The sequence below is a fragment of the Misgurnus anguillicaudatus genome, chromosome 22 (assembly GCF_027580225.2).
Source record: "Misgurnus anguillicaudatus chromosome 22, ASM2758022v2, whole genome shotgun sequence".
NCBI lineage: Eukaryota > Metazoa > Chordata > Actinopteri > Cypriniformes > Cobitidae > Misgurnus > Misgurnus anguillicaudatus.
Window position 1 is genome coordinate 46,427,808 of NC_073358.2, and position 121,896 is coordinate 46,549,703.

At 37.7% G+C, this 121,896-nt stretch overlaps 2 protein-coding genes across 3 annotated transcripts; one reads left to right on the forward strand and one right to left on the reverse strand.

Moving 5' to 3' along the window:
- Positions 1–48,976: 48,976 nt before the first annotated feature.
- Positions 48,977–113,913, reverse strand: hk2 (hexokinase 2). Of its 2 annotated transcripts, none has more exons than XM_073861079.1 (18): positions 113,690–113,913; positions 103,356–103,516; positions 97,007–97,155; positions 90,288–90,407; positions 90,110–90,205; positions 88,239–88,340; positions 83,296–83,477; positions 80,397–80,558; positions 76,351–76,584; positions 68,991–69,295; positions 66,209–66,366; positions 65,646–65,756; positions 65,474–65,569; positions 65,180–65,279; positions 64,625–64,808; positions 55,855–56,010; positions 55,223–55,459; positions 48,977–50,482 (listed from the first exon to the last, which is right to left on the reverse strand). In XM_073861079.1, the coding sequence occupies exons 1-18, from the start codon at positions 113,752–113,754 to the stop codon at positions 50,341–50,343; spliced, it is 2,760 nt and encodes a 919-aa protein (XP_073717180.1). In that variant the 5' UTR covers positions 113,755–113,913; the 3' UTR covers positions 48,977–50,340. The 2 variants fall into 2 exon arrangements, with proteins under 2 accessions (XP_073717180.1, XP_073717179.1); XM_073861078.1 differs by having other exon boundaries at positions 90,110–90,232.
- A 4,512-nt stretch (positions 113,914–118,425) lies between these two features.
- On the forward strand, positions 118,426–121,156 carry figla (folliculogenesis specific bHLH transcription factor). Its single transcript, XM_055197958.2, has 4 exons — positions 118,426–118,786; positions 120,127–120,276; positions 120,386–120,475; positions 120,690–121,156. Exons 1-4 carry the CDS (start codon positions 118,565–118,567, stop codon positions 120,882–120,884), a joined length of 657 nt encoding a protein of 218 aa, XP_055053933.2. The 5' UTR covers positions 118,426–118,564; the 3' UTR covers positions 120,885–121,156.
- The last annotated feature ends 740 nt before the right edge of the window (positions 121,157–121,896 follow it).

Here is a 121,896-nt window from a genome sequence, read left to right on the forward strand (position 1 = left end):
TGATATATGTTAGCCCCAGGACAATAGCCCTGACATCCACGTCCAACAATGATTCATTTGGCAGACCCTCACCTCATCACCTTTTGTTGCACCTGTACAGCAACCCCGATGCCTCCAGATTATAAAGTACAGCACTCCTAATCACAATGGACTTGATAGCAAAACAAGTCTCCTACAAAAACAACACAAATGTGCCCATTGAGATGATTGCTCAAATCAAACAGAGACTGATTGGCTAATGACGGAAAGATGCACTGCCATTGAATCATATCACTCAGAAAACCTCTCAAGTCATTTGCCATTCGTCTGAGGTTGTTTGTCTTTTGCCCCTCTCGCTGTTCTTTTATTTTTGACATGTTTATGGGGAAAGTCGGTTTGCTTGACTTGTTGTGCCCTAACTTGATGTATGATATACAGGTGCTGGTCATATAATTAGAATATCATCAAAAAAGACTGATATATTTCGAATGTTTGTTTCTTTTGATTTTGATGATTGTAACTGACAACTAGGGAAAATCCCAAGTTCAGTATCTCAGAAAATGAGAATATTGTGAAAATGTTCAATATTAAAGACACCTCTAATCAGTTAATTAACTCAAAACACCTTCTAAGCCCTTTAAATGGTCTCTCAGTCTAGTTCTGTAGGCTACACAATCATGGGGAAGACTGCTGACTTGAAATGTTGTCCAAAAGACAACCAGAGACACCTTGCACAAGAAGGCCAAGACACAAAAAGTCATTGCAAAAGAGGCTGGCATTTCACAGAGCTCTGTGTCCAAGCAAATTAATAGAGAGGTGAAGGGAAGGAAAAGATGTGGTAGAAAAAAGTGTACAAGCTATAGGGATAACCACAGCCTCGCGTATGCAAGACCTTGGATTCAGCTGTCGTATTCCTATGATTCCTAATGGGGTATTGTGAAGAGGAAGATGCAATATGCCAGACCCAACAATGCAGAAGAGCTGAAGGCCACTATCAGAGCAACCTGGGCTCAGCAACACCTGAGCATTGCCACAGACTGATCGACTCCATGCCACGCCGCATTGCTGCAGCAATTCAGGCAAAAAGAGCCCCAACTAAGTATTGAGTGCTGTACGTGCTCATACTTTTCATGTTGATACTTTTCAAGTTGGCCAAGATTTCTAAAAATCCTTTCTTTGTTTCAAGTAATATAATTTTTGAGATACTGTATTTGGGATTTTTTTCTTCTTGGTTGTCAGTTATAATCATCAAGGTTGGGGGAGGTGAACATTTTAAATATATCAGTCTGTATGTAATGAATGAATATAATATACAAGTTAAATTTTTTGAATGGAATTAGTAAAAGAAACTTTTTAATGATATTCTAATTTTACGACCAGCACCTATTCTGTTTGTCTGTGTGAAATGTGCTTCATGTGGCAAAATATAGGGAAATTTTAATAATAAGTAAGATCAGATTTGCTTCTTTGCTGTTGTGCTTAATATCAACGCAGCTTTATGAAGGTCATGCAAATATTTGTATACAAATTCTTCAGGTTGGAATTGTAGATGAAGTTAAAAAGCCTTAATACAATTTTTTTATTTAATTAATTTTATGACAAGCTTTTTTATGTTACTTTGAATTAATTTGCTTATATAACATTTCATATTTGCTTCTTTGTTCACAATGAAAATAATGTTGTCGAATAAATACTAGAGCCCGAAATCAACAAACATTATTTCCATGTTACATTATAACTGCACTGCAAAAAATATATATACTTAGAATCTTCTTTCCTTCTTACTTTCTTAGTATTTTCGTCTTATTTTCAGAACAAATATATAAAAATTCTTAAATTAAGATGCATTTTCTTGATGAGTAAAATTACCTAAGAAGATAAGTCTAGTTTTCATACGGGAGATATACAATTTGGGTGAATTTGTGTTTAAAATGAGAAAAAAAAATATTGAAATAAGTTAAACACTTCAAGAAAAGTTTTCTCACCCCACTGGCAGATATTTTTGCTTATTTTTGAGCACAATTTCATTTAAGTTGTAAATGTTTTGTCTAAAAACTAGACTTATTTTCTTTTTTTTCCATTTTGCTCATCAAGAGAATCATCATCATCAGTCCCATGACCTTGTGTGGTCGTTGGGTCACTGCACTGTTGAACATCTGATCAGGTCCCTTCATTTTTCTCAGTCATGTACTAGTGCCTGTGTCTCTGCGAAGCTTTTCACTGTCCATTCTGTAATGTTGTCCGCCCACTTCTTTCTCTGTCTACCTCATCTTTTGCCACCTGGGAGACTACCTTGGAGGGTTGTTGTGGACAGGTTATTGGCTCTGACAACATGTCCATACCATTTCAGCTTTTTCTTTTTAACTGTAGTAAGGAGGTCCTCATACTGGCCTGCTTCACACCTGATGATGTTTCTTACCATATCATTTGGGATGTGGTCTTTGTAAGAGATGACAAGGATGGTTCTATAACATCTCATTTCAAGTGCCTGGATTCTCCGTTGCAACTCTGCTGTAAGGGTCCGGGACTCACAGGCATATAAGACGACTGAAAGGACAAGTGCACGCAAAAGTCTAATTTTTGTTTTTAGAGAGATGTTTTTGTCTCTCCATACAGGTTTCAGCTTTGACATAGCTGCTGTTGTTTGTTAAAGGGGAGGTTTAATGCTATTTCATGCATTCTGACTTATTAACACAGTTTAAGAGTTGTAGTCCTCATGCTAAACATAAGCAAAGTGTCAAAAAAGAAGTTGAGCTTGTAACAGAGCCAAACTCACGCCTCCTTTTATTACAATTTCGTAAAGTTTTTTTCAAATGGGGTATCCGTTACGACTCATTGACCCCATTTTCTTTTTATGGGTCTTTATCCCCGTAAAAGCACGCTGGCCCTGCATGTCAAGTGAGAGTGAGAACGCGCATTAGCATTGCTCCGTCGAGTAGAAGTCAACGGTATCACTGCACAGCATGCGACAAGTTTGTTTTAGCAAGATAGTTCGACAAAAGAAGTGTGTTTTTGGATGTAAGGAGAAGAAAACCTTTTTTAGCTTTCCCTGTCTTAAGACAACAGTGAATGCAGTTCTTTTTTCCCGGACAGCAACGTAATTGCGAATGAGTTTGTTTGTTCCCTGGCTGTATTTCGGAGAGGACTGCTTTACAAACAAAGGCTCAGTTTGACGCCGGATTTTTCACTTTTTTACAACTATTGGAGCGGTCAAAACTTTAAAAGACCCCGTTTAGGAGTCACAACCACAGGCGTAAGTAAATCAAAATCTCACGTGTTTTGTTTGCAATCGCGCATACGTGCATGTAATGTAAACAACACCAACAACAGCACTTTGTACTGCATTTACAAAATGTACACCTTTTAAAACGGGCAAATGCAGGTCAAAACTGGACTATGTTGCTTTTTTATTAAAATAGCGGATAAACAAGCAAGGATTAATTACCTGATAGAGACGTCCTGCTGTAACCGGTGCTGCTATTGTTCCTGTTCGTCCATAACTGACAAAGTATCTGATTCTGGATCATATGTATAATGTAAGGCTGGTTATTTTTTTTTTTTTTAGTTTTTTTAAAGTTTGATTTCCATCTGTGTCGGCTGTAAATCCAAAAGTAGTATCCAAAGCTGCGCGTACTCGTAACTCTTCAGCTCCGCCCACCGCACGCCTTCAAGTGTTCGACATTTTACGGCAAAAATCGGAAAGGCTGTTCTTTCTATTATAAATCTGACAAAACGAAAGACTCTTTGGGCATATGAATGATGAAATACTACTCTCTATATAAGCAAGATTAACATTAGATTGGCAACGTCTTGTGTTATGTCAGCTTTCAGAAAATATGATATGAAATATGGACCTCAGTATTTCTACTGAAAACAATACAAAAATACTAGGTAAGAAAGTCATTTTTGCAATGTACATTGACACGTTTCTTTCGGGCACTGTTTACGAATGATACAGAGAAACATCCCAGATGACTCAAGTACAAAATAGTTGAGTGATTCAGTAAATCAGACACAATACAGTACGTGTCAGAGCTGTGACACTGTTGGTAATGTACATGTTAGCAGCATACGGTAAGTGCTGCTGGTTCAGAAGTTTTAATCCCACTAGTGTCACATCCTATTACATCTTGATGCCGCCATTCTGTCAACTCTATTACCCCATGATTTACTTCACCTCAAGCCATTCTCTGTGTACATAATTATCTTTTTTTTTAGACAAACACAATCGGAGTTATATTAGAAAATGTCCTGGCTCTTTCAAGCTTCTTAACGGTTGTGAACACAGCCAGGAAACGACTTCTACTGTAACAATTGATTGCATCCATCCTTTACATACAGTATATAATCCACAAGGCTCCAAGGGGTTAATAAAGGCCTTCTGAGATTAAAGAACACCAACTGTCCGATTCACGTTTTTATATTTTCTTTGGTGAGTAAGTGTTTATTAGTACATGGTAACAATATACGTCAAAGTAAACGATGACACAAGTTATCGTCTCCAACGTAAATCTGTTTTTTGGACTACGACAAACACACAGATTGTAGGCAACAGTTTATTTCCGGGGATTGGTGATGTAGACAAGACCGACATTATCATAACTCCTCTCGCTTGGCCTCACAAGTTAGCATTGCATTGTGACTGAATCTTTCAAACATGGTAAGGAGCGTCACATTTCCGGCTGACGTCAGAGGTATTCAGGCTAATTACAACGTACAGATTAGCTGTCCAGGAAGAGAGTGAAAACTGGAGCTACAAAAATGTACGGTATGTGGAAAACTGTATCTACCTAGGCATAGATGAATAATAAGAGGTCGGTACATGGTAATGAAATATTGAGAGCCTCAAACATGAGGCGATTAGCACGGCACGGTAGATTCCGGCTCATTTGCGCGTCTATTCACGCGAATGCAGCAAATTGAACGTTGCCACGGGAAACAAGTGAGTTGAAAAATGTTAACTTTGGTGGAAAAACGCGCCACGTTAACCAATCAGGAGCTTGCTCTAGTAGTGACGTGATTACAGGAAGGGAGCGGAGTCACAGAAGCCCCTCCCATGACGCGAATTTCTGCGTGAATGTCTCAATAACTAGAATTTCACGCGCGGATGAAGCGAGTAAATTCAAAATGTTCAAGCGGCAAACTAGACGCTGTAGATGCAAGTTTGATGCCTCAAACGTGGCTGGTGTGAACCCACAGTAACACATTGACCCCAGGGGATCTTATGAAACAATTTCCATTATTTTACTCAAAGTAAACGAAAATCGAGCAGGACCAAAATATTTTACAGCTGATTGCTGTCAAAAAAGTTCAACGACAACATCCCAAGGATGTGTAATATATACTGTATATATATATATATATATATATATATATATATATATATATATATATATATATATATATATATAGGAGTGTATGTTCAGTATTGATTACATAGAGGTCACTCGTCCTGATCTTTATTTTCTTCACAGTTACAGGAGCAAAGTTTATGCGAGGTCACTCGTCCTGATCTTTATTTTCTTCACAGTTACAGGTTCAAAGTTTATTCGAGGTCACCTTACTTCTTGCGTCTTCTCTGCAGCTTTCTTCTCCATCAGTTACTTGTAAAATGCCTCCTCCATCATTCAATCACTCTCTCTCTTTCCTTCAATTTACACCTCTTCATTTTGCGCCTCCATCAAAAATTTGTCATTCTGCACTGCTGTGAGAAACCTTCCTGAGGTGTCTGCTGTGCTCAAATTTCCTGTCTTCAAAATGAACAAAAATATAATTATGTATTCAGTAAATTTATACACTTGTATGATCATGATCATCAGACGCTACTGTACAAAGTCAAAATTATTGTAAGACTTGCAAGAGTGTGACAGGTTTGAAAATTGGTGAAATTAAATATCTTTTTTTGTGTGACCATCTTTATTAAGTACTTGGAAAACTATTAACACAGTACTGCGGATCTGACACCACACAGTACAGTTTGAATTAGACTTGTCATAATGTAACGTGACATCAAAATCGAATAATTTACTTTACATATGAGTGTCTTAGCAACAACAAAAAGATTAATCGGCCAATTGAAAAGAATTACCAGCAAATGACAGGAAAAATATCCCCTGCAGCAATATGCAGGTGCTGGTCATATAATTAGAATATCATCAAAAAGTTGATTTATTTCATTAGTTTCAATCAAAAGTTAAACTTGTATATTATATTCATTCATTACGCACAGACTGATATATTTTATAACTGACAACTAAGGAAAATTCCAAATTCAGTATCTCAGAAAATTAGACTTTTACTTACTTTTTTAAAATTACTTATACAAAGAAAGGATTTTTAGAAATCTTGGCCAACTTAAAAGTATGAAAATGAAAAGTATGAGCATGTACAGCACTCATACTTAGTTGGGGCTCTTTTTGCCTGAATTACTGCAGCAATGCGGCATGGCATGGAGTCGACCAGTGGCACTGCTCAGGTGTTATGAGAGCCCAGGTAGCTCTGATCGTGGCCTTCAGCTCTTCTGCATTGTTGGGTCTGGCATATTGAATCTTCCTCTTTACAATACCCTTTAGATTTTCTAAGGAGTTAAGGTCAGGCGAGTTTGCTTTCCAATTAAGAACAGGGTCCTTAAACCAGGAACTTGTAGCTTTGGCACTATGTGCAAGTGCAAGTGCCAGGTCCTGTTGGAAAAGGAAATCTGCATCTCCATACAGTTGGTCAGCAGCTGGAAGCATGGGGTGCTCTGAAACTTCCTGGTGTACAGCTGCGTTGACCTTGGACCTAAAAAAACACAGTGGACCAACACCAGCAGATTACATGGCACCCCAAACCATCACTGACTGTGGAAACTTTACACTTGACCTCAAGCAACGTAGATTGTGTGCCTCTCCTCTCTTCCTTCAGACTATGGGACCCTGGTTACCAAAGAAATGCAAAACTTTCATCTGAGAACATATCTTTGGACTTTGGAGCAGTCCTGTCCTTTTTGAAGGCAAGACATTTCTGACGCTATCTGTTGTTCAAGAGTGTCTTTACAAGGAATGTGACAGCTGAAACCAAGGTCTTTTATACGTCTGTGCATAGTTGTTCTTGAAGCACTGAGTCCAGCTGCAGTCCACTCTTTGTGAATCTCCCCCCACATTTTTGAATGGGTTTTGTTTCATAATCCTCCCCAGGGTGCTGTTATTCCTATTGCCTGTGCACTTTTTTCTACCACATCTTTTCCTTCCCTTCACCTCTCTATTAATGTGCTTGGACACAGAGCTCTGTAAACAGCCAGCCTCTTTTTCAATGACCTTTTGTGTCTTGGCCCTTTACAACGAATGCGACAGCTGAAACCAAGGTCTTGCATATGTCTGTGCGTAGTGGTTCTTGAAGCACAGACTCCAGCTGCAGTCCACTCTTTGTGTATCTCCTCCACATTTTTAAATGGGTTTATTTCACAATCATCTCCAGGCTGCGGTTATCCCTTTAGCTTGTACACTTTTTCCTACCACATCTTTTCCTTCCCTTCGCCTCTCTATTAATGTGCTTGGACATAGAGCTCTGTGAAACTCCAGCCTCTTTTGCAAGGTGTCTCTGGTTGTCTTTTGGACAACTGTCAAGTCAGCAGTCTTCCCCATGATTGTGTAGCCTACAGAACTAGACTGGGAGGCCATTAAAATGCCTTAAAAGGTGTTTTGAGTTAATTAACTGATTATAGTGTGGCACCAGGGGTCTTAAATTTTGAACCTTTACACAATATTCTTTTTTCTGAGATACTGAATTTGAGATTTTCCTTAGTTGTCAGTTATAATCAGCAAAATTTAAAAAATAAATATTTGAGATATATTAGTATGTGTGTAATGAATGAATATACTATACAAGTTTTACTTTCTGGATGGAATTAGTAAAATAAATCAACTTTTTGATGATATTCTAATTATATGACCAGCACCTGTATATTGGCTAATCACTCATTTTTGTACTATAAAATGTCTTGTACTAAGTGATGCTGTTGGTTGTTCCCTCCACGAAATCTGTAAAGTGTCAATCATTTGTGTATGTTTAGAGCACAGTGTATAATGTTGAATAATAATAATAATTGTGTATGATGGTTAATAGTCACATAACATGCTCCTGCCCAAAATATTTTGCCTGGTATTGAATGTTTTGCCTTTCTTAATTTCTTTCTGTTTGAAGGCACAAGTCAATAGCTACTTGATTGGCTCATTTGATTTTACCTTCTTACAAGAGCACAAGTATTTATAATGATTAAGGAATTTGTCAGCAAAACATCTCTGTATTACTGATCATCTAATTGAATTAACATAAATCTTAACCTTTCTTGATTAATCTTGATTAATCACAGTTCTCTGTAATATTCAATTTTATACGTGCAAACTAAAGAGCGTATCTTTATTTTTCTATCATTCTCTTCTTAACACAACTGTAAACATGCTATATGCATTTTATTATAAAATTGCACACAAAAAGAACCCTACTGTGTGGAAGAGATAATGAATAAATGCATCTGCTAAATGAATAAATCTAAATGTAACATGAAAAATATCACTGAAATAGTTGTCTTGAAATATCAGGCTGTTTCTGTGACAGCCCCAGACTCGAAACCGCAACAAACAAAAAACTGTGGCCCACAGTCAGATTCATTGTCTGCCTGCCAGAATGCTTTGGGCTATTTTTTCCTGTCAATCATTTGGCAGAGTCCTCCTGAGACCCTGAAACCTGTAAGGATGCCCACTATTACCAAAAAAGACTGTGCCGTATACAAAAGAGGTTAAAATGTTTACAAAAACATTGTTTTTCAGCTTTGCCAAAACTTTGATTCTCATTGAAAATTCGCCAGTCTCCACGAGAACCATTCATTACACAACCCGCACTTGTTGCCAAACCAATCTAAAACTGTAGTATTGATTCACTGTGATGAATGTCAGCCAAATGATCACCACTCAACTTGTTATATTGGTTATATATTGGTAACCACGGATACAGTGTGTGCTGTCCATATGTTTTTGATATTTTTTGTGAAATATAATCAACCAACCAGCCAGGAATATTTCTCGTCTACAGTAAGAGGTCAACTACAGACATTGACACATAATTTCGGCGAGTTCCCTGTGCCCCTGAATAAAAATTGTATTATATATTGAATATTACAAGATTGGGCACTGCTATTACTTTGAATAGGAGACAATGTGTGCCTCAATTCTTATTTGTGCATTCTCTTTTCCTTGCGTCTTAGCTCCACACTCCTAGGATGCAAGCGAGAAAAGAAGTGAGGACGGAGGAGATGAAGCATTAAGTGTAATGGTATATCAATAAGTTCATTCTCTGTTACCAAATTATCAAGTGCATTAAAAACCCAAATATTTATAAATAAAAATTAAAGTTAAATACATTAACTTAACATAGCCTTACTACATTAAAAAAGACATTCTTAAAAGCACCGTAAAATCAATATATGAGTCTATGCCACTAATCATTTATACATTATAACAAGTCTACATTTACAATAATTAAGTGATTAATACCAACATCAGGGTTCTTGCAGGTTTCAGCAAGTTAAATTTAAGACCTTTTTAAGACCTTTTAAGACCATTATGAGTAAAATTTAAGACCAACACGACACATTACTAGAAGCATTCAAATTATCTCAGAAATTCTTAAAACGTTCTATTTTTATTGATTCAGTTATAGAAAAATATAAAATGAACGCAGTTTTAAAACAGATAATCAAAATAAATGGAAATACATTATGCTTAACTCTATTAGACCGCGATTGTTGGCGCCGGCAAATTTTACCCATGGCCCTTTAGGAAGGGACTTCTGACAATGGAAGCCCAAAAATGGCTAGTGAGCCATTGAAATACATTGAGTTAGAGGCAAAGAGCTGTGATTTTTCTTAATTAATAGTCAAGAAATGCATTGATTTACAATATTTATACATCACACTAATATGTGTAAGTAGTATTTTTATAAAATTCTATCAACAATGTTTTTTGACAAATAAAATTCACTAATATTAGATCAGTTAGTATGGTCAGCTGCTGGTTTGTGCCTAGTTTTACACTGCCTCATACAACTAAGCTTTAAAATGCATCACACTCTGTAGTACGTAAGCTTATAGGGGAGGTTTCCCAGACAGGGATAAGAGCTTTCCAAACTTGAAAACAATTTGCACTGACATATCTTAAAATACATCAAAATGCACACAAGTAATGGTTTTAGTAAGGCATGTTTATTAAAACTAGTTATATGTCATAATTAAACTAAGGCCTAGTCCTGGTTTAAGCTAATCCCTGCCCGGGAAACCACCCCATAATGTTTAATGTACAACTGGCTGTGTGCTGTGTATATATCTTGTGCCTGTTTATAAATATACAAAGAACAAAATATCACTTTCAATGATTATTAATCCCTAAAAGCATTAATATATGCATTTTATTAATACAAGTTATTAATTAATAAATTAATGTATTGCATTTAATTGAATACAGAATCACAGAGCCAAAAAAACACTCCACCCATACGTTTTATGCATAAATATGCACTATATACTGCCATCAGGTTTAATAGCCTCTCTAATTACACAATAACGGATGAATCTGCATTAAGAAAATGAAATTTTCTTCTTTTTTCAGGTTTCTTTCTTTTTTCAGGTTTAATAGCCTCACTAATTACACAATAACGGATGAATCTGCATTAAGAAAATGAAATTTACCATTAAAAGGCTGTTTGATATGTGTTGCTAACGTTATCCGCTAAGACCGTTTCTCAATCCGAAGGCTGTAGCCTCCGAAGGGTCGCATTTCTTATTTCAGAAATGGTCTTATTTCAGAATATTAACTTTGAAATTAACTTTAAAATATTGATTATTATTCTTAGTTAATCGTTAATTGTTGTAATATGCTTATGACTTGCGAATGTAATGCTCAGTTAACTTAAATAAACCAGGCGATGCCGTATGCAGCAGCCTGCCTATGCGAAAGGGCTCTGATCTACCGCTGTTCATTTAACCGTAACTCCTGAAGCATTTGCGCAATCAAAAAGTTTGAATTGTTCCTAAAAGAAAACAATTGCACTTTTTTGAAATATATGGCTAATTACGGTACTTTCTTGCTTTCCGTCTGCCAATCGCTGCTGTTTGTGGAGAGCTGAAGGGAAAGCGCGTTAGGTTCAAGTGCATCGCAGCAAAGAGCAATATTAAGGTCTAAAATATAAAACTGTGTAACACTAAAGTTGACACGCTGTTGGTGGCTCGTGACTCGACGGCCCGACTGTTTAAGTTGATTTTCAATAAAGCAGCATTGATTTTTGTTCGCTTCTGTGTCCTCTATAGGGGTTTTCACACTGCGCTTAACCCTGGGTTATCTTCATTCTAAACCCCGCTTTTAACCCTGGGTTAAGGAGCGTTTCACACCTGTAATTTGAAAGCGGTGTTAGCACCACTTTTTACCCAGGGTTATGAAACCCTGCTCTGGAGCAGGGTTAGCACCGCATTTGTGGTGTTAACCCCGCATTGTGGTGCCAAACCCATGCAGTGTGAAACGAAGCAGGGTTAGAATGTTATGACCCTAATTAAACACAGCTGAAGTAGCTAATCAAGGCTTGATAATTACAGACAGGTGTGTTGAAACTGGGTTGGAGACTCCTGACCCAGGGTTTAGGAATGCACAGTGTGAAACGTCAAATTATGAATACCCAGGGTTATCTCTTAACCCCTGGTTAAGTTTGAACAGTGTGAAACATGAAAAAAATAACCCAGGATTCCGTTAACCCTGGGTTTAGAATAACCCAGGGTTAACAATTTTAGGTGTGAAAAGCCCTAATGTTTCAGAACCTGGCAAATGCTCAGGTAAGCCACGGGCTTATAAATTACCCCGAAAAAGATTTTTGCCTATACAGCACTAAGTTTAAGGATTGTTTCTCGCCAAACCCACAGTAAACAGTCAGATCACAACACCTGAAATATAGCTTATGGCACGATTTGCATGGATTATGACAAAGGGCGGAACGTTTCTTTTTAGAGACCCACCATCATACACTTTCTGCCTCCGCCACTGATTAAGTTAGTTCTTCAGCGTTTTAAATTACTATTTTATTTTCTGCGGACAACGCTTTTTGGGAATGAAAAGAGGTAAGAAATTTAAGACTTGGGTAAATTAAATTTAAGACCTGGGATAAAAATCTGGGTGTTTTTAAGACTTTTTAAGGCCTTAAATTTAACATTCTGAATTTTAGACTTTTTAAGACTTTTTAAGACCCCGCGGGAACCCTGAACATTTATGCATGTTTAAAGCGCTTCCAATCTCTCTGATGAAGCCAATACCGTAGTGACTTAAACGGCAAGCATCGCCTTCTGTTGGCTTCGAAAAAGCTCTACACAAATCTATCTGTGACGTCAAGGACACTACATCCATATTTTTTACTATCTATGGTTTAAAAACTTGAGGATGTGATGAGATTTATATGAGCGTCAGGTTTAGTTGATATAACAATTAAAGAAATTAGTTGATATAACGGTGCAATTAAAGAAATTAGATGTCTTACAAGATAGCAAGGCCTGTTTTAGGGGCTGTGTCTTAATCAGCTTCCTTGTTCAGTAGTCTGGGCACTGGTCAGGGAGTCGGCCATTTTAAGGGCTGTCTCAATCGCAAAAGCTATCCAGTGCACTGAAAAATCCATTCCCTAAAAATTCACACAATGCAATGCAAAAACCAGTGTTCCCTTACTGGAAGTCACATGACCTTTTCTAAAGCTCTCTCTCTCTAAACACACATCGCTAGATGGGGGGACCACAATCTACTTAGTATTTAAATGTGGTATTCCTCCAAATTTATGCACGGATATGTAAGAACACAGCAAAATCACCAGTGTTAAATGTACACTGCTGGTGTATATGGGTAGCACCAGGTCGGCAGTGTACATTTAAAGTCGCCATGAAACGGAAGTAGCGATTGCCTTATTTTCCCCGTGGTGACGTATATCCGAATGAAACGGCTTTTGAGATGAAATAAGGCAGGGCTGGATTTGAATTTGTCCATCGAGATCTGATTGGATCGTTTGAAGTTGGGTCGTGTTGCTAATTGCTGCGATCTTCTCCCGGACCCCGCCCACCTGCCATACTATTACCGGAAGTGAAGAGAGATCGTTTTGAGGAGGGGAGGAGATTTGCATTTTTGATTAAAGATTATGAGCACACACAAATTTTTTTAAAATAATGAAGCTCAGAGATAAGTCATTTGTTAATAATACCGCAATATTAAAAAAAGGATAGTTTTTCATTTCAATTTCATTGCGACTTTAACACTGGTGATTTTGCTGTGAGAATAATGAAAGCGTTTTCTCAATATACTTTAACGCGTTTAAAAATTAAAGAGCACATATTTTGTTGCTAAAATATTATTTTGTGTATTATTTTGTGTATATTTTGTGTCCTTACAACCTTATCAATACGAGCAGAATCTAATCCAGAAAATGCAGATGACCAAGCTGATCGATCAACTTTGCCATCGCGGCTTGAACAGGACATAACAGATTGATAAGGATTACTAAAACATTAAAGGGACATTCCACTTTTTTTTGAAAATATGCTAATTTTCAGCTCCCCTGGAGTTAAAGCAACACTATGTAGTTTTTTTACCTTTAAATAATGTCTCTAAAATTATTTCAGTGATAAAACAACTTTTAACTGGACAAATTGTACTGTTGCTGCAACCTGAGCAGCCTCCTAGCTGCTACAAGCACACTCTGAAAGTGGCGGTGGAGGGTAGAGCACACAGCCCCGCCCCTCCCCCTGCCTGCAGAAGAGTGTCTAATACCAGGCACTTCTGCGCTTTTCAACCACATGGGGGAGCTGTAAGTCTAAACTACAAAACTACATAGTGTTGCTTTAAACATTTGATTTTTACCATTTTGGAATCCATTCAGCTGATCTCCGGGTCTGGCGGTACCACTTTTAGCATAGCTTAGCATAATCCATTGAATCTAATTAGACCATTAGCATTGCACTAAAAATAACCAAAGAGATTTAATATTTTCCTATTTATTCCTATTTAAAACTTGACTCTTCTGTAGTTACATTGTGTACTAAGACTGACAGAAAATTAAAAAAGTTGCGATTTTCTAGGCCGATGGCTAGAAACTATGCTCTCGTTCTGGCAAAATAATCAAAGATTTTGAACCGTATAATACTTTTTAAGTCAAAAAGGTGTTGGTTTTGTCGGTTGTTGATGAATAATAGCTGTGAATTATCACAACGCGCTTAAGCAGCCACGTCAAAGAAGTGAAGTGAGCTAGGGTCCTTACAGGGGCCCGCCCTCAAAAAGGACACTTTTGGTATAGGTTGAGCTTAAGAAAAAAAAGTTTTGGTACAGTTGAGTCAGGTTTAATTGTTGGTCATAAATATGTTTAATTTTTTTAGCACATCATTTAAGAGATATTTATAGTTCCCCGTTCAAGTAGATCGGACTTAAATGACTGAAATAATTAGTGGCGTGACTTCCTTGAAGGGGTTTTAATTGAGCTCTGCATCTGAGTGCCTAAGAGAAGAAATGATGGAAAATTAACATGTTCCATTTGCTAATGTTCTCTAAAAAGTCACTCTGATTTTAAATCACTGAATCATGATGAAGCCAGTGATGCTAAATAAAGAGAGTCATCAGATTTGCAGGTGCATCATCTAAGTTCAGGTCTCAATTTTCCGACCACCGAGTTCCATATTGAGTTTTGATCACATGGTATGGCACCTTTAGGCTATAATTAAAAATTTAACTGTGAATGTGCTGTGCACCATCCTTTGTGTTAAAGCTGCAGATCCTTTTGGCTGTCATGATCTGCTTTGCTGCTTTTCTTGGGAAAATGGACAGTTAATTTACAAATAATTGGTCATTGGTAATGATTCATGTTGCTAATGACTTAATTTGGACACCTTTAACCTCCTAAGACCAGAGCTTTGGTTTTGCTTGCATTTAATGTCTTCCAGCACTTTGGGGTTAGCAAAAACCAATAAAAATAATAACCAAATATGTTTCTTTAAACATGAAGCAATGTAATTGTCCATGTTTGTGCACAACAGGTTCCAGTTACACAGAATTAAGTATTAATGTGCACATGTGATGTGCTCGTATGTGGACACACCAGGGGTCTCATTTATAAAGCATGCATACGCACAAAACGGGGCTGGAAATGCACACACACCATTTCCCACACAAAGGTTGTGATCTATAAAAAAACTAACTTAATGGGAGAATGAGCTTGCATGGTGGGATCTGAGAATGATTCATGTACGCACACTTGCAGGTGATCTTTGATTTATAAAGAAAACATTGCTTTGTTTTATTAGTCTTAATATTTTTGGCGTATGCCATTTTTGGCTTTTGTGCGTAAGTAGACTTTTAGTAAGGATCCTACGCACAGTTTTATAAATGAGACTCCAGGTGTATTACAGAAAGCAGATCCTTACCCTCAGATTTACCCTGAAATTTGGGTTGATCAACCCAAACTTGCTTACTTGGGGTATGTCGGTTCCAAAACACAGTTTAAGAAAATAAATTTCTATCGATTTGTATCAATTCATAATACAAGGATGGTTAGATGAGGGACGGGTGCATTGACTCATTCCCTGGCTGGCAGCCTTTTTTTTAAGTTTCCCACCAGCATTTTTTTTGTGATTTTCTATAAAGTTTCACAAAATGCCTTTCAGGAAAATTTAGGCCACCTAGTGGATAATAGTGGAATTAAAGATTACAGTAAAAAACATCAGGGAAGTGTCATTGGCAGGCAAATGTCAATGGGGGGGGCAGAGTTAAAATATGTATAATCTATTTACAGACAGATTTACAAACAATATCCACCTATATAGACAGAATAGTATCAAATTATTTGTATTTTCTAGCAAGCACTATAACAAACGCTCTGTCTGTTACCCTATATGGCAGTGGTCTCCAGCACCATTTGCCTCGCTAAAGCACATTCTATAAATAGCCTCAATTTTAATATTTCTTTATTACATATTTTAGCTTAGCATCTTTTATGCGTGTTAACATTTTAAACAGTGATAAAACAACAAGTAAAATAAAATAAAATCAACAAGTAAAACAAAAGTTTTGAGTAGACTATCAAAAAAGTAGCCCTCCATACTGTTTTATCTATTGTGGTAGCCCTTGCTCTAATGATTGATACAAAACTAAAATTCCTTAGCTTGTGCCACGCTCTCCCCATATGTTTATACTTATCTAAAGTATATCAACAAAACCTAACCAACCAACCAATCAATACAACAACCACCAGACAAAATGTAGGGCGCACCATTAACCAGACCGAACCAGAATACAATAGTCCCCCCTCCTCACTCCCCCGCTGGTCTGCACTCACAGTAGCTACACTTCAGAGCAACAATGGAGCCTGATATGGAGCCACATATGTGCGATCCATTACTCTAAACAGAAGCAGTGAAAAAATAAGACCGCTGCACGAAACAAATAGCGATGACCTGCGGTTTTTCACAAACAGATCAAGGATAAATGTCACTGCAGGGAGACAGAGATCCGGGCCATCTTCAATGTGCAAAAGTGGTCAACAAAATTACAACTTTTACAGCAAATATTTTCTGGTCTAGGCCTATACCCTAAGGACCATTTACAGAGTATATGCTGGAAGATCAAAGAAGCTTACTGAAGTTTTAATCTTCTAGCTCACGGCGTTTCTTGGATGTAAAACGTCCAGTGTGCAAGCCAAAGAAAACATTATTTAAAGGGCACATATTATGGCCATTTTACAAGATGTTATAGAAGTCTCAAGTGTGCTTAGATTGTGTCTATAAAAGTTTTAGTTCAAAATCCCCACAGATCATTTTTATAGCATGTCCAAAAAGCCCCTATTTGGGTTAGAGCAAAAAGCTTTTTATGTGTGTAGCTCTAAATGCAAATGAACTTCTGCTCCTCACTCCCTTACCAACAGACAGTGAGAGCTTTTGGCTAAAATAGATCTGATTTCTGTGAATACAGTCTGGGGCAATAGTGTCTTTAGCAGCATTAGCGATACAATGTGCTAACAAACACATTTAAACCCCATTCACACAGCACTTTGGTCCTAGAAAATTGGCAGAAAGGCTTATGTGTGAACAAAAACACATCCCGTAAATGTTCTGGGATCAATGACCTAGTAACATTGCCGTAACATACACAGAAAGCATTCTGTGCAGAAACAATGCGGTAAGGGGCGTGCCAGAAGTTATGGTTCAGCTCTTGTTGTTACTGGGATTTTAACGCAGATCAACATGCACGATGAGAAATGATGGCCACGCCCCCATGTCACGTCCGGTCAGCTTGCCAAGCAGAAAAGACACACGTGTTGAGTGCTGCGAGTCAACCTCCTCAAACTTCGCAAGCTAGTGTCAGTTAAAAGATAGCATGGCAGATGCAGGAGGCACCACACGAGCTGCTCTTTACCTTTTACATGGGAAACAAAAAACAAAACACGCGCCTCCCACCTTCAGTTGAACTCAATCAGAGCACACGCATGTGACAGGACCGGTAGGAGATCCGTTTAAGTTTCAGAACAGCTTATTTCAGTTGCTTAAGAGTTATGAAAACAGCATTTAAACATGACTTATTGGGGTATAGTCTCAGAATCTCGTCTGACGGTAATAAAAGAGCATTTTTAAGGTGCAAAGTACTGACAGATGCTCATCTGACAGGAAGTTTCGTTTTATCAGGTATGTGCGTGTACCATATTTTTCACTGGCAGCACGACTAACATATTAACTATATTGACACTTCAGTCCTAAAGGAAGGAGTCCCAGGAGTACTTGGATGTCTGGAGCATACAGGGGTGGTGACACAGCTGATCCGGGAGGCTAAGGAGAGCAAAGGAGATCTGGCAACTCTCTTGCTTGAACTGGGCAATGCCTACTGGTCTATTCCACACAAGCTCGTCGAAATTGCACTGATAAGACACCATGTTCCTGTCAACATCCGCAACCTCATCATGGACTACTATAACAACTTTAGCGCGCGAGTCTCTTCAGGTCAAGTAACATCCTCCTGGCATCAACTTGAAAAGGGGATAAGCAGCTGCTCAAAAGCGCAAGGGAAGGGGCGGTACCGCTGGCGCCATGACCAGGTGCTAAAGTCTTTGGCGGACTCCATCTGCACAGCGATCCAGCTCAGCAAGACCCAGGCAGCCCCCAAACAAACAATCACCTTCATTAGAGCTAGGCAGAAGGAACAACACCACCGGCCTAGCTCTACGGGGAGGCTCCTCTCCACTGCTTGTGATTGGCAGCTTCAAGTCGACCTTGGAAGACAGCTTAAGTTCCCAAGCAACTTCACAGCCACTTCTCTCCGCCCAGACATGGTGCTAACATGAGTGTACCAAGCAAGTGCTTATCCTGGAACTAACTGTCCCCGGGGAAGACCGCATTGAAGAGGCCCACGAGCGCAAGAAGGCAAAGTACGCAGAGCTCAGCTCGGAGTGCCGGAACAACAGCTGGAAAGCCCGCTGCGAGCCAGTCGAGGTCGGTGCCGAGGCTTCGCTGGACGCTCAATGCTGCGAACCCTCAAACTCCTTGGGGTGAAAGGACTGCAACTGAAAAAAGCCACCACAACATTTTAGAGGCCGCAGGGGGCTTCTCATTGGCTGTGGATCTGTAGGGGGGATCCGTGGAGCAACATGCCACTTGGACACAAGCCGGGGACTGATCACCTCCGGCTGGGTCGCCCGGGTAAGGGTGTATGAAGATTAAAGACCCGAAACACCCTATGATCCCAGGTTCTTCACTGATGACGTGTTCAAATAGCACCAGAAGGTGTATTCAAAATTCCAACATGGCAGGGCATCTCCGGATTCAAGGTCAGATATTATATTTCATAAAAGTCTAGTCTAAAAATGGCATAGCAACCTGTTCTTTAAAAAAAAGGTACAAATGAAGAATCGTATCGGGACCTTATAATCAAAATGTAATCGAATCGAAGATTTTGAAAATCGTGACACCCCTACAGTGCATCACGCGCTCCTTATCTTGTCATAACCTTAACTCGTTAATTAAGAGGAAATGCTTCCCTGCCAATGGGAAGTAACTCCTCACGTGAAAGAGAAAGAACTCTGTTTATGTTTTAAAGATCGCTCTGCATCTGATCTCTATCATAAGTCCTTTAAAAAATGGAATTATCTCAGCTTTTTGCTCAAAATTGGGTGTTTTTGAAGAAACCTACCAATATTTGAGAGATGATAGAAAGAGAACTAATGAAGGTAGGATGAAATGTTTTTTTTTTTAAGCAGAGGGTCTTTTCATTTGATATAGTGTTTGTTTATATATTTAAAGAAAAACATTTTCTGTAAGGCATTAAACTTTAAATCATGAAAAATGCTGCCGCTGACTGGCAACTTTTTTTAAAACGCTGGCAGGGAAAGAGTTAAATGCACGTGGATGGTATCTCGAGAGAGAAATCACATATAATTAGCAAACTTCAGATGCTGTGGAAAAACCTACCAAGGGCAGGACTTTAAATACGTCACGTGTTTTTATGATATGTGTGTGAAAGCACGCACAGATTCCAGAAAATCATTGGCAATGTACATGAGCATTTTCCGTGTATTTTTTAGAAGAGTGTTTGGGTAAAATTTACCAGTCAGTCAGTGGCCATGGGTGGGGCTTTGTTTGTGTGACATCACATTAACAAGAAAATCAAAACAGCAGGTCTAATGAGTTGGGGGTTAAGAAAGAAGCAGAGGGTGGATTTGTTTATTGTAGGGTTGATGTGTTTACACACTGCCAACACATTTATGTCCAACACTTTGTAAAAGTGGATTTTGCATAATATGTGCTCTTTAAAACATAGAGTCCTGGAAGTCTGGTATTTTGTGAATAAAGAAATATTTTTAGCACCTACACTGAAAGTCCCTGAGCTATTCATCGCAGCAGTAATGTATAGTAAAGTCATACATAATTGTACAGCACTTTTCACAAAACCGTGACCATTTTATCGAATCGCAATGCATTTTATGTGAACAGATTGTACAGAACTGTGAGATGTTTTAACACTTTAATATTGTCAATTCACATAGCTGAGACACCTGGTTCCCCATAGAATACAGTGCAAAAAGGAATCTGTCTTGAAAGCGATGGTTTTATTTTCATGTAACTTTTACAAGAATGCAACATTATTCACTTAGGACCTTGCACCTTTGCCAGCAAAGACTCACAAAAATGCAGTGTAAGTTCGACACGCTTTGATTACGCAAACGGCTGTTATCTCTTCCAGAGAGGCATTCATCACAAAATGTTAATCAGCACATGGCAGAAAGAGAGAAAGTGTAATTATCACGAAACCGGCTGATAGGATATGAAAGGAGAGCTCAGATTGTCGGCATACCGACCAAAGTAATGTTAAAATGGAGTGTTATCAAAGCACATCTTTCCTGGTCATTAACCTCTCTTAATGATTCATCTACATGGCTGCATTTCTCAGTCCTAGAAACGACTCGATCATCCAAATTAGGGGAGCATTCGATTGCACTTTAACTGCGTTAGCTGGTATCTTACTTTTATTGACGTCCGTCTATGTCACCCCGGTGTTCCTAACATAATCATAATTCATACACGGTTCTACACCTTTTAGGTACAGATACAGTATGTATACATTTGTTACCAATATGTACATTTGAGGTACTTTTGCAATCTTTATGTGCAAAGATGTAATTTTTAAAAGGGTACCACACCCCAGTTACAGCTGGGGACCATTTTTTCTAATACTCTAAAAAATACTGGACTATTGGCAACTCAGCGTTAACTTAAAAAGGGACAAACCGAACCTGTTGGATTGTGCCTCATGTGATGTTTCAAACCAAAATGCACATTTTGAATAATGCATCCAATTACTGCCTTTTATTGGTGAACAATGGGAGTTTTTGTTGCACCGGTGGACATTGTGAAACAGTGGCGGCTGGTGCCCTAAAGTTGTCCATAAGAAACCTACTTTAACATGTTACAAAAAACTTAAATATATAATGCAAATTAATACAAATAAAATCATTTAGTTGTACTATTTCACTGTTAGTCATGTAATTTATTTTAAAAAAACAAAAACTGAGTTTGTTTAGTGTGTGGCATGTTTGTGTGTCTGGGGCACACCCCAAACGAGTGTCTATGTAGGTCAATAAAAAGGGTAAAACATGTGACCTGAGGCTGATTTCCAATTGGTTGGTTTTGGATCCGCTCTGGGGCGCAGGACTGTGCGCCCCAAACCCTCCCACTTATGTTTGCTGTTTAAAAGTCTGCGTGATATACTGCACGACTTTGCGTGGACAGATAATCCGTTTTTTTCCCGTGGCTTGGTCAACTTTGTTGCAACGTACTAGTCTGTGATTAGGCAACTTTACTCTGTGTGTGTATGTGTGTGTGTGTGTGTGTGTGTGTGTGAGATCGCGTTAACCAAAGTGTAATGTAAGAGCATGAGATCAATCCGGAACAAAAGTAAAACTGTAAAACGTCTATCTGAGGTAAAAACACAAAATCTAATGACAAGAGTCTGCATTTATCTGCCTTCATGCATTTATTACACAAGATGGTTTCAGATACACAGTTTAATTCAATTCAGATTTTTACACGTTTGTTGCTATTTTAATCACAATAGTATTTTGTCATATTTGCCTGTTCAGCACAAAGTTGTGTTTTATCAGGTGCTGCAAATTTTTAGGGGTCAAGCACCGAAGGTGCTGAGACACCTATTGGAATTGTCAGTATTATTATTATTATTTTTCCGCAATGGGAGTCTATGGCAGCCCTATGAACCGTACATAGGAAAATGATGAAATTTGGCACAGTTGTAGAGGTGGTACTGAAAAGTCAAGTGACCAAAAATGGGGTCTCTAGCACTAACTCTATAGCGCCACCAGCAGTGCAAAAATTCAATGTTCAAATGGTTATAACTGGTGATCCGCTTGATCTATGAAAATTCTACTTAGTACACGTGATTGCTCTCATACCGCTTATTGAATTTGATACTTTACAGTAAAACTCCACCCATTACAGTAGCGGCCATTTTGAAATGTACAGTATTTCGTTTTTTCGCTACTCCTCCTTCAAATGTGGTTCAATTCTTATGAGATTTGGCACAGATGATCTTTGGAGTGAGCCGCACAGAAATGACCGAACAGAATTTTGATATTTATTTTTGTTCAAAAGTAGTAAATGCGCAAAGTTAACAAGGTTGATGCAAAAATGGTTCTGAAGCTGTAGCTCAGTCATTCTTTGATCAATTCAAATGAAATTTGGTACACTTCATGTGGACCATGAACTTGGGGTCCATGCCAAATTTGGTGACAGCGCCACCTATGGGTCATGAGATAATAAAATAGGATATTTTTGCCCATAACTTCTGAACTGTTTGTCAGAAAATTATGATCTTGATGTCTATGGATTGCTTACCTCATGCCGCATCTGTCGATGTGTATTATGCCGGGTTTGACCGAACCGCCTGTCCGCCATTTTGAAATTTCACATAATTTGTTATATTTTTTTAACTATTGGACATATCCGCGCAAAAATTAGTAAGGAGCTTCGACATGATGTCCTGAAGGTACCTGGGAAGTCAGAGTACAGCGCCACCTAGGGGTTATAAACTATAACAGTTCTTATGGAACTGCTTATAACTTCTGAATACTTTGTCTGATATTAATTTCTTTGTGAAATTGTATTCACTGGTTTATGCCGATTGCAACGATACCTCGTTTGTCATTTTCCAACATTCTGTTCATGTGTTACTGTAAAGCATTTGGTACATGATTTTTTCGCTACTCCTTTTACAAATTTTGTTTATTTTATGCCAGGTGCTGCTCGTATAATGTTTGGAGCAATCTGCACAGAAATGACCGAACAGATTTTTGATATTCTGTTCTCTTTCTTAGAAATACCACTCCAAAGTTGACTGTGCCTGTGCCGTTGTCTATTTGTCATAGTAAATTAATGTGACTGTATGTTACATTGTATAGCATTACTATACAGAATGATCTTCTTGTCTTCAATCTCACTTGATCTTTTTGATTCTCATATACATTGTATTTCTGTTAGTTCTGCTCTGCACTGTCAGTTCTGCATCTGTGTTGATTGGCATATGTCAATCCTTGCAGCACCTAAGCTGTGTTTTGCTGCCCTTTGGGCTGTGTTAACTGAGTTGTGCATCTGGTTAACCAGATGCCATGAGATCCTGAGGTCATGGGTTCGAATCCCATGTACAGTGATATTTTGTCTTAACTTTTTTCTCACTTAAGTTTATTGATTTTCATACAATACATTGTATTTCAGTTATTTGTGCTCTCTGTTGTCATTTCTGCACTTTTGGTAATTGCTGGATATCAATGTTTACAGCTCTATATCTCTATTCTATAGCTTGGACACACCAAGTCAGTGGTTTAATTGTTTACTCAGTGGCGTATGCGGTAACTGCTGTGCCTTGGGAACCTGAGTTCATGGGTTCGAATCCCATGTGCAGTGGTTTTTGTCTTAACTTTTTTTTCTCACTTAAGTTTTGTGATATTCATACAATACATTGTATTTCAGTTATTTGTGCTCTCTGTTGTCATTTCTGCACTTTTGGTAATTGCTGGATATCAATGTTTACAGCTCTATATCTCTATTCTATAGCTTGGACACACCTAGTCAGTGGTTTAATCGTTTACTCAGTGGCGTATGCGGTAACTTGTGTGCCTTGGGAACCTGAGTTCATAGGTTCAAACCCATGTGCAGTGGTTTATGTCTTAACTTTTTTTTCTCACTTAAGTTTTGTGATTTCCATACAATACATTGTATTTTAGTTATTTGTGCTCTTTGTTGTCATTTCTGCACTTTTGGTAATTGCTGGATATCAATGTTTACAGCTCTATATCTCTATTCTATAGCTTGGACACACCAACTCAGTGGTTTAACCGTTTACTCAGTGGCGCATGCGTTAACTGCTATGCTTTGGGAACCTGAGGTCATGGGTTCGAATCCCAGCTCTCACTTTCACTTATTGAGATTTCCTTTTGCGTTCCCTTTAACACGTTCTTCTCGACCTGTCTGGTTTTCCACACGTGTTATATTTTTGCCATCTTTACTGTTGTTGCTCCGCACTGCAGTGATCCTGCTCTGCATTTGCTTTGCTTCGGGTTCGGGCTCTGTATTGCGCACTTTCTGCGCTTTGCACATTTGCTGCGTCGTGTGGTTTTTGCTGTGCTTTGGGTGCTCATTGCGCTGAAGGTGCTTGACCCCGCAATTGCTGCTTGCAGCTATATTTTTTATTCATTAATCTGTTTAATGTGATGTTAAACATGTAAAGCAGTGTTCTTCAACCCCAGTCCTCGAAAACCCCCTTCCAGAAAGTTTTAGATGTCTCCTTTTTTGAAAAACCTGAACCAACTCATCAACTTCCTTCCAGAATGTCTCCCTAACAAGCTAATGAGTTAAATCAGGTGTGTTAATAGATGAGACCTCTGAAACATTCTGGAAGGGGGTCCTCGAGAACCGGGGTTGAAGAACACGGATGTAAAGTGATGCGGGGTCTCTGTTTATCTGTTCTCTTTATAAATAAATAAACACATTTGAACTTGAATGCTCGTCTTGTAAGTTCATGATTAAAAATGAACAGGTGAACGAAAACAATTATTATCAACTATCAACTAATTAACTATGACGGGATTTTAAAAAGTGAAAAAGTCTACGCAAACTCTGTTTGTCTGCGTGTGTGCGTGCGTGAATGATTACTGTACCTTAGTTCATTACTGATAATAAACCCACATTATACTCAAATTTATAGATTCATAGTACATTTTTTATGCCTTAGCTGACTTCAACAGTAACATTTTCAGCATTTTAGCTAAGCAGTAATGATCAGTGACGGCTTGTGATTGCTCATCCAAGGGGTGCTAATTCAAAATAAGTGTTCAGAGTGTCATGTGTGGTTCCTTTTTCAAAATATTTTTTTCTGTGCATCGAGAGATCCTTTGTGGATCCCGTGTTTTGTCAAAATAAGTGCCTGCTGCACACGCGTCAAAACTGTTTATGACAAAAGAGACGCTCACATTCACAAAATACACGCAAGGCACTCCCTTAACAGTATACTTTGATTACGCTTGAGATTATGTGAGTATCTGGCAAACCCTTTAGACGCATCTGCAGCAGGCACTTATTTTGACAAGACACGTGATGCATATAGGATCACTCGACGCAGAGAACACATATTTTGAAAAAAGGAACCACACACATGACGAGCTACATATATGTTGTGGCGAACTTCGCATCAAGATCCCTCGAAAAAAGAAGTCACCGGCCGCCACTGGTAATGATATTCATTCATCTGATAAACAGCTATTTACAGACCTGCATTACTACAGTAAAAGTTTAAATTCGTCAAAAAAAAGTTTGTACTATGCGCCCCCCAATTTTTTTAGCACCAGCCGCCACTGCTGGGAAACCATGCACCACAAAACAAAATGTGTCTTGTAAACATTTTGAATATCCATTCCACACATGAAATGTTATACACTTGCAGAATTCTGCGGGACTCCGCGAGACGATTTGGCGAATCCCGCGGGAGAAAACGCGCATTTTTAAAGGCCACATCTGTAAGCCTTCAATGTATCCACATGTAATCGTGAAAACATGAATCCATATCATATGCTACTTGGCTAATAGGTCCCCAGCAAGAAACTTTGGCTAAAACAAGGAAAAATTGGGCTGCCCGTGAAAGTCTAATAGACGTCTAACCATAGCCCAAGAATAGACGATATACTTTTTAAACATGTAAAAGAAATGAAAGCAAACACCTGTTAACTTTGCTTGATGGAATATTGTACAGCTTCCAAGTTATTATTTTGGCAAAAACGGCATGTAACCAAATTTAAGGTTATTTAGGGTAGAAGTGGGTTACTCATATCGAATTTATTGGCAACAGTTTGTTCAAAGAAAAAATAGCCTAAAATTTGTCTTTACAGAATAAAATGAATAATAAACAACCTCATGCAAACATTTTCTTCTTTTTTTAATTTTGGCTCCTAGAAACAGTTTGCATAATGCTTATAGCTTTTATAGTTTTTTCCTGTAGGGATAAAGTCTTGATTAATGTTTAATGTTCATTTATTTGTGAACAAACTGTAAATAACAAATTTAAATCTACAATAATTACTGGACAATTGTTGCCAGTAATACTGTCATTTTTACAGACATTTTTAAAGGGGCCATGGCACAAGACTTTATTAAGATGTCAAATAAATCTTTGATGTCCCCAGAGCACATATGTGAAGTTTTAGCTCAAAATACCATATAAATAATTTATTATAGCATGTTAAAATTGCCTCTTTGTAGGTGTGTGCAAAAATGTGCCGTTTTGGGTGTGTCCTTTAAAATGCAAATGAACTGATAGAATTCAAACACTGATCACAATGATGGCGGTTTGATGCAATTAAAACTCAATTGTGCTTTTCTCTGCACTAAATGGCAATGCTGTGGTTGGATAGTGCAGATAAAGGAGTGGTATTATTATAATAAGAGCTCCTTATGACATCACAAGGATGGCCAAATTTCAACGACCTATTTTTTTCATGTGCTTGCAGAGAACGGTTTCCCAAATCTAAGTTACTGGGTTGATCTTTTTCACATTTTCTAGGTTGATAGAAGCACTGGGGACCCAATTATAGCACTTAAACATGGAAAAAGTTCGATTTTCATGCCATGGCCCCCTTAAAAGTGTACATGTTCATGTAAGTCCAAACTCAGTTGCTTTCCATTAACTGTCTTTGAGATATACAGTTGGAAGTGTGGAGGAAAAGCTTCAGCTGAAATAATGGAAAATATTATTTTCTGATCCAACCGAGATTGCAGAGATGATGGAAGGTTTGTGCACAGTTTGTGCCCTTCTAACAATTTTCTGTACTGACCACAAGCTGGGTTAGGACGCATTTGGTGTGGGTGTGGTCATTTGTGTTGCTCTCTGTCCCCCTGAAATACAGCCATCACACAGTACAAAAAGCATGTCCGGTCACAGAAGGCCATGATTCCTCGGGCAAAAATATGCAGTCACAGTTTGAAATCCAACTTATGTGAGTACAGTTGCAGATAAACATATTGTCTCACTTGGTAAATTTGAGCAAAGAAAGCTTTGAAAGTGTATCCACAAGGTTTCTCCTTTTATGCTTTAACATCCTAAGACCTGAGCTTTGGTTGGTATTTTTTCAGATTCCTTCCAGCAATTTTGGGGTTAGGAAGAACCAATAAATACAATAACCAAATATTTTTCTTCGAACATGAACCAGTGTAATTGTCCACATTTGTGTACAACAGGTTCCAATTATACAGAATTAAGTATTATGGTGCAAACAACAAAAATGTCCAGGTCTTAGAAGGTTTAATGACAACAAACACAACGTTTCATTAAAGTAAAACATGGAAAGTGTGTGGGGGGGGTTACATTATCAAAATAAATGTTTTTCTCTAATGCACACAGGACTATTGGCACCCCTAGAATTTTTATGAAATATAATTTTTCTTAAGTAACTTATATTTCCATTGATATTAACATTTTCTTAATACACCATCTGAAACATGATGTTCTACAGTCATGACTTCCTATTTATTGCCGGAGAACAAATATTAAGTAACACAAAGCCCAAATCCCCTAAATCCCATTAATCGTGCATCTGGGTAAAACCAAAGATAATATTTCTGATGTGCAGCAAAAGATTGAGCTACATAAAATCATCAAATAAAAAGTGGCTTTAAAGGGGCATTCCAGTTTTTTTGAAAATATGCTATTTTTCCAGCTCCCCTAGAGTTAAACATTTGATGTTTACTGTTTTGGAATCCATTCAGCTGATCTCCGGGCCTGGCGCTAGCACTTTTAGCATAGCTTAGCATAATCCATTAAATCTGATTAGACCATTAGCATCGCGCTAAAAAATAACAGGGCTCCAGACTAACTTTTTTCACTAGGAGCACAGTGGCCCCCAACTGAAACTTTTAGGGGCGCAACCAGAAAATTTAGGGGCACACACCGTAAATCAACATGCTAACCAAATATTCACATTTCTACTAATTTCCACTGTATTACTAATACATACTTTAATGATAAATGCAGAAAGTACAAGGTGCGGTTTCAAATTAAGTGTCACATCACAAAAAAAGGTCAATTTAACTGGTTGCACATGTGCGACTGGATGTAAAATTCAGTGGCACACTCTCAAATTTTGGTGGCGAAATGCCACCATTTGGTGGCAGTCTGGAGCCCTGAATACCCAAAGAGGTTTGATATTTTTCCTATTTTAAACTCAACTCTTCTGTAGTTACATCGTGTACTAAGACCTATGGAAAATTAAAATTTGCGATGTTCTAGGCAGATATGGCTAGGAACTATACTTTCAAACTGGCAATCAAGTGCTATTATGCACTGCCCGAAAATATTCCCCTGCTATCGAAAGTAACCAAGGGGACTATTTTTGGGCAGTGCGTAATATCACTACGCCTGCTGCAGCCATGTTACATCAACAAAGTCAATGATTATTACGCCAGTTTGAGAGTATAGTTCCTAGCCATTTCTGCCTAGAAATCGCAACTTTTAATTTTCCGTCAGTCTTAGTACACGATGTAACTACAAAAGAGAGTTTTAAATAGGAAAAATATCAAAACTCTTTGGTTATTTTTGCTAAGCTATGCTAAAAGTGCAGACCCGAAGATCAGCTGAATGGATTCCAAAACAGTAAGAATTAAATGTTTAACTCTAGGGGAGCTGGAAAATGAGCATATTTTAAAAAAAAGTGGAATGTCCCTTTAAGGAAATAGTTAAAATCATAAAAAAAAGATTTCACAATCAGGGCAATAATTAAGATGTTTAAATTGACTGGAGATGTTGCAAAAAAAAAAGAGGTTGTTTGTCTATATTTGTCTTAATGCTCAGAGAGGAGAATCATTTGAGTGGACAAAGACTCTCCAAGGATTATAGATTGAGAACTTCAGAAATCAGTTGAATCTTGGGTTAAGAAAGCTTTCAAATGAATAAATAAAGGAAAACAGTACCTCCATCACCACAAGATGTTTGGGACACAGTTTAAGAAATCCTCTGCTCTCATGCAAAAACAAACTCTTGCATATTCATGTGTCATACTGGAACTGTAAACAGGACTGAGTTCTGCAGCCATATGAAACAAAAAGGGGTTTTAAAAAGTGCTCCATGTCTACAGTTAAATACCTATTTTTATAACAGAGATCCTGGACATCTTATTCAGATACATGGTTTCATGGATTATATCAAATACCAACAGTTAGAAAATCAAAACCTGACTTCTTAAAACAATAGCCATTCCAGTTCCCGGAACCGAACCATACATAAAATTACTTGAGTGAATTATAGAGGAGAGAGCAGCAACATTTCTGGAGAAATTATGTATGGAGGAGTATTCTAAGATCACTTGCCATGAATTTTTCAACCTCATCAGACATTATAATAGAAGACTCAGAGCTGTTATCCTTGCAAATGGAGGCAGCAAAGAGGATTAAATGGGGGGGGGGGCAATAATTGTGGCAAACGTGTATTTGAGATCAATATGATGTGATTTCACCCTCACTTTCAAATATTTTTCAGCAATCAAATTGACTTGTTGTGACTTTTTTAAGTGCACCCATTTCATTTCTAAAAACAATGTTATTTGGTACAATACGTTTGTGTGGTTTATGGTTAAAAACACATTATTTTCCACACAGCATTCATTTTTTAGCTCCAGATTTCACTCTCTTCCTGAAATGCACTGATTTTGTACAAAACTTATTGATTTGAAAAGTGCTGTGTCCTGATTGGCCAGCTAATTTGTATGTTGTGATTGGCCTGAATATCTCTCACATCAGCCGGAAATGTGACGCTCTTTACCATGTTAGAAAGATTCGAAATGCATTCCTAACAGGAGTTAACTTACAGGCTGAGAGTCCATGCGGGAGGAATGATGATAATGTCGGTCTTCTCTACATCACCAATCCCCGGAAGTAAGTTAAACAATCCAAGTGTTGTAGTCCAAGAAAAGAGATTTACGTTGGAGACGATAACCTGCGTCACCGTTACTTTGGTGTATATATCTTTTGCATATTGACGTTAACATGTACTAATAGAGGGTTTTCACCGACGTCACGTTCTGGGCGGTAACCCGGATGCGCGGCCATCGTGGAGGCACTCGGTGTAAAGAACTGAACGGAGTACAATGGAATATTATGCGCTTTGGATACTTTAAGTGAATGTAGACATGTCTAAACAACAGAAAACGCGTCCAAGATGCAAAGGCATATAGGGAAGGACTTGGACCACAAGAAAAGGCACGATATTTCGAGAAATTACAATTTATAGGCGATGCAGATTCCTACGAGCTCCCTCTTCTAGGATCCGTGACGACCCGGCGATTCTTCCTTCAGTTGCATATCCCGATATAAGTTAGTGACCTACCTAGTTTTCATGCAGAGCCCATATGTCAATGTCAGCTTTATTTATATAGCAAATTTAAAATAGCCAGTGTCCTACCAAAGTGCTTTACAGTAAAATAAGCACAGTAAAAAATAAAAGCAATAATTGTTTTTACCATTTACTATTAAAAATATTATTATCATTACAATAGAAAATGTGTTATGAGCAATTAAGCACACTGGCATTAAGGCATAGCAGCGCAAATTTTATTTGTGTTTAAGTACATTTTGTGCATACACTAAAGTACATATTAAATACTCTTTAAATAAAGCACAAGTAGAAGCATAATTGTTTTATACTTTATGTACTTCAATCATATTTCTAATACAATACTACCCTTTTTCCTGAGCTTTACCAACCACAAGCGCCGCCTCTGATCATTTCTTGCATTCCTTTCCCTGGTTTTTAATAACTTTTGGATGTCGATAATAATCCAAATGTTTTTCTCAATATGTGCTGTTGGTACCATCTCAAACACGGCAATAATTAACCATTTTCCTTGTCGACGTTCGGCATATACATGTCTGTGCTCTTTGTGATGCGGAGTAGTGATGGGTCGTTCGCGAAGGAGCGGCTCTAAGAGCTGATTCTTTGTAGCGAACGAGCAGAGCCGAATCTTCAGACGCATGCAGGGAAGCCGGCTCTTCTAAGGGAGCCGAGCCAGAAGAGCCGAATCTATGAAAAGAGCCGGACTGCCATCACTAAAATGTAGAGCCAGCACTTGAGCCGAAAGAGCCGAATCAATGGAAAGAGCCGGACTGCCCATCACTAATGCGGAGTGCCTCCATTATGGCGTCTTCCGCTCTGATGACGCGTCGTGAAAACCCTCTATACATACTTCCTTACACACCAAAAGAACGCATACATTTTCGTACGCAGGCTCGTGCCCACTATTGAGATCATAGTTGTGTAATAAAAGTCATGAAATAATTATGTAATAAATACTGTAAAACGTCTATCTCTATCTGGCCTGCCTCAATCAGCATATAAAAGCGCTCGTCGAAGTGAAAATGATGCGATGGCCAATCAAATCAAAGATTTAGCGTTACTGTTTTGTTTACAGAAGCCGGAGCGCGAGTGCGCGGTACGATGGTGAAAGAGCAACGATGTACTGTTTAAGTAGCTAAACCAGTGCTCGCAGTACTGACAAGTTTATATTTTAGCGTACCTTCATTTTTTGCGTGCCACCACTTCTCACGTCGCTGGTACTTTGCTGCAAAGAGTCAAAGGGCGTTTCACTTTATGTGGCGCTGCAGTTCGGCAGCGAGGACATCAGAGTGCCGCGAAAGCAAGTTGAAATGTTAAAAAATGGTCCGCCTTTACTTTTTGTTCTCGCGGTACTCTGATGTCATACGCTGTGCAGTCAGCGCCGCACCATATAAAGTCAAACATACAAAGCGTCAAGGTCTGGATGAAAAACCTGCCCGGATTCCACGCACGCAGATACCCTCAGAAAATGCAGATTTAAAGGTGAACAAGAATGGATATTCTATAAATATAAGGTTATGTGGCTTTTTTAAGTGAAAAAATTATCCAGAGAGACAGTTTTACATGTCCATTTACAACCCTAGGATTTGCCCTCAGAATGAAATGGTCTGTTATTACTTTATTATCTGTTAAAAATTATCTGTTATTATCTGTTACAGTCTATGGTTATTACCTTAGTTATTATTACCCAACTAGAGTCACGTCACCAGCTCAGGACTAATGCTGTGTTCCAGGCAACCTGTAACCCGTAAATCACGACTTCAGAACCACTACTTTGAAGTGGGAGTACATCGATCTAGTACGAGTTCACGGGTGGGAAGTCACAAGTTTGGTCCTGTCCCAAATGGCACACTCCGGACTTGTGGTCCTCCTCAGAGTCCACACTTTGATGACATCACGTAGTCCAGACTTTAGGGACCCTTAATACGAGTCCACGTGGGTGCAACGGAGTCGTATTTTGGGACAGACTCGAGCGTCACACCGGAAATAGGTAGAGAAGCTCTTTCGCAAGGACTTCTGGGTTGGTAAAGTGCGCGAAGCCTGCTGCAGTGCGGGCCTCGCTGAAGACCGCATCAAGGGGGCAAAGGAGGCGCTGATGAGCACACTTCAGAGCGCAAAAATGACAGATGGGACACCCTACGGACTCGTGGACTAAGCGAGCACGCGCAGTTTAAGGCCACGAGACCGAAAGTCCACATGAAGTGCGCCATTTGGGACAGGGCCTTTGACTACCCTACCAGTGCACTTTCACGGGTAGAATGTGGAAAAACACGGGTTACAGGCTGCCTGGAATACGTACTCCCAGTTCTGAGTCGTGGTTTTGAAGTTGTGATTCACGGGCTCAAAAACCTGCCTGGATAGTAAAATAGAACGGGATAAAATAATAACAGAGACTGTAAAAGCTTTTATTTCAATTTAATTTCTAAAATATGATTGGTTTGTATTGTAAACTGTATTGTATTTTTATGCAGTCTTTTCCAACAATTTAACAAAGAAATAGCTAAAATCCACACTATTATCAATTCGCAAATGGTTACTTTAGTAAAGAACTTATATAAAAAAATCTTAAAAATCATTTAGCAAATAATAAATGAATAATTTAATAACAAACCCAAGATGCCAACCTTTTGGAGACCAACCCTTCTGGAAATCTTAAGGCTGGTTCACACGGCAGGATAATTAGGCCGATTTTAGCCCCGATTCACCCCTTCCGACAATCTTAAGGATGCTCCGATAATCGTAAAATAAACTGATCAGATATTCTTGCCGTGTGTGGTGTGTTTAGACTGCTCTCGTCTACTCGGAAGGACCTCGGGACCGCTCCGATCTCAAATCGGGGATATCCAACATGTTGGATTTTTTTGGCCCGATTTCTTCTCGTGTGTGGTGTCTCCTGCGGACAAACGGGCACGCAGCCTGAGGACTGTGACATGTAGCCAATCAGAAAGCGAGGTGACGAAGCAGCGAGGAAGTACCGGGAAGTCACGGGTCATATTTACTGCATCTCAATGCATCCAACTATGGACTATAGGGTAAAACAGAAATTGCGCGCAAACGCAATTTTCGGTTAAAAACAAACTGCAAACTATCGCCACTGCATCCTCTTCATCCGCCGTGATTGTTTACTCTGAAATCACGTTTGATCGCGAGAGATTTTGCGAGATTTCCCGTCTGACCTGGGACTGCTCGGGAGTCAAATCGGTTCGTGTGTGATGTGTTGATTTTGCCATGTTGCAGCGCACCACTAACTGTACGACCAAAACTGTTAGACCCGCGATGTTTTATCGCCGTGTGTGGGGTCTCTCAGGGTTGGAAAATCGGCCGACGATTTTAAAGTCGTACCGTCTGTAACTCCAAGCTGAACTCAAAAGTTGGCAGCCCTGGAAATGTAATATCGTAAATCGAACCATAGGTGCTCTTTAAATAAAAGATAAAAGGAGAAACAATGCAGATTTATTATATTAGATTTACTGTATGAGGTTGCAGTAGCAATTTCAAACCCTGAAAGTATGATCAAATAAAGAGTGCTGTTTCTTTGCTGATCATATTAAGAAGTTAAAAAGGGTTGTTTTTAAATGATCAAATTTAGTAGTAGTATTAAATAAATTTTTAATAAAATGCTGAAAAGAAACCATCTAAAATTTAATCTTACAATACACAAGTGCGTATGTGTGATTTATAGAACAAATGTATGCACAGAAAACGTGTGTACTGTATGCCTCTCTTTCTCATTGACAAATTAAACAGCACCTGTCAATGTCCAAATTCGTTGCGAGTGGCAAGAATGGCTTATATTTCCAAAAACCTGCAGCAGTGTAAGTCTGCTCAGACCCTGATCGTAGAGTGTGCATACACAAAAAATCTAAGGTACGTTTTATAAATTTGTTTGTAAAATCCAAACTGAAGTCTCATAACTACTGTATGAGAATAGGAGCATTAAAGTTGCATTCATTTCACATCGATTTCAATCTTTGATCTTCTCCATCAATATTAAAGATATCAAGGATATATTTCACAGAATGTTCTTTACATTATGAATGTTGTCATATGAATTACAACTTACAGTAACCACCTCATAAAAAAAGTATGAATTGCCATGAGATAGCACTGGTAAATCACAAAAATTGACTAGCTGAGTTTTCACAGACTGTGTCAGAATTTCTCTCATTTTCTTTATGAAGAAGACGCAATGAGAATATAAATCATTCAGCTCTACCGGTTTGGTGATAAGATCAGGATTGCAATAAAATAGGTATCTTGGAGAGATAATAACCTCCAGACTTGGCAGTGATCTTGTAGCCTTCACATGTGGCATTTTATTTTGTCTCCCAAAAGATTTGTCAATGTTTGTATCAAACAAAACAAAAAGCGCCATTGTATCTTCAAACAATAAAGTCATCTGTCGTCGCTCTGCACCACCATAGACAATTATTTGCTACATACAATACAATCTGCTTAGGATTGCGGTTTCGTTTGTTTGCTTGCTTATTCATTGATTTTTTTTACGTGCTACAACCTTTAAAGTCTTATTAATGCAAATCGATGCTGATATTCATTGAAAAAAAATGAATTAGCTAGTCCAGCTGCTTTCGACTGAATGTTAAGTAAATGACCTTTTCAAGATTCAGCAAAATCAGATAAATGGCTCAAGGCTTTTTGCTTTTAGATGTTCATAGAAAACCTCAATGTGGCTTATTACTTATACCCACTGGGATGATGATAAATGTGCTGGTGGTAGCGTAAATTATTAAACATGACACGATAGTTACGCTGGACATTCAGTAGATTCGATTAGGAGCTCTGGCAGACTGAAGGATTGTGAAAAGAAGATCTATTGACGACATACACGTCAGCTCCGATTACTACGAACGTTCATTGCCAAGAAAAGATTATGCCTCATAAAACAAACATTTCTTATGTGCTCTGTGTGCCTGGGGATGTGCTCAATCTCTGGAAATAACTTTACCTAGTCTGAAATCTCTGAGGGATTGCTGTACCTACACAATTTCAGTTGTGAAAATTTTACTTATAATAAACAATTCACTGTCTTATTTGTTCTGGTTGTATTGACAACATTGTAATGATCTAAGCAGATCTATATTTAGTAATTTACATTACATTCAGGGGCGGTTTCCAGGACAGGGATTAGGGCTCGGTCACACCAAAAGCGTTTATGGCAGTTGCAGGCGCCTTTTTTGAATGATATTCTATGGGCAGGGCGCGTTTGCCCGCTGTTTATGCGCGCCGAGCGCCTTGCGGTTTTCTGCCGCCTGCCGCGCACGCGTTTTTGAAGGAGCGCTGAGAGCGGAGGAGCGCCTGACGTCATTCGCGTCTTCCATTGTCCAATCGAATGAGGGGTGAGGCTGGCCTTATGTTGTGGCGAGGGAAGTTTACAGTTGCTTTGAAGAACCGGATTCCACTCGCTCACTCTCTCCTGCGTGTTTGTACTCCTCTTATCCTCAAACAAGGTCAGAGCAAGCGCCCTCTTTTTAAAGTTTCTGCTAATATGACAGTTAACAGCAAAAGAGCGCTCACGCTTCAATATTTGATTGACAAGACAGCTGACTCGGTGGTTGCTTAGCAATATGAAAAGCCGCGCTGCACTGCTCTTTTTTAAAAAAGGCAGTGCGTCGCGCCTTGCGTTTGCAAGCGTTTAAAGCGCTTTTGGTGTGACTGAGAGACTAGTTCTAGACTAAAACAAATGTAAGACGTGTCCAAACTGAAAACAACTTGCACTGACTTATCTTAAAATACAGTGCCCTTCGTTTTGCCTCAACATGCACACAAGTAATGTTTTTAGTAAGGTATGTTTGTTAAAACTAGTTATATTTTCTAATCAAACTGAGGTCTAGTCCTGGTTTAAGCTTATCCCTGTCCGGGAAACCACCCCTTAGTCATTTAGCAGACGCTTTTATCCAAAGTGAATTATAAATGAGGTAAACAATAGAAGCAATTAAAACAACACAAGAATAACAATACATAAGTGCACCAGAAATAGTCTCATCAAGTTTAACAGTATACGTAGCCAAGGGTTTTTTAAGGACAAGAAAGATAAAGATAGAAAAAGATATTAAACTCTGTATTCGTAAGTGAGGTGTTGGTGGAAGAGATGAGTTTTTAGCCAATTCTTGCAGATGGCTACAGAATCAGCAGATCTTGTCGCAAACGATAGATCAATATGGAACAGATCCAGAGAAAGAGATTTTTTTCCTGTTTGGGATGGCACCACAAGACGTTGCTCGTTGGCGGAGCACAGAGATCTAGAGGGTACGCAAGTCTTTATGTGACTGAAAGTAAGGGGGTTTGGTGCATTGTTCACAGTTAATGGTGAAGGACGCGTGGGCAAAAATTATTTGGTGACGTTCCTGATTAACAAAAAAATAAGGTAGGAAGATTTAATTTAATTTACATTATGGTTAGGGCTGTCTAGTGAAGGAGTTTGGGAGGAGTGAGAGGGTTCCTCCACTTGGATGTGAGTGAAAAGACACCATAAGGATAGTGTTCAACTAGCCCTGGCCCGATTTACTTCACATAATCTGCAAACGTGTTCACAGCCATGTCCACTCCAGTATTTCGCTCAATGGATGTTTTTGCATCATACGTGTGTTTACAGTGAAAGTTAGATCCAGCTGAAGCCAAATGTTATGTGATGTTAAACTTCAGACAAGCCCCTCCCACGAGAAGGAAAACGATTGTCAATTATGCCCTGCCAGACTCTGTCTACAAAGCAAAGCGAAGTAGCAGAGGATGGTATTACCAGGCTAGCTAGAGATGTCATGTATATAAAAAAGAGCAGTGGTCCAAGCACTGAGCCTTGAGGTACCCCAGTATTAAGACGTTGGGGTTCAGAGACATCACCTCTCCAGGATACTGTTAATGACTTGCCTGAGAGAAAGACTTCAACCTTAGATCTACACATGGTTTATACACTGTAAAAAAAAAATCATTGTTAAGTTAAGTCTACTTCAATCTACCATTTTTTTTAAGGTTCTATAGTGAATTATTGCTACAAATAATAAAAAGAAAGTTTAATTAGCTTAAGTTATTTTATTTTTATAATTTATACACTGAAAAAATAGGCAGCATTTTTGCCACTAAACAATTATGTTCTATGTTACTTTAACATAAAAAATTAAGTTAAACAATTTCAAACTTGATTTTATAAGTTGTCAACTTTTTTCACAAGCCAAAATTTAAAATAGTAGGTTGAATTGACTTGCAAAACCTAGTTGTTTTAACTTCATGCTGCATTTTTTTGTACAGTGTACTGTACTATTGATTTAATGTTATCAGTAAATTATAGTAGTAGTGTCTACTAATATACAAATATTTTTAAAGGATTAATCCAAGGATTTCCCTAAATTCAGCATGGTTGGTCAATATCACAATAGTTTAATGTAAGCCTGGGTTTCCCCATGCTGCCTTGCGCGCAAATTTATTCACGCTGCAAGTCTAGCATGGAAACTATGGATCTGTACTTTTTTGCCCTTGAAATGAGGAACCAATCACAGAACGGGGAGGGGCAGCAAGATGATGACGACGTCTATGCGACACACCAAAGCAGTTTTGTTTATCCAATGCGGGAGCAGACGCGAAGTTACTTTTCAATGCAGCCTTAGATAGTGTTCTAAGTAGTTTATTTAAATAAAGAGAAACTTTTGGCATTAAACAATTTCATATCCAAGAAGGATGTTTGGATATGGCAAGACATGATAGTCACGGAGTTTTATAGGACCAACCTGCTAGGCATCGTCGTAGAGGAAGTACAATTAACTTTTAAATGGTAAGTGGTGCACTGATAGGATGTTTTTGGGCCGATACCGATTTAAACAGACAACTTCTGTCCGATACCGATGCCGATACCGATATTAAAACACTTGTATACAATACTATACAGTTGGTCTAATAGCTAGTTTATTTCTGCATCAAATTATTTTACTGAACATGGATTGGATCTTATTAACATTCAACTGACCAACATAATAAGAGAGGCACAAATTAAGCTAAAACAAATTTAATAAGACAGCATGACAACCTTCAAAGGTGGTTTTTGCTATTCAGCATTTATTTTACTAACAACATTAACTCATTTTTTACATATAATGGATTTCTTTATACAGTTAATTAATAAACAATCGGTATCGGACTTTCTCGAGCTATATGCCGATGGTATAAAATTCATCAAAAATCGGCCGATAAATATCGGCGGCCGATCCATCGGTGCATCACTAGTAAGTGGTATTTATTTATATCATATTGTCATTATGCCTGTACTGTGGTTGTCACAGTGCCAATAAGTTGTGTTGCTTTTCAATATCAATATACAGCTACCAGTTTAGTTGCATAGCTTTTAGCTGTGTGCACACGTACCGATAAATGTTGTTTACTTTTGAATTCATGTCGCTCTACATACGTCATCTGGTATAATTGAAACGATTGGCTAGACGCATTTAATAGACATTCGTAGCGCCCAAAAAAAAGCTCTGGGCATTCGTAAACCACGCCTTAAATATGAGAAAATTAGCATATGGTTCCCAGACCATGTCTCATTCTCTATGAGACTGGTCTGGTGATAGCCAGGCTAGTTTAATGTCACCTGTTGAAATCCTCCATTGGAGCACATGACACAACAACTAAAGTGCGTTCATGCATGCAGGAATTACAAGGACTTTGAAGAAGAGCATAAAAGCGCACAGACTGTGCATGTAATCTGTTTATTCTGTTGGCATAATTCTGACTGCTATAAAAAGTTTTTCACAGCTCGAGCAAGCTTTAAGTAAACCAGGCTTAGATCCAGCATCTAATAGCTGTCCAAATACAGCCCAGATGTCTAGGCTAAAACAAGGCAAAATTTGAGCAGACAGTGTGAAAACACTTCTAACCATAGCCCTCAAAAAATGAAACATAATAAATAAAACCAAACACCTTGTAATCATTTATTTTAGCTATAGAGGCTTTTAGCAGCAACAGCATAAACAAACAGCTTTTGTGGACAAAACGCAACTTCCGGTAGACTTCTACATAGAATCAATAACAACGAAGGCTCTTTACAGTAGTTTATCTCTGATAATAAGGCACATAAATGACAAGTATATTACCTTCGTTCATATATCGACACACTGAGCTACTATTACTGTATGAAATGAATGTATACAATGTTAGCTACATGTCCTTGAATTCTGTTTAACAATTTTAATTGATTTTCTATTAAACCATGTAACTTTTTTACAACACATATAGGACCAATTGTGTACAAGCAAATTATGTTTTTTATACAAATACTGATATCTATGAAGATGTTGCCTACCCCTGACCTAGACTGTGAAATGATGGCTTTTGCTTACTAGGTAATCTCACCACCATAATTAACCGAAATATAAACTTCATAGAGCCTCATTTGAAAAGCTGCCATCTGCCTTTTTATTGTGTGATGGCCTACACGACAAAAGCAGAAGACAACTTTCATTAAAGAGATCCTCCGCAGATGCAAATTATGATGCATTCTGTGGATGCGTGACTCTTCAAATGATTTTCATTTGCACTATAGGGCTGATTGGTCCATTATGAAGGCTTTCTCATATGCAGTGCTTAAACATTTTTATGTTCCTCACACGCTTGTAATGATTTTGCATTCTCCAGACCTCTTCCCCTACAACACTGTGCCTTATAATTAAACGCAGTCATTCAGTGCCCGTGATGCATCACATTCATTTGATCTCTTCATATAATCCCACGCACCAGCACCCACTTTTTCGGCTTTCGCAACTCGGTATTCCTTGAAACAATCAGCATTTGTCAGATTTCCACTGAGGCCTGTCCCCAGAGTAAAGTGGATGGAAAATCGCCCAATTTACCCCGTATCTCCTCATTATACCAGAGCTCCAGGTGTTGTTATTTTTCCTTAGCTCCTGGATTCTCTTTTCTTCAACTCCCAGTGGAATAAAGGCATAACCCGGTGAACGCAGGTGTGTGTGTGTGTGTGTGTGTGTGTGTGTGTGTGTGTGTGTGTGTGTGTTTGTGTGTGTAAGTCAAATATTTTATCAAAACAACAAACAACTGAGATGATATCTCTGCCAAATCAGGCACAGGATTTCCATTAACTTCATAAAAAAGACCACATTTTCAATTGAAGTTAACTAAAACATTTTTGTGTTGGATCTGTGAAGTTCTACCCCAGCTGGTGAGCTTGCTTTCTCTCTCTTTCTCTGTCACATGCTCACACTTAATGAAATAATTGGTACAGATGTGACCGTATTCATTTTAAGTGGCGCCCCTTTGATTAAATGAATAGGTCACCAAGCCAATTTCGCCAAACGTGTTGTGCCGGGTTAAATATGAATAGCATTAGAGAGTTGCAGTGGAGGTTTTTAGTAATTAAACAAATTAAATTTCAAGCTTTTCCTCACACATGGAGTTAAGGCTACAAGCAGGGCCGTTTCTAGGTATAGGCAAACTAGACAGTCGCCTATGGCGCCACCAGCTGCAAGGGGCACCAAAGAGCATTTTGACTGCTGCTTCACTGAGTTGAATGAGATAAAATAAAAGATAAACCCTGTTTATCTGCATTTACCGGGCAGTTTATTGGACAGGAATTAGCTTAAGCCAGGACTAGATCTTAGTTAAATTACGAAAAATAACTAGTTTTAACAAACATGCCTTACTAAAAACATTCCCGGTGCATGTGCATTTTGAGGCAAAACAAAGGGCACTGATGTATTTTAAGTTATGTCAGTGCAAGTTGTTTTCAGTTTGCACAGCTCTTATATTTATTTTAGTCTAGGACTAGTCTAATCTCTTTCTGGGAAACTGCCCCTTTACAGTTGAGGCCAAAATTATTAGCCCCCCTTATGAAATTAGACAAACTCTTGATTTCTCCATGGAAATGACCATTAACAACAAGTGTTTTTGTGGATTTGTTTCCAAAATAACAATGACAAAATATCCACCAAGTTTGATTAGGATATTTTATTGAAATAGTGAGTTGAAACAAGAAAGGGCAAAAAAGAAACATCCAAAATAATTAGCCCCCTGGTCATTAATAGTCAATAGTGTACCCTTTCCGAGCCACAACTCACAACAACCTCTTAGAGTAGTTGGCACAGGTCTCTTGAGGGACTTTAGCCCATTCTTCCATTGCAAATTGCTCCAGCTGGTCCAAATTACGTGGTTTCCGAGCATGGAAGCTTTGAGCACTCCCCAAAGATTCTCAATAGGATTGAGGTCTGGGCTCTGTGTGGGCCACTCCTGGACCTTGGTTTTGGTATCCTTCAGGAACTGTTGGACCAATTTCGATGTATGCTTTGGGTCACTGTCTTGTTGGAAGACCCAGCGACAACCTAAGGCTAGACTACGAGCAGATTTCTGCATAATATCCCTCAAAATGTCAACAAAATTTTATTTTTTCATGATGCCATGCACCCGAACAAGGTTCCATGTGCCTGAGGCAGCAAAACAGCCTCACAGCATGATGCTCCCCCCACCATGTTTAACTGTGGGAACTGTGTTCTTAGGGTTGAAGGTCTCACCCTTTCTTCACCAAACATAAGCAATATCCATGTGCCCAAACAGTTCCAGTTAAGTCTCATCAGATCAAAGCACAAACTCCCAAAACTCATCTTTACTTTTCAAATGTTCACGGGCAAACCTCAGTCTGGCTGTGATGTGCCGCTGTTTGAGTAAAGAGGTTCTTCTGCGCCGATGGATTGCCCTGAAGCCCACCACCATGAAGAGCCCTCACAACTGTGTTCCTTGAAACATCAACTCCAGAAGAGACCATGTCAGCAACGATCATCTTGGCAGATGTCCGGGGCATCTTGCTGACATCTCTGATTATTTTCCTCTCCAGATTTACAACCACGCCCAGGTCTGTTTCTTAGAGAATTTGTCTCCTTGTACTTGGCAATGATGCAAAGTACAGAAGTTCTAGACACTATGAAACGCTTGGAAATGGCAGTATAGCCTTATCCCCCTTATCATGAGCCTCCACTATCTTCTTTCTGAGCTCAAGACTGATTTCCTTTGTCTTTGGCATGGTGATTAAAATTAGTCTCTCCCAATAATGTGTTCAAGTGCCCTGTTCCTTGGAGTCCTTTTAAGTTGATTGAATGTTCGTGTGTTGTTAGGAAGCCATTGACTGCACAGGTGTGGTTTGAAAGCTGATTGATTAATTAGGTGTGCTTTGAAAGCAAAACTTCACATGGGGGCTAATATTTTTGACCACCCCATTTTCACTATATTTGATAAAAAGCAAGCCTAAAAATGTATTTTATATTCCCAAATGTTCCGAAAGCTACTAAATAGCACTGGTGAATGTTTGATTATATCAGGTTTTATCAATGCTGCAAACATTGAAAATGTTCTTTAGGAAAATGTTCCAAAATCCATGGGGGGGGTAATAATTTTGGCCTCAACTGTATGTTGAATATTTCACCAGCATCAGATAGAAGTTGTGATTTGGCCAAAAGTATTGCAGTTTTTCAAGACCATAGCCTACATTCCTTTGTTTTTACTCATTCCTCTGTTTATAACTTTTTTCAGGATAATTAATATGTAATAATTATCAAGCAATGCATTTGTGATCAGTGTTGGGGTAACGCATTACAAGTAATGCGCATTACGCAATTATATTACTTTTCAGAATTAACGAGTAAAGTAACGCATTATTTATAAATGTACACATTAATATTTAAGTTACTTTTTTAGTTGAATTAATTTGTTTAAAAAAATTATGTACTGAACAGGGATGCACCGAATCCAGGATTCGGATTCTGTAGAATACTGGGATTTTTGACAGGGTTCGGCCGAATCCTAGATTTTTTTTCCACCGAAACGAACCCTAGGCTTGCCCTATACGCTGGTCAACGTCACGTGGCCGTTGATTTCACACATCGAATGCTGACATGCAGATGAGCTTTTTCTTTCGGTGAGCATTAAAGGGGTCATATTATGACATATTTTTAAGATGTAAAATAAATCTTTGCTGTCCCCAGAGTGTGTATGTGAAGTTTTAGCTCAAAATATTCCACAGCTAATTTATAATAGCATGTAAAAATTGATAATTAGTAGGCCTGAGCAGAAGTGAGCCGTTTTTGGGTGTGTCGTTTAAAATGCAAATGAGCGGATGAAGTGCAAACACTGATCACAATGATGGTGGTTTGTTGTAATTGAAACTCAATTGTGTTGTCAAGTACTTTTTCCTTTCTCTCTTTCTCTCTGCACTATGGCAGTGCTGTGGTTGGATATTGCAGATAAAGGGGGCGGTATTATTGTAATTCGCCTTACTACCTACCTCACAAAACAGGCAAAATCTGAACGACCTAATTTTTCACACGCTTGCAGAAAATGGCTTACTCAAACAAAGTTACTGGGTTAATCTTGATTACATTTTCTAGGTTGAAAGAAGCACTGGGGACCCAATTATAGCACTTAAAAATGGAAAAAGTCTGATTTTCACGCTATGACCCCTTTAAGGGCGGTCCACATTTCGCAGACGCACCTGGAAAAACGAGCGTGTCGCAACACTTCGCTTTCATTATGCATAGGCTTATGGTAATTGTCAAAATAGTTTTTCCAAATTGTCATCCTGGCATAATGTTGCCTATCCATTTTTTACAGTTAAAATTAAATAAAATGAAAAATACACTGCTGTGGACGTTGTTTACTTCATTAATGTGTTTTACTGTGTTAATGGAATAAGGATGCGAGTAGGATTCGGTATTCGGACGAATCTTAAACAGTGGATTCGGTATTCGGCCGAACCCAAAAAATCTGGATTCGGTGCAACCCTAGTACCGAATTAAACCAAACACATTATGCATTCTGCATACACGCCTGTGTGGGAACTGTTTGAACCTGAAACTGAGATGGCAGGCCAGAGCTCGAAATTTTAGTGATTAAATATGCAATATCTGAATTCAGAACTTATCAGTCATAAAAAACAACTGCAAGGCCTGAAAGAGATCAAGCCATAGCCACGATAAAGTAACGCAAAAGTAACATAAGCATTACTTTTAAAAGTAACTTTCCCCAACACTGCTTGTGATGATTTGCCCTTATATTTAGTAAGTAAAATGTTCTCAGGTTAAGTATAGTTAAGCAGGTTAAATATAAATGCCCATGTATAAATGTAATAATTTAGTGTTTATTTGGAATAAATAAAGCTAAATTTGTCTTGGCTCTTCAAATGTATTTTAAAATCTGATATGGCCCTTGAGTAAAAAAAACGGGTGGCACAACCTGGGCACAGCCAGCCTAAAACATGATTTCTGCCCCCCATTTTCCCCCTAGCACCATTAGGCTGGAGTACTGTCAATCTGATGCCTATATGCCAGAGGCCTATCAATTACTGCCTGATTTAAAGGTCAATTTAAAAATTGGTTCAGTACCACACATATAAAAGTAATTTTCACTTTAATAGACAATGAAAAATTGGTTTGTTGAATTAATTGCATTTTAGATGATTTGTGTTGTTTGTATGTAACATTGCACGTAAAATTATATGATCTTGTTTGAGGGGATGGCGATGGGTTTTGCCCACTGTAGGCCCTATGTCTAGGCGGGTGTCAAAATGGCCCTGGCTTCAAGCAATATATATTTATTATCTGACTGCGTAACCTTTCCATTCGTTAACCATTTCACATAATAATCTTAAAATTGTGAAATATTGCATCAAAACGTGCCTTTTTTAGCATAATTACAGAAGCTTGAAGCGGATTCGAAATTCAATAAGTTTTTAGGTGGTTGTTATCTCAGAATAAAATACCTTGGAATGTCTGGCCAATCAGAATCAAGCATTCTGAAATGCCATAAAATAAGACTCGAGTACATTGCCGGTTGCGTCAAATAATTATTTGAAACCCTACCATACATGCTTGACCTGGACAGCTATGGCTTATTGAATAAAGGTTAAAAACATCTTGGAGGCTGGAGTAGGCTAATCCGCTTACACTTACTTTTCCAGATGTTGTACCCAGAGGCTGTGATACAACACATAATTAATAGAATGTTTATCTTACTAAAATATTTTTAAATTAGTCTATATTGTGTATTGCTTATGATTGTAAAGCACGATGGTAAACAGTTGCTGTGCTTTATATATAAAGTTTGACGTGAACACTTCAGCTTCTAGGGCAGTTTGGATTTGGCATTTTTTTGGGATGTAATGCAAAGCAAACCCGTGAAGAGATCTTCAGTTTAAATGGACAACCTTTAATTTATTTTGGCACAATCAAAACCCCATGTCAAAATGCAGGTATTGAGAAACTGCTTTTAGCACTCCTATGTTGTGGAGAAACCATTAACCATGCCATGCAGCCATTCAAACTCGGCATTTAAATGCTGAGATGTCTGTTCCCGAAAGCTTTAAAGTCCGATTTGAGCCACTACTCTCTAACAACTTCAAATGAGCCAGAAAGATGCTGTAGTTGTAGTATATTTTGAAATAACCGTGATTCATACAGGTAAACAAAGTCATGCATGCAAAAATTGGGGCACACATCTTATTTTACGGTTTTTAAACAATATTCAACATCCTTTAGTTCTGGTTTATAAAAGACTTTTGGCAAGATAAATCACAAATATGTGTTTTTAAATGTTTATTAAAACAAAAAATTAAAATTAATATTTAAACCTAAATGTTTGAAACTTGAAATAAATAGAGGTTCACTGGTGGGTGCTGGTAGGGTTCAAATTTGTTCTTTCAACCAAAAATTGATAATCCCCCATTTTTATAGCTCCAAAAAACATCCATACAGTTATTAAATGTCTTTTTGTAAGGCACATAACTATGAACACTGGGTTACAGCAACAGTGTACATGTGTTCACCAGAGAGTAAAGTTAAAACAAAAAAATGCATTGTGCTTGCTCTAGTGCAGTGCTTCTCAAATAGTGGGGCGGGACCCCCAGGGGGGGCTCGAAGCGACACCAGGGGGGAGCGCGAGACCCCGGGGAAAATACTTTTTCAGGAAGTGAAAGCCGCTTGAGTTTTATTATTATTTATTGATTATATTTAATTAAATTTTTCAGTATCAAATGGTCAATATGGTCAATATGGTAAATATTATACTTTAAATAAGAAATAGATTTTTTTATTTCAGGCAAATTGATGCATTTTAAGTCTTTTCTGTTACAGACTAAAAAACAATGTTAATAAAGTTATTCTTTGTTGTAAGTTGATCGATATTGCTTTTTTTGTGTTTTCTTTAATGTTAATAAGGATACAATGTTTTGCAGATGTGTAATTTTATAGACAAATACTATTTACAGTCGCGGCAGAAAGTTGGGGGGGGGCGCAAAATGTTTATTTCTTCCTGGGGGGGGGGGGCGTGACAGAAAATAATTGAGAAGCACTGCTCTAGTGCATCCTCACATTGTAGTCCCAAGTTCATGTTCAAAGTTTGGTTTCAATATGTGAAAGCATTCCTGAGATATGAACGACTTCCTGTTTGGCGTCATAAAATTTTAGAATGTTTTTTTATCTTGTGCATCCTCAACTTGGAGTCCCAAGTTCAAAGTTTGGTTTTAATGCGCAAAAGTGTTTCTGAGATATGAAGGACTTCCTGTTGTTGCGGCTACGTCACAGATTTCGTCTAAGCTGTGACAGACAAAAGCTTCCGAAAATCAAAAAAACTTTTGTGAGGCTTGGTCCAAGGATCATGTACGTCCAGTTTGTGAAGTTCGGACAAAATTTGTGACCTGTGAATCTTTTTTTTTTGTTTTCTGTTCAATCCAATATGGCGGAAGAACGACATGGATCTGTGACATCATATCCTCAAGCAACTTAGACCGGCACTGCCCGAACATTTTAAAGTTTGAACGGGGTCTCTGTGTCAAACGGCCTAGTCGCAGGAGATACCCAAAAATTAGGGCGGAATAATAATAATAATAAGAAGAAAACTTATGAACACCAATAAGTGTGCTTTTTGCAAGCACACTTAATAATAATATTTTCCTTACAAAAACCCATGGCTTCATTTCGGAAAACTTTTTAAAACGAAAAAGGGACAAACACAGCCATTGAGTTGCATGTTGAATAATAAAATAAAAACATTTTCTGGGTTGATTTAACCCAACATCAGGGTTTGTCCATTTTTAAACGAATACAGGGTTGAAAATAACCCAGCAATTTTTAGAAGGAATGAATTACTTTTTTGATAGACTTTTTTGACCTTTAAAAATTGGGCACTATCCAATGCAATTTTAAAGCTGGCAAAATAAAATATGAATACGGGTTAATTTGAATTTTGAGGTGAACTATTTCTTTAAAGGCATTGTTAACCCAAAAATGCCTATTTGTACCATTATTTAGTGAAAATCGTTTAATTCACCCTATAGTTTTCCTTAATGGCATATTACATATGGTGTCTTATTTAATACATAATCTATTTAACCAGATGACATCTGCTTATAAATCAAATCAGATTTAATTTGCCGCCTCCACGATCCAACTTCAGTGCTTAACAGCTCACAAAGTAAAAAAAAACATTCAGTCTTGTATTCAAATATTTCTCACGACTCGATTCATTTAACGATTTATAGAAAATGTTCTACTTTCTAATAGAAGAAAAATAAACGGGTGGGAATAGGATGAGGGCGAATAAATGAAATTTTCAAGGGCAGACTAACGTCCTTATATCCCTGATGGGTTATATTGTCCGTGTCAGATGTTTACGAGACCTGCAACATTGAAATGGTGATTGAGTGACTCTTTAACTACACATGTGCTTTCTTAACTGCAAATCGCCAGTATAGCGGACCAGATCTGGCCGTGAAAATTCATGAGTTATTGTCCACGGAGCGCTTGAATAAGTAGTGCGCTCACAGGCACAGAGCTGATGGGAATACTGAATAGCAAATCTGGCATTTGTGCAACTGATATGGACAAACTAAGTGACACCTTTTCTACTAAATTATTTTTAACCCAGCGTTACATTATATTATATTAGACCTAACAATGGGTTAAAACAACCCAGCATAGATTGGACTGGAAATCTTTATTAAATGCTAACTAGAAGGATAAACGGGGATATTTTAAAGGGCATTTAAATTCTGCTTCCGCACTTCACATTTGTGTTTGATCACATATCCTTCTCACCAAGTCTATTTAGCCCTAAAACCGACCTATGTCCAAGTCTAACATATAAGCCAAATTACATATCAACCATTCTGGAAAAACCAGTCAGAAATACAAATATAAATTGAATTCTCAAAGGAGATTTTATCATTTATATATTCATCTCTCTCCCGCAGAGCTTGGCAAAAAAAAAAATCTCATCCAGAGAAATACTTCAACATCCTGTACCTGTGAAGAGAACCAGTAATTACATATAAAAATAGATGCCCTGACATTTTGAAGATGATTCCTTCAATTTTGTCAATTGGTGGTGCACTGCATCGGCAGTAACGTGTAGGGTCAATCTCTATTGTCCGGTGCCGTTGCACTGTGAAGAAAGGGCACGCCTACACTGGCTTTTCCTCAGATGTGCTTATATTGTGCAAAACAACTTAAAACGAAAACAAAGTGCACGGTACCATTAACCAGATTCAAATACAGCAATTTATTAGAATTGGGCAGTAATAAGTTAAATGGAAAGACATTAACATTTGTTTACTACAGATTTTGCGACATTTTTGTAATCGATATTCGCTCTGGGATAAAGGCCACTCAAATTCTGACATTATTCACAACGTCATTAACATAAAATCGCAACGTTTGTCAAAAACAAACATTTTACCAGAGCTGCAACAAAAGATGCGATTTAATGCGTTTTTCACAGCGTAAGGCGACTGCGTGAATCGAAAGCATTTTTTTTGCATCAAACTGAGATAATTTTATCTGTCATTTTATCAAAGCAATTGAAAAACATTTTGTAGCCAAATTGTGCAGCAGCTTTTACGTTTCCTGATTTTTATACAGATTTTTGCTTTTAAGACCAAACTCCGTAACGGTAAACATCCAAACCCACCCATGACCATCAGGTTAGATTTGTTCTCAAAGCTTTCTTTAGATCAAAGCTAAAACTGCACGTGAGGCTAAATTATATTATTTCAAACTCAGCACAATACTGTAGCAGACCAGGACAATATAGGATGAGACACAAAAAGTAAAAACCATCTATACTAAAGAATCAGCCTTTATAGTAAACAGTGAATTATGGTCATTCAGTAGATACGAACGTACTAATAAATACACCATTCACAGCTCACACAAACAAAATCTCATTCTGCTTTTATCAGACAGTATATTGTATACATTTAAGTACATTACTTGATTTGCAAAAGTTTTTTGCTCGCTCCCACCAGCACATTAAAGGGTTGGTTGACCCACAATTAAACATTTTATTAACAGTGCACACCCGAAATAAAAAAATGCTGGGTTATTTTCAACTCACTGTTGGGTCAAGAAGACACAAACCCAGCTGTTGGGTTAAATTAACCCAACAATGTGTTAAAACAACCCAGCAAAGATTAAATTACAATCTAACAGGTTGCGTTCGTCCTTTTTGACCCAACGCCGGGGGGACGATAACCCAACATTTTTTTAAGGCGTACTCACCATCATGTTGGTCCAAGCACAATTGTGGAACAGGAGGAGGAATGTTAACACCTTTTTATTTCATACATTGTATCATTAAAAACATTTCATTCTTTTTTAAGATGTTTCATAATAAACAGACATACTTGTTTGAAACAACATGAAGGTGAATACAATTTTTTACTTTTGGGTGAAATATCCCTGTAAATAGACCAAACCGAAACAAACAAGAAAATAATCAAATAAATAAGAAGCATTCTCTTATAAACAGGAGTGTTGTTCACATAAGGGTCGTTCACAATAGGAGAAAACCTCTGGAAGATCAGCTTTCCGTCCTGTATTCGATCGTTTCATCTCAGTTAGCGTCACTACTTCTTTGCATCTCTCAATCGACAAGCCACAGCCGTGATGAGTGCGGCACCTTTGCCACTGCCGTCCTCTGATTGGACCAGAGTTACGTCACAGTTGGGCGCCAGGTCTTTCAAAGTTTCCCGCATGATGGTGGAAAAGCTGAGGAGATGAAAGGATGAGAATTTGTTAAAACTTCTAATGTCACTAAAAACAGTTTATAGGATTTTATTTTTCTATGTCAAGACATTTCCCCAAGAAAAAAAAAATGTTGGGGTAGGCTGCATTTATTTATTTAGAAAAGGACTGTACAAAATTTAATGCATTATAAAATTTTAAGAAAAGCTGCCCAGGCTACTCGTTGACCTGAAATGTTAAGTTATAGGTGTCAGGAGCGCGATTTCAAGTATGAGAGATTTACACAATGGCTCTTGTCAAAAGCAACACTTGATAAAACATGAAAAGAAAATCTTTTGAATAATGTTTAACCATATTGCTCACCAGGAAGCCAAGCTTGCTTTAGGGCTATTTTGATCGAAAGATTGCTTTCAAAAGCAAAAGATCAAAATGTTACGATATATTTGTCGTGTTGAGATTACATTTTTGAACGTTAAGGCAGGTTAACACTGATACGTTCACATTCTTAAGACCTGAAGTTAACCTGTCTGTGAAATCAGGTGAATCAATATAGATAAGAAGCTAATTTAGCAAAGTTATCACATTGGACTGTTTAATTGAAACCCCATATCAGACCACATCTTAAAGGAATATTCAATTTTCTTAAAAGAAAAATCCAGATAATTTACTCACTACCATGTCATCCAAAATGTTGATGTCTTTCTTTGTTCAGTCGAGAAGAAATTATGTTTTTTGAGGAAAACATTGCAGGATTTTTCTCATTTTAATGGACTTTTAACATTTAATACTTAACTCAACACGTAACAGTTTTTTTCAATAGAGTTTCAAATGACTATAAACGATCCCAAACGAGGCATAAGGGTCTTATCTAACGAACGATCCACTTTTAAACCACAACTTCTCGTCTAAATCCGGTCGTGATGCGCCAGCGTGACCCCACGCAATACGTCATGACTTCAAGAGGTCACAAAGGACGAACCCAAAACTCCGCCCTAGTGTTTACAAATGTGTTGAAAGAGGACCGATCCTACGTTGTTGTATGTCAACTGATACTAATTAATGTCTTTGTGTCAGTTTATTGTTTACAATGGTCCGCAAATTTGCGTTTTATATATGTAACACGTGACCTCCCTACATCACTACGCATTTACATTAGGTCGCGCCGGACCTAGACGAATTTGTTATTTTTATTGTCAAAAATGACAATCGTTTTGCTAGATTAGACCCTTATGCCTCGTTTGGGATTGTTTATAGTCCTTTGAAACTCCGTTGAAAAAAACTGTTAAGTGTTGAGTTAAGTATTAAATGTTGGGCTCTATTAAAGTCCATTAAAATGAGAAAAATCCTGCAATGTTTTCCTCAAAAAACATAATTTCTTCTCGACTGAACAAAGAAAGATATCAACATTTTGGATGATGGGGTGGTGAGTAAATTATCTGGATTTTTCTTTTAAGAAAATTGAATATTCCTTTAAACTCTGTTGTAGATCTACATCCTTGCATGACAATGTCCATGTTTACATGACAGCGATGTTGTAAAAAGGAAGATTTTTTATAAATTTACACACAATCTCTACACATTTACACACAACAACGTTGTCGGAAAAATGTGTGAAAACAATTAAAACACTGCATTATGGCCAGTAGTTGGCATGCATAATGTGTGGACGTGGTTTAAGATATTTCCTCTGCTTGTATTTGTTTGTTTCTTAACACCATTCCAGCATCTATTGCTATATCATGGCGAGAACTGGTTAATCTGTCCACAAGTTAATATTTACACGTGTCAAACTACACACTAAGAGCACTTAGTTTGCAGCACTTAACCTCAGGCGCACTTCGACCACACGAGGTCGAAGTGCTGCAAACTAAGTGCTTTCCCCCTATATACTGTAATGTAGTTCTATTTTTTTATCCGCTTAGAAAATCACCACGTTTCATTTTGTGCCACCATACTTACTCGTGTAACTACTCATGTAACAGTCTTTAAATAGGGAAAACATGGAAGTGTTTGGTGGCTTCAAAATTCATCCCTGTTTGGATCCTAAGGAATAAATGGGACTAGGATAAATGCTAACACATTCACGATGCACTGTACAAAGATAAAGTGCACGCATTGAGAAAAGATAGGTATTAATTATGCATTAGGTATTATTAGGTATTATTATGTATTAATTTGTTTAAGTTGAGGTAAGAACATAGTAAAATCAATATTAAAACTGCTGTGTCAAACAAAAATGAAAATTCTGTCATCATTTACTTACAATCATGTGGTTCAAAACCTGAGTTTCTTTATTGCTTATTAATATTTTGATAAATTAAACTTCCATAGTATTTATTTTCCAAATATATGGGTTCCATTGACTGTGTGTTTAACATCATTTTTGGGTGAACCATCCCTTTAACTCCTTCCCCGCCAGAGTTTTTTAAAAAGTTAAAAGTTTAAAAAGTTGCCATCCAGCACTTTTTATGCTTTTCACAAAAGTTGAATGCCTTCCATGTTGTTCTTTAAATATATAAACATATAAAAGATCAAATGAAAGAACAGATACTTGGTTTTAAACAAACAAACTTTTATCCTATCTTTATTTGTTCTCTTTTTATCACCTCTCAAATTTGGGTAGGTTACTTCAAAAATACAAAATTTTCAGCAAAAGGCTGATATAGAATTTTTGTGAAGGACTTTTGATAGAGATCAAATTCAGAACGATACTGAAAATATACATGGAGTTCTTACTAAGGGAATATTTTCAGGTTTTATAAGTTGGGTAAGAGCGCCACCTGGTGGATAATAGCAGAAATACGGATTGCCGGAAAAACTCTGCATTGTCAGGGAAGCTTTTCTCTTAACTGAGCAGGGTGGCTGCGGGTCCTTAAAAAGTCTTAAATTGAGTTTTCCTTATAAACGGCGTTTAAAAAAGTCTTAAAAAGCATTAAATTCAGATTCGTTAGATCTTAAATATTTTTGGTGACTTTACGACGCGATGAAAAATCTTCAGTCTGACGGACCAAATTACTGTTTTTGCGATCATTGGAATAGACTTTTTTTCCTTTGGAAATGCAAGTTATTCCATCATCAGAGAGACGTAGACGTACATTGTCCAGGACGTTGGGTAGCAGGTTGAACTGAAATAGCGACAATGGGTAAATGTAAGTTCAATAATAAATGACTCGAGAATGACCAATTCTTATGGTGGTTGAAGCCGGTGCCTGAAAATGTATACAAGCCAAATTGCGGCGTATGTCGAAGACGTTTTAAACTGGGTACAATGGGCATCTAAGCGGTGGAATCGCACGCGCAGAGAGCGAAAAGCACCAGGAGTTTGCGAGAAGAGTTCAATTGAAGGTTTCTGTTCCACTTTTCTGATTAGCAAAGATGTCACCACGGATGTTGCGAATTCCCAGCCAACAACCCCATCATCTGACCTACGTCTATTTTCGCGCTCTACGCCAACCCTAAGAGCTGAGGTAATTTGGGTGCTGAGGACAGTAACAAGCCATCACTCGTACGGGTCAAATAACGGGATTGAGGAGGTTTTCAAAGCTTTTCAAATGTTAATAATAGTAATTAATGTTATACACTGGCTTCTTTGCAGTTACTGTATACAGCTGCTGAAATTGTTTATATTTTTTAGTTCTTGGATATTGTTTGTGAAAAGCTCACTGTGTGTGTGTGTGTGTGTGTGTGTGTGTGTGTGTGTGTGTGTGTGTGTGTGTGTGTGTGCATTTTCATTGCAGGTTTGGTGATCTTAAATTCCATACAAGTTGGTATTAAAAGGTCTTAAAAAGTCTTAAATTTAACTTGTTAATACTTAACTCAACACTTGACAGTTTTTTTCAACGGAGTTTCAAGGGACTGTGGACGGTCCCGGGCGAGGCGTGGGGGTCTTGTCTAGCGAGACGATTGTCATTTTTGACAGGAAAAATAAAAAATATATACTTTTAAACCACAACTTCTCGTCAAAGTCCGGTCCAGCGCGACCTAACGTAAATGCGTATAGACGTAGGGAGGTCACGTGTTAGATATATAAAACGCACATTTGCGGACCATTTTAAACAATAAACTGCCACAAAGACATTAATTAGTATCAGTTGACATACAACAACATAGGAACGGTCCTCTTTCAAGACGCTTGTAAACACTGGGGCGGAGTTTCGCGTTCGCTGACGCATCACGACCGGATCTACACGACGAGAAGTTGTGCTTTAAAAGTGTATATTTGTTATTTTTATTGTCAAAAATGACAATCGTTTTGCTAGATAAGACCCTTATGCCTCGTTTGGGATTGTTTATAGTCCTTTGAAACTCCGTTGAAAAAAACTGTTAAGTGTTGAGTTAGTGTTAAATGTTGGGTTCTATTATAGTCCATTAAAATGAGAAAAATTCTGCAATGTTTTCCTCAAAAAACATAATTTCTTCTCGACTGAACAAAGAAAGACATCAACATTTTGGATGACATGGTGGTGAGTAAATTATCTGGATTTTTCTTTTAAGAAAATGGACTAATCCTTTAATTAAATATAAATGGGCGTAGAGAAGGCACTACAAAAAAATGTATTACACTACAAAAGCTTTGGCAAGCCGACCGGATGTGACATGGGGGCATGGCAGCATCGACGATTCCATTTTTTAATTCGAAATTTGAGATTGTGACTTAATTTCGATCGATTTCGATTTAAAACTACTTTTTAAGCTAGAATAACGTTACATAATACTTTCATGGTTTCAACTTCATTTCCATTCTATGCCTGCATGGACACTTACTGCGGGTGGAGTTTGTAAAGCGTGCCGTCCACTCCCACAGTGATTTTGAGCTGATCCAGTTTACGGTTCAGACGTATCTTGTCCACTACGGCCGCCAGGCCGGCTCCGCACAACTGGGCGGCGCGTTTGGAGACCACACTGCACACCTCCTTCACTAAAATACTGTCGTCACACGTGCTGGTCGTCAAGCCCAGATGCTGCAGGATGGTGCGGACCTGTCGCAGCGCCAAGCGATCACTGCGTGAAAAGATTTAATTAATATTGCAGATAAGACACTGAACAAACTGTACTCTGTAAGTACACCCACATGACACACAAGCTACAACTACGGCTTGTCAAAACATCAAATAATATGGAGTGTGTATGAAATATAATTACAATAAATATGCAAATATTGTATTAAACTAAGCAAACATTGGCAAGAAGCCTACTGTGTGAGTAGTGTTTTTATAATATTAGCAAAAACAACAAACATTGCACTTTAATTATGTAATTACATGCTAAAAGGCCTTAGGCGCCTATACTGATAATCAATGTGCTTAGCATTTAAATATCATCTTTGTGGAACCAGAAGGATCTGGGGACTCTGTAACAATGCCTGCAGGCGCTCAGGTGCTGGACTGTTCACACACCTCTCGATCTGTGACAGGAACTTGGTCTCGAAAATACCACGGGTCTTGAGTCTCTCGGAGAGTTTGCCACGAAACAGCAGACCTTTGGAGGTGAAATCCAGGAGAACGTTTCTGACAACCTCTCCAAGATACATCCCACTGATCATCTTTTCATACCTGAAGGTGTTAAGAACAAGCAGCAAATTATTCAATGTCTATCACTTATCAAATGAAATGCAGAGTACAAACTTCAAGTAAAAAGAACATCAAAGGAAGAGCAAGAACAAGTGCCGCCAAGTTGGATGGGAAACTTGCTTTAAATGTATAAGAAAAAATAAAGGCTAGGAAGGAACTACATTATATTAATCGTTTTAATAATCAATATTAGGCTATATAAACAAGAACTTTGAAACCAAGAACATTCTTATGAATGTGTTTAGCATGACTTTGTGACTAAACTGAATGAAATAACAGCCGCCTTGATGGCCAATGTTTACATATTTGGCATATTTCATTTAAACCCAGTTGTACCCATGTTATTTTCTACTGATTTTTAGTGTTGAAAGCATTTCTTACATACAAAATTATAATGATTATAGAGCGTATGCATTGACGTCACTTTTCCACGCCCTGTTGAGTGGCAAACGTTCAACAAAATGGCTGGTTTTCATAGCATGTGCTGCGAAAATGCCAGTAAAACTGACTATTATCAGCTTAAATTGAATTTAGTTGTACTTGATAGCAGAGGTGGACAATACTTAGTTACATTTAGTTACATTTTCTGTGCTTTATTAGGTTGTTTGTATTTGGAAAAATGTTACTTCACTACATTCTAAAGCATAGAATCATACTGTGTATTCTTTATTGCATATTAAAATGTATTTAATCCGTAATTACATTAGAATTGTGTACTTTTAATGTACTTAAATATTAAATGTAAAACAAACACGTGTATTTATGAAATGTAATAGAGTAAAAATTATGATAATATGCTTTGGAATGTATGTTTTCCAAAGAAAAACACGGATAAAATACAAATACTTGAAAAAATAATTTAAGTAGAAAGTAAAACCTCTGCTTGATAGTGACCCTAGCAACCTGTCAACCCACTTGTGGTCTGTGGACGTTGGCATGAACGATCAATTTACTTCTCCTTTCTGTGTTTTTTGGCAGTCTGTAAAACGATAGCTCCGAATTTTTGTTAAATCTGTTAGTACAGTCTATCGCACAACAGCTTTTGGTGAAGGTGACATCACTTGCATACTCTCTATTGCATGCGTCTTACAGAATGTAGTATCATGTCAGCAATAACCTGCCCAAGCTAAATGATGTGCCATTTGATTACTGTTTTGGTGCTGGTCACCCCGTGTTGCCAGATATAATTATGAAAACAAATAGGCCATAAAGAAAAAAAGTTCAGACTTGTTATTTTTTCACATTAACTGCTAAAACCTTAAAGGGACACTCCACGTTTTTTGAAAATATGCAAATTTTCCAGCTTCCCCAGAGATAAAATTGGATTTTTGCCATTTTGGAGTCCATTCAGCTGATCTCGGGGTCTGCCGTTACCACTTTTAGCGTAGCTTAGCACCGTCTATGGAATCTGATTAGACCATTAGCATCACGCTAAAAAATTAACAAAAGAGTTTTGAAATTTTTCCTATTTAAAACTTGACTCTTCTATAGTTACATCGTGTACTAAGACTGACAGAAAATTAAAAGTTGCGATGTTGCTATTGAAAGTAACCAAGGGTACTATTTTCGGGCACTGTGTAATATCACTACGCCTGCTGCAGCCATGTTATGACAGCAAAGTCCTTGATTATTACGCCAGAATGAGAGTATAGTTCCTAGCCATATCTGTCTAGAAAATCACAACTTTTACTTTTCCGTCGGTCTTAGTACACAATGTAGCTACAGAAGAGGAAAAATATCGAAACTCTTTGATATTTTTTTTGCGCTATGCTAATGGTATAATCAGATTCAATGGATTATGCTAAGCTATCCTAAAAGTGCTAGCGCCAGACTCGTAGATCACCTGAATGTATTCCAAAACTGTAAGAATCAAATGTTTAACTCTAGGGGGGAGCTGGAAAATGAGAATATTTTATAAAAAACTGGAATGTCCCTTTAAATCAGGGGTGGGCATGGAGGGCCACTGTCCTGCAAAGTTTAGCTCCAACCCTAATCAAACACACCTGAAAATCCTAATCAAAGGCTGCAGGATTACTTTGAAATTACATTCAGGTGCTAAACTTTGCAGGACAGTGGGCCCTCCAGGACCAGGAATGCCCACCCCTGCCTTAAACACTACATCTAAATATGATTTCACAATAGTATTTGGCAACACTGCGAACGCTGCACCCGTGGTCGTCATTTTATGCTAAACTATACAGTAAACTGTCCAAACTTAAATGTGAGGTGAAACATGGAGGTCTATAACGTCGAACCTCATTTTTGCACCTCTCATGACAAAACACGTACGTGACATCTAGTCATCAATTTGATGCCTTGTTGCTCTGATCTGTATTTCACCCTGGATGTGCAATGCATCGATTGCAAGAAAGCCCTGTATGTACTGCAGTTGTTTTCTTTGGGGGATATAAGGTATTTTTAACATTTAAAGGAAGGGACTAGTAAGTGTTTTTATAGCCGCAGGGGGTTAGCCAGTGTTTTTACTGCCGCCTGAATGCAAAAATGTGCGTTTTTCTCCGATCACCCGTGTAAAAATTCCCAGCCGAATTACCTAATGCTTTTTGATAAACACCAAGGTCTTGTTTTAATTTAATTGAAGACCGAATCCACATCTCTGAGTTTAAGAAAGGGGATTAATGCACAAGTCATTTGTACATCCTGTTGTACTTCGGATTAATCTGCATTAGTGTAGCGGCTTTCTTTGCATGCATAACTGAAATGATGAAAAGGATTTGTTTTTATTGATCTTTTATATTTGCTCTAGTACAGCGAGTGGGAGGCGATAAGAACAAACAGAGAAGAAAATCAAAAAAACATTTGAAATTGCCAATTAACATAACAGCAACATTTATGAAATGCAATTTAAATATGTATTCAGTTATACATATGAGGAGTCCATCAAAACTTAGGTAATGATATTAACTGAATTCTTATTAGACGTTCAACAAATACTTTTATTTAAAACCTGCTTCATGCCGGCCTCAGGTCAGTCAGAAATACTGGTTTACTCACCCCCATGTTATACAAGTTATGTCTTTCTCTGTTCAGTCGAGAAGTAATTAAGTTTTTTTTTTCAGGAAAACATTCCAGGATTTTTCTCTATATAGTGGACTTTATTGGACCTCAACAGTTCAATGACCGAGTACTCGAATGTGGCATGGATGATCGATCGCGAAAACGATGATTGTGTGGGTTTATTTATTTAATTATTGTGGTTTTGGCGGCATTTGGATGTCTGGTTAGCATTACAAGCGCCTGTGGTAGTGTTCGTGTTTGACGTTGTATTAAGCTGTGCAGACTGGCGTATGACCTACGCACACCCGCAAGCGGCAACCCCGCAGATCCGCGCAGCCCTGTGAAGCTGAATACACCCTCACATCACTGAAGGTTTAGAAAAATGCCGCGATTTTCAGATTCACTTTTGGTAAAACAAAAACACAGTCAGTCTAGTGCAAAATGTACTGCGCCGTCCAAGTTCAATCATCTATTTAAACATCAAAGTTCAAGAGATACCAGAGAACGATACAAGCATTACATCTTGACTGAGAACAGGTCGCTAAAATGATAGCAAAAGACTTAAATTTGCTTCATGTTATGAAGCTTTTGCTTTGACTGGACGTGTTTAAAAGCAGGCAGTTATGGTCCACATACACAATAAGAGTTAAAGGGACATTCCACTGTTTTGAAAATATACTTATTTTCCAGCTCCCCTAGAGTTAAACATTTGAATCTTACCGTTTTGAAATCCATTCAGCTGATCTCCAGGTCTAGCGCTAGTACTTTTAGCATAGTTTAGCACAATCCATTAAATCTGATTAGACCATTAGCATCGCGCAAAAAATAAAAATAAAAGTTGCGATTTTCTAGGCAGATATGGTTAGGACTATACTCTCAAACTGGCGTAATAATCAGTGACTTTACTGATGTAACATGGCTGCAGTAGGCGTAGTGATATTACCCACTGCCCGAAAATAGTCCCCTTGGTTACTTTCAGTGGCAGGGGACTTTATCGGGCAGTGCGTAATGTCACTATGCCTGCTGCAGCCATGTTACAGCTGCAAAGTCCTTGATTATTACGCCAGTTTGAGAGTATAGTTCCTAGCCATATTTGCCTATGAAATCGCAACTTTTAATTTTCTGTCGGTCTTAGTACACAATGTAACTACAGAAGAATCAAGTTTTAAATATGAAAAATATTGAAACTCTTTGGTTATTTTTTAGCTTGATGCTAATGGTCTAATCAGATTCAATGAATTATGCTAAGCGATGCTAAAAGTGGTACCGCCAGACCAGGAGTTCAGCTGAATGGATTCCAAAAATATTTTCAAAAAAAGTGGAATGTCCCTTTAACTCTTTCCCCGCCATTGACATGTTACCTCGTCAATCCGCAATAACGCTATTATTCGCCAGGTGGCGCAATTCAACAACTTGTACAACCCCGAAGTATCGCCTTGGGGCAAACACCTATATGTCCGTCTAAGTTTTGATGATCGCTCTGCATCTGATCTCTATCAAAAGTCCTTTACCAAAATGCAATTATCTTAGCTTTTTGCTCAAAATTTTGTGTTTTTGAAGAAACCTACCCATATTTGAAAGGTTATAGAAAGAGAACTAATGAAAGTAGGATGAAATTTTTATTTGTTTGAAAGCAAAGGGTCTGTTCTCTCATTGAATATATTGTATGTTTATATATTTAAAAAAAGAGCATTTTCTGTGAGGCATTAAACTATTGTGAAAATCATAAAAATCCTGGCGAGGGAAAGAGTTAAGAGCAATTTGAAGCTGCATTGAAATGCAAATTTAAACTGTAAACCAGTTTACTATATGTCAAAAAATCCTTGAATGTTTTTCTCAAAAAACTTGCTTTTTCTCAACTAACGGAAAAAAAAAGACATAAACAACTAAGATAACATGTTTTTATGCAAGTAGACTATTCCTTTAACCAAATGAGAAGCACATTTCCAGGGTATGCTTTCAGGTGAAGATGAATTCACAAAGAATGAGTTTTTTCACTGCGTAGCCATGCAAATGTATTTTCCAGACATCCTCAAAAGAAACAATTACCGTCTGAATAGGGCTTTAGTTCAAAATGTTAATCATTTTCTCTCACAAACTAATCGTTTCACTTCAGAAGACATATATTAACCCATTGTAGTCATTTGGATCACTTTAGGCGATGAATTTATGCGCTTTTTAGACCCATATAAGAAAATAAAAAATATAATGTTTTTTCATACAGTCAAAGTTTTACACCTGGAATGGCATAAGTGTGAGTAAATTGAGAAGATTTTAATTTTGGCTAAATAATTACTTTTATAAAACAAAGTAGTTTAAATAAATGAAATTTAAAACAAGTAAAAAAGCATGAAAATCATGCTCCTCGACATCTTGTTTAAAACCTGCATCATTTTCATTAAAGAACATTTTAAGTTCATAACAGAGATCAACAGATGCTTCACACTTGATTGTGTCTATTATTGAGGCACATCCGACATCCTCAGTAAGCTGCAGGTGTCAGCTAAACACAAAATCTCATCTCATCACCTCACTATAATGTCTCAACCCTAATGATCTGCTTTACATGTTGCAGGCAGAGCCATAAATGTATTTAGGTCTTTCAGCGCAATATAAAGTAGTAATGGCACTTCAATACAATAAATTCTATACGTATCTAGATGCCATTCAAGACAGCAGATAAAGGCGAGGACTGCCTAGCGCTCTTTTGAATGAGCTGCTGCTGTCTAATGGCCTTGGCGATGAATACAAACTGACTTAAAGGGCTAGTTCACTTATAATTGTAAATTCTATCATCATTTACTCACCCTCGTGTTGTTACAAACATGTATAAAAATTACTTTTTCTGGTGAACATGAAGGAAGATGGAAATGTTTGTAACCAAACCGATCATGAGCCCCATTTACTTCCATATTAGGATAAAATAATACTATGGAAGTGAATGGTGCTCATGAACAGTTCGGTTACAAAAACATTCCTCAAACTATGAAGAGTTTGGTTCCAAAACGCAATAAATCCATTTAGACTAATTTGGGTAAAAATGTGTTTTCCATACCAAGAAAGTGACAAGATGAAAACCACTATTTTCTGTTACAAACTTTCACATAGCATCTTTAGGTTCAGGGTTCCCACACCTTAGTTAACTTCAAATTGAAGGACCTTTCAAGGACTTTCCAGGTCCAATACCCTCAAATTCAAGAACTAAATGTGGGGACACATTTCAAGTGAGCGCAAGGTTACATCGTGTTACCTTTTAAGATACATTGTTACAGATCCCTTTCGAGGGAACTCGCGCTGGGTCACTGCGGTGACACTTTGGGGACACCTCCAGGGGTAAGTGCTTCTGAATGTGTATATCAAATTCAGCCAATGGTGAGGCTTAACAACAAAGACAGGGTGATGCAGGAGCTAGGAAGTATATTGCTATCTGAAATATTGCCATAGACAGCGTTACAGGGACGCAGGAAGTATGGCAAGGGAGACACAGCGTCTCGTTCCCTTCTCAGGGAACAACAGTTACATACGTAACCAGAGATGTTTTCATGTGTCAAACACAACTATGCAAAAAAGCATTTTGGTATGATTCAACATTCGCATACAGAAGATATAAGCATTTAAAGCAAACAGTTTAGCTTGTGTGCTTAAAAAGTCTAGAATTTTTATGATATGATCCTACACTATACAGGGAATAATATGGATTTTTTTTCCAGAAAACTTCTTGCATAAAATAGATTCAAGCACTTTCAAAGACCTGTATCTATGTATGTATTTTAAAAAACTTTCCAGGGGCTTAAATTTTTACCCCCAAATTCGCAAACTTTCAAGGATTTCAAGGACCCGTGGGAACCCTGTAGTATATAATAACATTAAAAATTCAAATCCATAATTTGATTTTCAAAGATTTATTATAAAAACTGATAATTATTTCCCACAAAAAGTTTTTTCAAAATGCTATAAATCTATTGAATCAACATATAAATGTGCATTCATCTTTGCCATGTTATATTTTTCAGTTGACTAGTGATTAAAAAATAAACATTAATGGCATTAAAGGTGGAATGCGTAGAATTTTTACCACTAGATGGCGCCAAAACACAATAACATCAAATGACGTTGTTTAATGACGCGCTGAAGTGATGTGCATATAGTCCGCAGGAAGACGCGCTGATTACAGTCTACGCACTAATGTTGTGATCAATATAATAGCATACGTTTTTTGAAGGGTTACGAATCAAAACAACTCACCCATCGCGTAAAACACAAGCAGGATCAGAATCTCTGTTTAGTTAAATGTTGTCGCAAAGCTCTCTCCATCCAGATAATGCAACACCAAATTGATCCTCTCTCGTTTTGTTCCAAACTCTTCTTGGGTCGTTTGGTTGGCCTGTACGCTTACGGGAGCTGTCTTTGCTGACACAACCAGCGGCAGACGGTAAAGAGTTATCTAAGTCCATAAGCAAGTGCGTAGCCCGACAGGCTCTAACGCATAGTTCCGCATTTGTCCACGACACTGGCTGCGTCCGACAACTCAAGGCAGTGACTTGTTGCCTCGCTGTCTCATGAGGAAATGACTTCAGAGGCATGAAGGCAGCTCAGAGAAAGGCTTTTCGGACACACTTCAAAGGCAGCGTGTTTGAAATATAAACAGAGAGCGCCTTTGTGATAACTAATCACATATTTGAAAACTACAATACTAATTTCTCGCTAGAAATGCAATTAAAATGTGTAAAAAGTAAAAATATACCTTTATTTACACTAAATTTGTGCTCCAGTCGCTTCCTTGGCCGCCATTTTATTTTTTCGAACTCGACCACTGTTGTCATGTGGTTTTTACGTCAGTAAAGGCGGTGACAAAAGGTTAAATGGATATTAACGTCATTGACAGGAGACTGCACTGCCCCTTGTCAATGTTTTGAATGGCAATTTTCTCACGATTTACAAGTAGTTGAAAACATTACAGATATTGATAGTAATCAGCTGGACAAAATATATAACACTGGCCTAGTGGTTTTTGGACATTATACTGCAAATATCTTACAAATTGCACCTTTAATCAAAACACTTACTTTGTCATATTAAGAACACTGTCATTGCTGCTGTCATCCTTGGGACGTCGTCGCTGAACTTTTTCGACAGCGATCAGCTGTGTTGATCACGAAGTACAAAGTAGATGAAGAAAACTAAGATTCTATTTGTATTCAAAGCGCCGACATTATTGTTTAAAATGCGGGGAATGGTGCGCTTTGATTTTTGGAGCGGATTTATTACAAGGTTTGGGGGGGAAAGGAGAAAAGATGAAAAAATAAAACGGCGGATTTCGAATTTTGCATAAAATTAAGAATTTATTTTTTTAATACTGACCAGATACAATACTGATTCTGGTGGTAACTAATTTCTTTTTTAAATGGCGTTTATCTACTTTTGAAACCAAACTCTTCACATCTTCCTTTGTATTCATCAGAACAAAGACATTTATACAGGTTTGTAACAACATAAGAGGAATAAATGATTACTATCCCTTTAAGTCACAGAAATCTACAGTCCCCCACACAAATGGTCCATCATCTGCTTCAAGTCATACCGCTGTTTGCCTGGGTAAGCGGACTGTTCATCCACGCCTCGATCGAAATCTGTGGACACGTCATCCAGCTCCCCGCTGTCCCCGAACGCTCCCCACTCCATGTTTACACACATACGGCCCTCGTCTCCATCCACCAGCTCAACGTTAGACATCTCCTCCATGTAGCATGCATTAGTGCCTGTACCTATAGCATGCAGACAGAGGTGCATTGATTTAATCTGCATAGCTTGTGGTAGAGCATTACATCAGAAGCACAAAAGATCAAATGCATGAATGTAATTGTAACAAACTGTGGACCAAAAATGAATTGACGCTAGACCTTTTCTAAAAGCCTTTTCTAAAAATGGCTAACTGGTCCCAGTGGGATTTTTAGTGGTCAATTTCTCAGTTCGCACAATTGTCCTAATGAATGTAATGAGGCAATCGAATACTGCTTGCTATTTGGCCGATACTGGAACATAATGGACGGTTAAAGTCTATTGTCTTTGTTATAATAGGTTCTCGATTAGCGACACGAGTTCTCCAGTCCTCACGCAGGCTTGGATTCAAACCCACCTACAATGAGCCCAACTTCACACTGCGGGTCTTCATGGCCACACGTCATCATAGTGCCCACCGTGTCATTCACCACAGCGACCACATCCAGATCAAACTCCTGTGAGAGAGCGAGAGACCGAAAGCAATTGGTATTAGCCAGAGCAAATCTACCATAACATTCTTTCAGGACATCTTTTGTCTGTCTGAACATCTACTAATTACATCTGGCTATAAATGGCGCTGTAATTGTGGCTAATAAGTGTAGAAATTGCTTTTGCAAAACTGCAGTGGTGGTTGGGGGGTGATGCTGACCTCATGGCGGTGGATGGCATCTTTCAGCAGCGTGGCCACATCCTCTCCCTCACAGCCTGAGGCCTTGAAGCCTTTCGTCCATTTTATCAAAACACCCTATGTGTCAGAGATGTGTAGTTAAGACAGATAAAGCTCTAACTTATTTTTAACATGCTTTTGTGTGTGAACCAACCTGATCAAGTTTGGTCTGATGACAGGGGAACGAAAAGGTGAAGCCGAGAGGCAGGGATGCACCCTTCATACCCATGTACTCCAGGAAATCAGCAATACAGTGCACTATATGATCAAATAACTGTGGAGAGCCAAACACATACTCAGGATCATTCATGTGCAAGTGCAATGTATCAGATCTGTGCCAGATCTACAGAGTGCTTCTCACAATCACCTGTCACCACAATCATCACAAGTCAACAGGCACGCTTGCATTAAAAAATAAAGCCAGGAAATATGCCAGCCAAGTACTCGGCTGCTCAATCCAATTCTGAGATTCGCGGACTGTATTGACCTCTTTCAAATAAATTGCAAACAGGTGAGAGCACTTCAGATTTAAGATCAAGTGCATTTTTTCCCAAAAGGAGGCAGAGTAGCATCATTGTGATTATCTTCCAGTTCAACAAACACAGTGTTATCACCGTTCCGTTTTCATTTCATCTTCCAAAAAATAAATTAAATTGTTTCGGTTGTCGAATCTACAGAATCCTCGTTTATCAAATTGACATCATTGAGTGAGTTTAAATCAAATAACTCCTCTCCGGTGCCCTGCATGATGTCTTGAGGGATGGCGTAGATCTTGTTATGCATCTCAACGCTCCGTCTCTTCCCACTTCGCACGCGCACCAAGAGTACCCTGAAGTTTGTGCCACCGAGATCCAGCGCCAAGAAGTCACCACGCTCTGTAGAGCAAGCAAATTAGTTTAAAAAAAGTAGCAGCTTGCAGACACGGTCCAGAAAGAACTGGTCTATCTCTCGAGTCGAGATGCACATCCACATACCAATCGTCTATCAACTTTTGTCTCTATGCGGTTTAGATATTCCTATTTTATTTAAATTATTTCTCATCCCTTGACCCATTAATGACTTAATATCCATGCTATCCTCAGTTTCCAGTTGTAAAAACTAACACGAGTGGACAAATGAAGAAATGGCAGCATCTAACATGCACCTGTCGTGCTTTGCCGCAAATTCATTACAATGGCATAAAAAAGTGATCAAAAAAGTGCAGGTAAAACATTAACTCTTTCCCCGCCAGCGTTTTTTTTTTTAGTTGCCAGCACCAGCATTTTTATGATTTTCACAAATGTTTACTGCCTTCCATAAAAAAATCTTTAAATATATAAACATACAATATGTCAAATGAAAGAACCGAACCCCTGCTTTAAAAAAAAGTTTCATCCTATCTCCATTCGTTTTCTGTTTACAGGGTTCCCACACCTTAGTTAACTTCAAATTCAAGGACTAAATGTAGGGACACATTTCAAGTGAGGGCAAGATTACATCGTGTTACCTTTTCGGATCCCTTTAGAGGGAACTCGCGCTCCGTCGCTCCGGTGACACTTTGGGGATGCCTCCAGGGCACCTCCAACAGCAAGGTTACATCGTGTTGCCTTTTAAGATCCCTTTAGAGGGAACTCATCACTGCGGTGACACTTTGGGGACGCCTCCAGGGGTAAGTGTGTCTGAATGTGTATATCAAATTCAACCAATGATAAAACTTAACGACAAAGACAGGTTGATACAGGAGCGAAGTATATCGAAAGACGGCGTTACAGGGACGCAGGAAGTATGGCAGGGTAGACGCAGCATCTCGTTCCTTTCGCAGGGAACAACAGTTACAAACGAAACCCGAGACGTTTTCATGTGTCAACACAATTATACAAAAAAGCATTTTGGTATGAATCAACATTTGCATATAGAAGATATAAGCATTTAAGGGTGCTTAAAAAGTCTAGAATTTTTATGATATTATCCTACACTACACAGGGAATAATATGGATTTTTTCCCCAGAAAACTTCTTGCATAAAATAGATTCAAGCACTTTCAATGACCTGTATCTATGTATGTATATTTTCAAAAACTTCTCAGGGCCTTGATTTTTTTTCCCAGATTCACAACTTTTAAGGATTTCAAGGACCCGTGTGAACCCTGTTTTTATCACCTCTCAAGTATGGGTAGGTTTCTTCAAAAATACAAACTTTTAAGCAAAATTTTGTAAAGGAGTTTTGTTAGAAATCAGATTCAGAACAAAGAGCAAAACATACAAAGTTTTTACTTTTTTTTACTTTTCAGCGGATGCTTCAGTGTTTTATAAGGTGGATAAGAGCGCCACCTAGTGGATAATAGCAGGATTTTGGATTAAAAACGCATTATTGGCAGGGAAGCGTTTTCTCTTAATTGACAAAATAACTCGTCAATGGCGGGGAAAGAGTTAATTCATTACCTTACCCATGAACATTATAAGCAAATTCCATACGGCTCTGGATGGTGAATACAACTCTCCCATCGTTCCACTCTTTATCATAACATCATTAAAGGTATAGCGAAAGATTTTCCCGAATTTTAGAAAAGAACCGCCCTCTCCACTTTTTAAAAAAATGCAATTGCTCAACCCTCTACCTGCTCCCGAGAAAGAACGCCTACGCTCTGTTTACAAGTTGCTGTCGGCATGGCTCATACATTGAGATGTTTACCGTGTCTGCGCAGTTCGTGACTTGTGCCAGGGCTAGCATAGCTAATGATAGCTTACATCAACTTTTCTAGCAGTGATTTTAAACGGATTTCTCCAATAGCATGCCAAACTTTACCTGTCGAGTAGAAACTTGGCGACAGAGGCAACCTGTGCTTAAGCGCACGCAAGCGTGTGAAATATTCTCCCAAAAACACTCTGGTCTTGTTTCTTTCTTCAGAGGCTTTTCTCTTCTTGTCATAAAATTCGAAGACACTTTTTCTCTTGCGACCCTTTTGAAAAAACACGGTGATGGATGGCTGAAACCGTAGCTCACCACACATATACACCTGAAAGTGCGCGTGTGCAGAAAGCGAACGTAGGGACGAGCATGTACAACGGCCTTACGTAAACATATCACCAGAATGATTGACAACTAGGATGACCAATAGACTTGATGATCCACCCTGACAAAGAAATCCTCCGCTATACTTTTAACATTTGCCTTTGTTATTATTATTATTGTGTTGTTAGAAATAGTGGTGAAAATCCTACATATTGTGGTTTTAATTAAAAATATTTATTTGTTTGTGCTTAACTGAAGACGTAATGAAACAATAACTAATAAAGACAAATTCATGGTCTGGCCTGGAAACCTAAAGCCAGTGCAAATCTGGGTAAGGCAAGTTTTAATCAATAACAGATACTTATTTTTAACCAAAAAAAGTTACAAATTGCAGCTTTTGTGTCAAACATGAATTTAACCATGTGTCCCAAAATCTACATAAAGGAAAAGTAAATAAAGAACTATTCCTGCAAAGTAAAAAAAAGAGATTTGTTTTGCACACTCTAACCTGTTCCATCCGGTGTGGCGCGGACAAACGTTGGCAGCATTTTGACGGTGGCCTTGTCGTGTGTTTCTTTCGCCAGACCTCGGCACATCTCTTCCTCCATCCTTTTCTTCACTTTCAGGAGCTGATCGCGGCTGAGCCTCAGGGTGTCCAGGGTGCGCTGACGTTCCGCATGCTGCTTAGCCAACCGGTACGCCACAGCGGTAACCATGGCGGCGCCTTTACCGCTGCCATCCTCAGAGCGTATAAAGCGCACGTCACAGTCTGGCACCAACCACCTCACCATCTTGTGTAGTCGCCGAGCAAACCTGCAGGAGAAGAACAGATAAAATAAAATGAATTTATTAAATAGCATGCTGAGGTTTATTTAGAGTACAATTACTCTAGAGGTCAAACCTAAAAAACAACATCTTACAGTAACAATGTTTAAAGTAATTTTTTGGAAAATGCGATTTGCAACATGTCCCAACTTCCAACGATCCAATCAATTCTCAGTGGACGAATGTAGATCCAGCACTACTTTTTTCTTATTTCAGAAACCACTTCATTCAGATATACGTCACAACAGGGAAAATAAGACAATTGCTACTTTAGTTTAATTGTGACTTTAAAGGGATAGTTCACCAAAAAATGTTGTCATAGTTTACTCTCTCTCATGTTGTTATGAACCTGTATACATTTCTTTGTTCTGATGAACACAAAGGAAGATATTTTAAGGAATGTTTGTAACCAAGGCCCCATTGACTTCCATAGCAGGAAAAAAAATACTATGGAAGTCAAAAGGGCCTCAAAAATGCTTACAAACATTCCTCAATATATCTTCCTTTTTGTTAATCAGAAAAAAGAACAGGTTATACAGGTTTGTAACAACAGGGAGTGAGTAACCGATGACAGAATTTTCTTTTTTTGAGTAAACCATCCCTTTAAAGTCGCCATGAAACGGAAGTAGCGATTGCCTTATTTTCCCCGTGGTGACGTATATCCGAATGAAACGGCTTTTGAGATGAAATAAGGCAGGGCTGGATTCGAATTTATCCATCGAGATCTGATTGGATCGTTTGAAGTTGGGTCGTGTTGACAATTGCTAATCGCTGCGACCTTCTCCCGGACCCCGCCCACCTGCCATACTTTTGACCGGAAGTGAAGAGAGATCGTTTTGAGGAGGGGGGGATTAACGTTTGATTAACGATTATAAGCACACACACATTTTTTTAAAAGCAATGAAGCTCACAGATAAGTCATTTGTTAATAATACCACAATATTAAAAAAATATATGTAGTTTTTCATGTCAATTTCATTGCGACTTTAACCCTTAAAAGGGCACCTCTCACTGGCGTTGCCTGCTGATTACTTTTCCCCCAAAAGCTGTCCAAACCCACTAAAATGCACAAAAAACAACTCATAAAATGTTTAATCAGTTGATAAAATTTTAACTTTTAGTGGCCGTTGAGAGATTTTTCCTTTAAAGGCAAAACAGGAACGGGATCACTGGTAACTTGAACAGGATGCTGAACAACACAGCATTGAAAGTACTTGGGTTTTGTTTACCAATGACATACAGCCAAACTAATCCCAAACCAGCCCAAATTTTTTCCACCTTAAACGCACAGTCAAAATGTAACCCCGCCCAATCTGGCAACACTGCTTTGGACAACTAAAAATCAACCCATTTAAAGGGACATTCCACTTTTTTGAAAATATGCTCATTTTCCAGCTCCCCTAGAGTTAAACATTTGATTCTTACAGTTTTAAAATCCATTCAGCTGATCTCCGGGTCTGGCACTAGCACTTTTAGCATAGCTTAGCACAATCCATTGAATCTGATTAGACCATTAGCATCGCGCTTAAAATAACCAAAGAGTTTGGATATTTTTCCTATTTAAAACTTGACTCTTCTGTAGTTACATCGTGTACTAAGACTGACGGAAAATTCAAAGCTGCGATTTTCTAGGCAGATATGGCTAGGAACTATACTCTCAAACTAGCATAATAATCAATGACTTTGCTGATGTAACATGGCTGCAGCAGGCGTATTGATATTACGCACTGCCCGAAAATAGTCCCCTTGGTTACTTTCAATGGCAGGGGACTATTTTCGGGAAGTGCGTAATATCACAGCCATGTTACATCAGCAAAGTCCTTGATTATGCTAAGCTATGCTAAAAGTGGTACCGCCAGACCTGGATCTCAGCTGAATGGATTCCAAAACTGTAAAAATCTAATGTTTAACTAATGTTTAAAAAAAAAATTTAAGTGGAATGTCCCTTTAAATTTTCTGGAATAAAAAATAATAAAAATGCATTGTTTGTGAACTTCCCAGGGAACACAAATACTGATAAAAAATGTTACCCAGTCTGTGAAAACCCAGCTAGTGTCTTTTTTTCCGATAAAATCATCCTATTTAATGTAAAAAAATATTCTGTGCTTTAAGACGCTTTGGATAAAAGAGTCTTCCTACAGCATAAATGTAAATGGGAACTTATTATAAAGGGAAATTTAATAAGCACTGGCAGCTCGAAATAAAATTCTGCCAAGCATAACAATTTAACACTTCTAAAACGAGAAAACTGTAATCGTTTCAAATGCTTTAATTGACCACAATCTAGCTCTAATTAAAACCAGAATTATATAACCTGAAGAAAGCTTTCCTTTAAAATAAACCCTGAGGACAGGAAACTACGACTAATTGAAAAATAATCACTCTACTACAGCATCACACTTTAACAAAACAACTGCATTTAAATTTGACATACAGAAAAGCTCTCTGAAAGCCAATACAGTGTGTCACTTCCTCAAGTCATATTGCGCACATCACACGCCAACACGTCATTCATCCGCCCCACATGCAAACTCAGGTGTGTTGAAAGACAAACACATAAGAGTTCAATCCACACCTTCAGGAGATTTTCGCAACGTGATCAGTTTATTTCTGCAAGCACACCCTGATGTTAGTTAGCACCCTAAGTGATGAAAGGTGTGCGGGACTAAAATAGCACACAGCTAATTAACTCTAATGCCAAAGACTGCTTTCATTTCACTGAACATGGAGCTCTGACTTGCATTTTCTGTAGAACGTCAAACAGGTTTTTTCATGTAGGTAGGCGACATGAATTTTCAGCATTGACAGTAATGTCTTGTAAAGTGACTAAAGCTACTTTATCCAACAACATTTTTCTGATTCTTTTAGAAGACATCTTTTGGGGATGACATGGAACATTTGCACTTAAAATCTGCAAAGCCATTCAGCTATCTAAAATGTAAAGACAGTGAACTGTAAACACACTTAGAGGTAAACATAAAACAGAAAAAACTCGAATGAAACCTAAAATATACAATATTTCCCATTAAGGTACCCATTAAGGTAAGTGAGTCTGTGCTGTATCGTGGTCATGGCTGAACTTTGGTGTTGTTAGGGGTTGTGCACACAAAAACTTTTAAACGCGCCTGAAAACGCCTGGAGGACACCGATTACCAGCTGCTTTTTCAGCGGAGCGCTTTTTAGCTGTGATACTTGAGCTGTAAGCCGGCTGGTTGTTGTGATACTTGTCCCGCCCCTCCTCCACTGTGATTGGGCAATCGTGTGAGAACTGACATTGACGAGTAGAGCTTTTCACCCAAAGTTGAATCTCTTTCAACTCGATTCGATTACATTTTCGATTCTAAGGTCACGATTCGATCCGATTCTCGATTTTTACATATTTTTTATATGGCATATAATTTAGACAAAAATGATATGCCATTATTTATTATTATTATTATTATTATTATTATTATTATTATTATACTTTAACATTAACATGCACATTGCACAACTCGCATGGGGGTTTGTGGGCTTCACTTAACGCGAGAGCTTGTAGAGAGAGGATTCCTTCTTGCACGCACATGGACTATGCGCGGTTGGCAGTTACATTGATCGGGCGGATGACATGACGAAAAATAATATTTTAATTAAATTCGGGCGGGTGCCGGATCGACTGCTTGTTATTAGCTCTGTCCTTCTAAGCATGCGACATCTCTGTCTTTCATAGTGGCAGCCTCAGAAGTTCAAGAAGAGAACTGAAATGAGACGGTCTAGCCTTCTGAGGACCCAAAATTTGCGTCACCTGCTGCACACGCCCCCAGTAGCGCCCACCGCGCCTGTCAGCAGAAAACAGCTGAGACATTTCTTACTTATTAAAATAAATATGTAATCAGAAAGATATTAATTTATTTTAGAACATATGACACATTGATGTAGATTAATCTATTCAACAGCATATCAAATAATCAACCTAGAAATATACGCAACATAAACAGAATAATATTAACACAAACATAACTTATAATACTAAAACAGTGACAAGAAAATGTTTTCTAATAAATACACAGTTTTATTTAATAAAGCTTTTAATTGTTTGGGATATCTTCAGCTGTTAAGGATCCATTCGTTCTATCATTAACAGCGCGGAGAAATGAGGATGCATTTTGACACAGCTCTTATCAACGCTGGCGAAGGAGGTACGTGGCAAACTCAAAAAATGAGAATTAAAAACAAAGGAAATAGAATGTCAGAAAGGGTTGCCTGGAATAAGTTTTACAACGTGGTAAATCAGGATGACACCAGCGCAGGCTATGTAATTCGTGCGTTTAATTTAGGCTATTTATTTATGTCCCTGTGCGCCGATCGAAGACGGAGTTCACTGCTGATATTCAAGAGGTTTCTAGTCTCGCGGCTGTCATCAGCAGTGCCTTGCATCGCCCAGTCAGCGGATGGCGGGCGGGTGCAGTTTTGAAAACTGGTCAGAAACGTTGGTGCGCATGGATGGTGGACGGATGATGAGTTTTGTTATGCGGTTGCGGATGAAATAATAGTCCATCCGCGCATATCTAACATGGACTTAATGCACATGGACTTAATGCGCATGTCTTGACTCATAGCATCTGAAATAAATCCAGCATAATAAGCAGCTGCGCTTCTCTCTGTCTCACGTGCACGTGCTCGCATCTGTCCGAAGTCTGAGCATAAACTAACGTAGTAATCCTTATGTATTTGTTCAGTTGTATGCATTTCATGCAAGATGAGGGAAACTATCCTTTTGTTTAAAATATAACCCGCTGCATTTGCGCCTCCCTCACCATCGCGCACGTGCAGAGAGCTGCACTCTGTCCAAAGTCAGATCATTGGTAATCCTGTTTATGATATGCATTTCAAGGAGTTGTAGCATCCCTCGTGTTTAAAATATGATCGCGTTCCGCTGGACAGATGTTTTTAAAGGCATCTCTGAGAGTTTTTTTCCTCGCTTGGCAAGCCGACCGGACGTGAAATGGGGGCGTGGCAGCATCGACGATCCCATTTTTTAATTCGAAGTTCGAAGCTGTGACTTAATTTCGATCGATTTTCAAAATCGAAATCGTGACACCCTTAATATATATATATATATATATATATATATATATATATATATATATATATATATATATAAACATTTTTTTCTTAAAATTATACATGTATGTGTGTGTATTTTATATACATAATTATTATACACAGTACACAAACATATATAATGTAAACAAAAACTTTTATTCTGCAAACGATTAGTCGCGACTAATTGTGAGTCAGCACTTCTCTATACCAATTCTACGCTCTATACCAATTCTACACTCTATACCAATTCTACACTCTATACCAATTCTACACTCTATACCAATTCTACACTCTATACCAATTCTACACTCTATACCAATTCTACACTCTATACCAATTCTACACTCTATACCAGGGGTCTCCAACACGTCGCTCGCGAGCTACTGGTAGCTCGCGTCTTAATTGAAGGTAGCTCGCTCGCGGGTTTATTTATTTATTTATTTTCTGTGGTTATGGCGCATTTGGATGTCTGGTTAGTGTTACAAGCGCCTGTGGTAGTAAAGACTGGGTACGTGTTTGACGTCGCGTTGAGCTGTGTAGACCGGCGTATCATATGACATCAGTAATTTAACATGTATGATTAAAAAAAACAGATAAGTCCGCGCAACGCGGTGAAGCCCGCTCCGTGGCAACCGGACGATCCGCGCAACGCTGTGAAGCCCGCACCGGGGCAACCGGACGATCCGCGCAACGCTGTGAAGCTCGCGCCGTGGCAACCGGACGATCCGCGCACATCTCGAGTCGAGGCACTATGGTTAAAATGGATGCCGTCATTTTCGGATTCATTTTTGATAAAACGAAAATACAGTCGTCGTCACAGGTTCAATGGGTTATTATCATCTCATATTTAAACATCAAATGTCAAGAGATACCAGAGAGCCATACGTGACATACATGCACATCCCCATTATGAATTAAAAAAGCAGTAAATACTCTTATGTTTGGATCATCTTTCTAAATCTGGTCTTTAATAATTGAATTTTTTTATTCAAAATGTGGTATTTTTGGACGAATCCTACAAGAGGTGATAAAAAAGTATGAAGACAACATGAAAGTTTTTTTTGTTGTTGTAGGATGTGTTCTTTCATTTGATGTATCGTATGTTTATGTTTAAAGAGAAGCATTTTCTGGAAGGTATTACAATTTTGTGAAAAATAAAAAAAAATGCTTGCACTGGCTGGCAACTTTTTAAAAAATAAATGCTGGCAGGAAAGAGTTCAAATCACAGTGAGTTAATAGACCGGTGTCTATTAACTCACAAATTTAGGTATAACGTGACACAAGTAGCTCTCGACCACTTTTATTTTTTAGAAAGTAGCTCTCCAATGAAAAAAGGTTGGAGACCCCTGCTCTATACCAATTCCAGTCAGAGCCACCCCTCCGCCCCCCACTGGACAGCACGCCAAATATGCTTTAACTCATTCCCTATGGATCACATGTAAATGCAAACTCGTGAAATCAGTAATGAAGAATTTCCCATGTGATGCTTTTTGGGGCGGTTTCCATACAGGGTTTAGATTAATCCAGAACTAGGCCTTAGTAATATTAGGAGATTTAGGCTGTTTTTACAAACAAACCTTACAAAAAACAATACTGGTGTGCATCTTGAGACAAAACAAAGGCACTAATATATGTATATGTCAGTGTAAGTGTTTTTAAATTAAGGCAGCTCAAACATTCATTGTAGTCTGGGTCTAGAATAAGCCATGTTTGGGAAACTGACAGTCTTTTTAATTTACTATATGATGTAATATTCATACATTGACATTTTTTACTACTATACATAATTATCTCTTTTTAACTATAAAAAGAAAGGTTAAGATCATAAGAAATATATTTCATCCAAACTGACTGCAGTATGACACCGCATGTGTGCTGAAAAAAACTGCAAGTGAAAAACTGTAAGGTAATAAATGCACACACTCGAGAGAGGACACTGTCATGGCTCCAGAACTCACTGTGGGTGGTTTTTGTAGACGGATCCATCCACTCCGATGGTGGTGCGCAGCTTCTCTGCGGCTTTATTGTCTCGGATCTGTCTCAGCACAGCTGCCAGCGTGGCGGCACAAAGATGAGCGGCACGCGTGGACACAATCTGACACACTCGCTGCGTGGCCACACAATCTTCAGGGGACGGGTCCAACCCCAGGCCTCTCAGCACCTTCTCCGCACTCACCAGACCTTCATTATTCCTGCAGAGGAGATACATCTCAATGTTAGCATGTTGACTGTGAACACGTCATCTGAAGAAGCCGGATGTTTCAAAACAAGAGATGTGCTTGAGGATAATCTCTGCCTTATGTGAAAAGGTTCACTTGAAGCACTTTGTGCTTTTGTCTAGTTTTAAGTTAGGGCTGGACAATACATCAGAATGATTGAAATACCAGAAATTTGCATATTGCTGTGGTTTACAATAACTGACTGTACATAACTTTGAAGTAATATATATGCAGATAGCAGAAATACTGGACAGAGAGAGAGAGAGAGAGAGAGAGAGAGAGAGAGAGCAATGCTTTTGTTTCCCATGTATGATGGTTGTACTTTTCATGTCACTGCTTTCCTTTTTTTTTCTGCTCTTTTGTAAGTCGCTTTGTATAAAAGCGTCTGCTAATGCCTGCATGTAAATGTGACCCTTGCTGTCTAAATGAGTCGGAATGCGTACAGTCTCATTTTAAAGGAACACGCCCACATTTTGGGAATTTAGCTTATTCACTGTATCCCGCAGAGTTACATGAGTCCATACATACCTTTCTCATCTCCGTGCGTGCTGTAACTCTGTCTGACGCAGCCCCCGCTAGCTTAGCTTAGCACAAAGACTGGAAGTGAATGGCTCCAGCTAGCATTTGTATAGTCACACCGTGTACAAATAACAAGATCATATGAGACACAGCCATCTTTTTCATACATACTGGGAACTACACTCTCAGAAGGCGAAGCACTGCTACTTGGGCGGCCTTCTGAGAATATAGTTCTCAATATATATATACTGTAAAAACATGGCTGTGTCTCATATGACCTTGTTATTTGTACACGGTGTGACTATGCAAATTACAACACCTAAATAGGAAAATGTTTGCGTTATTTTGTCACTTATTGAGAGCCGTATGCTAGCTGGAGCCATTTACTTCCAGTCTTTGTGCTAAGCTAAGCTAGCGAGGGCTGCGTCAGACAGAGTTAGAGCACGCACAAAGATGAGAAAGGTATGTATGGACTTATGTAACTCTGGGGGATACGGTGAATAAGCTAAACTCCCAAAATGTGGGCATGTTCCTTTAAGCTACAGGCAAAAGAAAGTACAAAAAACTACATTAATCCCTCATCAAGCAATGTTCTAAATAGTCATTAAACACCTAAAATGAAAAGTCCACTAACCCTTAAAGTTATTTCCTCCATTTGGGAGGAGCGAAATTTTGTCTTAATTTTTTTTACTTCAGAATCTGCTACAGCTTAGCATCAAATGCCATTCATTACAGCTTCATTATAAAACACCAAACTAACAAAGTACGGCTACTTCAAGCTGTCAAAAAAGTTTTAGCTTGTTAGACTAAGACAACTGGACTAAAAAAGCAAAAGTGTTCCAAGTTAGTGACCTCTCAGCAAGTTTTAAGCCTTACACCGGTAATTGTGAGACGCACTGTCATTTTAACGGAGACCACAGGTGTGCTGCCATCAGCTGTATCTGTCCTTCAGTTCAGCGGACAGAGGGCTAAATATGTGGATGTTAATTGATGAATTGAAACAAGTCTCCGCTGGATTCCAGCTGCCTGTTCTCACATTGAGAGACACATTTTAATAAGGCCGCAACGGATGGGGCCGTTGATCGCCGCTGTTAAAAAACAGAAACTCACAGTTCTGACTTGGCAAAAGGTTATAAAGGTCACAGACGCAGGGGGACGCACACAGGGCTTGACATTAACTTTTTTGCTCACCTGCCAAAGTGACCAGTTGTTTTCCAAAGTTACTAGCCACTCAGCATTTTTACTGGCCACAATTTTGTTGTTGGTAAAATACATTTTATATGATTAAACATGACTTAGGCATCGTAAAATGACTTTAATTTGACTAGTTTTACTTGATTTAGCTAGATTAGATGCAGATTGACTGTTTAAATTCAGATTGATTAAGACTACTTATTAGCTGGTATATACTAGGTATATCAGTATAGATCATATCAAATATTTAGATGCACGAAAAACACGCTTAAATAGATTCACTTCTAATGAATTTACAAACGTGTGGAGAGCTGTTTCAAAACTCGGACAGCACCATGTTTTTTATAAAGCATTACTTAAAAATGTTTCTTATCTCACCATATCCTCAGGTACAGAGTCAACATATACAATAAATTTGTGGGGTAGCATTTAATAAAATATTTAAAGATGCATTTGTTTAAAGCAAAGCATTTATATACTTACCAGGCTACAGGTGAAGCAGCTCTTTACGCCTTCTAACGTCTCATTATCGGTCCTCATTTATGTCCAAGAGACTCAATAATAATCTTTTACATTTTAATCCTTTAATTATTTTATATTTAAAAGCGTTTTTGTGCTGCTGTGTATCCACGTATGTGATAAGCAAACCCACGTTGTCGTTCCGTTTATAGGCACATATTACTAACGCGCTCTTTAAATAACAATAAAATATTGCGCTTTAGACCAGGTTTTTGTTGGTCAATGCCGTAGGCTATTTTAGTTGCCTCAAAATAGCAACGCGCCAACAATGGGCCTGAACACACCTCGTTTTCAGACCAGAACGCCCATGGGTGCAAAATTGGGCGCAAATGCATTTGCTATTTAAAACACGTGGCACTAACGGGACAATGATCCTTACGCCGGGTTGAAACTAGCAAAAGGCACTTGCTTTGCGCATTGCGCTGCATTGTGCATGATAAAGCCAAATATCCTAATATCGCTTAATCTTAATATCTTTAAATCTAGATCATGGGTGTCAAAACAATTTAGGCTGAGGGCCAGATCGGAAAAAACAACTTGATCTCACAAAGTTCCGTGGGATAGCCACAGAATGTTTTGCTTATTTTTCCGTGGCATTCTCATGGATTGGTTACTCAACTGCTTGTTCCTATTTTCAAACCATTGTCGATAGGGATGCACAGATACCGATACTGGTATCGGCCTCGATACCACATTTTCTAAAGTACTCGTTAAAAGTCCCCAGATACCGGGGATCGATACCACGGTCTGAGAAATGTCTATGTTTAAGCGGTGTGTAAGGGGTTAATGCCTCTTGTGTTGTCCAAAGAGGCAGAGTTTACAACAAACAACTTGTTTTTTGGTCAATTATATGACTAAAGCTGTTACCTGTAAATTTAATTTACCTGTTTTTTATTAAGTACTCGGTATCGGCAAGTACTGAAATGCAAGTACTAGTATTCCAGAAAAGTGGTATCGGTGCAAGAAAATAGGACAAAACAGTTGAGCAACCAATCCGTGAGAATGCCACGGAAAGACAGTCTGTGGCAGTGCCACGAAAAATGCAGAGATCCGTGAGAATGCATATCCTACGGAAATTTGTGAAATCAGGTTGGAAAAAATTTCCTCTAGAAGGGCCAAACTATATCATTAACCATACAAACTAGAAGACAACTAAAGAACTTAATTTACCTTCTTGAATAAGTCCTTTTAAAATGGACATGAACACAGTAATAAATAAAAACCATTAACTTTCTTTGCAAATAAACATTTTGATCACTTTTTAATAAATACAGTCAATTACCTAAGGGACGGAAATGCTATGACTGGGTTTGCGGTTCATTACCTAATAATTATAATTTTCTCTCTAAAATGTTAATTAAATTCTTTTAATGTTGCACTGTGACATTGACTTTACAGATTCAGTCTTTTCTCTTTTAGTAAAATGTGACGGACGTTTCTACAGCTAATGCTACTAGATCGTTTTCTTCGGTTCAGGCACGTAACCACAACAAAGCATGTGCGTCCGATGAAATCTATTCTATTGCTGTTTTTATTCATGATAGGGTACCAACCTTTCATTTTCAATGGCAGAGATGACTGAGGTCTGGAAATGTCCGGTGGTGAGCAGGTCTGGCGTGGTGTGACCTTGAAACAACAGACCGTCTTTGGCCATCTTCACCAGAATAAGTCTGACCAGCTCACCCATGTACATTCCACTGATCATCTTCTCAAACCTACAGTAAAAGAAACAAAATACCCATCATTTAGAGCCGCAGGATGTACGTGCCCTCATGCAATAAGGTGGTCCGACAATTATTGATCCTTTCCTGGGGCACCCCATGAGAGTTTTTCAATCATTATTATACTCTTGAATAACGTACTTAATCCCTTGTCGCTTAAGGGAGATTGTCCAATCAGGAGTGTAGGAGCAATTTGAAAAGAAGGAGACATGCACTAGTGCATGCATCAAGTACCATAATGATTATATCTGGGATGGAAACATTTTAAAAAACTTGTACCCAAGTGATTATAATGACTGGTGTGCTTAAAATGTAATTTACATGATTACTAAAGAAGCCAGAACTGTTATTATTGCTCATATTTAAATAAATTGGACTGATAAACAACCTAAAATAATCTAGTAACCATATAACAATATAACAAATATATATAACAAATATAAATATATATATATATATATATACACACACACATACATATACATATACATATTCTGCAAAGGTTAAGGTTAACATACCTTGATTTTAAGATGCTTTGCATAAAAGCAAAAAAGTGCACATGATGACCACAATGGTAAAGGTTATTTATTAACTTGACTGCGTTATCCTTGACAAATGTGGGTTTTTTTCACTTTTTGTCCAATAAAATCTAATAAAAAATCAAATGTAATGTAATTTACTTTATTGTAAATGTAATGTAAAAATATTGTTTGTGGGTATAAAATTACATTACTGTAATCTTGGATATTTGTAAGAAAAAAAGCCCTCAGAACCAATTTCAACTGTCCTGATTTATTGAAAGCACACGCAAATCAAATAAAACAATTGTTATATGTCATCCACCATGGTTCTTTAAAGATTTACATTGGATTTACATTTATGCCTTTGCAGATGTTTTTATCCAAAACGACTTACATTTAACAAGTAAAATGTTTTCCTGCTTTTCCTGTCCAAGGATCCAACAACATTTATTGTGGGACCCTTAGACAGGAAACGCCATATTTGTGCCACACTACATACAAATAAAAAAAATTAAAGATTCATGAGCTTTCAAAAAACTATCAGCAAAATTAAAAGTGTCTACAAAGTCAAAATAATGAGGGACAGGATCAACAGCATTCAATTTAAATTATTATTATTAAGCATTAAAAGACCTGTGAGAGTCCAAGATGGTGTCGTTACCAGAAGTTAATTGTTACAGTTTATTAAGTTTGCATATTTTTCTTACAAAATTGCTTCTATTACCCACAGAAGATCTTTATTAACCCATTGGAGCCGTGTGGATTACTTCTGTGAAGGATGAAGTTTTGGGCTTTAAAGGTGCAGTGTGTAAACTTTAGCCATCTAGTGGTCAGGTTGCAAATTGCAACCAACGGCTTAGTCCATGGCTCACCCCTTGCTTTTGAAACACATAGAGAAGCTATGGTAGCCGCCACCGTACAAACATGTCATCGTCGGAGACAACTTAATAAAAAAAAATACCTTTAAGGGGTTCTGTAGAAAAATGGCGGCACAAAATGGCGACGTCCATGTAAGGGGACCCTCTGTGTATGTAGATAAAAAGGTCTCGTTCTAAGGTAATAAACACATAACGGTTTATTATGAAAGGTCTTTATACACCCCTGATAATATAGTTTTGTATATTATGTTGCAGTCTCCTTCTAAAAATTACACACTGCACCTTTAAAGTCAAAAGTTGTTCCCTGATTCCTGTTTTCTACCCCTGTAAGCTTGAAAGAGGACATTTACTAAAATAACTCAAAATGTGCTCATCTGACATTTTCTAGCAAACCAACTGACTAGAAACATGATGTTGTCCAGTCATGGCTTCCTGTTTTATGACGAATAAATATTAAAGGAACAGTATGTAGGATTGTGGCCAAAACTGGTATTGCAATCACAAAACTTGTGGCTAAAACTGGTACTGCAATCACACAACTGGTGGCCAACACACAAAATGACAACATAAACATCAGTTGAGGGCTGCAACTCCACTTTTTAAATGACAATATCCTGGCCAGACCACTGTTGTCAGTGATATAAGTATTTGAAATGAAAATTATTTCTTAATGTCTAGTGACATATAAGTACCATTTTATGATTAATTGATATACATTTCTTACATACTGTTCCTTTAAGTAACACAAACCTCAAGTCCCCATAATCCTTCATCACAGTGGATAAAACCAAAGACTATAGTTTTGATGTGCTGCAAAAGACTGTTGAGCTACAAAATAATACTATTTTATAAAAAAAACCACCAGGCTTTAATTGTTTTGAACCTAATTTTGTAACAGAGGTCCTGAACATCTTATTAAGATGCATGGATTATATCAAATACCAACAGACACAAAAGTCAAAACCTGACTTGCTCTGCTAAAAAATGTTAATTTTGGATCATTTTGATTTAATTATCGACTTTAAATTATGTAAATTATCATGAAAGTTTTAAAGTGAACTACTGCATAGTACCAGGTGTAAACAGCCTCTTTGGCTGGCAGTAAACAGGAACATCTGGTATTCTTAACACCGCCGTTCACACTTTCCTATCAAATATGATCATGCAAGATCTGGTATAATGTGGCAGTGACTTGCATCGCCATGGTTACAACCTTTCTACATTCTCTTGTAGTTGCCTAGTTGTAAAAAAAGACTTTGTAAAATCCGGCAGTCTCAGCAGAAGACTTTTCGGAAGTGGAACTAACTGTCAAAAGCAGGAACCGTCACTCACAGCTGTTTGCCTGGAAAGAGGGAGCCCGCGTCGATCTCTCGGTCGAACTCGGTGCGCAGATCGTTAAGACTCCCGTCATCTCCGAAGGCCCCCCACTCAATGTTCACACACATGCGACCCTCATCTCCATCCACCAACTCCAAGTGTCGCATCTCTTCCATGTAGCAAGCATTGGTGCCTGTACCGACAATGTGTCAAAATGCAAAGGTGTTAAACTCATTTAAGGTCAAAAGGCTGAAGAGGAAAAAATTGCCCTTTTCTTTTCATAGGGTTTGGAGGTAAAGTTCTTGGTAACATAGGTCAATTCGCAAAGACGGATTACACTTTTAAAAGTGTTACTATTTTTCCTATGGCTAAACTGCGCCCCAAAAACGCATTGAGCCAATCACAGTGCCCATAGCTAACCTAATACACTCTGACATTCTCTGCTTCCACGTCCATTAAAAAGCATTGCAGTTTTCATTCGTTTTTATATGCATTTCTTGTCATTGTAAGTTTAAAATGGCTTGGGGTACATGCAACTCCGACACTAGGTCTCCCGAGAGGCTGGCCAACATTGTGTATTTTTTACCTTTTCCCAAGCCACATTTCAACCGAGATAACGTTAAGTGTCTTCTCTGGATTAAGTTATGCGGTAGACCACAACACCAACTAAACATGGATACATCTGTTCTAAGCAAAGTCAACACTTGAACATTATCTTTAATATCTCTAACATAACGTTAGCCTAACATTAGAAAACGTTAACGTTAGCTTATAGCTGCATTGTGCATCATGTCACTTGGTTATTTACAGATAGGTTAATGAAGCTGAGATAACATATCGTCGCTGTCCGATGAAAACCATGCATGTCCATTTTGCAGATTTTTCGACGGATTGAATGTCCAGGTTAATTTCCGTATACAATATATTTCACATATCTAAATGGCCAATGAAAAGTTGTGAAATCATGTCATCAGATTTTCACGTATATCCATTTGGTGTCAAAGCTGTCAATCACGCCGCATATCTCCCGCCCTGTGGAAGCATCTCGCCGGTCTTGTAAAGTTTCATCGAAGCTCAGCACTGGATAGCCGAATAAACATAGCCTGGTGAGACAATGACTTTCCTTCTTCGAGGAAAACATTTCCCCTCTGACGCCAGACGTATGTCTAGGAGTGACAAAATTACAGTAGGACTGTGCAAACAAAGTATCTGTCTAGCATTACCATGTCGGTGTATTGATTCATTGTCCTTTCATAGTTTGCAAGGCACATTTAATAAATGTATAATTAATATTAAATAAATTAAGCGTATTTAATAAACTAAGACGTAGGCTATTTAATAAACTGAGCGTATTCATCTGTCAATATGAAACGCAACTTGGCCATTCTAATTAATGATCGGAAGAATGCGTAGAAGCTCCTGATTGGTTAACGCGGCACGTTTTTTCTGCCAGTTAAAATTTTTCAACTCGTGCGTTTCCCGTGGCAACGCTTAATTCGCGCCATTCGTGCGAACTAGATGCGCGAAGGAGGCAGAATCGCAGCTACCACGCCGTGCTACACGCTTCATTTGTGCCGCGAGACCTCCAGACGCACGTCAACACATCTTCATATTGACTTAACATTGAAATCACTTGCGCTTGACGCCTCTACCGTGGCTGGTCTGAATGCAGCATTAGACCTGTACATATTTCATTTGATCATGATGGCAGCAAGATGCGGTTTATCGCGTTTACACTGTGACCTGTAAATTTTTGCCTGGAGCTGAAGCTTTTCATTGAACTTCTTAACAATAAAATTATTAATAGAACCCTCCAATGCATAGTTAAGGCCCTTTTTATTCGAGGAGATATATAGTCTTTTTTGTCTAAAAAAATCATCAACCAACCTTAATTTCGAAACGCAATGAGAAGCTAAGGTAGCCGCCACAAGACAAACATATTGTCGTTTTTTAAGACAACGATGTGTGAATTGATTAAATATGTTAAATAAAATGTTTAATACGCTTTAAAGGCGCCCATTCAGTCCATTCAATCTAATGCCCCATATTAAATACAACCTTATAAAACCATGAAAATATATATATAAATATATAATTTCTACTGAAGTACAAGTCATCACACCCTGCGATAAGAATGACTGCTAAGATTTTTTGCATATTTAAACCCCCTCTTAAGATGATTGCAGAATGAGAAACTTATGAAAATTCCTGGTGTGATGGATCACAGTGGGATATTACTACTCTTGTTAATAAAAACCTTCACATTTTTCATCTGATTATTATAAACACAGTTCTCACCCCTAATGACCAATGAATTTCCATATTAATATAGTTGATTACCGGATATTAAGCAATTTCATCTTATTTTTAAGAGACTTAACTTACAAAACTGCCATTTCTAGACAAGGAACTGTTTTAAAGCTGGGCATCAGTTTAAGAAATTCACTACAGAAATGTTAAGATTGTATTCATTACATTACTTTTCCAGATCCAGAAATCATCATTTCAAATATCCTGATAATCTAGCTTTCCCATAAATTTTGGTATCTTCTACACATGATCGATGCGGCACATTCATGACTATGGTTGTAGAGCTATATTCTAGTTATTTTTAGGAATTTTAGTAACCAAACCATTCATGAGCTTTATTCACTTCTATTGTATTCATTTTTCCTACTATGGAAGTGAATAGGGCTCATGATCGGTTTGGTTACAAACATTTCTCAAAACATCTTCCTTCATGTTCATCAGAACGAAGAAATTTATACAGGTTTGTAACAACCTGAGAGGTAGTAAATTATCACAGAATTTTCATTTTTGGGTGAACTATCCCTTTAAGAGGGCCAAAGTTTATCATGCTGACATTAACCATACAAACTAAAAGACAACTAAAGAACAAAATTAATTTTTTCTTGAATAAGTCCTCTTAAAATTAACATGAACACAGTAATAAATAAATCCGTTAACATTTCTTTGCAAATAAACATCTTGAACACATTTTTAACGGGTACAGCCAATTACCTAAGGGAAGAAAAGGCCATGACTGGGCTTGCTGTGCATTACCTAATAATGATATAATTTTCTCTCTAAATGACTTTAATGCCAAAAGATTAACAATGAAATCATTTTGACATTAATGTGACAGCTGTTTCTACAGCTTATGCTACTAAATTACTTTCCTTTCCCGTTATAAGCTGGCATACTTGTTTATTGTCTTTATTTATACCTGCATGCATCTCATAGTGACAATTAATGATGAACATACCGGTCATACATTGACTTCACAAAAAAAACGTATTTTCTATATATCCTGAAATTTCAAAATGAAGGAAGGTAACATTAAATCTTCTCTTTTTCTTTAGAGTCGGAATTAGGCTAATCTAAACTCACACCTGACATGAACGCCCTGCCCTGCATTCAAGGGCAACTTTGCTCCTTTTTTCTGGCTGACAGCCACTAGCGGCCTAACAGGTTTTTGATAATAAGGAACAGTGATGCTGCAGAAACAGTATGTGCTGTCACTAAAGCTGTAATCCTGACAGTGCGCTGATCCTGAACAACTGCTGTGTTGTGCAAGACGCAAGCTTTCTCGACAATCCAGTGCTTGCTGGGGCTTGTAGTGCAATGCTGCACGTTCCGAATATAAGCGTGTGTAGGGTTGTGCTGATAGACGATAGTATCGTGTATCGACGATCTTCAGACATAAAGCCAATGGCAGGCTTTCATGGCGATAGTCATGACAATAGCCCTCTTAGTTTTACATTAACATGCACATTGCATGTGGGCTTCACTTTACGTGGAGAGCTTTTAGAGAGAGGATTCCTTCTTGCACGCACCTGCACTTAATGTGCGCGTCTTGGACTAGCATCTGAAATAAATCTAATGCGTCATGAGCAGCTGCGCTTCTCTCTCTCACGTGCACGCGCTCTTGCATCTGTCCGAAGCTTAAACGTGAACTAAAGTAGTAATCCTTATGTATTTGTTCAGTTTCATGCGTTTCATGCAAGCTGAGGCAAACTATCACTTTTGTTTAAAATATAACACGCTACATATTGGCGCCTCTCGCGTACGTGCAGAGAGCTGCGCTCTGTCCGAAGTCAGATCACTTGGTAGTAATCCTGTTTGTGATATGCATTTCAATGAGTTGTAGCAATACATCCCTCGTGTTTAAAATATGATTGTGTTTAAAATATGAATTGCGTTCCGCTGGACCGATGTGTTTAAAAAGGCAGATTTTCTCAGAGGTCCCCCTGTAAAACTAATCCTGTCCGAATAGGGCTATTGTCACCCAATTTTAGATGCTTAGTAACTATTTAGAGCATTAGGATCGCATAATGTACTTTTTTTATGAAAACCTTAATTTTGACCAAAACATTTATACTTTCTTTTGCCTCTAGACGGTGGGCATTCAGAGTCATTTTGCCAGCACGGGTCACATTTCTAAAGCGTACTCCTAATGTCCTTATAAAAATCTTATAATGTCCTTATATGAATCTTAGCAGTAAATTGCAGTGCATAATTGGGTCCTTGACTCTTCTTCCTTTTCAGCACCACTTCAACACCTCGATGTCTAAGACCTTCTGCCATTTTTCACAATAGAAAGAATAAATTAAGTCCACATTAAGTGTCACCTATTGTTAGAGTAAGGGTAAAATGATTAGTAGGCATAATAGCTGAGGCACGACATAAGAGATTGCGAACGCCTCGAGGTCTTTTATTCAAACCTCTGTAATTGCTATATGTGAATGACTGTTGTTAAGAAGAAAAAGAACCAACAACCATTTCATTTGTTAGGCCATAACTATGTATTCCCTAGCATTCGTTGAACCAACGACCTAAACAAATAAGTGAACAAAAGGTTTATATAAAGCACAAAGGCAGACCATTAGCCTGACAACCCCACTGACACCCCTGACTGCATTTCCCAGCCGGTGAGCGAAAACACAGAAAACTGACTCACCGACAATGAGGCCGATCTCGCAATGATGATCGTCATAGCCGCACGTCATCATGGTGCCAACGGTGTCGTTAATCACGGCAACAATGTCAATGTCAAAGTCCTGCAGAGAGAATGACAAGCTTGTACATTAAAGTCAAGTAAACCGTGTAAAATAAAGCAATATTGGCTTATTATCACACAAAGTGAAACCACTATAAAATCACTGTATTGCTTACAGTCTTTACATATCCGCCATTAAAGGGACATTCCACTTTTTCTGAAAATATGGTCATTTTCCAGCTTCCTAGAGTTAAACATTTGATTATTACCGTTTTGAAATCCATTCAGCTGATATCCGGTTCTGGCGCTAGCACTTTTAGCATAGATTAGCACAATCCATTGAATCTGATTAAACCATTAGCATCGCGCTAAAAATAACCAAAGAGTTTCGATATTTTTCTTAATTTTTTATTTATGCTGAGTTTACACCAAACGCGTTATGGGCGTCAAAATCACGTCTACCGCGCCTAGTTTGCCGCTTGAACACTTTGAATGCATTCGCGCGTGTAGAGCAGAGTAGACGTAAAGAAAAAGCTAGCATTTGACGTGCGTCCGAGGCAAAATCCGCTTCTTGTGGGAGGGGCAACTGCTGTGCGAGTGTCTGTTTGCAAGATGACTGATGTTGATTGTGCATTTATCAAGAGAGTTACCAGTTTGAATATGGTAACCTTACTATTGGGGGAAAATAAACAGCGCGGGTCGATAAACGTCAAGTGACTCAAAAGTGAAACGTGTGTTACAACTTACCAGGTTGCCCAAAGTCCTTACTGACACTCTTCCAAGCGAGGTCCTTTTTATTCCTGTCTCCTCTATAGAAATAAGGACTTGTGTCGTATAGCTCCGGGTGACTGTGCACGAACAATATCAAGCCTTGGTTGAGTGAGTGACTCCGGGCGGGGCTGCCACCACAGCAGCAGGCAGGCTCCTGATTGGTTAACGCGGCCAAAGTTCACATTTTTCAACTCGGGCGTCAGTCGCAAATCCGCGTGTACCGCAAAATGCATAAAAGCACCATTCGCGCGTACCGCGCACAACGCTTAATTCGCGCCTTTCGAGCGAGCTTCACGCGCGAATGACGCGGAAACGCGTCTTCTGCTCCGCGCCGAACACCTCTTCCGCGCCGCGGGACCTCCTGACGCGCGTCAACGCGTCTGCTTATTAACACTGAAATCACTCGCGCTTCACGCCTCTACCGCAGTTGGTGTAAACGCAGCATTAGTACGCGATGTAACTACAGAAGAGTCAAGTTTTAAATAGAAAAAATATTGAAACTCTTTGGTTATTTTTTAGCTCGATGCTAATGGTCTAATCAGATTCAATGGATTGTGCTAAGCTATGCTTAAAGTGCTAGCGCCAGACCCGGAGATCAGCTGAATGGATTCCAAAGCGGTAAGAATCGAGTGTTTAGCTCTAGGAGGGCTGGAAAATTAGCATATTTTCAAAAAAGTGGAGTGTCTCCTTAAAAGCAAAACAAGGGGAGACAAGTCATTTGATTAAAAAATTAAGATTTCTTGTAAGTTTAAGAGATCCTGCTATTGCTCAAGTGTAAGTGGAGCCCACATTAAATACAAAATTATTAAAAGCTGATTATTTAATGGGTTTTTTTTAATTCTGCATACAAATTTCTTGTATGTGTGATCATTATACCATTGCAAAAACAAATCTAAAATCACAATGGTTGGCACAGTACTGTATATTGTTACATTGCTTTGTGGCATCTATTGTGGCATTTTGTGTGAGCCGTTTTTCTCTTTTTTGTCAAACATAATGTCTTTAACCCATCTATCTAACATACTACACAACCCCAGTGACATCTGAAAGCATTCTTACCCCTCTTTTGTTAATGGCTTTTCGAAGAAGACCTACGACGTCTTTCCCTTCAACTCCACTCGCCTTGAAACCTTTGGTCCACGACACCAGAAAACTCTGGACAGATGCAAACATTGTGACATGCTTTGAGAAATTTGTAATTTTAATTTTCATTTAATCTTTCCCCTTCCCATCTCACCTCGTCCAATTTGGTCTGCTGGCACGGAAATGAAAAGGTAAAGCCGAGAGGCAGCTTCTTGTCTTTGATGCCCATTTTTTCCAGGAAATCGGCCAAGCATTCAGCTATGTGATCGAAAAGCTGGAAAAGCAACAAAAGAGGATTCGGTTTAATGCCGGCTTAATTGCGCATTTGTCCATTTTTGAGGCCTTACATTAAAAAAAGACACATACAAAAACCTTTAATTACGGCTGAATAATGTTCAAAGGCTAAATGAAACAAAATGGTGCCGATAAAGCTTCAATGTACAGTTAAATGCGTTATTATTTTAATCTCTTAAATAGGATTTCTTTCTTTTTACAGTGGATAGAAAATCATAAGCACAGGTTAGGCAAGGTCTAATAATAGGCTTTTAAAGAAATAGTTATTTCTTTATAGAGTGAAATGGCCAACAAATAGTTTAGCTGGTGACCCAAAGGCACAAACATGCCCAAAGAAGCTTTGAAAGTAAAAACATAGAAAAGGGAACCCAAAGGACACCGACCAAAGTGGTTTGGTGTTCTTGGGTCAAACCCAGAGAGGGAGAGCAGCCGTGTAATAACAGAAAGTGACACGGGAGACCCAGCTGAGACATCCCCATCTCTAGATCATGAGGCCAGTATATGCATGCATCAGAAACCCGAATCATCTTTAAAGGTTGGAATTATGTATCCGTGAGGCCAAGGAACATAAAGTACCAGGTGCAACCCATCACACACTGCCTGCAGGGCAGCAAATGTGCCACTCACACTTTGGTCACGTCCTATCAATAAAGGATTCATATGGTGGGGGTGGTGAACAAACTTCCATCCAAATAAGCACATTTATGCTTTTGGCAAATGCTTTCACTGTGGGTGTTCTGGGGTGAACACAGGAGTGCAAGGAAATGTGCATTTATATTTCTTTACAATTTATGCTACGTGCGCTATGTACTATAATAATGTCATGATATAAAAACGTTTTTTTTAACCCAGGAGGAACAATTTTTTTTAACCCAGTAGGAACAATTTGTCTTGTTTTATATCAGGGAGAAATAATGGTAAACAATTAAAAATTATTCAGAATGATGTTGAGTAAAAGGACATTCATTTTCATTCAAATCCAAGCAGACAATTTTATGCAAATCATCTTGGCATATAAGTAAAAAACATTTTAGTTAGCATAAACAACTTCATATCAAAGAAATGTTCATTGCATTCTTAAAGGACAAGTTCGGTATTTTACACTTAAAGCCCTGTTTTCAGATTGTTTATGACGAAATAGAACGGTTTTGACTGAAATTTCGACATATGCGGCTGCCCCGAGAATTTTCGGGTGTTTGTTTCTCACCTCCCACCTCTACAATGGGTTGATAGCTGCACTGGAACAATCCTTCCTAAAATGCATTAAACTTTCGTTTACAAAGACGTGAAACTCACCGAGTGGTCAGGGGTGTTCACTGATATGCTCACACAAAAATCGCTGCAAAAGACGCATTCCAACAGGTTTTATCGTAGTTTTTGACAACTCCACTGACTTGTATTAGATGTGCTGTGAGGTACGGTATTACTCCGCGCCGGGAACTTTGTTTCTATTCTTGCAAATGGCAATGGCGGATTAGCGCCACCAACTGGGCTGGAGTGTCTATTATTCAAGCTCTCAACGGAAGAATGTACGGGTGTGAGGCGTTTGGAAAAATAGGTCCACAAGTTTACAACGAATGCTAAAACACCTGTTGGAAAGCATCTTTTGCAGCAATTTCCGTGCGAGCACACCAGTAAACACCCCTGACCACTCGGTGAGTTTCACGTCTTTGTAAATAAAAGTTAAATGCATTTTAGGAACAATTGTTATGAACAATATGTATCATGGTAGAGTTTTATTATGTTTTTATAAGGTTTTTTCTGTATTAAAATCTTTAATACCATAGAAATGTTCATAATTCTCACAAAAACCTTATACAAGCATAAAAAGAACATAAAAACAAACAAAACTCAAGCTCTCTGAAGATAAACAGTTAAAGATAAAGGAATGATAATAAATAATTATGTATGTATGTATGTGTATGTATGTATGTATGTATGTATGTATATTTTATTTAAGGTAGAAAAGTGACTTAGTCAAGAGCAGTCGGAGATTTTCTCTCAATGCTGTTTGATAAACATGAGTGACAGACAGGAGCAAAATTGGGTAACTTCCCCTTTAAGACCGGATCCAATATACTGTTACACATGCGTTTTCTCTTTTAGCTGTTCACTTTCTCTTAAGCCCTAAATGGGCGTGTTTATGAGGATACTTGCAAAGAAAGGAATTGACACATATATGTATTTAAGGCCAATGAAGCGGCAAAAATGCTCACGAGCTTAATGAGCAGTGGTTGCGCGACTTGCACGCTCCTCACACACAGAAAGAGCGCACGCATATAGATCTGTTGTTTGTGTTTCAATGGCTCAAAATAACTTGTTTAAAAACTACGGTGCTTAAATACACTGTAAAAAATTAGTTGTAATTATGCAGCTGGTTGCCAGTAACGTACTGTAAAAGATAAAGACTGAAAATGTTTCATGTTCATTTAACTTTGAACAAACTGTTACCAGTAAATAACATAAATGTAAAATCTACAGTAAGTTACTGGCAGCTAGTTGCCAGTAATAGCCAGTAATACTGTAATTTTTTTTACAGTGTACATATCCAACATGACCACACGCACAGGAGTGTGACGTGGGCACGTAACCTTGATAAAGACAATAGTCCAAAATCTCTAACGGTTGACAAATTTAATCGTGTCTACCGGTTTATCTCCCAAGCCTAGAATGTATGTGAAATTATCCAGAAATGGTTTTACATGTCCATTTACAACTCTAGGATTTGTCACCAGAATGAAATGGTCGATTATTACCTTATTTGAAAGGGTCATGAATAATAATGTTGAGCTTCGCTCTGATTGGCTGTTTCTCAGAGCGGCTCATTTCAGTAGCTCTGTGTGTGTGCAGACAGACATTATGTTTGAGCTTGCATCAGACAAAGATACAGATTTTGAGAAACATCAATTAATTAGAGATTGTTAATGGACGTTTCTGAGTGGTAAGTTTGTGTTTTATCAGTATTGACCTGCAAAACGTAACTGTAACGTCGATAGTAGAAAAAATATACTATGGACGTCGATAGTGTTCAAAGACTTTCTCCGTAGGGTTCATCAGAACAAAGAAATGTATACAGGTTTGTAACAACTTAAGTAAGATAAATGATGACTGAACTTAAATTTTGGGGGGAACTATCTTAGTGTACTAGGTGTAAAAAAAATTCAACAGTGAACAAATGTAAAAAAAAGAAAATGAAAAGTGCATCAAGCCAGTGAAAAATAGCATTCCAAACATTACTCATTACACCTTTAAAAGGTCAGCAAATTTTAGTTGTCTAAAAGCAGATTTTTGCAGATAACAAGCAGATTTAGATGTGCCGTAAGAACAGAAACGAATGTGTTAACGCTCATTAAGGTAAAATATATAAAGCTTATCATTCAAGAGAAATAAATGTCAATAAATATATGTCAATCAAATGAAAGTAAGGAGATGTCATGATCAACTGTGTAATTACAGAAGCACTGATTATATATGTTATATGTTTCAATTATAAAATCAAGCATGGCAGTAAACAGCAGTTAACGTCTTCGGCATTATTGTTAATTATTATAACATACCGGAAAAGAGATGGTAAAAACAGAAAGGCAAAAGCACACACACACACACACATTTAGAAAAACACACTGTATACTGTACAGTACAGTACATGTATTACATTTTGGTGAATTTCATCTTGGTACACCAATGAACAAAAAATATAGGGTGCAGCACCATATCCTACAATGCATTGACTCACTTGAACTTTATTTTCTGTGTGACGAAAGAATGGAGAATTCAGTTTTACACAACTAAATAAAATTGCAACATAAAGGCATGTGTTTGGCCAAGGACAAAAACAGGAAGGAAGGCCGCAAAACCAACCCTCCCTTGACAAATACAACATGCACACAATAACACGTATACATAGCAAATACAAACAGTTTAATTCTGATTTCTGATGATGAAATAAAAATTGTACCATTTACAAGTAACCTAATTAAATGTGTTGATTTACTAATGATTCCCTACTAATAGAGATATATTAGATGGTGCCGCAAATCCATACTGCACTGTCAGCATTTAAATAAGCGGAATAAGCGTTTGTTCAATTTTCCCCGTCATGACATATATCTGGGTGAAACGTTTCTGAAATGAATAAAGGTAGGGCTAATATTCGTCTATTGAGAATTGATTGGATCGACAGAAGTTGGGTCATGTTGCTATTTGTTAATCGCTGCGATCTTTCATGGACCTTGAACACCCACCATACCCTGTGACCGGAAGTAAAGAGAGATTGTTTTTAAGGCTGCAACTAACGACTATTTTCATAATCGATTAATCGGGCGATTATTTTCTCGATTAATCGACTAATCAAATTAAATAACTATTATATTTTATTATTATTATATTTGATCCAATGTTTTCATGTATTATAGCTAAGTAGTACTATTCGGAATTAGTTTTACATAGGGAGGTGGGGTAAAGCAATTTTTATCAGAGCTTCTCAGTAATTTTAGTCCCGTCCGAATGCTCCACGTCAGTAATCATTACGACAATATCAGTAAAGATTACGGCGACTTTTACCTTCTGTAAAAAGGCCTGGAGAAATTACCTCAGGTAATACTAATCCAGTGCGAATAAATATACACGTAAATTGCATAATTTCCTTTTAATGTGCGGGTTTCTTTTAAATATAAAAGCGCTTAAAGCATGTACTTGCGTTCCAGGCAGAAAAACAAGTCAGTGGCAAGTCAGTTCCTGAATAACGAGACACAAACTTAAAAAAAAGTCAAATTTAATTCTCAGACGAACGGAACTGTTTCTGAAACTGACGTTCTCCCCAAACTGAAATGAAACACAGTGTTTTGCGTTTTCCTCGTCTGTGTCATGTTGTTTGCACATCTGATATCAGGAAGCAAGGTAATGTGCACGTGACGACGAGAGGTGACGCGCTGCGCAATCGAGTTACCCCTCCCACTTTTGAGATTTCTAATCCCGTCCAAATTGACCATTAATATTACAGACATCCTGTGGTAAAATTACATTACCCCTGTAAAACTAATCCCATTCGAATAGGGCTAATAAGGCACTAAATTAGGGTATTCATGTGTAGAAGTGTACTTTCAAAAGTGCAAAAGGCACACACTACTACAAAGTTTTACTAATATAATATTTTTGATTTAGATATTTTAAGCCTTAAATAAAAACAGTTTGGGCACCTTTTAAACAGTAAAACATCTTTAAATGTCAAAATATCAATTAACAAAATTAAGTCTTCAGGGATGTGCTAAACTAATTTTAATCTTCCCCTTTAGACCTTGATGAATTTTAAGATTATTTGTTATTAACAAAATAAATAAGCCATTATGATATGAAAGTGTAAAATCATTAAGGATGTTACACACCCCTGCCAAAGCTTGTTTTCTCTCCTGCCCTCGGAAAGACGGTTCCGCAGTCTAAGGTGTAGATCTGTGCGGTTCCGAAACAGGTTTTTTTTCCAGACGGTGATCAGACTGTTGAACAATACCACGCTGTAGCTTGGGTAGGGTGGAATGTATGTGGGTATGTATGGTTGGCTGGAGGTGTGTATGGGTGCATATATAGATGTATAGATGTACATATGATACATATAGATGTGTGTGGGAGGGGCGCATATGTATATTGTTATGTTTTCCATGTATTGACTGACAACTATTTTTGTATATAGGGGATTGTTAGCTGTGTTATGTCTTTACTTGCTATTTTTTCAGTGTTTTATTAGAATCACAATAAAACATTTTTAATCTTGAAGTGGTGATATACATGCATTGTTATAATAATAAAAAGATGGATTTCCCCCTTACTTTACAACAGATGGTTCATTATGTTGTAAATAGGCGCGTGCATATTATATAAATGACACGAACATGTAGTGAATCATAAGTTATAAGTGTTGTATAGTGTTGCATGACTCGTACTCGCTCCACCCGCAGTAGTAACTCCTCCTTCTACATTTTTTCGTACGTTATTGGAAAGATTCGGTAAAGCTAATCTTTCTTTTATAAATCTGATTAAACTAAAGACTCTTCTGAGATATAAACTACTCTATAGGTACTCCAGATTAACATCAGAAATGCTTTAAAAGAAGTGCACGACTACAAAATGTACAATACCCTCACAACCCCCCCCCCCCCCCAAAAAAACTTAGCAGATTTACGTGATTTAGACAAGTCATCCCACCGAGGTCAGAAAGTCTGTAAATCCCGTTTTTATACGGAAAATCGCTTCATTAAGAATAGTTTTTGTTTTCAGCAATGTTAACCGTTTATGTACTATGTGTGCAAACTGCTTATTTAAACCTTTAGCAGATGCTTTTATCCAAAGCACTTATCAAAGCGAGCGCACAAACATTTGGTGTCCAAAGGTATTATTTTTTTGCTACTCTGTCACTGCCAAACTTTAACAGTATTGACTACTTCAGACAACAGGAGTGCAAGGTTTTCATCCTTTTTATAGACAATATTGTATTGTTATGGCCTGTTACATCTTGTGATCCATGACAATGAGTGCCAACACACACACACACACACACACACACACACACAAAAACACACTCCTCACCTCTGTCCCATGCCCCCTCATGATGTTCTCTGGAATTTCATAGATTTGGTTCTTCATCTCCACCTTTTGCTTTCCATTACTGGACACCTTCACTAGCAGAATACGGAAATTGGTTCCACCCAAGTCCAGGGCCAGGAAGTCACCCGTTTCTACAAGCAAAAAAAAAAAAAATACAATGTATGGTATAGTTGACAGCATAACTGACATTTCGATTGTTGTGGTTTGTGTCTCCTTGTTATGTATGCATAGCAATGTACACACTTAAAACATTGCATATTTGATTTTAACCAGTCCGGAGTTTTTTTGTGATTGTTGCGGGCAAAAATCCTCGATTTTGCGGCACGTTTTCTTAAAAAATGCAATGGAATATGCGGGATATTTATGCAATTTATGCGAAGGAAATTGCGGGAATTTGCGAAAATTGCGGAACTAGCAAAAACTACGGAAACTTGCAAAAGCTGCAATGATGTTCACGTCACATAATCACGTCACTTCATAACGTTCCCATGGCACTAGAGGACACGGATGCGCTTTTGGGAAGTAAATGCAACATTTTTCAACTTTCTGCTAATATATATGTGACTTTTTGCTACGAAAATGAGGAGATTATGAAACCATGCAAGCCCCGCATATTTTGTGCACGGAAATATGTAATTAATGCGCCGAAAGTGCGTCGTATTTGGAAAAAATGCAGCCCCGCATAAATATGCAGACTTTAGCTGATTATGCAATATATCGCGCGATCGCACAATCGCGTTTTTCTGGAGGGACTGATTAACATATGAGCTGGTTATTGGTTTGTTTAAAAACTATTTCACAGATTTTATTGATAAACTTGAATGTAACCAGATAAAAACAATGCATACCTTCAATTAGGGCTGGTTGGTGTGACGTTTATTCCGTTACCGTGAAATAAAATTACACACACATTTTTTTCTATTCTGTGTATACCGCGTAATGTAAATACGATAAGTGGGCTTGGCCAACTTTGCACTACAACATGTTAAAGGCGGAGTCCACGATGTTTGAAAAACGGTTTGGAAAAGGAGACGGGCCGACTACCAAAACACACTTATAGCCAATCAAATCAAATCAAATGCCGGGTTGCGTATGTGTCGGGCGGGTCTATCAACAGAGGGTCCAGATTCTATTGGGGTAGGGGCGTGTTTGTTTAGGTGATTTCAAATATCAACATTGGCTTTCAAACATCATGGACTCCGCCTTTAAGAGTCAGACTGAGTGTAACAGAAAAAGGGAAAATATCCACTCAAGTCCTTCTGAAATTTGCCGCGGTCTCAGTGCAGCTGCTCTGCCCTCCGGTGTCTGATGGTCAAACATAAAATATTCCCTTTGGATATATCTAACCTTTGTCCTCGGGAGTTCGTTCTTCCGAGTCTGAACCTGCAAGTTTGAACTACAAAGGAAGCAAGTATGAACTTTGTGTACTTGGTATTGAGAAATGCCACGATCCCTGATCACCTCATAGCACCCGTCATTTTTTTTTCTTTTGTTGTTTTGTTATTTTTTTCTTATCTTTACTGCATTTTCACTTTAACACAAACTTTAACTTATATTTTTAAAACTGTGGTGTAGGGCTGGAAAATGATTAGTCACGACTATTCGTTTGCAGAATAAAAGTTTAAGATTACATAATTATTATACACAGTACATCAACAAATATTATGAATCTATAAATACAAACACATGTATGTATATTTTTAAAGAAAAATATACTGATATAATAAATATTTATATATGATAAAAAATTATATGTTAATATACAAATGTTTATACTCATGCAAATATTTCTTAAATATATACTGCATGTTTGTTTATATATTATATATATATATATATTCCAAAAACTTTTCATAGGCTACAGCTGAAAAACATAAATACTGTGAAATATACCATTACTGCGAAATAAAATGACTTATTCCCTGAAATGGATTTTTGGTCATACCGCCCACCCCTACTTTCAATGCACTGCAAAGTTGCTTTGAAAAAAATTCTGCCAGATGCATGAATATAAATGTGATGTACTTATAGTACAAAAAGCTTATTTATTTCAAACGACAAGGTAAAGTTCCATTCTTCACGATATGGTAGCATTATAACTTTAATGTTTTTGTTCAGGTACAATTTCCTCAAAAGCCTTTCATGGCACCTGTGCCTAAGACACTTGAATCTACACTTTACAGATTCGTCAGGCCATTTCAACACTTAGATTTTATGGATAACCTTAAATTAATGTAACCAGATGAAAAACAACATATACCTTCAATGCACTGCAAGTTGCTTTGAAAAAAAAACTTTCTGCAAGATGCATGAATATAAATGTAATGTACTTTTTCTAATGTTAAAACAAGCTTATTTATTTCAAAAGACAATTTCCATCCTTTTTAATGCACCTGCATAAATTCCATTTTTATGCTTGGATTCCATGATTACATCCAGAAATCATAGAGCACTACTACTGCAACACTTAACAAAAAGGTTCAATAAATGCATGTTTTCAAAGTCACCAAGTAATCGTGGTAAATAATCGTAATTATGATTTTAACAAAAATAACCGTGATTATGATTTTGTCCATAATCAAGCAGCCCTAGTGTAAACCATAAGGAAATAAAAAGTGATGGCCTAGAACTGTAAGAAGTATTACTGCAGTTGAGCAAGCAACTTCTCGAGCGCCACATCATACAAATAAAGTCCTGAGCAAGCAAGTACAGCAAACATTTACCATGACACGAGTCCACCTTCGCCTTGCAGATCAGTACGGTTCCCTTGGCAACACGTCCTAGCAGCTGTCTATCCGTGGATCACACCCACAAGACCTATTTAAGACTACAGTTCAGTGTGAAGGCATTTTCCAGGAAAATGAGCACAGTTGCTCATCATACCTTGCTTGAGACATCGTATCATATGGCACAAACAGGCAAACACCCTCAGAGACAATAGCATCTGCTATTGCGGTGTCAGTCACAGAGATAAAACACACACAAACACGCCAAGCGGTGATAATACCACACCTGTAGAGTTAGATCAATAATCTCTCACCTAACAACTCAAGACATTCAGCAACACCATCAGGACAAACTGTCTTCTGGGTCAAACTAAAGACAACAACGCATTTCATCCTCAACACATTCTGGATTGTCCTTCGACAATTCAATTTTCTTAAAAATATCATTATTATTACAATTACAATATTTTGTGTGTCCCCCATTGTTTGCCCACCTATTTTGTGTCTGCCCATAATTACTGTTTTGTGGAAAATTTCCAAAGAATGTTTACATACAATTGGACACTTAAGCCACACTTACAAATATATGGCTGTGCAATCCTGAAATAATAGTCAGCAGATCAAACCAAGTGACTTATTATTTTTTGTTCGATCATAGTTTAGAAAAAGTATTTTTTATTCATTGAAATACTCAGACATGCTGTTCTAAACTAAAAATATAAAGTAGTTGTAAATGTCCAGTTTAAGAGGTCATGAATTGAGAGATAAAATTTTCATTGAGTGTTTTAAAAACATCCTGTAAGTTTCGGAACTTCGTAGGCCAAAATAGCTTTTATTAAACTTGTCAGAGTTTGTCTCAGTATGATGTCAATGTGACAAAATATCACCTCTGCAGAAAACCAATGCACATTTACACATCACTGTAGAGATGTAACGATTACCGTTTAATGGTTAACCGCAATTACAATTTATCCTGGATCATAAAGTACACCCAATTTCTCACAACATATGCTGACAGATGACTTGTTAAAGGACAAGTTCGGTATTTTACACATAAAGCCCTGTTTTCAGATTGTTTATGATGAAATAGAACGGTTTTGACTGAAAATTGGATATATTATGCTGGCCCGAGAATTTTCGGGTGTTTCTTGTATCACCTCCCACCTCTATAATGGGTTTATAGGTGCACAGGAACAATCCTTCCTAAAATGCATTAAACTTTCATTTACAAAGACGTAAACTCACCAAGTGGTCAGGGGTGTTCACTGATATGCTCACACAAAAATCGCTGCAAAAGACGCATTCCAACAGGTTTTATCGTAGTTTTTGCCAACTCCATTGACTTGTATTAGATGTGCTGTGAGGTACGGTATTGCTCCGCGCCGAGAACGTCGTTTGTATTCTGGAATTGGCAAAGGCGGATTATCGCCACCACCTGGGCTGTAGTGTCTATTATTCAAGCTCTCAACGGAGGAATGTACGGGTGTGAGGCGTTTGGAAAAATAGGTCCACAAGTTTACAACGAATGCGTAAACACCTGTTAGAAAGCATATCAGTGAACACCCCTGACCACTCGGTGAGTTTCACGTCTTTGTAAATGGAAGTTTAATGCATCTTAGGAAGAATTGTTCCAGTGCACCTATAAAGCCATAGAGGTTGTGGTGATACAAGAAACACCCGAAAATTCTCGGGGCAGCCGCATATGTCGAAATTTCAGTCAAACCCGTTCTATTTCATCATAAACAATCTGAAAACAGGGCTTTAAGTGTAAAATACCGAACTTGTCCTTTAATTTGTCCTGTGTTTATATAAAGAGTTTGGTTTCCAAAATGCGATAAACGCCATTTAACAAAAAGAAAGTTACCACCAAAATCAGTATTGTATCAGGTCAGTATTAAAAAGTACATTCTTCATTTTACGCAAAATCCAATATCTGTCATGTTATTCTGTCATCTTTTTTCCCAAAACGCGATAAACGCCAGTCCTCCTCCTCTGAAAAATGCAATAAATCCTCTTAACAAATCACAGCGCACCATTCCACACATTGTAAACAACAATGGCGGCACACTGAATACACGCGTAATCCTAGATTTCCTCATCTACTTTGTACTTCGTGATCAACAAACAAACAAAACAAAATAGTATTTTGATGGCATTGATAAACCTGTGGTGGTTTCTGTGGCAGGGAAGAAACGTAAGCCATCAAAATCGAATAATTTACGTGAGAGACGCACAACAGCATCAAGCTTCTGTCATGATCCCAGGGGATCTTATGAAAAACTTTACATTATTTTACTCGAAGCCAACAAAAATCGAACACGACCAAAACATTTTACAGCTGATCGCTGTCAAAAAAGTTAATCAGCGACATCCGAAGAATGACAGCGGCAATGACAGTGTTCTTAATATGACAAAGTGTTTTCATTAATGCAATTTATGTTTATTTTTTTTAATCGGTGTACACCACTAGTCAACTAAATAAATATAACATGGCAAAGATGAATGCACATTTATATATTGATTCAATAGGTTTATAGCAATGTGGGAAAAAAACTTGTCATAGATTTATTGCATTTTGCGGAGAAAAAACAGATTTTATAATAAATCTTTGAAAATCAAATTTTGAATTTGAAATTTTTATGCTATTATAACCTAAAGATGCTATGTGAAAGTTTGTAACAGAAAATAGCGTTTTTCATCTTGTCACTTTCTTAGCATAGAAAACATGTTTTTACCAAATTAGCCAAAATGGTTTTGGAACCAAACTCTTTATATAAAAGTCTGATTTACTCAGTTGTGTTTTATCTGACCTAAATGAAGATTTATCTGATGATCCTAAATGTGCCATGATTAATGTTAATGTTATTTATTTGATGTTTAATCAAACAACAAAAGTGCCCTACATACAAAATCAATTTTAAAGCCCCCTAATCTAAAAAAATGCACTTTAAATGTGTTTCTATTAGGCGAATGTGTGTGTGCAGAAACATATTATACAAATCCATTTATTCTTCGTGTAATCTCCTTTTAACTGCAACAGTCACACAAACCCGGCTGTTGGGGATCCCCTATCAATGTAATGTCACATTGATTACATCCCAACCATAACCGCTCACAGACTCCACCTTAGGAGCGCATAGTTCAACCTTCTGCCAGAGACACATGTTTTGTTGTAGTCTAAAGCACATATGTCAGCTCTATTCCCAATACTTTGCATACAGGGAAGGGAACAGAAGCTTTCTTTGCACTTAAAGAAACACACAAAATACGTGTTTTCATTGCAGCCACAAATGTCCATGTTCAACATCATATAGTGGAAGATCTGTGATGTATTTTGAGCTGAAACTTTACAGACACATTCTGGGGATACTGGAGACTATTTTTAGATGTGCTGAAAACACCTATGTTAGGGGCCCTTGTTAACAAAACAATGATAATATTGATAATTGTGGTGATTTTGATCACTAAAACCGTGATGTAAAATGTTCATACCGTTTCATCTCTACATTACTGCCTCTTTAGCCCCACCCACCAATTTGCACATGTAATAGGAGGTGAGAGACGACAGTAATCTCTTATTATACAAATGAGACAACGTAAATTACCCGTTCCATCAGGTGTGGACCGAACAAAGGTGGGCAACATCTTGACGGCCGCAGTTGGGTTAGTGTCTCTGCCTAGACCTTTGTCCATCTCCTTCCTGAAGCGCATGGAGACGTCCATCAAGTTCTCTTCAGATAACCGCATGTGATACAGGAACTTGTCCACTTTCTGAAAAAAGCAGATTAAGGGTCAACATCTAATTCACACAGCCAGTTTACTTTAACTTGTCTGTTTAATCAATTCATCAATTTTATGCAAAAAACCCTACATTTTAAAAAGGAAAAACATATATTTCTATGGTATGGTGCATCGGAAATGTGGCATTTATCTTAATGTTATTTAGATGTATACTTGTGTAAATTACACTCATTATTACATGGCTGTACCGGGCTTGAATGCATTTGCAGCTTATTTTCATACACTGAATGACCGCTAAACTGTAATATCACTTCTGTCCCCGACAACCAATTTTCTACACTGCGCCAGTTTCATTTCTTCTTACATTAGCAAACAACTTCAACCTGAATATAATTATTTCATGCATATTTATTGATCAAGCAAGTAGCCCCATAATCCACCGGATAATGTCAACTCAGACATTTTTACAAAATAAACCTCTTAAAAAAAGTGGGTCGCTGTACATGATCACTTACTAAATATTGTGGGCCCTGACACGGATATACTTTAGAATGCTTCACTATTAAAGCTCACGTAACACGCTGTTTCTGCATTTGTGATGTTAATCTGGAGTATATATAGAGTAGTATTACATCCTTTTTATCTCCAAAGAGTCTTTAGTTTAATCAGATTTATAAAAGAAAGATTAGCTTTACCGAATCTTTCCGATAACGTACGAAAAAATGAAGGAGGAGGAGTTATACAGCGAGAGGAGCGAGTACGAGTCATGCAACACTATACAACACTGTTTAACTTATGATGCACTACATGTTTGTGTCATTTATATAATATACACGCGCCAATTTCCAACATAAGACAGAAGTCTTACTTACCGCGTGCAACTCGTGACCCGGTTTGGAAAATTCAGCGCATCAAACACACACGCAAAACTCCGCTGCTACCCCGGATAATAAACTAGCTATATCCATTGTTTCCATAAGGCTGGCTTTCTTCTCCTTACATCCAAAAACACACTTCATCTTTCGTGCCATTGTTGAGTTTTGAAATTAAACAAAGCTGTGTCGCGTGATAAGATGTTTGCAAGTTCTAGCGTCTCCCGCTGATTGACGGGTGGGCAGGGTGCCCATATAAAGAAGTGATACGTATAGAAAACTCCTAAAACATCAGCTGGACCTGTAATCGAAAAAAACTTTCCGAAACTTGTATGAATCCTGGCGAAGTGCATTCAGCACAGAAATACTGTGTAACACGCCCAACTGCTTTTTTGACACTTTGCCTACGTTTAGCATGACGTCGCTGTCCGATGAAACCCACGTATGTTCATTTTGCCGATTTTGAGATTTTTCGACAGATTGAATGTCCAGGTTCATTTCCATATACAGTATGCGTCACATACCTAAATAGCCAATGAAAACTTGTGAAATCATGTCATCTGATTTTCACGTACCCGTTTGGTGTCAAAGCTGTCAATCACGCCGCATATCTTCCGCCTGTGAAGCATCTCGCCGGTCTCGTAAAGTTTCATTGAACCTCAGCACTGGATATAGCCGAATAAACATGACAATGACTTTCCTTCGAGGTAAACGTTTCCCCCGGACGCCAGACTAACATCTAGGAGTTACTTAATAACGGTAGGACTGTGCAAACAAAGTATCTGTCTAGCATTGGTGATATTTACGCTGGGGATTTCCCCACCACTTTTTGAAAGCATTTGGTTAAAATGTTCTGAAAAATCAAGCGATGCTTAAGACTGGTTTTGTGGTCTAGTGTCACATATGTTGTGTTGTATGCTTATGGTGTGTTTTCTTGTACATATGTAATGAAATTCATTGTAATCATTTATTAAACGCGCTGCTGTTTTCTACGGTATGGTGCTTTGGCATTGTTCGGTTGAGCTGGTGTTGCAGGGACTGTGTGTGTGATGTGTGCATTCGACATTGTTGAGGGTTTATAAATTTATGCTGAGTATTTTCTTGTTGTTGACTAGCCTACGCTATGCCCATTTTTGATGCGCGTTATTCAATATTTTTCCCGTCCTGCAGTAATGTTTTTATAAGATCTTTTGTCCCCACCACTTTTCAACACAAACTGACGCCCCTGTTGTGTAGCATTACCATGTCAGTGTATTGATTCATTGTCCCTTAATGTTTTGCAAGAGACATTTAATACACTTATAATTAATATTAAATAAAGTAAGCCAAAAACCAAGACGTAGGCTATTTAATAAACTGAGCGTATTCATCTGTCAATACGAAACGCGACTTTGGCCATTCTAATTAATGATCGGAAGAACGCGTATCGATCAAAGTTACTGTAAAATATGCACGCATGTCCATTTAAACTCAATTTTGGTCAAATGTGGATTATATCATGACACTGGCAAGAATATGGTTACATGTAAATATGCCGTACCAAGTATGACAACACTACATTCAACTGCTTTTGATATACGGTGTTTTTTTCACTTTCTGAAAAGTTACCGTTTTGGACATACGTGAGTTTCATCAGGCAGCGACGATGAGGAAACAACTCTATAACTGTGTTAATAAGTCAGAATGCTTGAAATACCATTGAACCACCCCTTTAAAACACTATTGCATTATGAATATACACTGTGCATAGTAAGTACACTTTTCTGTATGCATGGACTACACGATAATGTTTCCCACGATGCAATCCAAAGCAATGCAATGCAGAGTTTTTCCCTTCTAAACATCTCTCTGAATAAAACATGAAAGTAATGAAGCCTGTGTCCAGTGCCAGAGCTATTAAAAACAAAATAAGAGTTGCGCAAGCAGAACTGATTTAAGAAAAGCTTTCAAGACACTAAATTCAGGTCTAATGATCTTAAAAAAAATTGTAAATATTTATTCTTAGTGAAAATATCTTACTTAAAAACTATGTTATGGCCCTTGGATGTGAATTGTGACCTCCACATAAGAGAGTAAAGGTCTTCATAAATATTCTGTTTATAAATGCAGCTAGTTTTAACACTAACATTTTTAACATTCTATTCTGCATACTTTTGTAGATCATAAAAACAAATCAGAAGTATAAGTGTAATTTGGAGTCTGCCAGTACAGAACATGTGTGTATACAAAGTAAAAAAACAACTTGTGGATTAAACACAACATTAAGCATTATAAAGTTACAATGAAACAGAAAGACAAGTTAAGATGGTGTACACAAAGTATTCATTAAGGTGTGGGTCTGGTACTGCCAGTCACAATGAGCTACAGATCTGCTATGAAGGCCGACGGTAACCGGAGAGCTTCGACTAGACCTCATATTACAAGAAAAGGAAGCTGGAATGTCCCACATTGCAATAAAAGGTCAGATGGCCATTTCACCAAAAGCCATTATGTCAGGTGGGAAAAGGCCTGCTTTAAATATTGTGTATTGTATAAGTAAGGAATAATTGACAACAGACCGTTGAATTATTCAAAAATAACACACACCCAATGTGGCACGACACGAAGAGTGTGTGCATTATTTTCAAATAATTTAATTATAATTATTCTGCTTATACCACAGTTAACCCAGACATTGCTCTGGTGGTGATTTTCCGTTTTTGGGTCACCTACTTCCAAAGTATTCTTACCTTGTAATTTGAGTTTAAAAATGGTTCAATTCTCTACTAAGATATCACCCTGGGGAGTATCATCCAAAGAGGAACATAAACAAGACACCATTCAAACCCAGCCACCGGCAATTTTCACACAAATATTTCACCTCAGCAGGAGGAATGGCTTGTTCACCGTAAATACTCACAAATACCTGGAGAAGTCAAACCCATAAACCTGCTTCCTGAATGACATTTAACACCACAGGTGGATGAACACATTACACAACTGTCTGACATAAGAAAGAAGGCCAAGATCACACCATAAATAAATAAGCTATGAACTCATGCATACATGAACATGTGTAAAGTAAGCCAGCCTTCAGGCAGTACATTTGGCATTCTGAAAATGCTTTCCTTTTTTAAAGCCCGGAAGTTATTGGAAATTGAAATTTCGGAGAAAAATGGATCATCAAACTAGATAAAATGAGACGGAGACAGAGCTTAATTTTATTCCGCATTTTTGGATTGTGTTAAGGGGATGTTGCATCTAAACTAAAGGGAGATATACAGTGAGGAAAATAAGTATGTTAACACCCTGCTATTTTGCAAGTTCTTCCACTTAGAAATCACGGAGGGTAGGGGTGTGACGAGATCACGTGCGACAAATTCTGACCCTCAAAGACCTGTTCAACTGCCTTTAAAATGTCCACCTCCACTCCATTTATTATCCTAAATTAGATGCACCTGTTTGAGGTCGTTAGCTGCATAAAGACACCTGTCCACCCCATACAATCGGTAAGAATCCAACTACTAACATGACCAAGACCGAAGAGCTGTCCAAAGACACTAGAGACAAAATTGTACACCTCCACAAGGCTGGAAAGGGCTATGGGGAAATTGCCAAGCAGCTTGGTGAAAAAAGGTCCACTGTTTGAGCAATCATTAGAAAATGAAAGAAGCTAAACATGACTGTCAATCTCACTTGGACTTAGGGTGGCCATTTGTGCCAGTTCCGCCGGACACGTCCCAAACATGTTTTCGGGTTAGTTCTCCGGAAGTCGCGTTGGTCGACCACATACGTCATCAAGGTTTAATATTTCGGGTTAAATTTTAGAAAAGCAACCGTTACATTTCAAGGTAAGAATGAAACTACAATGATTGTATGTCTTAAAAGAAATAAATCTCAAATTTTCTAATGTATTTTAACTGAAATGTGAGAACCTCGATGGCGTCTGCGGTCGAGCAACGCGACTTCCGGAGAACGCACCCGAAAACATGTTCGGGACGTGTTCGGCGGAACTGGCACAAATGGCCACCCTACTCGAGCATGGGGCTCCATGCAAGATCTTCCCTCATGGGGTCTCAATGATCCTAAGAAAGGTGAGAAATCAGCCCAGAACTACACTGGAGGAGCTGGTCAATGACCTGAAAAGAGCTGGGACCACCGTTTCCAAGGTTACTGTTGGTAATACACTAAGACATCATGGTTTAAAATCATGCATGGCACGGAAGGTTCCCCTGCTTAAACCAGCACATGTCTAGGCCCATCTTAAGTTTGCCAAAATCCTGCAGTGTGTGCAAACCTGGTGAAAAACTACAGGAAACGTTTGACCTCTGTAATTACAAACATGCCAAATATTAACATTGACTTTCTAAGGTGTTCAAATACTTATTTGCAACTGTATCATACAAATAAATAGTTAAAAAAATCATACATTGTGATTTCTTAGAATTTTTAGATTATGTCTCTCACAGTGGACATGCACCTACGATGACAATTTCAGACCCCTCCATGATTTCTAAGTGGGAGAACTTGCAAAATAGCAGGGTGTTTAAATACTTATTTTCCTCACTGTAAATGCGTTTGGCTCGAAACTGAAGTCCATAACTTCAAGGGTTAAAAATAATCAATAATCAGTTATTGATCAAGTATGTAAAACAACCCTGATCTGTAAAGTTTAAAATAAATAATAATTTGAGCTGTCTGGCACAATTTTTTAGGTGATATCAGTCACTTTATCTAACTTCAGTGTGAGAAACTGGCTAAAATATATACGGATTCGCTGTACACACGAAAACGCCAGGGTGTCAGTTTCAGATTTATCCCTAATTTAAGGGTCCCAAAACGCTGGATCCATCTGGACAAAACGACGATTCAATAAAAAATTTGTACGTATACATCAAACATGTTTCAATGAGACTCTTAGTCACTTGGGGTAAAATCGTCTGCCGAACGCACAAATGTAAAACGACTTCAATCCTCATAAAAAATCTATTTAAATGCATAGATGAAACTGCCTGCTGTAAAACTGATATAATGCTGTGAAAGTGATTCAGCCTTCCAGAAATTCAGATTCCCCAAAAACACAGCATTCTGGCATTGAACATGTAAAAAAAGAGCGGGACTGTATGTACAGACTAAGTCACCTTGAACTCAATGTCTTTTCCCTACTTTAATGTCTCAATAAATAGCTGACTCAATAATAAACCTCCAGGATCCAGGAAATCAGTTGTACGTTACATTAGACGGCGTGAAGGGGAGAGTATGTAAAAATGAGCCACAGAAGGTCCGTGTGAAGATCACGGACATGAAGGTTATATCTATTAACTAAAAAGGAATACAGCACCTCAGGATCTAAATATCAAAGAGACACGTGTACTGACACCCTATGTGGGCCCCAAGAGTCCCCTGTTATATTCCAGCACAGGAATATCACAGAAATAAAGATAGACTCAAGGTAGTGCCTCAAAATTGCAAAGACAAGTATTTGGGGTCATTTGTATAAGCCTCATTACCATTGAATGGCAATTTAAAGACCACTTGTTAAGCATACTCATGACCATTTGACCCCAAAGCATGAAAGGGGAAACAACACGCCTATGAGGAAGGAACAATTTTCATTTGCACAAGATGTTTCATGACTCTCAAACTAACAACAAGTGTTACAGTACCAGGAAATTATAGAAGTCAGAGGGCAAAAACTGTGAATCTGACTGCATCCCAGTGCATGGCTCAACTTAAAGGACTGCCCGATGGCCCGAGGCCAGCGTGAGAGACGCTCCGGGCAGTAAACAATATATTTTCTGCCGGTGGCTTTTTGTCTCTTTGTATTCTTATGAAATGTTACCAGCGAGACACATTTTAAGCATTGCGAACGTTAACTTCTCAGCAGTGTCATGAGGGTTCTTCTAACTTTTTGGTTGTTGTGGACATTGTTGCATGTTACATCAGATGGTAAAACAAAACCTAGAAGCTCAGGAGAAAAGCACATAGCCTGCATGCTGTCTAAAAGGGTTGCCGACAACCTTTCATCTGGTCCACTGAACATCACTGGCGAGATGTATGAATTTTTTAAGCGCATCGAGACATATCAACACAGCATATTAATAACACCGTTTTATTAATATTGGTTCGTTATCTTTCTAAAACAAGATTCCTTTGATTTCTGTGCACAGTTTATCCTGATATAACTGGAACTATTGACCCTGATGAAAGTATTGTGAAATTTCAGAATTTATATTTAAAATTGCCAATTGGCTTAAAGGGGACATTTCACAACACTTTTTTAAGATGTCAAATAAATATTTGGTGTCCCCAGAGTACATATGTGAAGTTTTAGCTCAAAATATCATCTAGATAATTCATTATAGCAAGTTAAAATTGTCACTTTGTAGGTGTGTGCAAAAATGGATGTGTCCAGACTCCTTTAACATGCAAATGAGCTGATCTCTGCACTAAAATGGCAGTGGCGTGGTTGGATAGTGCAGATCAAGGGGAGCTGAAATTCAATGACCTATTTTTTCACATGCTTGTGAAGAATGGTTTATCAAAACTGAGTTACTGGGTTGATCTTATTCACATTTTCTAGGTTGATAAAAGCACTGGGGACCCATATATAGCACTTAAACGTGAAAAAAGTTAAATTTTCATGATATGTTCCCTTTAACAAATTATGAATACAATTATATTTGGGGTTTTTTGTTATTCTTTTAAATGTGTGACACTGAAATCCTTTTTTTTGTGAGGCTAGTAAAACTTTTGGCAGCACAAGCGAAAACCTGAACCACTGGCCCGACTGGGTCAGTACAAAAAAGTATTTGCATTGAGCCCTTCAGTGGATTATTTACTGCCTTCCGTACATAAATATCCAGAAATGCCACAAGGACACAATGTGGCGACATAAATCAGTGGGGGTCATAGCACACATAACGTCCAAATTTAAACATCATGTTTGGGTTTCTCAGACAAGGCTTAGCTAAAGCCAGGACTAAGCATTAGTAAAATTAAGATGTTTAAGCATCTTTGATTTAAAAAAAATGCCTTAGAAAAAGATGTTACTGGTGTGTATCTTATGACAAATCAATGGCACGGGCATATTTTAAGATCTGTCAGTGCAAGTTATTTTCAGTTAAGACAGATCAAACGTGTTTCATAGGAGTAGCCTTAAAGGGATAGTTCACCCAAAAATGAACCAATTCTAGGGCTGGGCGATTTGACCTAAAATCAAAACCTCGGTTAATCTAACATTTGACATTGGTTACGATTAATAAACGATTATTTTTTTGCCTCATAGTTCCCTGACAAGGTTGGAAAGTTTAGGGCACACCTTAAATCAGCCTGCAATGCAATTATTCACATTTTTCCCAAAATAACTGCATTACTGAAAAATATTAAATAGACTTAACTCTATGCAGATGTTGCATGTCATTATGTACAATTGATGAAACTTTCAGAATGGGAAGTTATGAACCAAAGAATCATACAACCCCCATGACTAATTATAGACATAAGATACATACATAATAAGTTGTATCCAGATAGCATATTGTAATGAGATGAGTAGGGAAAAATACATACTTGGACTGTATCCTTTACACGTTTCTTGTATTCAATCCATTTTTTCTTAACTGGGCACTGATGTCTAAGCCATTTATTCTCATCTGTAATGCTTTTGGTGTTAATGTAGACTAGAAGTTCTCCCGTTCTCTCTCTCCGTCATCTCTGAAGTGTCTAATTAAACTCACGCGGGCGCGTCTTTTCGCGATTTTGAGTGAGTGAGATGTAATGACATTACCCAGGCTGCTTAGAGACCCATCGGTAGATTAAACTGAACGCGTCTGCGGTAAAAATCCGATCGCGCATTCCGTATTTTTGTCACAGGTGCCTGCACATTCGCGAGTACTTCTTAAAAAAAAGTACTGTGCTTCTTTTGGGCACTAGATGATCCTGCTGCTCAGTTAAACAGTGTTTGAGTTCTCCTCCATGTTTCGCTGTGCCACTGACAGGACGGGGCGGAGATACGCAACATCACACGCAGCAGTTTGTTTTTAAAGGGAAAGTATTAACAGGATTAAAAACCGAAATAACCGACATGATAAAATAATGTCGGTTAGAGGTTCTGAATTTCGGTTTCGGTTATTTTTCGATTAATCGCCCAGCCCTAACCAATTCACTTCCATAGTAGGAATAAAGAATACCATGGATGTAAATGGGGTCCAGAAATGGTTTGGTTACAAACATTTTTCAAAATATCTTTCTTTGTATCAGAACAAAGAAATTTATACAGGTTTGTAACAACATGAGGGTGAGTAAATGATGATAGAATTTTCATTTTTGGGTGAACTATCCCTTTAAGCTTTGTTTGTGAAACCAGGGGCATATCCAGTATTTAATAAACAATGTGAGAAGTCTAACTTTTTTTAAGTGAATGTCACGTGTATTCAACTTTTGACATTAGTACACGAGGGCAATTCACCACATCTCCTAAAAGACGACGTGCCTAAAGTCACTGCACTGTGTGTAATAGCAAAATTATGCGTCATTAATGCCGCGAGGGAGTGATGCGCGTCACCGGCCCCAGTGTCTCAGGTTACAGAAGTGTAAACTCGCCTCACTTAAAGATACATCGTGGCAGGAAGCAATTCATATTACTAATACTGAACCAGCTAGTTAACCCACAATCGCTTCTATTTGTTCTCAATTAATTTTAATATAGACAATATCAGTGTCACGTCGACGCCCCGACAAAATCGGTACTGGGTCGTATTGTATTTGAACAGTATTCATACGTAGTTCTCTTATGAGAAAGAACCTTTAGTAGATGCAGTAACCATGTTATAGTTTTGTCAGACAAATTACCAGTTTTACTACAAATACCAACTATAGTTATTGTAGAGAGGTATAGTAAATAACATAGCTAAGGTAGTAAAACTACGGATCATTTCTGTAAGGGGAAGTATGCTAGTAATTCTCCATACTTAAAAAAATGCGGAAACTGGCAGCCTGCATACTGACGTCAATGAACTTATTGACACAAACCCCAAAACCCAATTCGGGGTGATTCACATAATAATATTTCATATATTTAACTTGTAAATCCCACATCCAAACAAGTACCATAACCTGTGGCCTGGTATCAGTGTGACTTATCTTTTAACGATGTATTCGACCTTGTGCGCACAAGTCACGTGTGTAGTTAAAGGATGCGAGAGACAAATACAACAATATCACTAACAACAAACTTGTATAGCCTAACTATTGACAGATAATGGCTTCCATTATCCGGATGTTGATTCAAACGGATTACATTAATATAATCTCGATCAGCCGGCTTTTTGGACGAATCGGTACTTACTTTCTGAACGTGGTCATGGTGCAGCTCAGTGAAGTAGTACGCCAATAAATGAGAGGCGATCATCGTCTTCAGTCACCTTCGATGTTTCTTTCAAACTTTCTTAACTTTCAAAGTCTATGGATTCTGATCTAAACTGATACTGAGTCACTTTGGATGCGAGTTCATGTTCTTCAACTTTTTCTTTGACGCGCACGACGATGATGAGAAGTGATGTCACGATTATTTCGCCCCACCTCGCGCAAGTAATTTGAGCCCATTGCGTCATTTACATCCTTGCCGTTGATTGGATGCAAAGAAGGTGTGTGCCACCAAACCATAGCTAGGTTGGTCAAGCGTAATGCATACTGAGCATAAAAAATGAGACGTTTTTATTAAAAGTTTATCTCAGATGTTAATATTAAGTGTCTTATGCGAGTTTAAGTCTTCAAACTTATTTTTTTAAATTATAACGGAGAAATATATTTAAAAGTATCAAATGCTTACATTGAAATGTACAAAATGAAATTGAATTGTATCAGATTACAGCAGTAACTTTCTCTAAAATGGTGGTTAATTCATACAGGCTTTTTGGTAAAATCTAATGCCATCATTGTCTATTGATGTATTTAGAAAAATGTGAAAAAAAATGCGTAACACCAAGGTTAATGACTCAAATGTGTGCAACAGGAATTTAAAGTAATCCACTATTATTGAGCACTGCTGACTTAACAAAGAAAGGAATGAAATTTTTTAAAATATGAAATATTTGAAAGAATGGATTTGCAGGTAATTGGTATTGAGTAGGCCTATGCACCTTTTTTTTAAAAAGTGAGTAGATAAAGCACTGTATGCTCGTCTTCTTAAGTCTAATAAAGCAGAACGAGAAAAAGTTTTTTTTAATGTTCTGCATTTTATGGGAGCTGTTTTTCAATTTCAGACATTCCTCTTTTGCTCTTACATATTTGAGAGTGAAATGTTTATAATGCTTAAGTGTTCAAAAGGTCGAAGTCTGGGTTTGCCTTTTCAGTATAGTCAATATTTCTATGAATTCTTACATTTTTTCATAACCCAAGAGAGCACACAAACCAGGCATGTCTTTGTGAAGGAACTTTGCTTTAAGTTTGAAATGTCAACTGGGTTTCTGTTTTCAATGCAGCACATTTAAAATACCAGCAGTGCCACTGTGCTTTCTAATCTTTTACACATTTGATTTTCATTCTTATTATAACTTGGATTAAAGCAGAAATAAAATAACAATGTCCTTATACAGAGTTGGTTATCAGATGAACACGGGTTGAGTTCTTGACATCCTACGGGACGGGTGAATGTAAGATTGTAAGAGAGCAGCTGATCGGATTTTAAACCTACGCTGGTGCCTCAATTGTTCACACAAATCTAACATTGAATCGAAACATCAATGAGGACACCTACGGTTTGTCCAATGAACAAAGAAAGACAGACTGAGTTTTTGAATTGTTTTCAGTCTCTGTGCCATTGTGTCAACAGGTTGATGTTCAAGTTTTTCTTTAATCATATATCAGTCATTCATCTATCCAAACAAGTTTCAATGTCAAGTATTTCAATCTTTCAAACTTTGTGAATTTTTTGTGCTTCAGTTGGTACAATAACTGCTAAGTTAATTAAAAATGTTAAATGATAGACAGAAAGTCATCAAAGTTTTATTTAACAGAAAGTGTTGCGAAACTACTAATTCCTTCTTAAATTTATAATTTAAAGCTATAAATAACTAAATACACATTTCATAAAAGTAATTGAGTGTCTTAACATTTGTCTCTAAGGGAAACATACTTTAATTATTCAGGCAAATATAGAACATCAGTTACACTCCTAAAAATAAAGGTGCTTAAATTCGCAATGAAATTAAAATGAAAAATTAGTTTTTTTAATATTGTGGTATTTTTTACAAATGAATTATCTCTGAGCTTTATTTTTTTTATTCATGTGTCCTCATAATCTTTAATCAAAAATGCTAATTTCTTCCCTTCCTCTAAACGATCCCTCTTTTCTTCCGGTCATATGGGCTGCGTCCGAAAACTTAGACAGCTGACTTGTTGCCTCACTGTCTCATGAGGCAATGACTTCGGAGGGAATAAATTCAAGGACCTGGGAAGTTTTTGAAAATATGCATACATAGATACAGGTCATTGAAAGTGCTTGAATCCATTTTATGCAAGAAGTTTTTCTGAAAAAAAATCCATATTTTTTCCTGTGTAGTGTAGGATAATATCCTAAAAAATTCTAGACTTTGCATAGTTGTGTTTGACACATGAAAACGTCTCAGGTTACGTATGTAACTGTTGTTCCCTGAGAAGGGAACGAGGCGCTGCGTCTCCCTTGCCATACTTCCTGCATCCCTGTAACGCTGTCTTTGGCTCCTGCATCACGCTGTCTTTGTCTTTAAGCCTTACCATTGGTTGAATTTAATATACACATTCAGACGCACTTACCCTTGGAGGTGTCCCCAAAGTGTCACCGCAGTGACGCAGCGCAAATTCCCTCGAAAGGGAACTGTAACAATGTATCTTTAAAGGTAACACATGTTGCTCTTACTTGAAATGTGGCCCCACATTTAGTTCTTGAATTTGAGGGTATTGGACCTGGAAGTCCTTGAAAGGTCCTTGAATTTGAAGTTAACTAAGGTGTGGGAACCCTGATTCAGACATGCCTTGATGCTTTCCTGCCTTGGAATGCTGCCTCAGAAGGCAGCAATTTAGAGTTATCCGACGCAGCCATGGTATGGCAGATGGGCAGAGTCAGGGAAAAGATCCCAGCGATTAGCAAATGGCAACATGACCCAACTTCAGACAATCCAATTAAATCTCGATGGGCAAATTAAAGTTCAGCCCTTTTTATTTTACAAGCCGTTTCACTCGGATATACATCACCATGGAGAACTGACGACAAGTTTCATGCCAACTTTTTGGTTCCTCAAACATTGAGTCAAAGGTTTTTCGAAGAACAATTTTTGTACCTTTTTATAATCTAAAGAACTCGATTCACAAAAAAATAAAAAAATAAATTAAAACGGAAAGTATTTTTGGGTGTTAAAATCAGTGCCGGCTCGTGACTGCTCATCCGAGGGGCGCTAATTCAAAATAAGTGTTCGGAGTGTCTTTGCGTCATGTGAACCAGGTGCATCACGTGTTTTGTCAAAATAAGTGTCTGCTGGACACGCGTCAAAACCGTTTAAGACGCGCCCTTAACAGTAAACTCTGATTACACATGAGATTATGTATGCGATTTGCATTTGATTACGTATGCGAGTATGCAGCAAGCACTTATTTTGACAAGACACATGATGCATACAGGATCTCTCGACGCGCACAACACATATTTTGAAAAAAGGAACCACACACATGACGGGCTACATACAGGTTATGACAAACTTCGCATCGAGCGCCGTCGAAAAAAGAAGTCACCGGCCGCCACTGGTTAAAATTATAATTTACCATCCAGCAAAAAATAGTTCTTATATGGCAGTGTAAAGGATATTTATTTATGTACCCCAGCTGTCACAGGGGCTGTACCCTTTCAAAAAGTTCAGCTTTTAAATTAGTCCCACAGAGATTCATAAAGGTACCAATAGGTGCATATTAGTATCTGAAAGATATATTGGTACCAAATGCATACATATGACTATACCTTAATGGTACATATTTAGACTTTTTCTCTTTTATTCTGATAGCGTATTAAGACTGATATGCAAAACAGATGTTTTGAAAATATAGGAATATAAAAACATGACAGCATTTACAGATTGTTATAGCCAAGTAGTTCTCAAGTGTTTGGTGTGCTTTCATGACTGTGAAGATTGTTTCTCCAAATAGATCCAGTTGTTTGATTCAGATGATGATGTCACTTATGATGTCACAATTACGATCATCTTTCTTTATCATTAAGCAGCCAGTTAGATGTGTCATCCTAAGCTTTTTCATTAAGAGGTAGTGGATTCTTAAGAACAAGCTCTAATCTAATCTTTTGTAAGAATCAACGCATGACATGTTTCAAAAGAAAGACGAATTCCTCTTAATCTGATCATAAGGGAGGATTTCTTAAAACACGTGTTCCAAATAAAAGTGCAAATAATTATCATCAATGCATTTCATTTCATGACCAAATATGGTGCATATTTCCACTGAATGAGAAAATGGAAGAGATTTTGAATGAAATACGATTTACTATTAACACAGAGAGAAGACAAAAATCTATGCATAAATGAAGATGCATAATCAATTTAATTTACTGTATTCATTCCTGTATTTTAATGGAGTTTTGTTTTTCAGAAATAAAAGGTTATTAAAAAAGATTGTAAACAAAAGAAAAGTTTGTCAAAAATAGTCAAATTGTTTACGTAGTTGTGTACTGCAAATATGCCCTTGGGTTTAAAAAGTATTTTATTTAAAAGTAGTGTAGGCCTATGCTAAAAATACGTAGTGGGACATTGTTTACATTGTAAATATTTTTTCATAAGTAGGTTTATTTTTTAAAGGCAACGTTTGTTGTATATACTTAAATCTCAATTAAATTCTTAACCTTTAAAAGTACTGTCAGGTAATTGAAAGCTTGCCAATAAAGCACATCACCTAAAAGAGACAGACACTACGCCATCTAGCGGTAAACATTAATATAACACATACATCCAACAGGTGCTCCACATGTGCGCTATCATTAAAAGATTATTAAAGTGGGCGGGGCTTGGAACACAGGTGAATTAAATTTGAGACGTTTATCATCACGTGATTGGTCAACTTTAAGGACTATACAGTCCAGGACAGTGTTAGTACAGTTTACACATTTTTGTTACAATAAGTTAAACGAATGCTGCAATACAGACAATAATACACATCGTACACAAAATACAGTGAACGTTGCAATGACCGGTAGGAAATTCAGGGCGGTGTTGGGTCTAATGAAAGTCCCCGAGCGCGAGCTAATGGGTGACATTTTACTGCGCGAGAGCACTGAACCGTCACTCCCTGTGCACGTGGGCATCGGCAAATTCGTCAGGTTGGAAGACGGGCGGTATATTGATACAGAAGACAGGGATAAAGCTGTCAAAAGACGACAGCTTGCCAATGCCAAAGAGAGATTGCGGGTGAGAGTTGTGGTGTAATAAATGTGTGTGTCTTGACATTTGTGCATTGTTGCCCCCTTGTGGACAGTAAAGGGTGTTGCAGGGTTATAAATTGCAACGTTACTTCCTTCCCAAGTTTATCAGCTATATGGAGGTGGTGCTTTTCATAATCACACTTTTTATTCTTGCACCTAATTCAGGTGCATTTTTATAGCCTCACAAAGGTAGACCTTTTTAAAATCTTTATTTCACCTTAACCCATTGATTGAAAATCTAACTGCGTATGATGTTATAAATGCCCTGTTTGCCTCTGTTAATGGAACCAGATGTTCCTCATTTCTTATTCCTGTGGCTTTTGTTTCCCTTCCTGGAATTCTTTGTACCTCCTCTGCCTATGAAAAGCAAAAGTGTTTTTATGGAATGCTCGATGTAGTTCTTAGAATTAGAATGGAGTTTAATGACTTCCGATAGATGCTTAGTCATATTGACAGTCTAATGAGAGGATTCCAGATATGCAATGTTGTCAATATGTTTTAATAAATATATAGATAAGATGAAATCACCCATATCAAGTTGGTCTGTTGCATAAGCGTTTGAGTTCATTCACAAATGAAGGTGATTGACATTGATGCTATTCTTTATTGCACATTTAGCTGGAGAACCAAGGACATTTAGTTCTTTGTATTATTCTTTCATGCCAGGTTCCTGCTTTCGTGTTTCACGTTGCATGAATGACCGTGGCTGTACTGTAAAAAAGAAACATACAGGTTTTTATGTAATAGTTGACTTTCTGTTGGCTGATTGCATAAAGCTGCTGTATGGATGGAGTATGCAAAAAAAAAAAAAAAGTATGAGATGGACTTTAGAAGAGCAAGCACTATGATTTTCTCGTATATGTTGAAACAAACATGAAACAACATGAGGATGAATAAATGCCACTTAAGTTTTCAACTTCTACAATGCAAAAAAAAATCAAGAAAAAAATCTTAGTATTTTTGTCTTGTTTTCAGTAAAAATATCTTTAAAATTCTTCAATTAAGATGCTTTTTCTTGAAAAAAAATCTTGAACATTTTTCTTAAACACTAAAGTCAAGAAAAATTTGCTGTGCCCCATTGGAAGATTTTTTTGCTTGTTTTATGCACAAAATCGCTTGAATTTGATATTTTTGGTCTAAAAACTAGACTTATTTTCTTGGGGCATTTTGCTCATCAAGAAAAAGCATCTTAAGTTAAAAATTGTTAGATATTTTTAAGAATATATTTATATAAGATATATTTAAGAATTTTTTTGGTTGAAAATAATTTTTTGCGGTGTAGGTGAATCGTTCCTTTAAAAAAGATGTATGCATTGTTTCACTCAGGTGAGGAGCTTGAACAGCATGTTCTCGTACCTTCGGCGTATCGTGCCGGTGATGCCGCAGGACCGAAAGCCCAGCAAAGTAGACATGCTTAAGGCTGCGACCGAGTACATTCGGCTCCTCTCGGCTGTCCTCAATCACACCTCATCCAGCGTGAGTGAGGAGCATCATTGTCTCCCGGTCTGATCTGAATTAAACTCTGAATATATTTCAATTCCACTTTTCATGCTCGTACACAATGTTTCATATGTGCTTTTTACAGGGTAGTGGGAATGCAGATGTTTTCCTAGAGCCTGGGTTCAACTATTCAAACATCGAGACTGACTGCTCTGATATATGGACCATGGATGAAGTGAGGGTCTTTGTAATGATTTCTAGCTATTTTAAGTTTTGTAGCTTTTAGTAAAGCATAATGTCAAGTTAATGGGTTCAAAGTCTGTGAAAAGCAAAATGTTGCATAAGTCAGATTTCGATTAAAGCATCTGGCCTCTAAATAGTGATTCGAATAGTAACTGGTTTTAACCTTTTCATGCTGTCAATGCACCTGTTCTCCATCTCATTCTCAGGCGCTGGAGTCAGATTCCAATCCATTTCTGTCTGCAAGTGTGGCTGCCCCACTGGTAACCACGGCGACCGTAGCAGATGATGATGATGATGATGACATAGATCTCAACAACATGACGGTGCAGTGTGTCGTACCAATGTACATTGTGCAGGTTGGCTCAGACCAAACTGTGGTAACAGGACAACTTTCCTCATAGACACTGGTATCCTGTATTTGTAATTTTTTTGTTTGTTTGTTTCTTCTGCGTGTGCCATAAGATAAGCTTTATCCTATTGGTGCAGTCACTGTTTAATATTATGGAAAATTTTGCTTTACTTTTGATAGTTGGCTGAGCTGCATTTTTTTCTTCATGCAATATAAATTTGAACTCTCCTGATAATATGAGAGGCGAATGTATAAAGTTTATTTATTTTGAGACTCTACAGCTCAATTGTATTATTTACACAATGTAATAAATTGTAAATTGTATTATTGATGGTGTTTGTTTCTACAAATTAGAAATATTGGTCTTATATATTCCTTATGTCTTCTGAATTTTTATCAAACTGAAACATAATTGCTTTAAAAGTCCATGAGAAATTTGACATCTGTCTGTGGTCTCAAAGAGGTATTTTATATTATATTATGTTATTATATTATATTATATTATATTATATTATATTATTATATTTTATTATATTACATTACATTACATTACATTACATTACATTACATTATATTATATAATAAAACATAATATAATAAAGCATAAAATAATATTATATTATATTATAGTTTTATTATAGTATATTTGATATTATTTTATAGTATATTTTATATTATGTTATTTTATATTATAGTATACTTTGTTATTTTATATTATATTTTATATTATAGTATATTTTATATAATAATATATTTTATATTATTTTATAGTTTATATTATAGTAAACTTGATATTATTTTATATTATAGTATATTATATGATATTATATTATAGTATATTATATTATAGTATATTTTATATTATTTTACAGTATATTTATATTATTTTATATTATAGTATATTTGACATTGTTATTTTATATTATAGTATACTTGATATTATTTTATATTATAGTATATTATATTATATTATATTATATTATAGTATATTATATTATAGTATATTTTATATTATTTTACAGTATATTTATATTATTTTATATTATAGTATATTTGACATTGTT

Coding starts and splice junctions, on each gene's coding strand:
- hk2 (XM_073861078.1), bottom strand. CDS start 113,754: ATGATCGCCTCTCATTTATTGGCGTACTACTTCACTGAGCTGCACCAT. Junction 103,517..113,689: donor CATGACCACGTTCAGAAAGT/AAGTACCGATTC, acceptor TTTTCAGAAAGT/GGACAAGTTCCTGTATCACA. Junction 64,809..65,179: donor TGAAGTTGGGCTCATTGTAG/GTGGGTTTGAAT, acceptor TGCATGCTATAG/GTACAGGCACTAATGCATGC.
- figla (XM_055197958.2), top strand. CDS start 118,565: ATGACCGGTAGGAAATTCAGGGCGGTGTTGGGTCTAATGAAAGTCCCC. Junction 118,787..120,126: donor ATGCCAAAGAGAGATTGCGG/GTGAGAGTTGTG, acceptor TGTTTCACTCAG/GTGAGGAGCTTGAACAGCAT. Junction 120,476..120,689: donor ATATATGGACCATGGATGAA/GTGAGGGTCTTT, acceptor TCTCATTCTCAG/GCGCTGGAGTCAGATTCCAA.